Source organism: Periophthalmus magnuspinnatus, chromosome 11 (assembly GCF_009829125.3).
Source record: "Periophthalmus magnuspinnatus isolate fPerMag1 chromosome 11, fPerMag1.2.pri, whole genome shotgun sequence".
In the NCBI taxonomy this organism is placed as follows: domain Eukaryota; kingdom Metazoa; phylum Chordata; class Actinopteri; order Gobiiformes; family Gobiidae; genus Periophthalmus; species Periophthalmus magnuspinnatus.
The window spans coordinates 16127650-16271828 of record NC_047136.2 but is presented as its reverse complement, the minus strand read 5'-3'; the positions used below and the strand labels follow the sequence as shown (position 1 = coordinate 16271828).

General features: G+C 41.0%; 11 protein-coding genes across 18 annotated transcripts; 10 read left to right on the top strand and 1 right to left on the bottom strand.

Moving 5' to 3' along the window:
- Positions 1–194: 194 nt before the first annotated feature.
- Positions 195–4032, bottom strand: evx1 (even-skipped homeobox 1). Its single transcript, XM_033975843.2, has 3 exons — positions 3576–4032; positions 2263–2504; positions 195–1259 (listed from the first exon to the last, which is right to left on the bottom strand). Exons 1-3 carry the CDS (start codon positions 3880–3882, stop codon positions 744–746), a joined length of 1065 nt encoding a protein of 354 aa, XP_033831734.1. The 5' UTR covers positions 3883–4032; the 3' UTR covers positions 195–743.
- A 17072-nt stretch (positions 4033–21104) lies between these two features.
- On the top strand, positions 21105–23742 carry LOC117378578 (homeobox protein Hox-A13a). Its single transcript, XM_033975202.2, has 2 exons — positions 21105–21811; positions 22683–23742. The coding sequence occupies exons 1-2, from the start codon at positions 21169–21171 to the stop codon at positions 22928–22930; spliced, it is 891 nt and encodes a 296-aa protein (XP_033831093.1). The 5' UTR covers positions 21105–21168; the 3' UTR covers positions 22931–23742.
- A 12290-nt stretch (positions 23743–36032) lies between these two features.
- Positions 36033–39580, top strand: LOC117378591 (homeobox protein Hox-A11a-like). Its single transcript, XM_033975216.2, has 2 exons — positions 36033–36892; positions 38579–39580. The coding sequence occupies exons 1-2, from the start codon at positions 36223–36225 to the stop codon at positions 38809–38811; spliced, it is 903 nt and encodes a 300-aa protein (XP_033831107.1). The 5' UTR covers positions 36033–36222; the 3' UTR covers positions 38812–39580.
- A 1292-nt stretch (positions 39581–40872) lies between these two features.
- LOC117378562 (homeobox protein Hox-A10-like) lies at positions 40873–49733 on the top strand. The gene is made up of 3 exons (XM_033975176.2): positions 40873–41039; positions 45326–46258; positions 49017–49733. The coding sequence occupies exons 2-3, from the start codon at positions 45460–45462 to the stop codon at positions 49289–49291; spliced, it is 1074 nt and encodes a 357-aa protein (XP_033831067.1). The 5' UTR covers positions 40873–41039; positions 45326–45459; the 3' UTR covers positions 49292–49733.
- Positions 49734–49965: 232 nt separating this feature from the next.
- On the top strand, positions 49966–63185 carry LOC117379126 (homeobox protein Hox-A7-like). 3 transcript variants are annotated; one of them, XM_055225193.1, is made up of 3 exons: positions 49966–50081; positions 59890–60036; positions 62294–63184. In XM_055225193.1, exons 2-3 carry the CDS (start codon positions 59928–59930, stop codon positions 62656–62658), a joined length of 474 nt encoding a protein of 157 aa, XP_055081168.1. In that variant the 5' UTR covers positions 49966–50081; positions 59890–59927; the 3' UTR covers positions 62659–63184. The 3 variants fall into 3 exon arrangements, with proteins under 3 accessions (XP_055081168.1, XP_055081167.1, XP_033831732.1); XM_055225192.1 differs by lacking the exon at positions 49966–50081 and adding an exon at positions 58389–58727; XM_033975841.2 differs by lacking the exon at positions 49966–50081 and having other exon boundaries at positions 59167–60036; positions 62294–63185.
- Positions 51262–55749, top strand: LOC117378527 (homeobox protein Hox-A9-like). Its single transcript, XM_033975140.2, has 2 exons — positions 51262–53993; positions 54809–55749. The coding sequence occupies exons 1-2, from the start codon at positions 53417–53419 to the stop codon at positions 55048–55050; spliced, it is 819 nt and encodes a 272-aa protein (XP_033831031.1). The 5' UTR covers positions 51262–53416; the 3' UTR covers positions 55051–55749.
- A 1106-nt stretch (positions 63186–64291) lies between the features above and the next one.
- Positions 64292–106586, top strand: hoxa3a (homeobox A3a). Of its 6 annotated transcripts, XM_055225167.1 has the most exons (6): positions 64292–64552; positions 77332–77443; positions 91647–91698; positions 92402–92551; positions 94990–95638; positions 105041–106575. In XM_055225167.1, exons 5-6 carry the CDS (start codon positions 95107–95109, stop codon positions 105808–105810), a joined length of 1302 nt encoding a protein of 433 aa, XP_055081142.1. In that variant the 5' UTR covers positions 64292–64552; positions 77332–77443; positions 91647–91698; positions 92402–92551; positions 94990–95106; the 3' UTR covers positions 105811–106575. The 6 variants fall into 6 exon arrangements, with proteins under 6 accessions (XP_055081142.1, XP_033830958.1, XP_055081140.1 ...); XM_033975067.2 differs by lacking the exon at positions 92402–92551; XM_055225165.1 differs by lacking the exons at positions 64292–64552; positions 92402–92551 and adding an exon at positions 72113–72170.
- LOC117379134 (homeobox protein Hox-A5-like) lies at positions 66996–70664 on the top strand. Its single transcript, XM_033975850.2, has 2 exons — positions 66996–68347; positions 69788–70664. The coding sequence occupies exons 1-2, from the start codon at positions 67741–67743 to the stop codon at positions 70033–70035; spliced, it is 855 nt and encodes a 284-aa protein (XP_033831741.1). The 5' UTR covers positions 66996–67740; the 3' UTR covers positions 70036–70664.
- On the top strand, positions 78748–81176 carry hoxa4a (homeobox A4a). The gene is made up of 2 exons (XM_033975068.2): positions 78748–79515; positions 80230–81176. The coding sequence occupies exons 1-2, from the start codon at positions 79074–79076 to the stop codon at positions 80562–80564; spliced, it is 777 nt and encodes a 258-aa protein (XP_033830959.1). The 5' UTR covers positions 78748–79073; the 3' UTR covers positions 80565–81176.
- Positions 106587–107273: 687 nt separating the features above from the next.
- On the top strand, positions 107274–112255 carry LOC117378912 (homeobox protein Hox-A2a-like). Its single transcript, XM_033975602.2, has 2 exons — positions 107274–110377; positions 111254–112255. The coding sequence occupies exons 1-2, from the start codon at positions 110020–110022 to the stop codon at positions 111982–111984; spliced, it is 1089 nt and encodes a 362-aa protein (XP_033831493.1). The 5' UTR covers positions 107274–110019; the 3' UTR covers positions 111985–112255.
- A 10537-nt stretch (positions 112256–122792) lies between these two features.
- On the top strand, positions 122793–124334 carry hoxa1a (homeobox A1a). Its single transcript, XM_055225269.1, has 3 exons — positions 122793–123241; positions 123320–123378; positions 123952–124334. Exons 1-3 carry the CDS (start codon positions 122793–122795, stop codon positions 124332–124334), a joined length of 891 nt encoding a protein of 296 aa, XP_055081244.1.
- The last annotated feature ends 19845 nt before the right edge of the window (positions 124335–144179 follow it).

Here is a 144179-nt window from a genome sequence, read left to right as displayed (position 1 = left end):
TTTTTACAATATAGAACTGAGGTAATTTACATCTTATAGTCTCATTATTTATAATTTTAGTAAAGACACATTCTGGCAATATTAACTTTATAATAGTCAATAGTCTATTAAGTGAAAAATCAGTTCACCTTTTTGTTCAATTACATGTGACGTGACGACACCTCAGTTTCATTCTTAATCAATTTATTGCAAATTTGAACAACCCATCCAACAAAACAAAACAAAAACAGTTTTTTTTTTCTTGAATAATAGCATTTCGAAGCCATAAAAATAACTGGACATATGCTTCTATACGGTATATATTAATCACATATCTGTATCCGGGTTTGGTGGCGTGAGGAGGGGTGTTCCCGTATGATTGTCCTCTCCCGGTTTCACTGTAATCCGTTCCCCTGACGCCTTGTTACCGTACACCGTCATTTCCATCTCCATCTTTATTCTTCCTGGTATTATCATTAATTCAGAATCCAAGCCCCCTGCCTTACATACGGCTAATTTGAAAGGCCCTTTTTGGAGTGCGCGGGGGCCCCCAGTCACGTCTAATGAGACAGATCCTCTCCTTGTTAAAGAAGAGCATGAATACATCGCGTGGGCTGTGATACGGATGCGTAAAAAGACGAGAAATAATCATAACAGGTTTCCATTTTAGTGTCCGCTATGTTGAAGTCCCCATTGATTCATAACGTCTGAAAATAGCACTATAGTCCGTACATTTGTTCATGCTGTTCCAGGATTCTGAATATTTATCTAGTGAGGGGCACTTCCTCTCGCTGGTCCAACGTCACCGAGGAGGATTTGCTGAGCACGGCGGGCGTAAACGTCACAAACGCGTCAGTTCTGCTCGTGGGCGAACACGCAAAGTCCGAAGCAGGAGTCGGGGCCGGCCTGGAGGCGAGGCTGCTGGACTGACAGGCGAGGCAAGAGCAAGGACTACCCCCGGGACCGAGGCCGTGCGGCGGGCCCGGGTACAGGGAGGGGTGTCTGAAGGCGCACAGCAGCTCCGGGCGCTGGTACGGGTGAGACAGCATCCGAAAGCTGTCTAGGGAGCGCAGGGGGTTGGGGAACGGTGAGGAGGCGGGGGAGGAGGTGAGCGGGGAGTAGTAGGGCAAGGGCAGGTGTGAAGGGAACGGGTAGGGAAGGTTGCCGGTCGCGGCGGCGTGGCTCATCATGTAGCTGTAGAAGGCCGGGTCTGCCGGGTGGGGCCAAGTCATGGCGAGGCGCTGCCGTTTGTCCTTCATCCGCCGGTTCTGGAACCACACCTGGGACAAGGCAGAGACACGGCCCGTTACATATTAACCTTAACACGAGGGTTTTACAGGAGCAGTGGCCAAATATGGACAGGGAGTCTCGCTTTTACGCATGACCAAATACACAGGGAAGTACAAAGATGGCCTCTCAAGATAATTTGTTTGAACGGAAGCATTGTCAATATGTAATAGAAACCTCCTTTGATCTAGTAAAATGCTTGATGTAACTTCTACATAATTCCACAATTTTAATAATAACTCTCTCATTACGGACGGGGTTTTACGCAATCTACCAAGCCTAGTGACAAAATATACACTGGCCCTGTTTTAATATGATTTATGTAGTTTTAAATTTATATAGAACATTTTGGTTGCTATAATAATGCTATTTTTTGCCACAATAATTTGGTCACTAACGGACCACGTGTGTTTTTATTTGCCCACTGCTGATTAGACTTGTTAAACAGCTTCAGTTTTGCTTATCATTATCACTAATACGCATTTTACCAAAGTCAGAGTGTGGCTACCTGTTTACAATTGTTATGTTAGCAGTATCGCAGTCAGAGCATAATCTTAGCAAGATAACGCGATTCTAGAGGTTATACCATGTATTTGATATAACTGGATAAATAAAGTATTTGCTACCTTATTCTTGTCTCAGTTTACTGTAAAATGGTAAGGAAAACATGTTAATCTAGAGACTTTGAAGAATAATCGCAATAACCAATAGGCCTATACATATGTAATATATGGCAATACTGACTGCTGCCCTCCATCTTTACCCATCCTATCCCATTCTGCAATTCGGAGAACAATAGTGCAACGACCCAAAGTGTGTTACTCCAAAACAAAGAATATCGTTAAAAATGATGGCGTAAAATCAAAGGAAAACATAAACAGTTATTCTGTAGGCCTACTTTTATACTACAGGCCAAATGGCTGCATGTTATCTTGTCTTAGCTGATACAGTGTTATATCTCTCTCTCCTGCACTGGACCATGGAGTGACAGCTTACCTTGATGGTAGTCTCGGGCAGGTTCAGTGCCGCCGCCAGCTCGCACCTCCGCGGCCTGGACACGTAGTTCTCCCGGTAGAACTCCTTCTCCAAACGAGCTATCTGCTCCCGGGTGAAGGCGGTGCGGTACCGGCGAATCTGGTCCGCTGCGTAGGACAGAGAGCCCGGGCCTGGCGTGGCCTTTCCCGGATCCGTGCTGCTCTCTGCGTGGTGGTGGTGGTGCGGGGAGTCTCCGTTAGGACCTGCGATTGGATGTAAACAGGGTCAGGCGTGTTTATCATAGATGTTACAATATTTTCATTGTCTGAAATAGGCGTAGCTGCTGTGTTCGTTCAGAGTGACAGCAAGGGACAGTAGCATAATTTAGCCTGAGTGATGTGCCAAAGCTTTAAACTGTAGCCATACAATTTTCAATAAATGAATAAAAGTTATGACATTTCAAATAAACGCAGTCAAAATAACTATTCTTTTAAATGTATCAGCCAACCGTGTAATTTTTACCACACTGGAACACAAAAAAGACTGAATACATTTATGCTACAACGCAAGAAATATTGACTTACTAAAGTATAATATACGCACACAACCAACATAAATAGAATATAGTTCTTATAATAAAGATGACAACATACTGAACCCACAAGAATTTGATGCGATTTAACAGAAATTCCCAGCTTTGGGAGCTATAGGCCTAATAAGCTAAAATGGTCTAAATATATAAATATATTAGCAGCACACTGAACACAAACATGGCGAGAACACGTCGATAAGTCAACGGTTTGTGAAGTGTGCGTAATTACAGAATCAAATTTGTCACATATAAGCTAGTATTTTCTATCCCTACACTACACTATATGGAACGGAATGCTTCAACCAGATTTCTGCACAAAAACACCACAAATTCCCGTAGTACATTAGGCTTCTGGATTCCTGTGGCCACGGTTTTACGCACACATCCATTTCGCACGTGTTTCGCCTGTGTGTACTGTACCCTCGTCTGCACGCGCTCAAGTTTGGGTGCCTGCCTGGTGGATGTGGGTGTCTCCTCTGCGCGCACCGGGACCGCTTGACACAACAGCTGACTGCTGAACTGTCAATATGTGCTCACGTTTTGGAATCTGTATTTTTACAGACATATTGCAGATATAGAGATCTACGGTAACTGTGCAGTCAAAACGTGCTTATGACATTGTAGCTTTGTATTTACTAAGCTGAAATGCATTACTGCTGTTTTAGTCTCAGGCTTGGTCTCTCGCTGTTGTCAAACATCAGACCCAAAATCAAAGGATTCATCTACCGTGCCGTTCTCCTACCTTTAGCCGAGGGATAGTCCATGCTTTCCGGCGTGCAGCTCACGTCTATCTCCTCGTAGAAGTCCGACTCAGGGTCCGAGCTACTGCCGTCTTTATGCGTCTGTTCCCCGGCCGGCTGCCTGCTGATGTCCGCTCCGGCAGAAGACGCCCCCACGCTCCGGATCCTCTCCTCGGACGTGTCTCTGGAGGAGTAGGGGCTCATGCAGCCTCTGTGCCCCGGCTTTCCCTGCGCCTCTCCGGCCAAACCTGACGCCAGACGCCCCCCCTCACCAGAGGCGAGCATCACCACTTCCTCTCTGCGCTCCATGGCATGCGTTCGGAGAAATGTGTGATTTTGGAGAGCGGGGTGATTGGGAATAGGTTGTGTAGTGCTGCAAGGGCAACGGGGATGCGATCCAATCCGGGAGAGGAGCGCGTCAGAGTGCGGTGCTAGTGGCAGCGCTGGGAGGGGTCACCATTTAGCCTCTCTCTCCCCTCTCTGCGCTCTCCTCCCGCCGCTGTCACTGTTATGTCCCCCCTCCGACGACAAGCACTGATTGGTTATGGGTGAACAGAGAGGGGGGTGCTTCAGCGTTTACAAATGTCAACACTCCGGTTTGGTGCTTATTGTTCCACGTTTTATTTATAACGTGAGACATGTGCGAGCCCATTGGAAGACATACAGGTTTTAGACTATTTATTTTTGCTTGCTAATACTTGTATGTCTATATAGACTGTACAATGAATTTGCCATATATGTGTACTTTATAAAGGGGTAGAATTGTTTTGCATGAAGTATTTGTAGATTTGTATTTCTTCCTATGCTAACACATTGCTAACACTTGATCCCTATTTCGCTGTCACGTGATTGGATAATTTTTCCTGCTATATTGACTTAACCTTCTAATATTGAATGGGATTGGATCATGCATTCACAATCAATCATACTGCAATATTATTATTATTATTATTACTTTAACTACTAAGCAAAATAATAACTCATTTTGGTAATAAAAATATGAATATGAAGTTAAAGGTGCACAATGCAACTACCTGAATGCTTTATGGCATTAAACTTGTCTCTCTCGATGGACATAAGCTGTGGACTCCACCAGGCTAAGCTGTGTTTTATTGCGTTGAGCTGATACAAATCTGATAAATTTAATACTTCTCTGTAGAACATTCTAGGTAGAACATGTTTATCTCCATGGAGACCTGCAGGTGATGGGCCCCCCACCAGAAAAGGTACATAGTGCACCTTTAATTCTAAACTTTGTGCCAGTTTTTGTTTCAGTATGTTTGAAATGTGAAAAATAAACCAGGTCAAAACTATAACGATTTTACACAGCAACTGGAAATGAGAGAATTCTACATAAACTGTATTTACCATAAAATATTATATCATATGAACACAGCCTATTCATACTCGCTTTACCCTTACCGTAGCCCTTAAGACGCTGAATTTCATTTATCTTGATTTATGGAGAGAGAGCCCAATGAGACTATCAGACTTTTCCATGAGTCCCCTGTTGCAATACAGTACCAAAAAAAAAAAAGAAAAAAGATCCATTTAAAACATTAAAAACAGGTGTGATTATAAATGTTTTTCACCAGGTTATTAGTGTAAGTGTGTTGGTGGCACCAGTGTATCTAGTTTTGCATGTCCTTGAAATGTATTTCATTTTTGTGAAGCAGAATAACCAGAAGTTTTTTTCAGCCAGTTTTTACAAGTAGACAATCATGGGATCTTTTATTAAAGTTCACGTAACATAGTTCAACAAGCAAGTAAGATGTTGAGGCAGTCTATCAAGTAGTCTCTTATAAATACATTTTATAGAGCATTGTTCTCTTCTGACAGATGGCAATGGCAAACTTACTTTTTCATAGTGTACAGCGATGGGTTTTAAATTCATCACCTGTTATGAAATGAAGGGCTGAGTGAAAGAGTGCATCTAAAGAGGCTGAAGTCTGCATGCATACTGTATCTGCATAATCTAGTACGAAAAAAAAGTTGCTTGAACAATTTATTTTCTGTAATTCAATGGGATAGAAGATTTGTTTCTATAATAAAATGATCATTTTGTTTGAAATCAGTTTGAAAGATAATTTTGGAACCAATTACATGTAGCATTGTCAAATTCAGTATGTTTCAGGCATTTCAAGAGGATTTTATGGTCCACTGAATCAAAAGCTTTAGTTAAATCAATGAACAGAGCTACACAGTGTGTCATCAAGGGCTGTAAAAGTGTCATTTAAAACGTTTGCATTGACAGTATGATGCCCTTTTCCGAAAAACAATTGATAGGAGTTGAAAATTAAAAAAAAAAGAAAAAAAAAGAAAAATGTAACTTGATTTACAAGTAACTTTTCTAAAACTTTTGCAAGATAAGATCATTTAGATATTGGCCAGAATTTTCTTTACATTTTTAGTTTTCCACCTTTATGTAAAGGCAAAACTTATGCCATTTCCCATAGTTCTGACATTTGAATTGGCAAATTAAAAATATGTAATAGAGGTTGAATGAAAGATAATGAATGTAATAGAGGTTTTGGATCAAGTTCATCAGTTCCAGTGGACTTCTTTGGATCTATGGAGCGGAGAGAATTTAAGACATCCATGTAAGTGAATGGTTTTAAAAATGTGCCAGAGATTCAGATTCAGCATAATCAAGATCAGAAGGTCCACCATTATTATCCAAAACACCACATGCAGAGATAAAATGCCTATTAAAAGCATCACATATTTCCTCTTTAGAATTTACAATAGCTGAATCCAATAAAGTATCAGTTGATAATGTATGAATTTTAGGGTCTGAGAGGAACCTCACTGTGTCTAGAACTTTGCCAGATTTCCATGACTCTCTATCAACAGAAAGGCAAAAATGTATCACTTCATGCCTGTGCTGACAAAGATCTCTCTATCATTATTATTATTATTATTATTATTATTATTATTTTCCAAATCTGATCTATTGTGTGTGCAGTTTTCCAGGCGGCATTTCTTTCTCTAATTAAACTTGAATGATTTGGTAAGTGGAGTTCAATATGCCCGAGGGAGTCCATAGACTTTTAATGGGGCTGTGTTTGGTTAGTGTGTGACTCAGGAGCACACAGGAACCTAAAGCTAGCTCTGCATCGCTACTCTAAAAGGATGTGGGAGGACATCTGAGGACAAATGTGAGTATCTATATGACAAATCTGCACCAGGCTATTTCCTCCTGGTCTATCTGTTTGCATGATGAGGTTTTAAAACTGCTTAATAGTGTGACCTTTGAACCCACAAGTATCCAATTTGGGCAAGCTATGTTATGTTAAAATGACACTTGAAGTAGGTCCATCATCCGCTTGTTTCTATGAGGACATTATTCCTTTGCCTGAAATGTTCCAGTGTATTGCATTAAACGTGTCTATCTAGCATTTATTTAATTACAGGTGTGTTATAGCTGTAAAAATACACTGAAAAACATGCATTATATTGTTACTGTCAGTGGAGTCAGCTCTCCTCAGATCTGACTTGTAATTGGCCTGTTAGTGTCACCTGCTTGCCTCTAAATGCCTTACTGTGGAACATTTCAGGCAAAGCAATAACACCTTCATGGAGACGGTCAGGTGGTGTCAGAAAAGTTACGTAGTGTACCTTTAACAAAGTTTGGCACCACAGGTCCATAGAAGAATAGTGTGCCATTTGACATCATGGACTATACATTTAGACACTATCAAGTCTTGATCAAATGAGTATCAATTTATTTTATTTTTTTTTGTTTCAATTGATTTTCAATACTTTTGACAATCCTACATGAAACAGTAATATTTTAGCCTGTATTTACTTATGAATGTCAGATGGAAAAAATATAGGCTACATGGTTAAAAGTGTTAACGATTAAAAAGAACTATGAATTCATAACTAAACCAATATAGAATTTGTTCAGATTTTGGACAAAAGTGCTGTCATAAACATGTGAAAGGGGGAGTGTGGTGACTACAAATTCTTTACAGTAAGATTTATGCAATGCCAAGTTATTTCCACCATTATTGGAAAAGCTGTTTCAGTATAACGCTGTTTTTTTCTCTCTAAGATTTGAGATATGTTGGCCTATTTAATTTCCCTAAAATAATGTAAAAAAAATAATAATAAATTACTAATTTGTAATCTTGTTTTGGTATTGTAACATCTTCCAACAGCACCAAAGATCTGACCATTATCTGATGTTTGGTGACAAGTGAAATTATGCAAAAAGTTTGCTAATGTGTCAAAATAAAAAATTAAAGAGAAATTAAAGAGATTTTGAAGACTGAAATTATTATTTTAAAATTGATTGCACTTTGTCTTCCGAATCCAACAGTTATACTAAAAATACAGAAAAGAACTGATACATTTCACAAGTCCTTTTTGATTATTTAATTACACTTGTGACCACATACCAAAAGTCAGATCTAATGTTTGGATTATCACATTATTATCTGATTTTTACTGACGATCTGAAAGTGCCCAGTGAGGAGACGTCACGTGACCACTGCATTCAACAAGAGCTGGTCACGTGGTCAGACAGGAGGGGAGGTGGGAGCGCAGAGCAGAGGAGAGGAGGGGGGACGGCACAGCGTGGGGGCAGCGGAGAGTGGGATGAGACCGGTCTGCGCTGTCCTTGTGCGCCCTCGCCTGTCCAAACGCGGGAACAGCCCCGGAGGCACGTGCCCCCCTCCCCCCCTCTGCACCTCTCTCTCTCCCTCCCCCCGGAGCGGTGCGCGCAGAAAGAGAGGCAGGCTGGGAAATTCCTCTGGCTCTCACCCGGAGACTTTTATGTGGCCTGCAAAGAGGAGAGAGGGAGGAAAGAAAGAAAGAAAAAAAAGCGTCTTTGAACGCTGGGATTTAGAGTCCTTATCTTACCTTCGCCCTGCCTGATCCTATTGGCGTGTTTACGAACTCGAAGTAAAGCGCAGGAAGTTTGCACACGGAATACACTTGAAAATATAGGTTTAAACGTTCAATTTGTCCCACTTTCTTTGCAGATAAGAATAATGTCCGTTTTAATCGAGAATAAATGAACGATATATGCATGTTTGTGGACTGCACTGTTCCAAAAAAGATCAACTTAAGTAATCGTTTTGTGACTTTTTGTTATAATTCACCCAGTTGGTTGACACACATAGTCATATCATTTGACTCTATTAACACATATTTATTTTTGGAAAATTAAGAAGCAGTGATGATTAAAAGTCAAATGAATGTCCAAATGAATGTCCAAAGGAATCAGAGGGCGTATCTCACTGAATCTTCGTGATTTGATAAAGAAATTTTTAACGTAAATTAAAAAAGTTACTTAGAAATCTAGTAGCCTACATTTGAACAATGTATATCACGTAGGCCTGTTGATTGAACTGAAGAAGCGGCTTGGATGTGCGTAAAATAGTCACTATTCTGCTTATATTACTCAAAATAAACATCAGGACAGGCAGCCGTGATCTCGTGTCCGTGTCAGTTATCCGTGGGTTTCAGAATGATGAAAAATTAGAGCTGTTGGCCAAATAATTAACATTTTAAAACTAAATATATCTTTTGGGTGGTAGGCTAGTTGTTGTGGAAAATGTTATTAATAAAAAAAATAATAATAATCATTATTGTCTAACACTCAAATAATAATAAAAAAAGCATTATCAAACCCTCACATCACTAAAAGGGGACAGAAGGTTGAAGTTTACTCGACATAAACTAGTCCCTCTGTTGTAGCCCTAATTACAAGCCTCTTTTTACGCACTTGTCTTGTTGTATACACGAGTAGGACATGGTGCTGGAAAATTAGCCTTTTTTTTTACATAAAAAAAAAAAAAAAGAAAAAGAAATATTCCGTAATGTCTAGGCTTTATGCGTGCCGCTTTTGTCAGTGTATGTGTGTGATTTGCTGTTATGATGTGATCGTTTTAACTTACACCACTAAAGGTGTAACTGTTGAAACTATCTTAAAAATCATTTGGTCTGAAGTTTACTGGGGAAGAATCCAACATTCGACATGTTTGCACAAGTTGAGTAGCCAAACTTTCAGTTACTTAAAAATAATATTACTCAAGTAGTAGCCGAGTACAAATTGTTACAAAAAAAAAAAAAAAAAAAAAAAAAAAAAAAAAGGCACTGTCTGGTCTTAACATCTAATTTACAAATCGAGTTGAATACAGTTGGAAGGACCAAACATTAAATGCACAAAATCTGTTATTTTTAAAGGCTACACATAAGAATGAGTAAAACTCATATCTTAAAGAGCGGTGCAAGAAACACAAATGTTTCATATTTCATATCTTTTGTTACTTGTAGACTTACTCACGGTGGGAGGTGTAACCAACACTTTTACTCAACTAAGATTACTGTTTCACTGTCAAGCAGGTTTCACTCCTGCATATTACTCAAGCAGGAGTAAAAGTATGGGGTTTGAAAACTACTTAGAGAAATACTATTTTATTAGAAAGTTACTCAAGTAAATGTACTGGAGTACTACCCAGTTTTCATATTTAAAACATCATTCTGTAAAATAGGATTTCTTTATTCACCCTAAACTAGTTACCAACTTCAACCCTGAACACTATTATTATTAAAAAAGTGTCAAATATATAATAATATTAGGAGACAATAACTTTCATCGGGGCAGTACTCCCAACCCATTTACTGTCTTTATATTTACCCTTCAAGAGCAAATTTTTCCATAGAGCGCCCAAATGTACCTTTATTCAGAGTGATAAAAATCTTCTTTTGGGACTGGTTAAGAGTGTATCTTTCACGGTGACATATGTGTACCACTCCACAGACCACAAACAAAACGGTTAAAAACGGGCGTATATTTCACACATTTCTAATTCGAGTGAGGATCAGAACGTCTTTACCTTATTGTTTTGTGCCTCACACTTAGTCATGAGGTAAACATTGTCTGGTGCGCACTCCCAGTAGTCTTTTACGCACTTATTCATTACGCAGATCCTACATATCCACAACTTAAGTTCATCTTGAGCAACAGGTCTCGTCGGGGCGGATGAGTCTTGTGATCCGTGGAGATAACGCACCTCCACAATGGCTTTTTGCGCAACGCTTGGATCACAGCCTTGCAGTAGTGTCACTTATACGGTGTGTGTTTAAGATAGGCATGGGCTGACCGCACGCACATTGATCGTCCCCGCTCTCTCTCTCTCTCTCGCTCGCTCCCCCCTTCATTTTCCCTCACTCTACCCCCCCCTCCCCCTTCCTCCCCACTCACTCTTCTGTCTCTCTCCCTCTCTCAGTTTGCAGGGTGAGATCAAAGGGGGGGTGGGGTGGGTTTGGGCCCCCCTCTCTGTCTGTTTCTCTCTCTCTCCCTCTCTCTCTCTCTCCCGTTCTGCAGGGTGAGATCAAAGAAGGGTGGGGGGCTGGCCTCTCTCCCCCTCTCTCCCTTTCTCTCTTCCCCCCTGTCCAGACACTGCAGAATGCGCCCTCCGGTTTTACTAGCCAGGGCCAACTTGAACTTGACCATGGAGAAGGCTAACTGCGTATACTGATGTTGTAACCCAATCCGGCTGCAGACTAGACACATATCTGCAAGAAAAGCTCGAGTATTTTGGAGAAGGGATTCTGGACGCTTTTATGCACGGGTTTGGTTTAGGTTATGCGATTGTGCATTGACGAATCCCTTTTATCCTTACAAAGATATGACAGAGCCTTGTAAAACTAACCAAGGATGAAACCCAATGCTTAACTAGGACGACAAAACAGAAAAGCATGGGATCAGACAACTATAGACTAAACCAGGCAGGACTTAGTGTCGTCTGTCCAAATTCATCGATTGTGTTTCTAAATTGTTGCATTGGATGGCATGGTAGGATGGGTTGTTTTCAGACTAGATCTTTATAGCCCCACAGGTCCTCACCAGGCGGACCCCTCCCGTCTCTAAACTTGGCCTTGAAACTGGATGACGCAGCAGTGCCCTGTGACCTTGGATTAAAACAGATCCTTATGAGCTCCAAACCTGTGAGCTCCAGGAAGCACGGCATGCACAATTTGTATCAAAATACTTGAATGAATTTTGCTCAGATATGGCAAAATTGTGTGGTGTTCATTTTTACATGTTGCATAATTTTCCATGGTTTAAATTTGCCATACTGATATATGTACTGCCCAAATTCTGTAATTTTCAATAGTACACCACACAAAAACAAAAATCTTCTTCGAAATCATATGTTGTTTTATTCGTTACCATACCGACCATACAGACTTTTTACAAAGCACTTAGAAAAAACTAAACTTTACATAATGCAATTATTGAAAACATAGACGGTCACTCAATTTAAAACCTGGGTAGAAGTAACTATACGATTTAAAAACAGGCTCCCTGCCTAATGTGTAATGGCAACTGCTGCCAATTTTGATTTAACACAACGCGCTTAACAAAGAGGATTTTTTCCATTTAGAATATTTGCATGTGTCACTATACACCAAGCGATCAATACTATCACTTAAAATAACTCTGCACCCGCTGCGGTCTATGCTATGTCTTACCACCAGTATAGCAGTAGCTTTGCAACACACCAGGTGCAAATCCCTTACAAGTCTGCGCGCAATGCTCCGGCCCGCTGCCTGGCACCTCCTCACAACAGCGGCTTTACAAGACTTCCAGCCCGGCTTTATTTTTGGACCGAGTCGCTGTCACCGCCAACACCACCAGATCCACCGCGACAAGTGTGATTGTAACTAACGTAAAAAAAAATTGTAAAAAAACCGTTATAAAAATATAAGAGAAGAGATAGGCGCCTTTTTTCGGGTTTTAGGGTAGCATATGTATTAGTATGAGCCAAGGTGCGTAATTCTCGCCCTCTTTTTTTAATTGTAGCTTCCCGGTTTTATAGGCCAGCCCCGAAAGCTCCTGCAACATTTGGAACGCTCTGGAGAGAAGGAAGAATAGATTTTTCTTTCTTACTTTTTTTTTCTTCTTTTTTTTTCAGAGCAGAATGCGTAAGACACATTTCGAACCGGTTACTCATTGCTGACATATGTAATTAACGTGCTTTTTATGTCAAACAGCTTCACGCTTCGTTGGGTTTTTAGAGTGCAAAATCTACCAACTTTACGCACAAATTATAGCAGATCTGATTCGAGTTACACAGAATCAAATGTCGTTTTAGTCTAATAATATTTAATCATAATTGTTCAGTGTTGGTGTCATATTGCTTTTACAACCAGATGACTTTTAAATGTTAATTTCAAGGCGTTATCTTTTGTGTAATTGGCTATTATTAATTTTGCCATTGTTATTGAAATGCCACACGAACACTATTTTATTTAACATATTATTATTATTATTTTTTTAATAACATAACCTATAGATCAAGTCTTTAATGCAATGTTAATGTATATTCTTATATTCAGTCTCTACACTCGTCTAAAACTATTAATCATGATAATATGGTAATACTCATTTATTTATAGGTTGTTATATGGTTATGATTTAGTTTCATACCCGGTGAGAGCATTTGGATTTCTACTGTCCTTTTTGTTCAGAATCATATAAAGGGTGTTAGTCTGCGACAAACAAAATTTTTCCATTATGTCTAAGTCATCAAAATACACAAAGGCTACACGGAGTCCGACCAGATATGACCATTTTTGCTAAAGTTACAGGGTCTTAAAGTTTTATACTTTATTAAGAGCTTGTCGTGGAAACATAATATAGGTTTTTGTCTATCTCGAGATGCTCAATGAACTGCTTAGTTACATGTGTCCACAATGAAAAATTAGACTCCGCCTCCTCCTGTTTCATTATGTATTTTCAATCAGAGTCGTTTTGTAATGTAGATTTTGGCTAGTTTTTGAGGTTTTTTTTCTCTTAGGAGTGATTTACTTGGTGGAAAGGAATAATAATAATAATAATAATAATAATAATAATAATAATAATAATAATAATAATAATAATAATAATAATAATAATAATAATGAACACACAAGGTGATAAATGCCCTTGCCCCACAAAGATACTACTCATCCTGGCATTGCAAGTACCACTACCCCTACATCACGACCGCTTCTCCATCACCATCATTATGTTGTGGGGAATATGTGTACCACATTTCATCATTTTTTTCAGCTATGACAAACGCTTTTTTCATGTCAGTTAACCAAAACTGGGTATCATCACCATCACCTTTATAACAATGCCTTTATCGTGACTCTCTCTACATCACGACCACCTACACTCCTACATCACAACTATCTACACTCCTACATCACAGCCACCTACACTCCTACATCACGGCCACCTACACTCCTACATCACAGCCACCTACACTCCTACATCACGGCCACCTACACTCCTACATCACAGCCACCTACACTCCTACATCACAACCATCTACACTCCTACATCACAACCATCTACACTCCTACATCACGGCCACCTACACTCCTACATCACAACTATCTACACTCCTACATCATGGCCACCTACACTCCTACATCACAACCATCTACACTCCTACATCACGGCCACCTACACTCCTACATCACAACTATCTACACTCCTACATCATGGCCACCTACACTCCTACATCACAACCATCTACACTCCTACATCACGACCATCTACACTCCTACATCACAGCCACCTACACTCCTACATCACGGCCACCTACAATCCTACATCACAACCACCTACACTCCTACATCACGACCATCTACACCCCTACATCATGACCACCTACAATCCTACATCACGACCACCTACACCTCTACATCACGACCACCTACACTCCTGTATCACGATTGCCTACACCCCTACATCACAAACACCTACACCCCTACAATTCTACATCACAGCCACCTACACCCCTAAATCACGATTGCCTATGCCCCTACATCATAACCACCTACACATACATCATGACCAACTACACTCCTACATCACAATCGTATGCACTTCTACACAACAACTGTCAGCATTGTGACTGCATCCACATCAGCGTTCTCCCTTCCTGTCCACAGAAAGACAACAATCTGCCCTCTCTGCAAATGGCCCTGCACTGAGACCACCCCTATATTGTAACCACCTGCATCTGCCCCTATATCACCACAGGCCCTATATCGCGACCACCACTACGTCGTGACTACCCCTACATCACAACAGCCTGCATTGCGAGTGCCCCTGCATCGTGACTGCCTCTTTCATCCTGCCTTTTTAAAGGCCAATACTGGTCCAATTTTCAAGCGTTTTGAATGAAAATCCAAGGTAGAGATATTCAAAGTATGAGAGGAACGATTTTTCAAAAAGATTTTTTTCACCCAATATTGCGGACTTCCTGTTGGGTTTAGGGTGGAGTCCTTATACATCTTTTTAGTTGTTATAAAGTGAGGTATTTTTATGCTAGGTTTCATCTTAAAGGTATGGACTCTTCTTCCATTGACACCCCCAATGGCTGACTTCCTGTAGGGCTCAGGGTGGGGTCATAATATTTTTCACCTGAATTGAATATTTTTTCCATTATTTTTATTTATTTATTTTTTATTGCAAATTTGTTGAAAATTCATCATGACTACACACAAATGGGTTTGGTGTCTTTTGGCCAAATTTATCATCTCAAGTGTTTCAGATGAAAACTGTGGGAGGAGATGCCCTGAGTATGGCCGTGTGCTTTTTTGTCATTCCCAGGTTTGATCCAATATGCCCGACTTTCCATTGATTTTTTTTTCTGGCTGGGTTTCTATTGGCCTCATGTAAATGAGCCATCTTCTGAGCCATCTTCCTTCACTCAAAATTAGTACTCATTGCGTTTACTACTAGATTTTTGTGATTGTCGAGCAATGTTTTTCCAAAAACTGACAATCTGTTGAAAAATCAGCATGACCACACACAACGTTTATTTAAATTGTAATTGATAACCTTCTGTTATACATGGGTTTTGTGTCTTGTGACCAAGTTTGAAGTGTTTTTGATGACAACTGTTGAAGGAGTTGTCAAATATGATGTGGGACTTTGTTAATCCCGAATTTGATCCAATATGGCCGACTTCCTTCCGGGTTTAGGGTGGGGCCATAATATAATTTTTTCCTGTCCTGACATGACCTTTTTTGATGCTAAGTTTCATTAGTCTGCGTTGAATTTGAAGCTATGTAAATCGGTTTTTGATTGGCTCTACTGAGCCATCTTTCAATATTTTGAAAGAAAAATAGAGCTCACTAAAATTAAACTAGTCGATACTAGTTACTTGTCTGTACGTTACTGTTCAGTTTCATTTTTGCGATTTTCCTCAAAATTTTACAAATACAATAAGGCACTAACTCGCCCCCCGCACATGCTGGAGCCCTAATAACCTATTATTATATACAGTAAACCAATATACTGTAGGCTACTGAATGTTGACGCATACTTGCATATGAAGTCCCTCTCGATCTCCTAATGCGCATACTCTACTCTACACAGCAGCACTCGCACTCATGTAAAACTTGAACTTACCATAAAACAACGACTTTATATTGACTGGGAACTACTTGCGCCAATAAATGATTTCACGTGCCTCTGAGAAAGTGGGCTACGAAAATATCACTGTAGTGTGCTCGCCAAAGTCTCACTTTCCTTGTACAAACTTCTCCGTAGTTCCATCTCTGCACATGAAAATTAAATGGCTTTACGACGTTCATAATCGTGAGTCAAGTGTATGCCTTCTGACCACACACGCGCACTGGCTCTGACTCTCTGGTTCCGCGTGGCGCGTTCTTGTTATCCATATAAATTTACTGCCGAACATAACTTTATACCGCCGCTTTAGTGTTCCGAGCTCCGGGGCCTCTCGGGTAAGCGCTCCCGTTCTCTCTCACAGTCTGCCAGGATAAACACGGGGCTGGACCGCCACACTGACCCCACAGAAGGATGCGAGAAGGAGCAGGGGCAGCGCCATTTTGGATGTGCGTAAAGGCGCAATGTATAGAATTTGGACGTGTGCAATGTTATAAAAGATGTGCTTGAATTCAGAGTGTTTTTTTGTCTTGTTGCATATAGTACAAGGCCACCGAATAAAACAACAGATCTATATATCCTAGCTATATATACCTATATATCAGCGAGTTTAATGTAGTCAACTTTTGGAATAATTTACTTGTACGAATAGTTTTATCATACGTTAACTTTTTAGTTAATACAAATAATTCACAATTAAGTTTAAGTTTAATTTGGGCTTTCCATCCTGTGACTATAGGTTTAAAGTGACATAAGGTCTACATTTATGCCATCTCATCCTCATGTAATAGATAACTCTATGATAACTCTATAGATAACTCTATAACTCTATGTCGCGTCAAATCACAATTTCATCTGTTTCCCCTCTTACATTGCCTAGATACATTTTGTACTTGGTATATTTTTACTTATAAATCTACAAACTGTATAATTATGCCTATTATTATGACTATTTGACTATTTGCTATTTTTGCTACTTATTTTTGATGTATTATTACAATTTATATTTTGTTCTTTGTTATTATATTATATTATAAAGTGTGCAGCTCCTGTGTCCAAAGTTTTGCGTCTAAATCCCGCTTAGACCACCGAGGGATGCAGATTCTGCTGATGATACACACACAAGGCACATGGCTCCAACACAAACTTTAAAGTTGTGCTTTATAGGCCTAATGTTCACTTGGTAATACTTTAGTATGGGGTCGACATATTGGTTGCTAACTGTGGAGATTCGTAGGCTATGCTATAGTGGGGTTTTAAGCTATTGGTTAATATTAATAAAACACCTGCCAATGCTTTTAAGATGATTTTGTATGTTCAAACTCATCTAATGGTTATAATGCTACTGAACAGTTTTAATGGGATGAAAAATAGTTGAAAATAGATGATACTTGAAATATGGCCTTAGACAAAAAAGTGTTTCATAAATACCAACAGAGACATAATTAAACGTTTACAGTTCACTATTAGTTAGCGCTAATGTGGTTCCTAAACTGAAAAGTGAAGGCCTGCTAATTTTCACTTTACCTTTCACTCTTACTTACTAAGCAGTAGATAATTATTTAAACGAAATAGGATACAGTGTTTCAAAACACCATCCTTTATTACTGATGCAGTGTATTCTCTGTGTATTAGCTCTAAGGGTTTCTGTTATTTTAACACAGACAAGTGAAGTTAAACTGGATAATACTTGTCTTTATTTATTTATTTATTTTTTATTTTCTTAAATCAACTGTGTGTATTACTTTGGGAACAGTCATGTTAATAAAATGTGCTCTATAAGTGGATGAATAAATTCTCAATTATCATACATATGAATTACGCGTAACCAACCCAAACACTCACGTATCCATTGAAAAACCCTATCTATATCCCCGCCCATAGAGTAAACCCGGTGTGGTGGCCTCCAGAGTTAATGATTGTCCTACTGTGTGACTGTCACGCTGTTTGTGAAGAGTCAAGTCCATTGTGTGCGCGCCCGCTTTTCTATTACGGGACGAGCGTGTACGTGCGCGTGTCCGAGCCGGCTTCATTGTTGCGAGACGGACAACATCTGGACTGTCCACGAGAACGCGCAGCGAGCATCTAATGGGGCTGTCTGTGCACGCGCTGGGCATAAAGTAAACCAATACAGTGCGTTTTAAACAAAGCATTTTTAACTGACGTGTAACGGGTAGTGTTATTATAGATGTGTCCACGTTGTTTGGGGGATTATGTGGGTTCTACGGACTTGTATTGAATTATAAATTGTAATCTTGACACAACCCGCATTTGATCCTTTGCTATGGGAACAGTAGTCGATTTTCTTTTCGCTATTCAGGCGTGCCATGTGGTAAAGCCCGTAGTTTAGGCCACTGGATCTGATTTGGTTGTGGAATTTGTATAAACACGGTCCACTTATCCTGGTTTAATCCAAGACATCCTCAGACCTTTTTCTCCCTCTCACTCGTTTATCCGGGTTTACTACGTTACTAAGTTAATTCTCGTTTAACTTGTTATTTTTTCCAAATTTGATCTCCTTTTCATTTCTACTTTGCATAGAACTATATACATCTAGCTATTTGATATGCCTTTATTTATTCGTTATGGTAAAAATAAATATAAGATTAATTATTGTCCATTTGTGTTGTTCAATTCGTTAAGACCTGTATCTGACTCTTTAATATGTATGGGTCCAGAATGGAGAACATTTTTTATTGCCATAGCGATTGACAATTTAAAACAAAATGGTACATATTTTGAATGAGAAAACGTCCTCAAAATGTTTCTTATAACGGGACGCTGAAACCCACGAATACCACAGAGAAGTTAAGATAAGCACACTGGACATATGAGCAGTATTTCTGGGGCGTAATTAATTGAAAATAGGGAAAACGTGGTGGACTTACGACACACTTGTACCAGCGTGAGCCTTTGATGCTGTTACAATCTGACACATAGGATACGGTTCTGTTACTGTAAACGGTGAGTAAGGATTATACGTGTGCTGGGTTATATCCAAACCAAAGCGCGGGACACGTTTTACGCAGCGCCTGGAGACATTTCTCTATCACATAATTCACACCCCACATGGCTGCGTCACACACGAGCTATCAGAACAACGTAGCATTAGAAAGACTTATTCCGTTTATTTTATCAGTCAATGCACTGCCAATGATACGAACGATTATGAGTTGCGCATATGTTTTTGATACCACTCCTTTTACGCACACGAAATTCAAAGTATCTCCTATATTTAGTACTTTTTGTATGCCTATCGTACAGCGTATCCCAGTATATGTGAGCAATGCGTTCTAATGGATTTTGATACCACTCATTCACAATCCCCTACTGTCCCCATTTAACAGTTCAATTTAAACGTTTGAATTGGAAGAAATCAATGTCTTTGTATTTGTACAATGTGTCCAAACTGTACAGAGCATATGCATTACAATTCTATTATTCTGTAATTCGTCTGTGGAGTCTCATGGCCCATATTTGAACGTTACATAGGTATAATCCATACATACACAATGGCTGTTTTAATTGACCCTATAATTTGTAGTTTCTTGACTACAATTACGCACGGTTATTTCATGAAAACACATAGGCGAAGCGACCTGTGTTTTGGTGAGGCGTGAGGTGGTGCTTAATACAACAAACACATACTGCTAGCTTTCAGATCACATAATACAAATTCACATTTTAATTACAAAATACTGTAATTTGTAACAACCTTTTTGACATGTTTTAGACTTAAACGCATTTCAATAGAAGAAAAGGCCACATGGCTTATCCAGATTACAACTCAAATCAGTTTAGGGCCAGATTCTACTTTTGTATAGACAAAAGATCAAGTGATTTTTCTTGAAGAATATGGGCTGTATAGTGCGTGAGCTCGTAAACGGCAGTAGCAGCAGCAGACCAGACAGACCCGGGACATGTCTATCCTGTCCTCTTTTTCCAAATCTTCTTCACACGTCTTCGCCAAAAAACACCTCTTGGAGATGTGCAAATAAAACGGACACAACAACAACGTTTCCCCTCTCTCCCCGTTTCTGTTTTAAAACCACCCAGAGTGCTGGGCGCAGACTGGAGCTTCTAGTGAGAATCCACATGGAGCGAAACAAAAAATGAACGTAAAAGTTAATGCCCTGCATGGCTTTCATTGGGACAGGAATTCTCACCCTCCTTCCGCTCCTTTCAGCCGCGCAGACGCTCCTTCAAAGGCTCAATAGCCCCTCGGCCGGCGTGGCGAGACAGCAACTTTCAACTTGACCTTGGCCTCCAGCCTCCAGCCGTGTGTGCGTCCTGTGTCAGAGCCGGAGCAGGCAGGCGCACCGCGGGGAGGGGGACAGGCAGGCGGCCGGTTACGCGCTTTCTTTGCATAAGGCAAATGTGAGGAAGTGAAACTGAGGCCTGATGAATCATTTGCCTTCATAAAGAACACTGAACATGATTTTCATCTTTCTTACATCCGGGCATTTTACATAATTACTTTTATGAAAACTGGAGCACAAGTCCCTCAAATGGTTGTCCCAGTGAAAGCACAACACAGCACAAAATCAGAACATAGAATTCGTGATTAGAAATCTGGTTTGGACAGAATGCACGCTGAGTGGCATCTATGCCCCATTACGTGTAAAGCTAAAGCTCATATCAGATTATTGATTGTCTTAAATATTGATAGACATCTGTATAAGGAATATCTAAGTGTAGTTCCATGGGTACATGTGGTATCAGACGTAACCTCCTGTGCACACCAGTCTCCAGTCTCACAGCCCATTCCAAATGCGCAAAGCTCAGTCAGGACAAAGCACCGGGGTCTAAAGCGACTCACTTGTTCAATTTGGAGATCAAATTATTTTATATTGACGATAATGATCCGGGTGCACGCTTATTCCCGCACAGAATGTGCCATTTGGTGAAATTCGAAGATTATTCGTGTAATCAACACGGTCACCTTTCTGCTTACCGCATTTTTCTTCATTTAATGATATGTGCTGTTTATGTCCTCTTTGCATAGCTCTAGTCACGTGCTCCTGTCTTAGCCAATAGCAGCTCGTCGTGAGCTCCGAGGTGCACGTCAGAGCAGCTCTACTCTCTTGGAAGCCCTATGTGCAGTTTTCAGTCTGAGGGCTTTTTAAAAAAGAGCCAGAAGCGCCGATGCGGGACGCCGTGCTATGACAACGTCACTGCTGCTCGGTCCGCGCTGGCTCGATCCGTCGCTCATGTTCCTCTACGAAAACGCCGCGGATGAAGTCAAGAATATGGAGGGTTTTGCTGGAGGCAACTTTACAGCGAATCAGTGCCGGAATCTGATGGCGCACCCCGCGTCCCTTGCTCCCAGCACGGCGTACACGTCCAGTGACGTGCCCACGTCGGGCATGGGAGAACCGGTGAAGCAGTGTAGCCCCTGCTCCGCGGCTCAGAACTCCTCCAGTGCATCTTTGCCGTACGGGTATTTTGGCAGCAGCTACTACCCGTGCAGAATGTCGCATCACAGCAGCTTAAAGGCGTGCGGCGCGCAGCCCCCTTCCGCGTACACGGACAAATACGTGGATTCTTCTGCGCCTGGAGATGACTTTCCCTCGCGAAAGGAGTTCGCTTTTTACCCTACATACACCTCCGGACCCTATCAGCCCGTGCCCAGTTACTTGGACGTACCGGTAGTACCCGCCATCAGTGCACCGACCGAGGCCAGGCACGAGCCGCTGCTGCCCATGGACAGCTACCAACCCTGGGCCCTAAACGGCTGGAACGGACAGGTCTACTGCGCCAAGGAGCAACCGCAGCCCGGGCACATGTGGAAGTCCTCTATACCCGGTAGGCCCGGCTGACTTGTAGGAATTGTATGCTGTTATTGTCGTTATAGTTATAGTCTGTATATGTGTTACGCACGGGCAGTGTTGCTGCTTCAGTTTTCACACACAGCCTCACAGAACACAGGCATTTGGCATTTAGGCCTTCAGTATTGTACAGCTTCTACATTTTAATACATTATATACACATTATGATCTACTTTATGAAGTTTTGTCGCAATCTTTATGACGAGATAATGCCACTGGAATGCCCTAGAGAGAAGGATGCTTTGTGCTATTGTGTAAAATATAGTATAGTACTGTGTAAAATATAGTAGACTATAATATTAAGCACTATACACACACAAACACAGGACAGGTCCTATTTTAAAATACCCTAGTATCTCAATTTTAAATGAATGTGCGGACAAATTAATGTATTCTTAGTTTTATTTGACACGAGCCTTAAACCTAGAAAGAAAAAGTCACGGCAGTTCACAATTGTTTACTCATTTTAAATATTTACAATTATTGTGTTCTAAAATTATGATGAAAATCCTCACAATTCAACAATTGAAAGTGTGCCATTGTAAATAGAGAATTAAAGTGAAAACAAACAGTGAGCTTCACCAGTGTCTCACGTGCACGGCATTAACGTGCCTTTTTGTTTAAATAGTAAAAGCCCAGGTTTTTACTATGGATCAGACCTGGACGACTGAGGGATTACACAGATATTTGTTTAAATGAATATGATTTCAGAGTGACACTATTTGGTATCCCTATGTATAGACAATGTAACACTATTTGGTATCATTCTGTGGATATTCTTTGTGGGTGATGCCATAGGCACTTGTTAGGGTCTCCACTAACAGCTGCTGCTCCTCTCTTTGCCCCAGATGCTGTGTCCCATGTCGGCGGAGACTCGGGTTCGTACCGGCGAGGGAGAAAGAAGCGAGTGCCCTACACCAAAGTTCAACTGAAGGAGCTGGAGCGCGAATACGCCGCCAATAAGTTTATCACGAAGGACAAACGGAGACGGATATCCGCGCAGACCAACCTGTCCGAGCGCCAGGTCACCATCTGGTTCCAAAACAGGCGCGTAAAGGAGAAGAAAGTGGTCAACAAACTGAAAACCATCAGCTAGTTCCCCGTGCCCGCTGGACTATGTAGCCTGTGGATTTCTGACTGAATATCACATTTGACTGCATCATTTCAGTGTTTGACGTTGGCCTTGGCTGTGCGTGATCATGTAAAGGATTCAGGTGGAAGCTACGTGTGATTTAACGTCTTTGGCTGTCATTCTCGTAGCGTGAGTTCGCCAAAGGTGTGCGCCACCGAACTACACTATTATCTGCCACTTTTAACGATGGGACGATAAAACAGCCACAGGAAATGACCTTTTAAGGAGTTGGACCTTGAGAATGTTAAATATTAATCCTTGTGGCTTCCTTTTATTCGCATATAACTTGTATGAAGTTTACTATATGAACCCCTGCTCTTCGTTCATTCATTCATTGAAAACTGTGGTGCAATTATTATTCTACGCTTTAAAAGACGATCTCCGGGCCTGCCTGGTTGTCTCTTCATAGCTTTCATATTGTGTGCGCTTGCAGATGCTTGTACATAAAACTCCGGCATGAAATCCGGGTTATTGTTGTGTGAGTAGAACATGTTGGTGTTAAAGTCCGTCCCAATAAAATATGGCCTTGGTTGAATTTTACCCAAGTTATGATTGACAAGACATCTTTATCACATGACTCCAGTGCGCAGGGAGTTTATATTTTACCTGTAACCTTGTAGAGCTTTGGATTACACAAAAACGCAGTCTTTTAAAAAAGTTTTAAATTGAGCCGAAGTTTTTACATTTATCCTATTGAATACTACGCCATTGGATGCGTATGAAGACCTGCGCTTTAAACACTTACGCTTCTGGAGCTTTTGTGTAAAATATAAATATATGTATATATATATAAAAAAAACCCAACAACGATTGATTGCGTTCTGGGTGGGGAATCCTGGCTTTGACGTATTGTCCAGAGAACAGTTTTGGCCTCAACAAAACCGGACGTGGAGAAATTCCAAGTTGAAAAGTGAGCATTGGGCGCCATCTTGTGGTCAGTTTGGAGAAAGCAAGTGATTGAGTTAAACAAAAAACTGAAATGTTGAATGCGTACTAACATTTTGTGTTGCAATCTATACATATACGAACATTGTTTATATTTTTGTCACAAGCGTAATATTTCTGATAAATATGAATTAACTATTATACAGCATACCCTTGTGAAATCTCAGTACGTAAACTGCGTCAAATGAATTAAACTGTAAGAGTCTTCCAAATAATTTCCTGAGCGGTCAAGGAAGTGAGGTTTTATATTAATTGTATGTATAAAATTCAGTGTAGCATGGTGCATTTATAGAGACCTGTTTTAATATGATTAAAACTCTAAAACGTCTTAGTCAAAGATAAAGTAACTTGTACATACAGGCCCAGTGTTTCCAGTGCGTAAGTGCTCTGTTGTGCGTTGTCTGTTGTGCTTTGTCGCCTCCGCTATATTTTCCATACAGTTGGGATACTCAAAACACACAATGTAATCATTATAAGTTAACCTGAATGCATGGCAATGAAAACTGAGAATGACCATGTCAGCATTTAGGCCTGACCATTCAAATATCCGCACTTATGCGTCAAGAACATACTCAACATAATGCGTCTCGCTTGTATGTCTTCAACAATTATATTTATCGTATGCAAATATAATATTATAATATAAATATATAAATAATCATAATGTTATAATAAACATAATATTATAATCATAAGGGAAGCAAATTATTCATGTCATGTGTGCTATTAGATTGATCTAATGCGCCAGATACAGCTGTTCCAAAATTAGAAAGGAAAGCTAAATACATAAATAATAATAATAATAATAATAAAAAATAAATAAATATGTATGTATATATATATATATATATATATTTTATTATTATTATTATTATTATTATTATTATTATATTTTATATATAAAAATATGTGCTGTGAGGGCGCATACATTCTTCAGTTCATCCTGCTTTTTAATGTAGGTCATGTTTCTGTTAAACGCCAGGGCTATGGCTGTCCTGCATTTACTTGTAAATAATTTTATGTTGCCACAGTATTTTGTTGCAATACGCAATATACTCCATACGTATCTTTATTATTAGAACTGATCAAAACAGAGCAATAATCAAACCAGCGTCTGTGCGTAAAAAGGAGCAAAACCCAAGTTTTAATGTGTGTTACACAGGGCTATAGGCTTTGTCTTTGTAAAACATTAAATTACACCAAATCCCCTATCCTCAACAGAGAAGTAAGAAACATGACGGTACATTTCTACAAACCCCTTTAGCCCCAATTCACGTCCACTGCATCATCATCATCATCCATGTTTCCCTTTGCTCTCACGACACATGCCAAACAGAAAGCGTTGTATCTGTCGAGTGATAGCGATGTGTCACTTTGTAACATTTCTTCTTGAGCCTGAAGCGTGTTTTTCTGTGGCACGGCCTTCTGTTTACTTTGGCTCCTCCGAAAATGAATCATGCGTAAAACAACTCCGCGCATAAGCCCCATGTACCTGATGATAACCTGCTGTTGTATGAACAATACGCGATCATTAGAGTGGTGGTAATATTTTGGATTTTTCTACTAAAACTTAATTCTTAATTTACAAGACATCAGCTATATTACACATGTGTAAGCATGTTATTTATGGAATGGTGCCAAAGTCATTTTATTTCATTGAGTTTTGAGAAAATGAAAGTAGCCTATCGTTGTTTAGCTTGCGGCTTATATCATGCTTAGACCACATAAAACGTATAAAAGCGCAGAGCATTGCGCTGTCTGTGAGCAGTGGTTAGCTTTGGGCTAACGCTGCAGCAGCCATTTTCCCACGCCCTCTGACGCAAGAGCTGAAGGCACGCACGGCTGACGCAATGCTTAGAGATAGGATCAAAAACAGATGTGCGACTGCTCACTTGTCTAATTCTATTTGCTTTATTTATTAATGTCATTTTTAACAGGATATCCTGGCTGTAAGAATAAACCCAATCTGTAATAACCTGTAGGCCTATATTATAAAATAATCAAATGAATAATAATGTAATAAGAAACACAAAGAGCAATAGGCCATCATTGTTTTATTATTTTCAAATTAGTATATCATCCGTTATTTTTCCATTAAAATAATTATAATAAGATGGAGACGGATTACAGCGCTACCACAATGCTACTGCAGTGTTTAGAATTTTCATAATTTGAAAGTAATTATTTTTCATATTTGAAAATCTACTCTTTAAACAATGCCCAATGTGAGCAATGTTAATAGAAAGTTTAACTAAATCCAAATTCAACAGCCAGAGCCCCCCAAGTCCAACATCACAGTCAGGTTTCCGCTTTGACCTGCTCCCATTGGCTCGTTTAGAACCAAAACAATCCCCAAATCCCGCCTCCAACAGTACGCACATAGCGCACACTCCACTGCGCATGTCTGCCGCAGCCCTCTCTCTCTGAGGGAGTTGATTGGCTGAGCTCCGACCGCACGAGAGATTGTTTTGGGTGTAGAAGAATTGATCTGTGCTGCCACACTACGGACAAATGAGGTATTGCAACTTCTCGTAGCCCACTGCAGTGTCATTTGGTTTTGGAATTCAAGCAGCATAAACAGGACTCATTTACGCCTTTTTGTTCTTTATTTAAACATTATGATGTAGCCTACAAATGTTGACAAACAGTGGCAATTATTAACAAAATCCTCAGAATTTCCAATCTTACTTCAGTTTTTTATTTTTTATTTTTTTATTTGAAATTTGTTAAATAAGAGGAGGATGATTTGAGTGCAGTTATTAGCAAGTACATGGTTGGGTTCCGCGTGTTCCTATAATTTGACTTTGCCTGTGTCTCCTTCATTGTCTGTTACGCATACAACTACAATTAAGAGCCTTACATGAGATAAAAATTCACATTATTCTAACTTGTGGAGAGTGGATATGTCCCCTTATCATCCTTGTTAGTCAGCTAAAGCCCGTGATCACTGGATATTTGTGAATAATACGAGAAAATCGCCCACGGCCGTCACTTGTTAACCTTCATGTGGGCCTGGTTTAAGCCTCGTTTAGTCCTGGTCGTTTCTAATGTGGGTGTAGTCCCCGGTTTGGTCCTAGTTTAGTCCATATCTTAATTTATTCTGTTGTGCATTTGTGAACGTAAGCTATTTTCTAATGCAGACTGGCATAAATACGGCCTTTACGTCCTGATATAGTCCTGGTTTAATCATGGTCGTTTCCTGGTTTAGTCCTGGCCTAATCTGGTTTATTTTCGTCCCACTTAAATCACAGTTTAAATGTATTGTGTTGTGCATGTGTGAACGTAGCCAATTTTGAATGCAGACTAGCACAAATACGTCCTTTAAACTTTTGGCCACCGTGAATAAAACCACATCTATCTCTCCACCTCTCTCACCTGTAGTATTCATTTCAAATGCTGTTTTGTTTTAACTTGCTCTGCGTAGAAAAGAAGAACCCAAGTTAAGCACCCAGGACTAGCGCAGCCTTGAGACAGAAGCACTTGACCGACATTACGCAAAAGGCCGTACACAACACGCTGCGCCATTTTATGTCCCAGGCATGCACCAAGGTAAAGCTCAAATGGTTTATAATGTTTTGTGTATTCTGTTGCTTGATTTTGCTTAAATGCAAGAAAAAAGGTTAAAAATGAAACATATGATCCAAATGGGCTACATAGGCAAAAATACTTTCTTTTAACATATTCAGTAGCTGTTCCAAAGCACATTTAACTTAACACTGAACTTAAACACTTAATGTAACAAGTAAAATCAACTCCACCACATTTTGTATTCAGACCAGAAATCACAGTCTTCAAATTCAGTGTATCTATTCTGAGATTGTTGTATTAGAAACACTAAGTCCAATTTCGAAACGGATAAGTTAAATCATAAATAACCGGGAATTCATTCGTTTAACTGAATCCAGTAGTTTCCAACCATTGTCTTTTGGCCCACTTTTGTCAATACGCCTCTACCTAAGTCCACCATCTCTGAAAGCAGCGCGTCATGACAAATATACACTTACAAAAATACAATGATACAATGATCTTAAAATGTTTTTCATTTTCATCATTTTTGGATTAGTTTTAACCGTTGCGTTTAAATCCCATGTGATATTAAACACCAAACACGCCTCTAGTGCGACGGAAAAAGGGATTAGCGCATGAAACAGCGGCATCCTAACATTTTTAAATGATTAAAATTTTACTTTCCTGAAAAAGCCACATCTAAATGAAGAGAGGAATTATGAAAGAAATTAAGAACATAATCCTGAAATGTTTTCAAATTGACGCAAAATGTCTCTGATGTTATTTTCTCATACACATGTACAAACCTATGTGCGCACTTGGTGTCATTTTCCAATTCTTCATCAACTGGTCCACGAAAATAATGGCACAATTGAAAAAATACCAGTCTGTTTGTGCGTAAAGTGTATTATAATCGTAAAACATGTAATATAAAACTAAATTTGAGTATAAAACGAAATATATATATAACATTTTTGCACAAACAGATGATACTTTAACGCTACCTACTGTATGTTACATTAGGTCATAATAAAAAACGAATAAAATAGACGTTTGAATTCCATCCGCCTTTACGCAGCATCCTCCTCTGAGCAGGATCCAGTGTTTTGTTGCCGTTATTGCCCTGAAGTCCATTGTGTTGGGTAGTATATGCTCTTTGGCGCATTGTTTCCCAGGATTCCCCGCGGTGGGCCGTGTCCAGGCGGATCCCGTTGACCATGGAGTTGCTCAGAGCCATGTTCGTCACCTGTGGGCGCACAGACACACAGCTTCACTAATGAGCCACAACTTGGAGATTCACTTGGACTACTATACAATTCTTTCTCTCAAGGCTGCTGCGACTCTGTTCAATGTATTTAAATGCATTTTGGTATAAAGGTATAATTCAAGTTCAATACTTTTTAACTTATCTTATAAGGTTGATAGAAAAGTAAATATTTCGACCCCTTAGAATTGTAATGTTCTGTCTGAGGGCTTATCGAAATTGAGTTATTATGTTGTAAGGTTTGGTGCAAATAGTTCCTTGTTGCATTGTGTTCTTTGATCTACCTAAAAAGAACAATGACTGTTTTGATGAACACATAAAATATATGTTGTCTTTCAAGTTCAAAATCTTTAACCAAAATATCTTATTAGGAAAGTTAGCGGACAACAGAATACCATTTTTGCACATATTTATTTCAATTCAAGTAACGTATGTCATGATCAATAGGACTTGGACTATGTGAATCTTTAAGATGAAGATACAAAACACAGCCCCTTATGGAACCACGGCATAGTTTGAATTCATTATAAACGATACCACATCTATTATGCGTGAAAGGCTGCTTTAAAAACGACCAAGCCCCAACCATCGATAAAAAGAAACGCTGTACAATTAATTCCGCCAATGATGTTCAAATGAAGACAACATATCCTCTAGCATTTCACGACTGATAAAATAGATAGTAGTGACACGTGCGTCTATTTTGGAAGTTACTCATATTTGGCCACTATTCAACAAAACACAGATTGTGAGTCTGGCACGGCGTACGCGTGTAACTAGAGATTTGCCATAGACGCTTTTACGCACAGCAGAGCCAACATTTCAAAATAACCATCGCGTATAAAATTATTATAATAAAAAACACCGTATAATCGTTTTAATTTATTTCAATCTCTGTTATTTTAGCACAGAAATACAATTTGCTGAAATGTATGTATGTAGGTTAATTTCTCATAGACCACTTTAAGACTGAAAACAGGATTATAATCTATTTGATATGCAGCCGAAATCACAAGAATGTTTGGTCCATTAATAGTGTTTTTCAACTATTTTTGAGTCATGCTACACTTTAGTTGTTTAAAATCTGCTGCGACATTCCACTAAAACTTTATCATATTATATCCAATAGAGAAAAAGTAGAGTAAAATGTCTCTGTCTGGCGCTAGAAAGTTGTAATAGTGGTCCTTTTGTGTCTTTTTGAGTTCAGAAGTTTGCTCAGGACATTCTAAAATCGCTAAATATTACATAAATTAACTATGTGAATTAGTTAATTCAAATTGGATTTTTGTTCAAGACGTACTAGTGTTCCAAGGCATAAAGGTTGAAAATCAATGCATTAAAATATTGTAGAAAATATGTATTTAAGAGATGGTGCTGTTATCTCCTCGCAGCAGAGATGTTTAATTTTAGAAGCTCTCGTGACACTTTACGCACAGATCCTTATATGGAGTGAACTGAAAAAGAAGCTCGAGGGTCTTCCTTCCTCTTTCATAAATAAAACAGGATAGTAACCTTTAGTATAACACTCAAAACTATTATTCAAACCAACGTGAAATGGGTCTGCGTTTTGTCAAGAAAACGTGATAACGACAAGATATTTGGCGAACGTGCCGTCAAAGTAAACACTAGACGTTTCTTATTTCCCCTCACTATAATTTTACGCAATGCAAAATCTTAATTATAATAATATTTATCCATGATTGCATACCATTTAAGTTCTACATCTAAAGAGAATCACTGCAAAACCTCAGCTGCAAGACCAAAAACTAACGTGGTACTAAGAAAACTGAGAACTCGTGTAAGTATTTGCGTAATTCTGGCCCTGAAGTCAGTTCTTAATGCTTAAATATCACTAACCGCAAAGTTAAAATCTGCATATAGTCTAAATTGTGTATTGTGCATTGTAATATTAGTAGGGATCGGACAAGATCTCATGCAACAAGATCTCGCAAGATAAAACGTGAGAAGTATTATCTCGTGATATTTTTTTCCACATGTGTTTACATATTTGGCTTACAGTGGTGAGAGCTGGTGACTTATATATTTTGCGATGTCGTAGTTCCAAAAAGCAGTGCTCTAATGAAATATAAATACAATGAATAAAGATACTGCAAAGCTAAAATTGTGAAAGGGATTATGCAGTAAATAAATGCAGGATCTCGCCTTATCTCATTCACATGAACCTAATCTCTTGTTTCGTCCCAGCCCTGTTAGTATTTTTATTATTTGTATTTCTTTTGTGACATAGTTTGCAATAGAGTGTCAGTTTCACAACAGACACCACTGTAAACTACCCTATTTTACGCTTTCATTAAAATCGGATGAAAAAGAGTTTAGCTTTCGCCTAGCTGTCTACTTTTACTGAACACTTTTTCTGTTGTGAAGCTGGACGATGGTGGCGTTAATTCTTTTTTGGTGGTGGCCGCAGTAAGATACAGGTGTGCCACTGTCCTTTCCTCCATAAACCTCCAAAGTGACAAAATCTGGTCCTCCATGTCCAAAGCGCTGTCTTTAGATTGTCCCCAAAACACTTACACTACAGGAAGCGTCCATTTACAGCCCGGACCCTGCTCTATATACCTGACGTGGCACCCCCCCATCCCCGCCACCAAACCACTGTTTACTTGTTGTCTAGGGCGGTTTATTGCACGTACTCAGACAGTGCTATTGGGCAATAAGTGACCAGACAAAAACAGACTGGCCCCAGGCAGAATTTAACTCGCTTTAGGTGAGAAACGGCCAAAAAAACATACCAACAGAGATGTGAATGGTTTCGGCTTAGCGCGATGGGCGTCTGATGTTCATTGCCAATTCTGTGTAACTTAAACCAAAGTCATGCGCCTGTGTTATGTTTCCAAAATGGCGGCTTTCAAATTAAACAGTGCACCGCAGGTTTTTAGCACATATGAGGCGTGACCAAACATTTCCCCCATTAAAGTTATATTTGTAAAATGTCCCATTGGGTTTAATTGGCCTATCTAGATTACGCATCGTGTACAGGCCATAAGCTTTAATAAAAATACATGTAAACTCTTCCTAGTCAGTGGGTTGTGGTGGAAATGACACCATGAGGTTTTGGATGTTCACCATTCCGGAAGCAAAGTGTTAATAAGCTACATCCTGTGAACATACGAATACATTTCACTTCACAAATGTATTGATGTAACACATAATAGTTATGAAATTAGAATGCGGTTATTTTTTGTTTATTCGTCAGTTATTATGGAGGTATTTAAGTTTCAAATAAATTCACAAACGTATAATACTTTTGTGGTAAATGTGTGTGAAACTAGGCCTAGTCGTTTCAACCGTCTTCTGGAAATTAGACCTAAAGGATGTTTACGTGTTTCATCCTAGAAATGAAAAAAAAAAGAAAGAAAGAAAGAAAAAAGAAATGTAATAAAAATAATAACTATAAAACAGATTACACTATGCGAAAAATAACCTACCTATTGTGTTCAAGTTTCATGAATTATTAAATGTACGCTGTAATGGACTTAAATGTGAATAATGAAATGCCTTAGTGAATCTTCCTAAACGCGGACTATTCACCGTTCACACACTGTAGAGGAATCAAATCTACTTATTCTCAGTCTAAATAGTGTTTGTAATAGCTTTAGCGTTTGCATATTCCTCCGGTGGAAGTGCCGTGTGTGCAAAAGTGTTTCGAACAGCATATAAGGAGCTCAATTGCAAACAGATATCTCCTTTTCAAAAATTTGTCAAAAAGTATTTTTCCTTTTGTTACCATCTCCCACAGAGACTGTCACTGAAAATAAAATCTAATGGATTTTGTTAACGAGGGATGGATTAATATTTTGACTGAATTAAAATACCTGTGTTTTAAAAAAACAGTATTAAAAAGTCAACTGCAAATCTTTCATTACTTTTTGAAATGGCCCTTAATCTGGTTTTGCGAATAAACTATATAACATCTTAAAAGCCAAATCAGGGGCTTAATCTGCAAATGAACTTTAGTTTTACACACAGAATAGTTTGCATTGCACGGTATAGCAACAGTGATGCCCAAACTCCAAACACAAATGAGTAAAACCACATTTTAACATTCACTATCACAACTAAAGACACCTGTGCGTAAGTGTATTTTTCATTTTTGAAGTTGAACTTCATTTGACATTCAAAGTATAGCATGATGATGTCTGGAGCCCATTCCCTGCGCACAGATGGTGTAGCCTGCAGCCTGCGTCAATGCAAAAGTAATTAGCGAGGAAGTCCATCCGGGGCACAGCGCGAGAGGACCACCACCACCACTCGTCTCTCCCTTCCCCCGAACTTGAAGTCGACCGTACAGACGCAAGAATTTGGCTTTGAGGGGCTTACTACCAAACCAAAACGTACAGACTGTTAACATGACGCCAGGAAAATGGACTATCCATTGAACTATCTATATAAGGTTCATTTAGTGTATTGGTTTGAATGTATAGATGGCAACACTAAAGCTAAACAGGACTGTGAAGTATAGAGTTTGAGGAATAAAACATAAACAAATTAAAGTCTTACCTTAATCCACGCACGTATAGTTTGAGCTGCTGACTTGGACTTCACGTAGGTGGCTATTCTCATGTATCACGCATGGTCAGTTTTGTGGTGTCTGTCTGGCCCTGAGGGAAGAAGAGCAAGTAGGCGAAGGGGGGAACCAAAGGGCCCATAGCAGAATAGTATGGCGGCTATAAAACCAGGCAGTCTGCGCTTCAAGGACTGCCTTTGGTGTTTTTTCCTCCGCTGTGTGCTCAATTACAGCCCAAAAGCACAACTCTAGAATTCGTGTGGAAAGAGCCGTAGAGGCGGGGCATGCGCGCACAGAAAGAGACTTGTTGTTAGTGTCCTTCATCCAAATAAAACGAAGAGAAAGTTGGTCAGGGGGTTTTTGATACACAACAGTTGGTGTGATATTTTGAGCTAAGGTTTCAGGCGTGATGTGGCTACGGGGCTGGACTGTGTGGCTGCGGCTGCCGGTGCATGGGAGAGCTGTGTGTGTGAGTGTGGGGGCCCATACTTCCCGAGGAGCTTAATCCCGGCTCAGCTCGCCCTCATTCACAGCACATTAGAGTCAAGTTGCAGTGTCTGGGCACACCAAGCTCCGCGGTGGCCCACTAAACGCAGAGCCAGGGAATTTGCGCGGTGACATGTTTATCAAATCAAATAACTCAAGCCCCATGCATCTCCAAACATGCCATATAACATCTATTAGCTTTGCAGACAGTATATTTGCAAAGCCACGCCTCTGAAACATGACCATATATGTATGTATAATTTAATGTGTAAATAAAAACCCAGGATGTTCATATACTGCGCAACATTATCTGCTTTCTGGCGATATTACGCGCCATTACGCATACACCCATACTTGAAAGGGATTTGAGAATAGCATACTAAATTTTTAACACAAAACCTGTGCCAAATGTTATAATGATAACTGCAAAGTTATTGTCTCTTGCATCAAAGTCTATTTGAAAAAAATATTTGCTTTCAAAGCTGATGAAAATCCGTGCGTAAAAGTGTTACGGTTGCAAACGGTACGGCGCGCCTTTTAAAATCAGTTATTAGGTCTATTAAATGTTAATATGAAGGAAAACAGACCAGAGAAGCAAACAGTGATAAAAATACAATTTTATTATTTCAAAGCAAAATATTTGACTATTTAAAGAGGCTGTGAGTGATGGGGTTGTCTTATAGATTAGTGCTAATAACCTATTACTTCTTTTATTCACGCAAATATATTTACAGACTTCTCGTGTGGACTGTAGCCCACATTGTGTCCTCACAGTTCAGTTTAGGTCAGCTCTGGCTCTATCTTGTCTCACTCTGATGCGGAGCCATTGTGGCTGCAGTTGAAACATAAGCCGCTACTTTGAACATGACCCTGATAACCAACAACCCAGCAGAGCCAAACGCCGCGCTGTAAAGCACCAAATGATGATGACTCAGAGCCTTCTAAAAGCAGACGCAGATAAACGAGCCTCTTCCTCCTTCAGCAAAGCGCGCGACCATGTGACCTGCGCTTTTGTCCAGAAAGGCCATCGCGGTTATTACCCTTATCACCCAAAGAGCAATTCTGAGGAAGACTATTCACCAGTCAGCCATTCAAGGAAAACACCCTACTAGCTATTTAGCTATAAACTTTTTATTTTTCAACAAAACTAAGAAAAAATATATTTAAAAACAACAATAGTGCATGAGCTATAAATTAAAATAATTGTTTAAATTGTTAAAACATGCAAACAACGAGTACATATTCAGAACACAACTAATTAGCATATAATTATAGAAGTGTTTAGCAGTGTTTTTGATTGATACGGTTTTCATGTACGGTTCATAATGAGCAGCACTTTCTGTAGCACAATGGCCATGTTATTGCCTGGAAAATCCAGAATGACATTTCTCTTTATTTTTTATACAGATTGATATCAGTCTGGTCCCCACACTCTGCTGCGTCTCAAGCCCGGCCAAACGTGATCGTGTAATCAGATATAATCTACAAATCAAATCAAATCCGACATGTTTTTCACCCTCTTGTGATATTTTTTCCCCCTTTATTTCTTTTTCGATATGGACGGACCATGCCTGTTCCCGATTGGCTAATCCAACTGTCAATCAAGCCCATTTGAAAACAGTGACCAGACTCACATCTTCGTAAAGTATTGAAGAAGTGTTTACTCTGGATCCCAGGCAAGAAATGTTACACTTTTCACATTATTTTTTTAATGTGAAATTCTGTTTTAAAATGGGCATGTTGAGTGTCAATTGTCATTTATATTACAGTAACGCACAAAGTTAGTTACTGTTATATTTTATTATTGACTATTCGTAATAATAATCATTTAAGTAGCCTGTTGATGAAAGTTGCATCCTCGTTAGTTTCTATGTAATCTTAGGCGTTTTTCCCAGATGAGGGTTAAATATGGACTAAAGGAATGCAAACCTGAAGAGCAAACAGAGTTTGGCAACACTTTATTTACATTTTGGCTCCAACTCTAATTTCTGCGACAGTCTCTCATTCTGCCCCAGTTGTCTGGCACTCCTTTGCTTTGACGTCTTCAGCCGTTCATTTTCATAGTGATAAAGCACCAATGTCAAATCACTAGCACTACACCTAACCACATTTAAGCACGCACACACACACACACACACACCCCCCTACACACACACACACACACACACACACATACACCCCCCCGCCCCACACACACACATACATACCCCCCCCCCCCCCACACACACACTCACACACACTCACTCACTCACTCACTCACTCACAAGCAGTATGAAAATCTGTCAATTTCTGCCGCCGTGGTCACGTGATCCCCGCCTCGCCTCCGTGGAGTGGATGGAGATGGCCCTCCACGTCAGCTTACGTCTACCAAATTTCTGCTCAGCGAGACCTGCTTCAAAGGAGCGAGAGGCACGGCGCGTTCAGAGCCATGTTCAGGGCGGCTCTAGACCAACCAGAGCCGAGTTTAGAGGCACTCTAACCGGAAGGCTACTGCCAACCCGTGTCTAACCCGTGCATGTACGCGTGATGATGGATTTTGACGAAAGAGTCCCCGTCGGTTCGAACATGTATCTGCCCAGTTGCACTTATTATGTTTCGGCAGCAGGGGCTGACTTCTCCGCGCTCCCCTCGTTTTTGTCCCAGAGTCCATCCACACGCCCGGTCACGTACTCCTACTCGTCTAATCTGCCGCAGGTCCAGCCGGTGCGAGAGGTGACGTTCAGGGACTACGCTGCTATTGACGCGTCCAGTAAATGGCCACACAGCCGGGCAAACCTGCCACAGTGTTACCCCAGCGCAGAGGAGGTTGTTCACCGGGACTGCCTCTCCGCTCAGTCTGCTGTTGTGAGCGATGTGTTCGGGAAAAACAGTCCACTTACCGCGGCGTACCACCATCACCACCAGCACCACCAGAGCTCTTCCAATTTCTACGGCAACGTGGGGCGGAATGGCGTCCTGCCTCAAGCCTTCGATCAGTTTTACGAGACGGCATACGACAACACCGCCTCCAACAACAATAGCAACAACAGCAGCAGCACCACCGCGAACTTCTCAGGGGACAAAGGCAAGAGCAGCGCCGCGGCGGATAGCGAGGATAACCCCGCGTCCGAGCACAAGGAGCCGAGAGGGGACACCAGCAGCCCCGAGCTGTCCTCTGGCAACAATGAGGAGAAGTCCAGCGGCAGCAGCGGCAGCAGTACGTATTAAAGTCAGCGCCTTGGTTATAAGAGAAACTTTGCAATCTCGCGCGTCGCTGTTAAAATTTTTATATGCTGTTTTATAAGCATATAAGGTTTATAGAGGGCCCGTGTAACCCCCCACTCCAGCTCCAGCAGCCTTACCCCCAACTAAACTTTGTTATTAAGCGCAGGATCACGTGTTTGCAGTTGAAATTGGCCGTGAAATAGATCAGAGCTCGTCATTCGACTTTTAACTCAATCTGACAGTTTTGTCTTATATCGTCTTGTACAATGTCCATTCGGTGCTTTATTAAGGCGCTTGTTTCACGGCTTCTTAGTGTTAAAGCAGCAGTTACATGTAATGAGGGTGCTGCAGTTTGGTCCCTATTATGGCAAAGCTGGTTCTATACGCGTTTTACTGTGCAGTCTTTGCGCGTAAAAGTCACTTTTAATATAAACGGCGTCTTGGGTTCTCAATTGAAACATACTCCTACGTTTTGTTACATGGAAAAGGCAGGTCATTATTTTTGATAAAGATTGGGAAAGTCGTTTGGGTGTTTTGTTATCTGAAATGTATGACTTTATGCTTTAATCAATGCGTAAATACCTTAATTCTCATGATTCTCCCAAGTATATGATCATAGTCCATGTGCGTTGTTTTACTATAGGTGTAACTACTTTCAGTATCAATATTGAACTGTGGAAATGCTGTTGATGTAGGCCTAGTGTTACACACCATTACGTGTGTTTGGTTTCAAATCTAATCTTAAAGTCAGTTTGGAGTATCAGTGCTACAGTCTAATGGCCTTCTATGGGCTTTTTTGTTTACAGGGACGGGCTCATAACACAAGTTTAGTTCAGTAAAATAAATGCTTTGGATATAGTGAAGTGTTTGGACCTATAAATGTTCTCTATATTCAAAACCCTCTGTAGATGAATTGTATTTAAGATTTTTTTTTTTTCTGTTAAAATACTTACTCCTCGTTTGTATCTTTAGTACAATTAATATACTTACATTGAAATGTCATAAACAAATAATACAATGTTACTCAAAATGAGAGAGTGGCAAATCCCTGTTAATGCAAAGATGGCGTAAAGTAGTGTGTATGCGTAAAACCAGACCAACAAACTAGAATTCTTTAAATTTAACCTTGCTGCTTTGAACAGAAGGTCATAGCTCAGGTGCACGCACACTGTTCACATTTAGTGGTAAATAAACTGCATCAACATTTTTTAGGAGTAATTACCAAATTCAGCGTTTCTATTTGTTATATTTGTATTAGCGCGTGTAACAAAAAATAGAGATTTTAGCATTTCATTTTTTTCGGCACAACATATTAGAACGAATTACACTTTTAATAATTTGGTATAAATAGGCACAAAGTCGAAACAAAATCACGTCACTTTTAAAATTTGAAAGCAGGTACCATCTACATTTATAATTTGCTCACATCAGTGGATCAAATTCAAAATGAACGATCACATGTCGGTTCTGGACACGGCACTAACCTTTCCAGTGTAATATAATATCTCTGTATGTGACACAAAAGGGAAATGTGTTATTAATGCGCTCGGAAATCCGTCCATGCGTAATGCGCCTTTTACACTTCCACACCGTGTCAATCTTTTTATACCGCGGTCACGGCCCATTGACGAAGCTTGTGTAGGTTTGCTCTGACTGTTCCTGTGTTACTGTTCCGCAGGTGGGCAGAGGACTCGCAAGAAGAGGTGCCCTTATTCCAAATACCAGATCCGAGAACTTGAACGCGAATTCTTCTTTAGTGTGTACATAAACAAGGAGAAACGCCTGCAACTCTCGCGGATGCTCAACCTCACTGACCGGCAAGTCAAGATCTGGTTTCAGAACCGGAGGATGAAGGAGAAAAAACTCAACAGAGACAGGCTACAGTATTACACATCCAACCCTTTGCTCTAATACAACCGGGAGCCTTTCTGTACATTGACTCACTTTCAGGCGGCTCACTGTACGGCCGTGCGTCACAGCGGTACGCCGAGACGCTGCAGCATACATATGGTTAATTTCAAGTTCGAGGACAGCTGGAATGGGACACGTCAAGACGAGACTGAGTGAACAGATTGTGGACTTAGAGTTCACTCTTGGATGGGATTTTGGTGAAGACTTGCGGGCTCGGGCCTATATGTGAATACACGACTTTGTAGTGGACTCATTGACAAAGTTTTTTTTGTTTTTTTATCAAGAAGAGGGAGAAATTACAACTTGTATGATGGCTGTAAGAATCAACAAAGTGGTGTGACCAAAAGTCCAATCAAACGAGAATGTACCGTGTAGATCTCGGTGTGTTAGGCTATTTATTTTGTAACCACTCGTTTACTCTCATTATTTCAGAAAAAAGCCAAGGCCAATTGAAAAAATAAGAAGAAATGCATATTGGAAGCGCGCTTTATCCAAGACTATCAGTGGAAAATATTGGTGATATAAAAGGCCAAAACCAGGGAGATAAGCTCCGCAGTGGCACACACCCTACATGCCCACACAGGTAACACGGCGGGAGGGTATCAATATTCCTTCGCGTAAGATCTATTTTCATGACTGCTTTGGTCCTGGGAGGAGAGACATTTCCATCTCCTAGGCTGTTCAGGGTCATGCGGCTTGGTAATGTCCAGATTATGATGTATCATATATTTACAAATAAAATCACACGAATAAATATGTATGAGTGCTTCTTGGTGGCTTCATTTTATTTATTTTATTTTATTTTGCTAGAAATGTACAAAATATGTGGCGTACGCAATGCGCTTTTACGCACGCACGCGTCACTTTTTTTAGGCATTTTCTGATTTGATTTTCACAAAATTATTATTATTTTTTCATTATTGATGTTTTGTTTGTGTATTGAAAAAAAAATCTTACATAGTTTAAACGTTTTTCAGTATTTTGAGTAAAACATCAAAACTGTAACTGATAGAATTCAAACACACACATGTTCTAACCACAAGCTGCAATTTAGCCAAACAAATGCGTAAAATGTTCTTCGGCTGTAATCATGAAGATGAACATTGAGATGAAACACTGACATGTTTATAGGATTTTTGGAAAGAAATTTTTATGGAAGTAGAAGACGTAAATGTAAAAAACTGAGGACACCAGTATTGTGCGCGCAACAAATAATAGCCTTGTAACTGTAACTTTGTCATTGTTCTCAGTCAAAAACGAAGTCCATTTAAAAGTTGATTTAAGTACACTGAAGAATACACAACATAGTCCTGGTTATTTGTTTATTTTGGGCGTTTTTTTTTATTTTTTTATTTAATTCACGAATTCACAAAAACTGTTTTTTTGTGCTTATAATGACACGCAGGGCAGGTCGAGCACATTTCCAGAGATGAAACTTGTATGCTTATATGCTTACTCGTATGTTTTTGTTTTGAGGAGGTATGTGCTTCTCTGTGTTGTATCGTTAATACTTTGATGTTTCTATCGGATCCATTCCGTTCTTTACTGTCCCAGCTGGAGGCTTAGCCTGGCAGACGGAGTAAACAATGCCTCTATCACATTTTACCACCAAACAGAACTTACAGGCAAGTGTTCCATACAAAATCATATCACAATAATTTAGAATTGTCCCAAATCTGACGGCACAGCGTTGCTGGTCCTGTTGTCCACCCTAAGCCTTTGCCATGGGGTCGCCATGTTTGCTGCTGTTCAGCTTGTGTTTATGGGGGCTAGCCACAGCGCATTGGCGTTCATCTATGACAGTCAAAAGGGTCATAAACACGGCAGAGAGGCTGAAGTTTATGGTTGCCTCTCTCTGGCCTTGCGTTGCGCATCCTCTACTGCGCGCAGGAATTCCGTCCCTAATTACGGGACATCCTCCCCGTCACCAAGGCAACTGGGCCATAAAAGCTGTCTGGAGAGTCTGGAGCATTTGTACAATTGGAGTGCAATGCAATAAACCGTCTCAGACCCAAGGTTATTAACTAGGGTTTCCAAGGAGCAGCGACAGTGAGAGGACGCAGTGCCAAAGGCTCCTCTGTGCGTTCATTTCACACGCTTTTAGCTTCCCTGCTCCACACAGTTAGGTGACAAAAGCAGATGCAAGACAAGAATTTGGTTTCACCACAGGGCGGCACTGTTGGGACCAATGTCAATGCCGTGGATTCGTCCGAGCCCATATGGATCAGGTAAATTAAGCAACCTCTTCAACCTTTGCATCGTTTCTTTCTACAGAGCCGTCTCGCGTGCATGCTGTACGTTGCCTTACGCACACATTTGCTCTTGCCTTCCCTGGTCCCATGTCCCGTGTCGGTGAACTAGCCTGGAGTGGGGCCCCCATAAGGCAGCACATGTGCTCCAAGGCTGTGCTCCCTGCATGTGCTCTTCATTTTGCTGAGCCGGGGCTTTTTACTGGCTCAAGTACAGCCTGTTGGAGCTCGTACCTGGACATCTGCACGGAATCCAGGAGCTAAAGGGGAAAGGAAGAAGCCTCTCAAGTCCGTGCGCTGCTCCTTCTCGTGACAGACAGCGGTGCATTAACGATTCCTGCTGGATCACGTGCTAATGCGGCTTTAAGCGTCTGCTCGGCTCTTTGTCTGCGCCCTGGTGTCTCCATTTTGACGCAGTATTATCCTGAGGAGCTACGTGCCAAGTGTATTAAACCCTGTCTCCGCTTTGCTTCAGGGCGAGGGCTGGTGCGCACTGCCAATGCGCAACAAACTACAACTCCCAAACATGCGCCGCCATTATTGGTTACAGATATACTGTTTACAAATAATTCCGCTGTCTCTAAATCTGGCTACACAAGTTAAAATGGTCATAACAAGTGAAAACAATTATCGGTGTAAAAAATAAATCACGGAATAAATCCCAAATGTCAACAGTAAATAAGAGAATGTTCTGTGCAAATATATGTGAACAAATGTTTTACTTAGTGCACCTTTAATTATAACAATTAAACTGCTACTCCCACATTTGAAATAGTCATAAGTCATACACAACACACAAACCAACAGCAGCCATTGCATCTATACAGGCCTGCTCCCTCATTTAAAACGTTATCATTATGCACTTTTGGGGGGAATTTCCATGATTTTGATCAAGCACATTAAGGATGCACAAAACGTCTCGTTTATTTCGTGTCAACAGTTAGCCCTAGATTCCACTAATGCAAATACACTCAAGTTTTCACTTTATTGTTTATTGTCTTTAAGATACAAACACAAAACAAAGCCTTTTACGCTTAAGAAACGCCTGCTGCGCACGCCACCAGGTCTTTAGTAAGGAAGTATCCCCGATTCGTAACAATTAAACTAGATTTAGATACTAGATTTATTCGTCAGAGATTGATTTAGCTTGAGACAACATTACATGTTAGTCTTGCACCAATAACAACATCAGAAAAAGTTAAAACACTCCCATAAGAGCTAGCATTGTAAATATACAAAATGCAACAAGGTCATGTCAAGTTATGTCAAACATTCCTGAATAGAATGAATATATTAACTAATTAAAGTCATGTTTTCATTGTTAAAGACAGTACATCGCCTTCAACATAGCCAGACAATGTTGATCATCTATAATGCATTATAATAAAAGAACAGCAGACTTGTGTTGATCATTTAAAACTTTTGAAGTGAAACATTTGGAAATAACGCTAAGATGGAGTAAACTTGATTTAGTCTAAATAAGTCCTTGCATAGTTTTAGTCCAGTTGTGGCCTCCAGCATCATTAGTCTATACTGTCTGTGCCCCCGCCGTGCTCGGGTGATCGTCCTAAATGCACTCTTTTCCTCTTTTGTCTCTCGTGAAAAATAAAGACTTCCGCTGGCTGTAATAAAACGCCGCATTATTGTTCATAACTGCACTCGGGACGAACATGAGCCGCGTCTAACGGCCTCTCCGGCCACTATTACACGGGCCTGATCAAAGCCAGTGGTCAGACTTACCCGTGCGCGGGATATAACAAGCGGCCAGCGTGAAAATGAAGATTTAATAGCGTCAATTAATAACTGTAACGCGCAGATATCGATACGCCGGTGCCAAATCGCTTTGTGCTGCGCTCACATAATGAATTGACGTATTTAGTTTCCTCTCGGGCTTATATGTCCCCTTGGCCACACTCAGGGCACTTTGAAGCTCTATCTAACTGGATTTGGTCATGTTCTTGAAGCCTGTTTAAATTGTAGGGATTTTGTTAAAAAGCGAGCACACGTTTTTCGTATTAGAATCTCTCTATAGTACATCTCGCAACGTTCTCTTATTGTAAAGCATTCATGTTCGCATAAATAACCTCTAAATGTACTTTTATTCATTAATCCACATGAAATATGTCGTTCTGGAGGCAAAGCGATTGACAAATGTCCACCAACCGCGCGTTTTAGCGTTTAACCCCGCTGTACAAGTACAAGCTGTCAGTGGTGCAGCTAAAGCTAAAAGGACGCAATTTATGCATTTCTGGCCAAATCTCCCCACTGCGGCACACGGAGTAACCCGGGAGCACTTTGGCACGAGGGGGCAAGACAAGAGGGGAGGAGGGAGCGAGGACACCTGGGCCTGGTAATGGCAAAGCTGGCTCACATTAAGGTAGACGGAGCAGAGCGCACATGGCCAAGGACACAGGGCGCGCAGGAGAGGTTTATTGTGGAGCTTATTGCACCAAATTGGAGCGGCGCAGGCTGGGCTGGGGAGGTTTGGGGACGATTGGACTTTGAGCTCTAGACGCCGTTTGTTTGCGCCAGTGTACAATCTCAGTCACAGCAGTGTGCGTAAAAGCGTACACTGTCTAAAAGCAACACTTGGTAGATTGTACTGTCCTTGTGTTCAAAGAGAGTTGGTTTTATGGAGGGTAATTGTACTCCTTGGGCTAAATTATTTAAAGGCTTAGTTCCGGGTTTGATATTTTACCATTTTTGTAACCTTTATTTTTTACCTTTTAAAACTGAAGTGGAAGCGTCAGTTCTGTTTTACTCGGTTTGGCCATGTTTACATTTTTTTGTTTTCAATCTTGTTTATTGGTTTCAACGTATTTTTTCATTTACTTATATTTATTATTATTATATTTAGTTTTAATTCTGGTACAGTCTCTGGACTTGCCCTAGGCCCCGTTTGTAAAGTGCGCCTTTACAGATGCTTCTGGTTTTAATTAAAGTTTATTAGCAAAGTCTTGTTTTACACATTTTAATACATCAATAAACCTTCCGTGATATTTTTAAAACATCTTGTAAAAAAAACAAAAAACAAAACCCAAAACACCTTTATTACAAATTCTACAAATGCGTTTATAATTTGGAGTAATATTGTAAACAAATACACATAAAGAAAATACATGTAATACATTTAAAAAGTAATTAGTCATATTTACTGCTTTCAAAATATAGCCAATTAAATGATGATCATATAAACGTTTGTATTAAAATAGCACAATTAACAAAATACTAAATTATGCATTAGTTTGTGTTATATGTCAATACAATAAACTTCAAATAAATACTAATAATCATTATAATTACTGCACTATTGCCATGGGGTTATTGGACGCACTAACGCACTTTTACGCATTCGGTGACACACTTTAACTACCCAGACCGAGGTATTTTGGACACAGTCACTGAGCCCCTGTCATAAACTGCACTATTGTACCAAGCCCAGGTAAATCCAGTCCATCAGGCCGGCTTTGGTCCCAACACCTCCGCGCTCTGATGGCTCTGGACGTGCCATTTACGCGCTTTGTGGTCCGTCATTTGCCAAAGGCGCACTGGGCTCCGGTTCAAACGCTTTATGACAGCCCTCAGCCCTGCTTTGTGACTTTATGTCTTTGTTGCAGCACAATCAGTTTAAACTTGGATTGTGCGCTCCGGGCCACAACAGGATGGTAATAAGGAAATTGGGCTATTCTCATTTTCGCTTTTACGCACCGTATTTAGATGTTAATCTAATAATAAAACGCGTGTGCTTTTCATATAACGTGCCTTCCATTCTTTCTTGTTCAACTGCATTTTTTGAGTCACGTAAACTTTGCATAAAACAAATCTCTTAATTCTGTGATGTTGGTACCCACACCTCCAAAGTGCACCACTCTAAATATGAATGTGCAACAGTGCCCAGTACCACTGCGCACAGTCTGGGTGATTTCTGTGTTAGTGAGTTTATATTCTATAATAGTTTGGTAAGCTTATGAAGTGCATTTATTGAAGTCCAGACTACAGCAAAAACATTATTTGGCGTCACATTATAAAATCATCTGTTTTATTTGGATATGTTATTGTGTTCATAGTAAAAAAAAAAAAAGAAAAAAGAATGCAATGTTTTCACTCAGGGAAAATTAAAAGTACATTCGTGAGCAAGTGGCTCAAATAAGTCCACCTCTCCTTATGCTTCAGCACCCTCAGACACGTATCCCATGTGGTTCTGACCCGATGGAGGTGAGTGCATTGAAACATTCTGATTTCTGTGTTGTCTTCTTTTTGCTCAGCTCCATGATGGATGTCTCTACGTAGTCTCAAAGTGGGCGGGACTTTGCGCGGTACGGCCCTTCCATTGGCCCCGTGCAGCTCGCGGCCGCAGGGGGGGCGCCTCTGATCACATCCAGCATGTTTTGCACAAGAAATGTCAGCCAGAAAGGGCTACTTTCTGCCTTGGCCCAAACCCGCCACAATAATGTCGTGTTCGGAGAGCGCGGCAGGGAACGCGTTTCTGGTGGATTCTTTGATCAGTGGACGCGCTGAACCCGCCGCGGTGCACTACAACGCGCCCCACAGCGGCGCGGCTGACGTGCCTTATGGACTCCAGCACTATGGATACTTCCCAGGTACAGCCAAGAGGAGCGAATCGGGCCCAGGGGCGTACCTCTCCAGCGTGGACTTGTACATGGAAGCGCAGAGGTCCTGTCGCGTGGACCCAGACGCAGCGGCTCCTCCTTGCTCGTTCCCGCAGAACATTAAAGAAGAGAGCGGTTACTGTCTGTACGAGCAGCCCAAATGTCCCACAGCAGCTACGGCAGAAGACCTGACGTACTCCCGACTAACGTCCTCCGCGTGCACACTCAGCGACACTTCTGGAGGCGGCAGGGGCTCGGTGCCAGTGCCGGGCTACTTCCGCTTGTCTCAGACGCACGCACACGCTCATAAACTTTACAACAGCCCCCAACCGAACCCTTCCCAACCACACTATAGTCTGCATGCCGCCGCTCCTGCCGCGCCTTCCGCTCCTGCCGCTTCTACTGCTCATTTCCATGCGCCTCCGAACTCCACAGCTCCAAATTCGGCTGTGGAGGAGCAGCCCGCGGGCCCCGACAGCGCGGAGCCTCACGGGAGCGAGGAGGCGCGTGGGTCCACGGATGGAGAAGACTCTTCAGCTGAGGACAACGAGGAGCAGGACAAAGACGCATCAGCAAAGACCAATAAAGGTATGACGTACACGTTAGGACGCACGGTGTGAGGCCATGTGTTGAGTCAGTGCAGTCAAAGCCATAAGGCATAGTCTCCATGTTGGTTTTTCACACTCAAGACCAAATAGATGGCACACAATGCCCTACCTGCAGACTATGCCATTGTGTTCAGTGATACAGAGCAATGCATAATAAAGTCCTTAGAACAATGGTACAAAGATGAAAACGACAAATTAGACGAATGGACAAGGCACGTTCCTTCTAATAGTGTGTTGTGATTTATAAATGTGGCATTGGAGTGGGCATGCCCCTTTGTCCCTGTGTAGAGAGGTAGGTGTGGCCCTGCACCATGTTAGAAGCATGAGCAGGCCTAAGTGTCAGCATGGTATAAAAACAACACACAAACACTGTACCATTCATACTTTAAGGATACATACACTCATCACCATATATAGAGGTGACACACTTTTCAACATTTGTACATTTGCATTTTCACACATGTTCTATCTTTTTACAAATTAAAGTGTGGCATTATTTGACTCACGTTACACGATACTTTTACGCATTTAGTTGTTGTTGTTTTGTTTTTTGTTTTTTTGGATACTTGAGCGTACACCAGAGTGGATCCACAGTAGTAGTACAGTGTTGTGGCAGTATGTCAGTTTCTATAGTTATGGTGAGATTCGGCAGGTCCGGCCTCAGCGCTGGAGGTAACGGGAGCGCGGTCGTGGGCATGTGTTTGGGTATTCTTAGGTCATGGTAAAGTTCCCCCGCAGCTGCGTCACCGCTCTGTTGTGTGTGCTCATGTTTCAGACGCATGCTCCAATTCACACAGAGATTTGGTGAGGCTTTCAGATTGGGTAATGCACAGATTCAAAATATACATTTAAGACTTAAATAGAATAGTGGCACACGTACGTCCATGCATATACACATTATTTAGCTTTGGACGAGGTAATTTAATTCATATCTCATGAAATATAGTCATCTCATGTAAAGAATAATACAACTGTAAAACGGATATAATTTAAAATTGTTAATGCACGATTATTGTAACCACTAACACACACGTCCAAAAGTTCATCTGAATGAGCCTTTTAAAAATATATACAATACAATTATCACACAAACGATTCAAAACTGCTACTTTTGTGTTCTGCGTGAAGTCATATGAGAGCAATCAAATACACATTCAACCCATAAGTAAAATTCTATACCTTAAATTCACATCTTTACACACTAGACACACACCTACACCCCCCCCCACACCCACACCCACACACAAAACACCCCCCCCCCCACACACACACACCTACACACACACACACACCCACACACAACCCCCCCCCCCCCCCCCCACACACACACCCACCTACACACACACACACACACACACACCTCGACACATACGCATACGAACACACACCAGAATCCTAAAAAGACGTCAGCTCAAAATACAAGCACAAACAAAATTATTATTATTCAGGGCAAATATTTACAATTTTAAACAAAGTAATAAGTCTGATTTTCCGTGCGTTTCATGTTTGCTACGTTTGAACAAAGACAGTTGCTTTAGAGAGATTCGCGCTGCACAACACGATAACCATCAGCCTCATTCTGTGCCGTTCTGTTGAATTATTCTTTACGCAGAAACTGCCATGTATCTTTCAATGTAAATAAAACGCTGATGCACGATGCTTAAACCTGTGCGCACACGGTAATCCTCCGTACGCTTTTCATAACACGCTCTCGATGACCCTCCATTACTTTTGGCTTAGCCTAGTAGCTAAACTTACTTCTATTAAATACATTTATTGGTTTTAATCGCTGTTTTTCTTGGCTGGCGCGTAAAGCAGAGCAGTCATAGTGCCATTGTTTTCTAAATTATCCCCGTTTCCTTTGCTTTTATGACGCCGCAATAAAGGCGCTGTTGTGCCTCAGACCGCGGATTGTAGATATGATTAGAGCGCTCCTCAAATGTACTTTAGCTTCATATTTCATGAATCAAGTTTGGGCAACACGGAGAGTATTAGAAAGCGCATTACGCAGTACGCATGACAGCACTCACACGTGCACACACCATATGTTGACACTGGCGCTGTCGGTTTTGTTATGATACAGAAAACTGGGATATACAAGTTCTATATAGTAACCTATATTTTGCCAAACATGCATATGCGTATTTTAAAATAGAAATGCATTGTTATTTAAACAGTAACATAATGATTGTAATTGTTGTAGAGCAATTAATAACTTGTATGGCCATGTATCCTCTCATGTATTTTAATTAGCAAAAACATGTAATTATTTATTGGGCAGATAAATGAATGACTATTCGTGGGTTTCTTTTTCCTGTTATATGGGACATTATGAGGACTTTTTCAAAATATGTAATTTGTTCTTTCAAATTGTTAATCGCTATGAAAGGCCCTAATTTGTCATCCTTCTGAAACTCATGGATATTTTAATGTGAATTTACTTGGTTGGTGATAGTGTCTAGCACATACACACGTTGATACAAGCAGCAACTGGATGTGTGTGTGTGTTTATCACATTCTGAGGATTAAAATCTGTAAGTCCCTATGGAGTGCTATATCATACTGGTTTTAGATAAGGGCTTACAGTTAAACTTAGGATCAGTCTCCAGGAAAATACATATAAGCCAATGCAATGTCCCCAGCAAGTATGGCATATAATAACGTGTGTGTGTATGTGTGTGTGGGGGTGTGTGTGGGTGTGGGTGCGTGTGTGTGTGTGTGTGTTGTCTCTCATATAGGCGAATCCAAAGGTGACAGCGCGGGGAACTGGCTCACGGCTAAGAGCGGCCGGAAGAAGCGCTGCCCCTACACTAAGCATCAGACCCTGGAGCTGGAGAAGGAGTTCCTATTCAACATGTACCTGACCCGAGAGCGCCGCCTAGAGATCAGCAAGAGCGTGCACCTGACGGACAGACAGGTCAAGATCTGGTTCCAAAACCGCCGCATGAAACTCAAGAAAATGACCCGGGAAAACCGCATCCGAGAGCTCACGTCCAACTACGGTTTTTCATAGACGGCTGATTTATAGGCGCGCACTGACTCAAGCGTCTAAGCAGCAGCAGCCCCCATCTTTCCCCAAAACACAACATGGCGCTGCGAAGACGTCGTGGATAGCTCTTGTCTGGTTGTTTTCTAAAAGCTCCTATAATGCAATGTATAGGAGGTGGGGGGGGCTAAACAATTTGTACTCTATACTGTCCCTTTTGGAGATAAATTATACTTTAGAATACCTATATACATGGCTCTTAGATCTTATTCCTAATTACGCACAAATTCAAATTGGAATCGCATGATGTAACCCAAATTACCTTTAAATTCAACCAACAAAACACTTATGAGTATTACCTATATTTCTAAACGGAGCAAAAGGAGGAGATGTTTTTATGAATGTATATTTCTCTGTACATACATCATTGTGTTTTGTGTAATGCCTAATAAATTATCAGCTCACATCACGACGCTTGGAAAGAATTTGTACCGAATCTTGTAAGGTGTCTGCGCCATAGGACCCACGCGGCTGCCCTGGTGTGAAGAGAAGGGCAATCGGAAATAATTAAGATATTAGGCTGTTTAAGGTGTAGCCTCTGCGTACCCGGAGCAGCATGGCCAGCCGGCTATTGTAGAGTTTTATGACTAGCTCGTATATGAGGCTTCTCCCTCTCCTGTGAGCTGCTTCAGTCGTGGGAGAGCCGTGCAGACGGAGAGCAGGCCTGCTTTAGCACCGAGCCTCCCTGTATACGCTGGATATAAGACATGCATTCTATAGTTTGGAGAGTATAGGATTAAGAAACAACAAAGAAAAGGTAAGTTACATGTTCCCATTTGTGTGTGTGTACATGCGTGTATTGTGTCTGTACTGTGTGTAACTATGTGTGTACAATGTTGTGATAATGTGCCAAATGTTGTCAGATGGTGTCCAGATAAGGTGCAATCATGTATTTGTTTGGGATTGTGGTGTGACCCGGATTTGACTGCCGTGTGGTTTAGGTAGTTTCATGTTGTTGGGGTCCTTTCTTTATCTCTGCAACATGAAGCTGTCTTAATTGCTCCAGTTACGCACAGCGAATGGAAAAACGTGGATTTTAGAACAATATGATCTGTGGTCACAGTATGGAAGCACAGGTCCTCTATGCAAACAGCCAGAGCACGTGCTTCTCCTCTTAAACACAAATTTACGTACATTTCCCGTCTAAATTTGTAACATGTGCTCACCATGTGCCAAGCGTGGAAGGCGATCAAAGCTACGTGGACATTAAAGGCGATTTGAAATGACATTTTCCGTGAGCCGTACAGTGACGCAGACGCGCCAGACAAGGCCTCGGTTACGACCACTGCAGCAGAGGCGAAGGGGAAGGTGAATGGGCCAACAGCGACCTCCGCGGGCAGTGAGACCGGATGCTTCCGCTGCATGCTATAGTGCCCCAGACAAAAGGAGGGGAAGGGCTTTATGGCGATATTGAGATCCGCCAGACAGGCTGTTATCTGCCGAGGCAAAAGAAGTCAATAGCCCCCGCGGTAAACAGCTAAAACACCGCCTGATTTAGGTTTACAACCCTGAGAAGCTATTGCCACAGTGCGTCCCTTTCCTCCAAGGTGTTTGTCTGTGCGCAGTTTTAGAGCGTGGTGTTTGATGTGTTCTTGCTAAAAGAGCAAATATCAGGAGTGAAGTCCAGTTTCGAAATGTAGAAATCATATCTGCATGTTCCGAGAGCAGAGGAAAAGATTCTTAAAGTCTGAACAGTCTGTAGTGGCCTTGTGGGTGTTAACCACTGGTTTTATTCCCCTGTAATAAATAAAGGACGCGGCGGAATGAGACGTGAGAATTCAAGGTGCTGCTTTGCCCCGAGGTTTAGAGGAAATGAGAGCCCATAAACAGCGCACTAATCGATACTGGCTCTACTTTAGATTTGGTCAAAGCTCACCGTCTGATAGAAACTTTTACTTGTACGTTTAAGAAATCGGTTTGAAATAAGCAGAAAAATTGGGTTTTCAAATGAATAATTTATAACCAGTTATATTTATTTTTATTTTTTATATTATATATATTTTTTATATTTATGTTTAATTGATTTTCTGCAAATGATCAGATAAATATTACGCGCACACATTTATATGCAGTCCACATCACGGGGTATATCAGAAGTGAGCACTTCAGCATTTCAAAATACACACAGAAATTCCAGTTTTTCTTTAATTCATTTATGTCCAAGCTTTTCTTTTGTTTTTCTTATTTTAGAAAAAAATAAAATAAAAACAGAAAAGGCGCTTTGACAAACAAATTTTGCCTAAATATCCAATACACGGCTATATATTTGATATTTAGGCTGTATTTGACAATTATACACTTCATTTAAACATGAGTTGAAAATTTAGACCACAGTGTGGATGAATATACAAATAGCATGTGCCAAAATAATTTACACACGATTTTTTTTTCCTGAAGGGGTTTAAGTCCATTTCCTTATCGGATATGTGTTTCAAACAATGAAGATCATTGACATAATCCAACTATCCGCACTACTCCATAGCTATACCCGTGGAATCATATTCGTCTAAATCTTTTCATTTTTATTTTTTATTATTTTTTTTTACAACTAATCTTAACCGCTGGTATTCAAACCAAGTTGTTGAAGGAGGTGTTCACTGGTCGCAATGTTTCGTTTAAAATGCCCAAACCGCAAACAGCCCCGGGTCACTTGTTTGGCTCTATTTACACGTAAGCTTACACCGTAGTGTGCGTAATAACTGGCGCTTATGGCGGGCTTCACAGCTCTTCTGATAATGGCACTGCAGATTAAGACTTTTAGGTGTAAACAAGTGGGAATGCATTCATACGTGATTAACACATTATGACATGCTACGCAGCAACACGAGGGACATTTCGTCAATAAACGTAATACTTGTGCATTTGTTGACACGGCTTTGCATTACCGACTTGATATACGCGATAATAGATGGATATACGACTGCATTCGCTTTTATTAAACGTACATTTACTCACATTTGTCAACACGCAGTGCCTTCCATTGCACTGAATTGTTTTCGTCTTTGAATAATTATTTTTATTTATTTGTTTCTGTTAGTAAAATAATTTCTTGTCACTGAGTGTTGTTTTTAGGTTTAACTTGACAGCATATTAATTGTTATTGTTTTCCCCAATAATATAATCAAGGCAGATACAACCTATATTCTACAAAATGATTGAGAACTGATAGTACTCTTAGATAGAACAGTTACTGAATATACACAGTTACTGAATATACCTTATCAAACTGGTTTTATTATGTATCTGGGATATTTTCCTGAACGGCTCTTTTACGCACTTTGAAACATAAGTTTTGATCAGCTAAGGGTAGATTGACGTTTAGCGAAATTCAGTTTTTATATATAAAATACCTTCTCGGCTTGCAATCAAATATAGCATATTACTCCCTCTGTTCGCTGCACACGCACCGTGTGCTTTTGAAGCGTTATGTTGTGTGTTGTATGGATAGGGATGAGTTCTGAAGGACAGCTTTTAGTTTGTGAATGTATCCCTCAAAATGAAGAGAATCCTGCTGGTTAGACGTAATTCGTGTTTCTGTTGCATGCGCTACATGCGGTGACTTTGTAACCTTTCCTAGAGCACTGCCTCCCTTGTGCGCGGCAATAGTAGGGTGCTTACGTGTCCTATAAAATAGCTCGTAAAATGGGCTTTCCCCCAAAACATACTGTATCGTTTGTTGTAACCAATCCGAGTTTTTAGCGGCGGACTGTGGCTCAGATTCTCCGGAATATTCTTCCTTCACATTGGCCATCTCAAATACACACGGGATGATTATTGTGCGCTTTAAAGTGGAGCTTGTTATAGGATAAGGCTGAGTATTTAATGACCAAGAGGGATTGATTTATCCTTTATTGTTCAGCCTTTATGATCACGTGTGCGCGCTGCCCAATGGCATGGCAGCATGGCTCCCCATTACTGCCCCGCTGTAGTTGTGTGAGGGGCCAAGTTGCTACTTGATTTCTCCACATTGTTATTTTGTGAGGCTGGCTTTACTGCTGTATGTGTGTGTCGTGTGTGTGCGCGCTCGCTATTTGTTTGCGTGGATCTGTCCCTCCGAGCGCCTGGTCCATGTGAAGGCGCTTTTTCTGCGACATGTCGACATCCGGAACTCTGACCAGTTACTACGTGGATTCTCTCATTCTACCGGAGAGCGAGAATGAACTCTCTACGCCGAGATACAGCTCTGCTCCCGGGCTACACCATTCCAGACAAGCTCCCTCCTCCACAGGGTCCATCCATGAGCACAGTGACTTCAGCTCCAAAGGCGCGTTATTCGGAACTCCATGGAGCCATGTTCCGACGCAGTTCCCCGGCTCAGTTTCGTCCATGTACCCCCACCACCACCCGCACTACGGACATCCTCAGGGGCCGGTGGCCGCGGACACTGACCCCCGCTACCAGTCATGGCTTCTGGAACCCATGTCTGCGTCTTTGCCCATCACAAGCCTACCTCCCACTCACCATTACGGCCACGTAAAGCCAGAGGGAGTGCGCGGTGGCGCTGATAGCGGAGCGGTGATAAGCGGCACTCACACCGCACTGCTCTTGTCTGACTACGCCAACGGCACCGTGGCCACGGCGTCTCCTGCAGACGAGAAGGACGCACTGGGCGGACACGCGGCACACGAACAGAGCGGGGACGCAGAGGACAAACCAGGCCTCGATCCAAGTAAGTGTCCTTATAGGTTAAATATATAATATTAACACTGGACATTGACATGGGCGCGCTCTGACGCCATTCGAAACATGCCTTTGCCTTTTGGGGGTTGCCCGTGGTCCTGTTCTCGGCTCGTCCTGGAGGATGCAGATGACTGGAGTGAAAAGTGATTTTAGCATTATATATACATTCATACACAGATTATGCATTGCAAACATATTATGTCACAACAAAACACTTATGTTCGTGACTGTGGCCTACTGGACTGGACCTTAGTCAACAAAATGTATTTGGGAAAAAAAAAAAAAAAAAACAACAACAAAATGTCAGTCTAATTCTTTCATTACATTTAAATATGAAATACATAATTTTACTTAACTGTATTTCACATTGTTATTTCACATTGCGACGTTCTTTATGTCCACACACACACACATAAATAACGCATTTGTTCACACATGCACGTCTAAATCCCCTCACATACCTTTCCTAATTGTTTCTGTTCTCTATATCGGTGGTATTCAAAATGTGTAATATTCTGAATGTTTAGGTGTAATTGGACGGTTATTTAATTGCTCAAAAGTGTCATTCCACAGTCTTTTACAAATAAAATTCTTCAGTTGTCTGAAAACATAAAAACATGTAAGCATATATTATTTGTACATATCACAAAAGCAATATATGTATATATCTGTATATTTACAACAATTTGATGCCATATTTGTTTTTGTAATTGGGATAGAGTAATGGACTTGTTTGAATCATTTTTATAGTTATGCAGCCATATGGTTATTGCACCTTCACATAATGTCCATGTGTCTCTTCAGATAACCCCGTGTCCAACTGGCTTCACGCGAGCGCCACACGGAAAAAGCGCTGCCCCTACACCAAGCACCAGATCCTGGAGCTGGAGAAGGAGTTCCTATTCAACACATATCTGACCCGGGACCGGCGCTACGAGGTGGCGCGGCTGCTCAACCTCACGGAGAGACAGGTCAAGATCTGGTTCCAAAACCGCCGCATGAAAATGAAGAAGTTTAACAAAGACGGTCCACCCAAGGACGAATAACACACTGCGGAGGCGCATTGGCGGTGTGCGGGCACTGGAAGCCCTGTCTCCGCTGGACTGGTTTTTACTCATTGTCTTATTGTCCTCCATAGAAGCTATTAGGCTTAATTGTCTTGTTAAAAGCATGTTGGCCTTCAATTTAACGCGAGTACATTTATATATTGCACAATTTGAGCGTGCTCCCCCTTCGTTTGCCCTTAGTTGAATGAATCCTTGTTGTAAGTGCATTAGTTGGCCTGGGTCCCGTGCTGTGAATGGACATTTTTAGCTGTGTGCGCGTATGGTTTGTTTTCGTTGTTGTCAGTTTCAGAGTCACTTTAGCTTAGATTGTAAAATGTACCCATTCCCCTTATTCTTAGCCTATTGATGATAGAACTATGACTGCTGACCAGAGCTGGAACTAACATTGGACATTTGCATTAGGTGCATTGTAACCACACTGAAACCTCCCAAAATGCCCCTAAATTAAGAGTTCTCTGATGATTGACTACCTACACATTTCAACTACCTACACACCCGTTTATGGCGTAGTGTTTGCTTGTTTGAGCTGAGTTTCAGGGAGAGATTCTGTTTTAGTGAAGGGAAATGGAACACTGTAGGCTACTTAAGGAATACCTCACGGTCTGCTGACCGGTCCACTTTGGTTCACAATGTAATTTGTACTTATTTATTAAATAAAGCAAATTATATCTGCGAATGCACCCACGTAATGTGATTATTGTAGTCTGAGCCGTGTATCTAAGACGTAAGGTGTGTGTGCATTCTCTCGTTAAGGATCAGTGTCCAGTTTGAAGCGTGCCTCACAACGGTGAAAGTAACAATGTTTTTAACGGCACTATTATGTAAGTTTGGTCATGAACAGCGTCTAGTGACCAGAAAGTGGCCATTCTATTATCACTCAAATTGTTATGTCCAAATGAATGTTACTACCAGCTAGTACAAACAAATACGAATAAGAATGTTCCATAATACTAAACTTTCTAACGTTACTGAGAACGTAAACAAATAGTTCCAGATACAAATTGCACGTGGTGTATTATGACAGGACCGTATAATATGTCTATAACAATACTAAACTGAGGTAGAGGTTTGATTGTACGTATACTTATTAGAAGTCATGTTCGGAGCATTAATACAATTTAAGGAAAGTAGACTTTAAGGTAGATCTGCGATGGACACCGTGTGTTTGTGATTGGCTTCTTGGCAGAGGATGTTGTTAGCTGTATACAGCCATAAAAGACAATTACCGCCATAACCTTTTATGGGGTGCAAAGCACTGCGAGGCGAGAGGACACAAAACAAAAAAAGACGTGCGGCCCTTCGACAGCTGAAGCCTAAAATAATACACGGCTAAGAGTGTGGATCCATGCAGATACGCACACACATACACACACATGCACACCCACACACACACATACACACACACACACACACGCACACACACACCCGCACACCACACACACACGCACACACAATAAGAACTGGCCAGGCTCCTGAACCCAAAGGAAGTGAGATTTTGACAATGATAATGCAGCGTAATTGCTAGATATTAGACCTTTTAAAATGCGCTCTGTGACACATGTAGAATGTGGCCATTTATCAACCTTGATTCATAAGTCTGTTGGACTGGATATGTGTTCAAATTATAACCTTCAAGGCTCAGGTCTGTGCATGTCCGTGCGCTTGCCTCAGAGGACAGAGTGAATCCAACATTTGTGCGTAAAAGTGTAACGCACAAACATCCGTGCGTAAAAGTGTACCAAGCTCAGTGCACCTTTGGAAGCCCTAATGCTCCAGACATAAACGGCCATTAAAACCGCGCGGTGCAGATAAGCCTGGTTAAAGCCAAACCGGAGCTGGTGCTGTTGTGACGCGCGGAGGGACACAGATGGACCAAACTTCAAAGACTCGAGCAAAGACAGTGCCATAAAACGCCTGGTCTGCTCCACTGTCTGGCATTCCTGTTCGAATGGCTTTATGGCCGTCCAGACACAATTAGGCCGTTTCCAGAATGGCACCATTTGTTTTTCTCTCCTCATTCTGTGAGCAGCGCCGGACAAAAGGCCGAGCGGAAATCATCTCTTTTATTGGACTCTTCCCGACGGGGACGCGTACGCGGGCTCACGGTCATTTGGAGGAGGCTTTTGTTTTTACCTGGGAACCGTCCGCCCTCTGCTCCTCTGCTGCAGCCAGCGGCCATAAAGGGGCAGCCAGTAGTCACCATAAGAGACTAAACTAGGGTAGTATAATAATAATAATAATAATAATAATAATAATAATAATAATAATAATAATAATAATAATAATAATAATAATAATAATAATAATAATAATAATAATAATAATAATAATAATAAATTGTATTTATATTACTTATATATTTCTATTATGCACGCAACATAGCCGTTTTTATCTCCACAACAATCTAAATGTCTCAGAAATGAGTATTATAAACATACGGGTAAAAAAGGCTCATCTGCCTAACTGGTTTGTTGGTTGAGCTGTCAGCAGTAATAATAATACCTTTAGGGTGCTTAAATATTTGAGGTGTATTATACAAAACGCGTTTCACACAAAGTATAAACAAACTACAAAGCCCTCAAATGTACAAACATGACCATTTTCAGTTGGAAATGTGAAGGAAATGTGAGTCTATGTTTGTGACAACGCTCATTTATAAAGTCAGTCCGCTGTCCTCCAAGTCTGCAACTACAACTGATGTCCACGCTTTACCCCTAATGTCCACGCTTTACCCCTAATGTCCACGCTTTACCCTTAATGTCCACGCTTTATCCCTAGTGTCCAGCTTTATCCCTAGTGTCCAGCTTTATCCCTAGTGTCCAGCTTTATCCCTAGTGTACACGTTTTACCCCTAGTGTCCTCGCGTTCCAGCTGTGTCCATACCCTGCCCTCACTGTCCAAGCTCTACCCCTAATATCCACGCTCTACCCCAAGTGTCCACACCATATCCCTAACGTCCACGCTCTGTCCCTAGTGTCCACCTTCTATCCCTGTGGACACGCATTGTCTTCAGTGTGTGCAGCTCTGGGATTTCACTGGGGCCAATTAACTCTCCTGTTTATCAGAATCAGAACCTGTATAAGTTTTATTGCCATTGTCAGTGAACAAAAGTCACAAACATAAACTTGTTTCGGCGTTATGGCACAACATAAAACAAAGAATAACAACTGTAAACTAAAACATAGACTTTGATATACAATACAAAATATACAGTATGACAGAACAGCTGTGCAAAACTTTGACCTACAAGACAAAATAAGATATTTCTATTTTAGCATATGTGATTTCTAAGCATTTTTGAAAACATTTACAAAGACCCTTCAAAAACTCCACTTAAACATTGAGTTATTCCGCCCTTCACACAGTTCCGCGCAATGTCCAGAGGATGGCGACACTGGCCCGGTAGCACACGGCCATAAACGCCTTTGAACACAATGGCCTTGCAGCGGGGGCTCCAGCTGACTCCGGGTTTATGAGCTCGGGAAAAATCATTCACACATTTAAACACGTCATAACATTCGCGCCTTGGGGCAGATCTTGAGAAGTCTCAGCGGAGCACGGGCTGCTGTGGACCGGTGCCGAGCGCGTGTGTGTCCCGCTGGAGCGTGGAGAGACACCCGAGGAGAGCAGGGAGGACCAGACCGACGCGTACTAAGGTAAACTGAGTTAAAGCTATTTTATATAAATGCATTTTGATACAGTAGGCAATATTTACATCATCGCCATTTCAGCTTACTTTAATTTGGATAGGCCGAAGAACGTAAAGACGAAAAACAAACAAAAATATATATTAGTATTAAAAATATATATTTGATTATATAAAATGTATTAGCCTATAGTATAAACAAAAATCTTTCAACCGTCTTAAAAGCTATCTTTGCAATGCATTTTTTAGATCTCTATAAAATGAATCATAATGCTGTTAAAAGAGATAATTAGTCTATATAAAATGTAATGTAAAATGTAATATTCTCATAGTCTCATATTAATACACGGCATATATTTTGTAATATTATTTAGCAACAGAAAGAAGAATTAGTAAAAATATTGGTTTTTATTTAAGCATATAAACGTTTCAATGCTGTAAGTGCTTGTTATAGACTTTGGACAGAAAACATTACACACAGACGCAGCACAGCATTTATGACATTTGAACTGATTACAGTCTAAAACAATTAGGAACTATATGTTAAAGTAAAAGTGTGATTTAAATTGTTAGATTTTCATTAGGGTTTCTGTTTTGGCTTTGCCCTGAAAGAAACCTTCAGAATGCTGACGGTTTTATGGCGCACAGTTAAAGTGGATGGAGGGCCTTTTGGGCTTTCTAATTTTAACGTGCTCAAATATTTCACTAATGTACGACATAAATACAATATGTGAACTTTATCGATTTGAATGTAGTTAAAACAATTATTATGAACGGAAGATTTGCCGCGTTATTCTGACTCATAATGCGGGTATGTTTGTGTGTGTGTGTGTGTGCGCGTTTGGGGACGTGAGAATTTTTCCAAGCGCCATAAAGGAAATCACTTCTAGCTCTCCGATTGGTCCGAAGTGTGCAGGCCCGGGTCATGTGACTGCGTTCTTTTGGCCGTGGAGTAAAATGGCTCCCGCGTAAATCTCAGCTGTATTGCCGTCGTATATCACTGCACCTCGTAAAAACGACACTGAGGATTCTGGCCCAACAAATCAGGCACTCGCAGCTAAATATGACTTCTTATATTGTGGACGGGGTTCGGCCGGCTCTGTTCCCACACAGGGCTGAGCGCGCTGTTCACGGCTGCAGCTCCGTCAGTTCCGCCGCTGTTGCATTTGCAGGATTCTATGGAGGGCGGAATGGCGCGTACTTGGGGCCGATGGTCAGTCCGAGCTGCATTGGCCAGAGCCGAGAGAGTGACCACCAGAACCTTTCCGCACAGGCATCGGACCAGCAGCACCTGATGTACCCGTGGATGGCACTGTCAGGTACGTAATCATGACGCACACACAGAAACTATACAAGGAAAATGTAGGTCACCAGAGACTTGTGTGGACATATTTTGTTGTCAACATATTTTAAAATATTGAATGCTTGGCCATTGCACTTTATACATTTTAAAACATCTTTCATAATGTATTATAATCTAAACAAGAATGTATGGTTAGTTGTGGAGAGTGACAAAAAAGGAACAAAAAAAATAGTACCTTTTTACTGTGAGAATACTGACCAAAACCAATTATATTTTTATTTAAAGTAATCAAATGAGGCAAAATTGTTGGACATTGTACATCACAATGGCATGGGCCTAGTACATATTGTAATATATTAACCTAAACAGTCCCAGGATCATAAAGATCTGTTGTTATTGTTTAGTTTCATTTTTCAGTTTAAAAATAAATAAATAAATAAAAATATTTCACTGAATGAAATTATAAATGGGCAGTATTTACGAATATATGAACATTGTTAAGAAATAATTAGGCTGGATAAATACAAAATAAATAAAATGGCTGAATCAACAATAGACCAGCTAACAAATATCCAAAGACTACTGGCTTGATACAGGATAATTGTAGCTATAAGGGTCTGTAGTGCAAAAGGATTCTTGTCACAGTTCAGTCTTGAGGACGTTAATGCACGTTCAACATGCACATTACAACACTTGAGAGATAAAACCTTCTTTCCAAACGCCTAAATATTACCTACTGTAGTTTTAATTTCCATTGGTGCAATGAAATCGTAAAAGTTTTATTGTGCAACTAATGAGAGCTGCGCCATAAATTCATTGGGCTTCTGTGTGGACTTTGCCGCTGGGGGTTTGCGCTCTGCTGTTCCTCTCACAGCCTCTTCTCCCCTCTGCGCGGCCGTAAAACAGACTGCGCTCTGTGTGTAAATCACCCTCCAGCTTCTCTTCTCCTCTTTCTAATTGGGTCCGCAGTGCAGAGGGGGATGAGAGCAGTTTTGGTGCAAAAACCGGTCAGTGCGCATAGCTCAGATCAATATGGAGGGGTAATATTTGTCGGCGACATAAAGCAGTCAGGTGGATTTAGAATGCCAGTGATTTGGAAGCAGAGGTTTTGTGAGGGGAGCGTATTATCTAATTGGAAAAGCCTGTGTGGTGTCACACAAGAATGAGTCTAAGCCCGCAGAAAAAAAGAAAAACACTTCAAATAGAAGCGCATGTCCTGAAGGTCACAGCGGTGCGTAAAAGGCAACCCAAGATCTGCCCGTATGGACAGTTTCAGCTATGAAGGAAGATTTACTGTCAGCTGTAAAGTAAAAATGTATTTTAGAAAATGTTTCCCCTTTTATGATGTGGTGCATATCCATTTGAACAGATCAAAAAGCCTGAAGTGACAAAAACTGTGGTTAACCAGACAGTAAGGTATTCCAAACTACACACGATTTATTTAATGCAGACTTGTATGTCTCTCATCTCTCCTAAAATGGCTCCCACCACAGTCTCTATTGGTTGCCATGGGGACGAAACATCTATAAGTCACTAATGAAATGGCATCTCAACTGAAAAGCTTATTTTTTCACATACGTTTATCACATGTTTAGATCATTGGGCTATTGGCAGGCATCTTCAGCAAATGCATTTTTTAGGAATCTACTTAATTAAACTGACATAACCAACAGAAACAGTAATCTTTATAGGCCTATTTGTTTTATATAATATCATAATATTTCACACGACACAAATTATTTTTTCTTTATTTATTTTCTTTCTTTCTTTTATTCTATTTATTGATTTATTTTACCAAAAACTAGTGTGTAGTGTGTGTGTATTTTCTTTCTTTTTTTTTTTTTTTTTTTTTTTTTTTTTAATCACACTGGCGTTTACACCAAACATAATTTATTTTTATTTTACAAAACTCCATGTAAATATGCCACTATTGTTGACTACTGTCATCCAATTTATGACTTAATTGTGATAAATTAATGACACATCAACATTTTATTATTATTAGTAGTACAAGAAAAATTCTAACCTGTCAACTGGATTGAGTGAGTTGTCCAGTTGACAGATATGGATTTTTTCTTTTACTATGGATCATACCTGGATGACTGAGGGATGACACATTTATTATTATTATTATTATTATTATTATTATTATTATTATTATTATTATTATTATTATTATTATTATTATTATTGTTATTGTTGTTGTTGTTGTTATTTAAATTGTTTTTTTAATGTATTTATTTGTTTTTTTATTTACTTATTTCCTGGTCCAGATCCAAGCAGAAGACGCGGAAGGCAAACCTATTCCAGACACCAAACCCTGGAGCTGGAGAAGGAGTTCCACTTTAGCCGGTACCTGACGCGCAGGAGGCGGGTAGAGGTGTCCTGCACACTGGGCCTCACCGAGACACAGGTCAAAATCTGGTTCCAAAACCGCAGGATGAAGTGGAAGAAAGAACATCATCAAAACTCTTCCTCCAGCCCAGAATGTAGTCCCGCGGACTCGCACGGGGAGACAAGGGCGCACAGTGGTTCTATGGCGGAGGAGTCAGCTGATCGTAGGATACAAGGGACTACGAGACAAGGACAAAGGGAGCAGGCAGACAGGGGAAACACTGTGTTAGTTAAAATGTGTTAGGAATGGCGCATTATTGCACTAGAGCTGCTTGTGCGTAATTGGAATGGTAAAGGTATCGATCCATTTGAATGAATAGCTCCAATTGAAGGACCAATAACCATTAGTACTCCATTCACACCCACGCACCTTAGTAAGTGCCTCCACGACTGAAAACACATTGCATTAGTAAAGTACCTAACGCATTTACATTCTGGCTAACATCAATTTAATTCGTACAAATGAATGTGACGTAGAGATTCAGACTAACAATAACGTGCCTTTCTGTTTACGCACGGGTGTGTATGTTTTAATACCAGACCGTGATGTGCCTTATACTTTTCGAATGTGATATTAGTAATGCAGTAAACATTAACCACGTAACTGTGTTAAACTGGAAGATTAATGAACAGTGTGCACTTGTTTCTGAGGTCTGTGTTGAATAAATGCGTAAAAAAACATTCTCTTTCTATGGGCTGATAAAAAGGCTGTTTTTGGCACTTGACTCCACACTGGATATCGTTGTATGCTACTCAGATAATGCTATGTAAATAAAGTGGATTTGGACACTACTATAAAAGCCATAGTTAGTCACTAACTATGGCCAAAAATAAAATAAAAGCATGTTTGTTTTCCATTATGAATGTTTTTATTGCACCTCCATGGATTCATGCAGTTGACTTTCCATCTCCAAAAAGGTAACATACTATCATTTTACTTACAGTTGTGCAAATATAATATTTGCATTAATAAAACATCGTTTTTTTCCACAAGCAGTATGCACATACTGTGTGTGTCTATTGTCATATCCACAGAACTATAAGGACCAAGGTCCAAAATCCATCTGTATTAAGCACGTATTGCTGACAAATTAACAGTATTTGCTGCAATAGACTTTATATTTTTTAGCACTTACTCACAGCACTTCAACATGGCAGTGAGCGACAAATTTTGCATATATTAATGAATTAGAATAGTTTCAGGTTAGTTTCTTGTGACGTGCAAAATCTTATGCAAGACACAAGCTGCTATATCAAGGGACGTTGTCAGATAAATGCACTGTTTTGGAAGACGTCGATCCAAAAACAAGGTTATCCGAGCGGACACGTGCCATTGCACTGTCTATTCCCAAATCGCCACGGTCATTTAAAAGCATAACCACGCGAAAAGCCACTGAGCTCAAGAATGCCAGCTATACTTATGACTATTACAAGCGATGTCTTGCGTTTAAAGGAGAAATGTGGGCCAGAGCTCTTCATTAACGCGCTCCAAGCCAAAGACAAACGCCATTTTTGGGGAATGTCAGCTATGAGGATGCGAGACGGGGCAGGCACTGGCGTGGGGAAGTAACTGTTGAACTCTGCTTTGCCTCTGGTCCCTGAGTAAGATGGCGCCTGCTTCTCCTGCTGCTGGTGTGGTGACCCCCCCATCCCTCCCCCCAGCCCTGCTCTCTCCTTCTTCTCTCCTCCTCTTTCCTCTCTCCTCTCCCCTTCCAGCTCCCTGCCCCATAAATCCGCTGTTGTTTATGAAAATTTACAACACCGCTCTCCAACTTTACGACTTTACCGCGCCTCCCATTGGCTGCCGTCGGAGCACGTGATCTGGCGCCGTGAACATGAACTTTTTATATATAATTTCCAATAGCGGAATAGAGCAGGCGCATTTTAAAAGGGCTTCGTGTCGGGAAGATGTTTGGGGCAGCGACATTTCAAGGTTCCCTCACTGGATTTTTATCGGGACGCAGCATGTTGGATATGGAGTGGATTTCGCATCATGCTTTGGGGAATGTGTGGATGGACCTGTGTGTCAGTGACCTAAATGCGCCCCGGAGGTGTTCCAAGGAAGGCTTAGGATGCACCTGCACTGGGGTACCTTTCCGTTATCTGCCATGGTTTCTTTCCAGAATACAAACTACCAGGTAAAGTTATTCGTCTTCTATGTATTTTAAAAGCATCCTTTACAATACATGGATCCAGCTGTTCTAGACACGTCACTGGACTATTTGTATAACTGTGATTTGTGTTTGTAATGCTAATTCATGGTGCAATGTATTTTACGCACGGCTTATATTTGATGGTGCATGTTAACACAGCAGAGCCTACTGTTTGTGGACTATTTTGGGAGGAATATAGTTTGTCATTGACGCGGTTTGGCGCCCTCTTGTGGACAGATTATGGTTCTGGTTCTTTCTGGTGATCAGCGTCATGACTGCGGCGCTCACTGACCCGTTTTACTTAATACTATCAACCCAAATTGGAACCAATTGGATAACGTTAAACTAATTTATGCTAACAACTAATACAAGGATGAGAGCGGGAGCAATAACAACATATTCTATATCGTATTTTACTTCAGATGAAACATGATGTCATTATTTCGTATGGCTACATGACTATCCAGACTTGATAATAAAGCACTGGTAAACTACACTCTTTGCTTTCCCATTTTAAGACCAAAATTATCACAGGTAGAAACGTTCAGTTGCTATTTCTTAATATCAAAATGGAATACACAATCTCTGTATTATCCCATGCATGTAAACATACTCATATATGTCCAAAAGAACAGACGTCCATTGGCCTTGTGCATCATATCAGACAAGCAAATCCAATCCTCTATGATGAAAAAATGAATTTTAATACACGACTGATAACACTTGACTTTTTCAGTAGTATTGGCCTAATATTTTAACTTAAACACGATGGATTTGGCACTTAATTCGCTTGATCTCATACTCGTTGTTAGACAATATAACTGACTTTGATAAGTCCCTTTTTATCAAATAAGGCAACTTCCCTACATTAACCAGGATTACACCAACGTAAATAAACACACGGTGGTACTGTACTTGTTGTTGCTATGGGAGCCCATTCTCTATGGTGTTGAATATTTTTATGACAATTTTTAACACATTAAAATATTATTTTGATCTATGGGCCTTTCATCCGAGTTTAAAATTCCTTCTATTGTGAAATGTAAATTCTCACATGCACAGCTTTTACGCGTACACGCCTGTAGAGTGCACTGCCCTCCTTCAGATACGGCCGAGGGCCCCTTTCAATTTGGCCCCTGTTAGTTTGGCCCTTTTCTATTTGGCCCCTGTTTTCTCTTACACTCGCATTTCCTTCCTTTCCGCCGCCGGGTTCAGCTCTGGGTGTGTCCCTCCCTGCTCCGACGGAAAACATTTCGTGGGAACTTTGTCGCCATTGGCCAGCCATAAATCAGCTGAGCCTCGGCCCCGGTCTCAAACACGGGTGTGTTGCGTTTAGAAGCCCCATAGCCGTGCTTAATGCTCATGCAAAGGGAACACATACCTGTATCCAAATAATTATAGTCTAAAATGACTTAACGCGGAGTCAGGGGCGCAGGACTAGGCTTGTGCCGCTCAAAGGGGAGGCATTAGCGGCGGGACTAAAGGACAAGTCAAAGCTTTGAGAAATGCCGGCGCCATAAAAATTCCTGAAGAAGAAAAACAAACGAAGAGCAGAGGACGAGAAGCAGGGCACCGTGGCTCCAAACACAGCCGTCCACAGTCATTTTACGCACGCAGCACAAGGCAGTTTTAACAAAGGCACGGCTGCAGGATTGTTGCGCACAGTTGAAATGATCTGAAACTGTTATTTTTTATTCAATGCATATACATGTGTTATAAACTGATCAAATTATGGCCATTAGCAATTAGCAGCTTTAAACAAAACATTATATCTATGGAAAGGTGAAAAGTCCTCAAAATGTCAACAATAGCAGGAAGCTGAAACCCGTGAACAGGTTCATATTCTGGTAAAAAGTTAAATTTCTGATTGTAATTTTATTTTTGTATTTTATATTATTATTAGCCTATTTCTTGTTAAAGAATAGGCCCATTTTAAATCCATATAAGCATTGTTTAATAATTCTTTGTTATATCACACCATAGTTTGACCTGTAGTCAGGCCTTGGTAAAATATATAGGCTATTTACGCATAGTTTTTCTTGAATCGTCGTCAACTTTTTCGTTATATGGACCAAAGTATAGTATTCTTATAAAGCAAACAATCTACACACTCCGACGCACCCCCTTTTCCACTGACCGTTGACCTCAAGCCAGGATCAAATAGGACAAAACCATTTGACACAATTATTGACCAAGTTGGCTCTATTTCAAACTTTCCTTGAAGATGATAATGTTAACTTGAAACCATATATTGCACAATGTTATTATTACTAGCCTATTTTAAGGTCGCAATATTGGCAAATTTAAGTAAAATCCAATCCAAGGCAATAACTGTGTGAGTTTACATTACATTACATTCGATCTAAATTTATAATACCATTGTATTGCCAAAAAAGCAAAGTCAACAAGGACAAAAGTACGACATACTCCAAGCTTTTATCTTAACTTTACTTTTTATTGTCTAAACTTAAATAAATCGTGCATTTTACTCGTTTTTGGCAAACTCCATTGGCTAAGCTGCACTCAGATGTTATTTATCAGAATCTTTTTGGCAACGTGTGGGTGAAAACTATCTGCAATGTGCTTTTATTCTATCAACCACACTCTATTCGCCCTCATAGCCTCCTCATAACACGCACAAACATATTATTTTGCATTACCGGGGCGCGCTTCTCTCTCTGCATGCTGTATTGTTCCGCACCCGCTTCGCGTTTTTGCCGCATAGCTCGTTAACCTCCCAGTGACCCCGTTTCGGATGAGTGTCAATGCCTTTGTTACACCAGAGGATGGCGCACTGTGATAACCCAAAACTTTCCGATGCTCTGTCTGAGTTGGGCTCGATCGTGAACGCGCGTCCCGACTCCTCCACCCCTCCCACCCCCGTGCGCGAGTTTACCTCTGGAGGTCACCGAGCAGGATTTACGACTGGTCAACAAAAGCACGTGACTCTCCGCTGTAGCCCCATATTTGGGTGCCTACGTAGCAGCGAAGAATCAAGTCCATGTCCCACTCATTTCCATAATTCATCATAAATTGTGCTGCTGAGAGGCTGCTATAGGGCGCGCTAAAGCACAAGAGCCACAAATCACTTCCGAAAGCGCGCGTCTTTATGCGGCTTTACCTGAAATAAACGATTAAAGACGAAAGGAAAGCAAAGGTGGAATTGTCAACAAATGAGCTCCTATTTTGTGAACTCATTTTGCGGACGCTACCCCAACGGCGCGGACTTCCAGTTACATAATTATGGAGAGAGCGGAGAGTACAGGGACACGACGGGGATGCACTCCGCCAGGTACGGCTATGGCTACAACGGGATGGACCTGAGCGTGGCACGGGGGAATGGCGGTGGGCACTTCAGCGAACGTACCCACGACTACTCCCCGGGTCCCTCTTCCTCGACCCCCTCCATAGACCCCGGCAGGTACGCGCAAAACAGCAACTCCTCTGCTCCAACGGCGAACAACACCTCCCCGCTGCCCCTGTCCTCTCCGCCGCCCCCGCAGCAACCCGAGCCACTGCCCTGCGCTGCTTCCGTGTCCCAGGCCAGCGACGCGCGGCCGGGGAAGAGTGCGAGCATGGGCAGCCCTTCGCACGGGGCAGGGACAGCGACAGGAGGGAGCATGATGTTGAACCGGGACTGTAGCGTGGCCAAAGCGGCAGCAGTGGCGAACTTGGAAGAGGAGAAGCCTTCGGGGAGCGCGCCGAGTACCCCTCAAAATGTGAGCGACAACACGCAGCCCCAGATCTACCCATGGATGCGGAAGCTGCACATAAGCCACGGTAAAGTTGATGCTCTTGTCATCTACTCAAGTCCTGCTTTTGTTAACTATGAAATTGTCCTCATTATGTATATGAACAATGCAATGACAGCTAGTACTTGGTGTTTTAACGGCAAAAAGTAGGCCTATATTATTTGTCTGTACATGTACAACATATTTGAGTTAGTGATTGTTAAAACTGATAAACGGCATCTTGTTTTTGAAAAAAAAATATATTCATAAAATTATTTAAGTATGGGAAACGCAGTGCAGTAATTTGCTTATAAAATACTCCATCAAACGAACTTAAAATTGATGTTACTTTTACAACCTGAATAGATTCTGTAAAAAATATTTCCAAAAAACACAAAAAGGCCCCCATTCACCTGTATTAAACTCCCTTCACGTAAAGCAGGTGTGGTGAATTTGGTAACAAGGTCAAGCCAAATGTCGTTCACAAAATCTACTGAAGAGACGCATTTTGGTGAGCTCAAAACACCACAATTTCAGAATGTGTACAATCTTTGACACATGTGACAGGGTGAATTCAAAAGCGTTATTGTGGAGGTTGAATCAACACGTTGGCCTGTGATTCAGACATGACAAAAAGCTTTTCTGTGCCACATAAAGTCTGGTCTGCCCGCGCTTTGTCCAAATGCCTGGGGTGTTTTCCTGCTCCGTGGGCACTTCATTTTGTGCAATAATTAAGTTGCATTCTTCACTGTCCAATCACATTTAATATCGAGCAAAAAACAGATGAGAACGTGCGTAAAATCGTGCCATAATGGAAACGTGGCATGCTACGATTCTGAATCAATACTTATACAAAAGATAATTTTATTCAATAGTAGGAACATGTTGTAAAAGTAATTATGTATATTTTGAGTTTAAAAGAGAAGTTAGATAGCTTTTGGCTGCAATAAACCACAATTTATTCAGTGATAAAGCGTGCGTAACGGCCTTTCGCTTGTGTTGACTTAACTTTAAATTAACTTTACGCCAATAATGATCACTGAGACAATCAGTTCAGCAACTGCAATCAGTAAATTACTTAAAATAATCACAATAGATTAATTTGCCCCAAATTACCCAATTTGATGCCATGTGCATTTTGCGCATGTGAAAGTGAAATAGAGCACACGTTCCTGAAGTGTCACGTATAAAAGTTTGTTGCGCGATATTTTCATTGCATTGCAGTGTGTTTCTTATGTCCGTCATATTTTTGTGTGTATCTGGTCTATCTATGGGTTTCAAAGTGATGAAAACTTGGGGCTGTTGCCCTAGCAATAAACAATTTAAAACAAAATCGTAACTCTTTTGAATGGTGAGTCAAAGTTCGAATTCCAGATATAACAGAAAGCTGAAATCCATGAATAAGTTGTCACTTTTTCCCTTCTTACTTTTACATACTTAAAATGTCTACGAACTTAACCTCCTTCTAACCCAAACGTTTTGCTCTCAGACCTGTCAGGTCCAGACGGTAAACGGGCTAGGACAGCCTACACACGCTACCAGACCCTGGAGCTGGAGAAGGAGTTTCATTTCAACCGGTACCTGACGCGCAGGAGACGGATTGAGATCGCCCACGCGCTGTGCCTCTCCGAGAGACAGATCAAAATCTGGTTCCAGAACCGGAGAATGAAGTGGAAGAAGGACAACAAGCTGAAGAGCATGAGCATGGCGGCGGCGGGAGCGGGCTACAGGCCTTAGAACTCTCCCTAAACTCCCCCAAACTCCCAAACCCTCACGGAGGAGGTCTAAGTGTCATCTGAGAATCTGATTATTGGTCCAAACCAGACTGTGAAACGTTTGCGCCATTTTCATTTCAACAGTGTTTGATTTGTGCTCAAATGTGTTGTCCTTCCGTCTGTTTAAATAGACTTGAAACGTAAAATTAACAACAAAATAAAATGCCATGTGTCATGTTGTCTAAGTCCACGAAACTATAGTGGAAAACGGACTCTTACTGTAATCTGCATATTATTGTTAATGTATTATTTTGTTCATGTCTAAATATTTGTCAATTTCTATTACTTTTTTGTTGACTTAAGACCTGTTGTCTTGTTTTTGTAAATATAGTTGTCATAAGTTGGTCCAAAAGAAAGTCCCGGTGCGGACTACTAAACGAGCAGAAGCTCTTTAGGTTTTTAATGTACAATGTGTATCTATACACTCTTTCTGATGCTCTTGTTGTTTTTTTGTCCCTCAAAAGCCCATAAGATATTTTAATCTTGGCTATTTCTGTTTCTAAAGGCCTATACTTAAATGGTGCTCCGGTCTGCGCCCACTCTCATTTTTTATGCCCATATTCTTACATTTTTTTGTGCTTTTCAGAAAGCATATTAGATTTAATCGAAAATAACAAAAAATAGATCAAAAATACTCAGCAAAAAAAAAAAAAAAAAGTCATTTTGCGTCAAATCTATACGTTATCAGCGCTTTGTGTGATTCGAGTATGCCTTTAATTTTCCATGAATTTCTTAAAAATGAATTACGCACATACCTCGATTCATATTGTTTAAAATTTGCCTAAATGACCTTAACTTCAAATTATTCTTAAAGACTAACTCGCTTTTGCGCACTGGCACTTTGCGCTCCCATGTCGTACTATTTCAGCTAATCATAATATTTAATAAAAACTATATCTTAACTAATAAACATTAAACTATCAGGTAACACGAATTATTACTGAAAGTATTAACACAGACCATCTCTCTCCCAAAACACATTTTCTTCGTAAACCTAAAGGCCTGTCCTATCTACCTGTTATTTTCATTGTTTTGAGACTTGTACAGTGTAGCGTTAGAACAAAAACAAACAAACAAATAAACAAAACAAACATTGCCAGGTAAATTATTTCCTGATCAGGCAAAAGCTTGAAGTGTATCTAAAATGTGAACAGTTGAATTATTATTATTAACCATATGAAAAAAAAAGAAAAAAAGTATACGCTTTTGCTATTGGTTCCTCTGTACGTAGTGTAAATGTGTGTATTTATTGGTTTGTAGTCACGCGCTTAATGAAAAATTATAACCAGCAGGAGTGTGGCCCATATACGTGTCTGGTCACTCTCTATTCGTCAGTTTTGTTTTAGACTTTTCTGAGTGTTGGCCATTTTGTAGATGTTCTTATTGTAAATACCATTGGCTTTCCATGTGTGTATGTCGCGTACTCATTTGTATGTTTTGTTTGTTTGTTTTTTTTAAGACTGGAAGTCGAGAATATACTATGATGAGAAATTAATAATAATGATGATAATAGTGCCCAATATAATAAACTTTCTACTCGGATACGTGTGTAGCGTGCGCTTTGTCAGACTGGCCTTTGACTTTCTGACGCTTCTCTGACCTCTGCGTAACCCCGGGATGACTGCCACTTCACCTGAATAAATTAGCGCGTATTCAGAGCGCATTTGTACTATATCAACAGGTCCTTGTTTTACGAAATTATCGTTGTAGACTCACCTTTCGCTATCTTGTACATTGGTGTCCCTCCGCGCACTTTTCCTGCAGTCACCTAAACTTTATTGGAACCCGCAACCCGGCGAACCCGTGTCTGTGCGCGCGTGTGACATTTGGCTTGACTAAATGAATGGCACTCTTTTTTGTGTCTATGAATTAGATCGTAAAAATCCTCCAGAGCGCGGCCAGATAGGCTGCACTGGCCATAAAGCGGTCACGTGGTGGCCATTAAAGTAAGTTTTATGGTTTTGGGGAGTTGACAGTATATTGCACATAACATATAATCTCAGTGCCGGCCGAGGCTGGCTCTGATTCTCGGCTCGGGACTCGGGAGGGCTCTGGTTGGAGAGGCGAGCGCTGTGGAGCCGTACGCCGCGTGTCCTGGTAAGTTTTTGACGCTCCAGAAACGGGCAGAGACAGCGCGTTATTGTGTTCGCAGCCTGTATCCGTCCCTATTAGTGCATTAGGGTCATTTGTCTGGAGCACAGCGCTGATTTGGAGCTGGTCTGGGCAGATGTTGCGCAGGGTTGGGTCCAGCAGCTCATGGCTATTTAATTGCTTCCTTCCCTCGTTGTTCGCTTCCATCTGCGGTGTAAGCCATAATCCGTTTTTACATGTTGGATAATTAGCTCTTGGTCCACTTCCACCCCCCTAAAACCTCGTTGTCGTTTGGAGCACTCCCAGACCACGATCCACAAGTTTCCAATTGATAGTTACCTGATAATGCAGGCTAATCCCGTACTATCCATTGTGGAAGAGTTCTTGTAAGTTTGTTGTAAAAGTGTGGCGAGTAAACACAAGCTAAAGTGAGCAAACAGCAGCAGCAGGACACTGGAAGAGGAATTCCGTTTTGTGTCCGCCACGTCATTTTGGTGGAAAGGTTGAAAAGTTCAAACCAGTGGTCACTCTCGCTTTGTTCTGACCTCTGTTCAGACCCTGTGAAGATGGGGTCAGGCGCACTCGAGAAAATACTGACCCTCTCAATCGCTTCGGGGATTATTAATATACGAGGAATGAGAAAAACCTTTTAGTTATATGAATAATTCGGTTTTGTCTTGGCAAACGTTGACGATTGCTTGTTGACCTTGTGGATATTGAAACGGTACGTACTCCCTTTTTGGGATTTGAAAGGAGAAACACAGCTGTTTAGATGAGTTTGTATTGTGGTTATACAGTACGTGACGGCAATTAGATCTATATCTGTATGTGGATGTGTCTGGATGTATTTATCTTTATAGCTAAGATGTGATATCATTTGCCATAGAGATAGTACATGCATAACTCCATTGCATCCGTGTGTGCGTAATTGTGAAAGCTAACAAAAACCTGTGTAGTCTCTTGTGTGTGTCTTGGCTGAGGAGAAACAGAAATCTAGAAAATGGGTTTTAGAATAATAATCAGGCATATTTCATAAAAGGTTTCGTCTTCATTTACTAAGGCAGCCACAAACTTTACTTTTAATATATTGAAGTCATTTAGAACATGCCTCACGTGGAACCTTTGTTAAAAGTCACCTTTAAGAAAAATCATTCTCTCTCCTCTTCCCTGTCTGGCTTCATACTCTCTGGAAACACAAAAAGCCTCATTGCGAGCTCCACTATTTGTAAATGAAACGTGCTGCCAATAATTCAACACGGAGAGACGGCTGCGCGCAGAGTGTTGGCGCAGAAACGAGGGGAGAGATAGGAGAGAGGCAGAGCAGCAGCGGCGGGTTCATCTGGAGGTCATCCCCGGCACAAGATAAATCTGCACCCTCCCGAGCCACCAGCAGAGCCCGCTTTAGGCCAAGTTCACTGTCATACCGCGAAAGAGCTGAGCGCAGGAGAGGAGAACGGAGGCGCACACTAGAACGCGCTATGTATGTTCACGTTTCTAAGCGCTTCTTTAATGAATGTATCAAAAGACAGCAAGCCCCATGGTCGGAAATGGCGTGCGTTAAACTGCGTAAAAAGGGGGATAGCCTCTAACAAAGTCTTTTGGCTGTTTTGCTTGATCTAACTCTAATGAAGGATTTGCATAAGGCTTGGTGCCATACACTGGGAGCTAGTTGGAAACGTCACAAAGCAGCTCACGGCTCCAATTATGATTTGGTGCAGAAATGATCGCCCCGATGGCAGCAGATACGCGGAGTCAGAATCATTTTTTATCTTTGGAGAGGTCGGCGCTGCTGATGAGGGAAAGATAGAAAAATTGGGGTCAAAAGTTTAGGCAGTGAACAGTCTCCGTCATCTGTTCTCTCGGAGCGCGATGCCAGCCTTATAATAGCGATCTAGACTGCCCACACAAAAGACAGAATAGCTTTGTATTACATATGTTGCACTGTGCACTCCAGGTGAACCCTGGAAGCCGAGTGACCTCGCGTTAGGCAGCGACCCCCCGTCCGGCCCCCAGCAAGAAGATGGAGTGGCTGGCGTTTTATTAGCGGAGCTTGATTGGTGAATTCCTTTTGAATAAATCGCATTTGATATGTTTAGGGACGAGGGGCGCGCATTTGCATTCCGAGGATTGATACTCTCGACCCGGTCACAGGGTAAAGGCAAAGCCCGCAGCCCCCAGAGCGAGCCCCCGGAGCCCTTAAAAAACATTTAGCCCCTCTCGTCCTTACCGCCTCAATGGGTGCCTTTATCAAGGCACAAATGGCACAGATGTTTGCGCAGAGCTCGGATCAATTTTGGACCAAAATCTGATTTGAGTATGGTTTACTTTTTGCGCGTGGTAAAATATAGCACATAATTGGTCATATACATTTGTAAAAGAGCACTTTAGGCGCACAAGGCCTTGTCCGAAAATTATGGTAATTACGATGATTAATAACATAAACTTTAAAAAGAGCACATTGTATGTTCTATTTTCTATAGATATAGAAGGGTGAGAACGTGGGGCTCAAAGAAATAGTTTGTTCCGTAAATAAAAATACGAACTTGAAATTTTGGCACAGCGTAAATACGGCCTACTCGTAATGGTGCTTAACTTTAATATTCTACCCAAACTCAAACAAATGTATTTCTATTATTTGTCTTAATTATAAATCTATAATTCTACAATTCATGGCATCTAATGGACGTGTATTTAAACAAGTGTTACTCATATTCTACTTTTCGTGCACTTTAAACAGCTTCAAAGCAGCATTTTATGGTGTAATTAATATTGGGGGAAAGAAAAAATAAAACACCCCAAAAAATATCTATACAATAATTATTCGCAAGAAAGACATACTTTAAAGCATAATTTATATGTTTTAACATAGCAATATTTTAACACAATGCTTTCCCACGCTTTAAAAATGTTTTGTATGAAAACAAATATTACAATTTATCCATATTTATATATAATACACTATATATAGATACATATGTATCTATATATGTGTAAAATGTGTCTTCTCTTTTGAATAAAGCCTGTTGCTTTTAAACAAACAAAAAACAACAACAACAAACACACAAACTAGTTTTGAAATCAAAGCTTTGTCTGTTGGTCAGAATGTAGGTCACCTTCTCCATTGTCTGATAAAGATGTATAACTGAAGTGTTCTAATAGACATTTCATTTGCTTTCATCGATTCGACTTTTAACCACTTTTAACCACTTATTGTCGTGCGTAAAGAAATCACCACCTGTCCAAATCTGAATATTTTAGCTTGACACCGACCATTAAATGCACGCCATCATGCCAATATTGAATATCGGTTTGCCCTACCCAGTTCTAACTGAGAAAATGAGAATAATGAACATATTTGCAGTTTAACACAATGTCTGGGTGTGGAACACGGGCAGCTGAGGTGCGCCATGGCCCGAAACCTTGGCACGGCTCGGACGCACAGGACCATTTTTCGCCGTCGTCAGTGGATCCGCTATAGACAGACAGGGACCTTGTGCGCGCCGTGTGCCATCAGTCACCATCGGCACAGCACTTCTCTGATAATCTCAATTTACAGTAACGTGTCACCGTGATGAATCTGTGCTTAAACAGAGCTTTACTTCACACTGTACGCTCCGCTGGCACCATACTCCATTATAGCGTGGAAAAAAGAAAAAAAATGAATATGAAGTTATAACGGTTATACGCACAACACCACCATATCTAGTGCCCTCAGTGTGGCTTCAATGTGCCTTCAGTGTTTAGACTGGCTTTGGCCGCTTCCCATATAACTTACACTGCGTGGATTGTCAAAGCGTAGTCATACTCGCTTTGAAGAGGCAACATTTGACTTAGTAACCTACTTTCAGTTTGTTTTGCTATCAAAGTAAACATACATTCATATTATTAAAGCTATACCAATATTATATCTGTAATACTAATGTTACCTTGGACTTGTTACGGTACGCGACATGGATTTTTATAGGCGCAGTCGTAGTACGTAAAGTGACCTGAATCCTAGATTTGTTGAAAATTTGCTTTAAATCTTTCTCAAAATACGTTGTGATGCTCAAGTGAATAGTGCATCATTTTGTGGTAGGCCTATGTTTCTTACTTTTTTCATATTGCCCACTTTACCCTACGAGGCCTGTGTGTATGTTGTAGTAGTGAGTACGCCTCTCCAAATGTTGCAGGAGAAAGAGATTCGTCAGTATATTACAAAATGTGCTCAACAAGTCGAGTGACCCGTGCAAACAAGACTCAAACCGAGTAAGTGGTTAATAGCGCCATATTTAAACATGGCTTCTCTGTGCGCATGGAGGAGTGCACGGCCGCCGTCACTGTACATTTAGATATCATGTATAGTCTTCTTACCGCTGACAGTATGGTGACATATTGCCCCTCTCCGGTGGTCTCTCAGCCACACGGACACGCTGGTTAGACCCTGCTACTGTTGCTGTTTAAGTAACCTACACCCAGGCTAGGACCGAACCCCAGCCATTACATTGCAAAAATGAACATCCAGCAAAGTTAAAATGATATGAATTAAGAAACTGTTACACCTTTTTACACTTAAAATCGGAAAAACAACTCTTTGCACGTGAAATAAAACCATAATTTTGCTTTGTTTGAATTAAGAAAAACAACGCATTCCATTGGCAGGTCATTTTACTTGTCGAGTCGATTCTATTGACCAAGTAAAATGTTTTATCTGAGTAATTTGAATTTACCTAGATGTTACTTTTTACATTGTAGTCGTGCTATTTCTTAGTATAATCAGTGTCTTGACATTTACTTTATATGTGTTTTTGGCATTCAAGTTAGCATTGTTGTTGAGCGAAAACTATGCACCATTTTGGATTGTTGCCTTTAGTGACTATGCTGCTGCTGACCCGCTCCCCCACGCTCTTAAAATGAAGTCCAAGTCCGGGGTGAGGCCCAGGTCAGTGCGTCTAACAGATATGAAAATGTCGCCTCTTTGGAAAAAAGGGCACGCCTCGTTGTTTAACAAAGACTGTCAATGGGCAAGATTAATCAGAAACAAAATGCACATGGTGTCACTCGGGGGTCAAGCAGGAGTTATCGGTGTGAGGGAGAGAATGGGATCGTGGGGAGCAGAAGGGGGCCAAAGAGAGAAAAGAAAAGCATTCGATATTTCCAAACTTTGGTGTGCTATTTGTGCGCGCAGGGCCCTGGTTACGTGGACAGTGAGGATCACGCTCCGGACTGGACTTTCAGGGACAAGACGCAGAGTGGAAGTGAAGTGGACACAGCGGTGATGGCCACTGACAGAAATCACGGTAAGATTTTTATATTTGATATATACATGTAATAAAGTTTATCTAAGTTCTTTAGAATATGAAAAATGTGTATTACAATTAATAATATATTGCAAAAAAAATGCCACTGGTGGATAAAATGGTCGTGCTTTGGATATTTAGAACTACTGTGGTACATAACTGCAAACGTGTAGGCTTAGAATAAAGGTGAAAGTGGGATCATTAACATATTAGATAATCAAAATTTGCCTTAAGTCCAACAACATATTTCAAACTTTGCCAATTAGGATGCTGAGGCCACAAACTTCAGAATTTGCAGATGTTTTATTTATTAATGAATTTATTTCATTTACAACCTCATGAATGATAAAAATAGACGAATATCTATTTGATAACAGTAAAATATTGCATGCAGTATATACCCTGAATATTTCAAATTGATTTATTATTATTATTATTATTATTATTATTATTATTATTATTATTATTATTATTATTATTATTATTATTATTATTATGCTAAATGTAGTCACTCTGAGCTGTGTATAGAAAATATGGAAAATCTAGTATTGTAATGGTCAGACGCAATGTAAGTCAAACGCAATATATTCGATTTTGCACTGATTAAGAAAGCGCTTACAAAACACCCCTGAACCACATTGGGGTACAAAATATATATTCAGATACACCAGAACAGCATCGCTACGCATGGAGGTGGTTGTGCATTCATTCAAAAAAGCTCAGAACAGAGAAAGCTGTACATTTGTTCAGACTGGTACATTCTGAGTCGTTGCACTGCTTGGAGTCCATTAGTTCCTGGATTGGAGCTGACATCTGCTCGGCTCCTCTTGTGGGATGCGGTGCGTCAGTGCGCCTCGCCTCCACATGTGTCTCCAAAGCGGTCCAGTTTGGTGATACGCGTTTAAAAGCTTCTAATGGCGCACACGGAGGAGTGCAGCCGCCCGTGATACCCGCCTGATACGCGCCATGTGCCCGGACTGGACAAGCGGAGGCCATGGGTGGGTTAGTTGTGTTTTTTTGGTAAATTAGAAGCACGAAAATATTTACAAAGGTGAATTAGAACAAAATAGGATTGTTCGTGTGTATTGCCCAGCTACATTTCTCTTCTCTCTGTTTTACAACAACAACATCACTGGGAGAGTGTGGGGGGAAGTTCTATCATCTTATTTTACATTGCCAGAGAAAAGTGGAGTTCGGTGGTTCATAATTCATATTTGACGCAACACATGACCTAACGTATTTGTCAACATCCACCAGGAGCGCCCTTTTGTCTGTTGTCCGCGCGCATTTTCGGCTGTGTTCTCTCATAAGGAGGGATGTTTTTCACACGGAATGCCTCACCCACCGAAGTTTGGCGGTAAACAAGTTGGGCTGATTGCTTTTGCTTTATATACCGTGATTTAATAAGCAAAACACAACGTAAGCGCGAGAGAGGAGCGTCGGTGCTGCCAGTGCCATGCTCGCTATTGGTTCCTGTTTACATGATGCCCACAGGACACGACGTGATTGGTGGCGCCTCGCACGTGACCAGGCAACTTTGTACATTTGACAGGGGGAGTAGGAGGGTTTTGTGGAGATCAGTAAAAACGACAGCGCGATAAAAATTAGTATTGTTGCACTTCACAAATTAATGACCATGAGTTCCTACTTGATAAACTCCAACTATATCGAGCCTTCGTTTCCGCCATGCGACGAGTATCAGCAGAGCGGCTACATCCCCAATCCTGGCGACTACTACGAGCGACCGAAGGAGACGGGCTTCCCCCATCACGACGAGACATCCTATCCGAGGTCAAACTACAGCGAACCGGGATACGACTACGGCACCGTGCCCGCACCTGGACCTCCGGGACTGGACGATTTTAGCGAGCACCACCACCACCAGCCCCAGCCGCAGGTCCCACAGAGCCAGCATGCACCTCCGCGGCTCTCGGCGGGCCCGGACGTCTCTGGCACGGGGGCAAACGCCTCTAAAGACTGCAGCCTCGCCGGGGAGGTGTACCCTGGCGTGGCGAACAAGGGCAAGGAGCCGGTGGTTTATCCCTGGATGAAGAAGGTGCACGTTAGCACCGGTGAGTGTTATGTCTTTCTGTTTGTACAAGCCATTGAGCTGCCCCTTTACAGCTGCAATTTACGACTATCGAGCAGCGGGGTCGGTAATTAAGGACCCTCGTAAATTTTATCGCCCGTGTGCGTCTGGAGGGGCCGTACGCGATGCTTTCGTTGCTTTTTAGAATCTGCTGTAATGCAACTGGATCGAAGCCAAAGCTTAATCTGCGTAATATCCAACCCTGCTGTTTTTGTTAATCATCTCTGCAGTTATGGCGTAATAAAGCTTTGGTTGCACCCCATTGTATGGCAAAGAGATCAAATAAGCTGCAAATAGAGACAGTATTAGAATGGAATGCCACAAGTACGCACAGATAAGGCATAAAACTTGTACTTGTACGCATTTAGACACGTTTCATTGATACGGGCTGATGAGTGTCTGACATCTGTTAAGCGCCTCTCATGGTAGTCTATACACGGTGCTTCAGAGCGACTCGCCTCCACATGTGCCCCCGAGTTTGACCACTTCTGATAAGCGTTGGTTTGGCACTACGGCAGAGATACGGGAGACAAACAGCCTGTCGTGTCCCTTATGTATACATACTCGACACTCTGACACGAACAGCCCTGTCCAGTTGTAATCTGAGACCTTTCATGGCATTTATGGCGCGTATAGACATCACAGCAGAACCCCATCCATAGAACCACCCCATAACACCTGCTTCCGTTCCTTGTAGTCAACGCCAGTTACAACGGAGGAGTGCCCAAGCGGTCCCGTACTGCCTACACCCGTCAGCAGGCTCTGGAGCTGGAGAAGGAGTTCCACTTCAACCGCTACCTGACCCGGCGCAGACGTGTGGAGATTGCGCACACCATGTGTCTGTCCGAGCGCCAGGTTAAGATTTGGTTCCAGAACCGGAGGATGAAGTGGAAGAAGGAACACAAGCTGCCCAACACCAAGATCCGCAGCTCCTCGTCGTCCTCCGCCGTCTCTTCCGCCGCGGGGCCCCAGCCACAGCCGCAGATGAAGACAGGCCCCCAGCCGCAGCTCGTGCCAACGCCTGGGCTATAGTGCACGAGCCGCGCCCCGGAACAGACTGACATGTGGATCTGATGGACCAGTATTTTACACGGTGTTCAAACCCATGTCCCCTCTCCCTCTGCGCTCTCCATAAAAGCTTGAATATGACCTTTAACTGCCCCACAGGCAAGTGAAGCGTTTCTATATTGTCGAATGTTATGACAGAAGGACAATTACGCACATTACATGAAAGTTGTATCATTAAATGGAGTCAGGTGAAGTACGTTCATTTTGATTTTGTATTTTGTTTTTTTTTCTCTCTCTCTCTCATGGAAAGTTCTAATAAAATACTTGAAAGATATTTAGCGAGATTCGATGCCTGTAGGAACCACACATTTTTGTAGAGGCGTCGCTCGAGAGTAACAGTGTAGTTTGTTTGAATGTAGTCCAGGTGACTTTGACATTTGACTGTAAATAGACAAATCCTAATGAAGGCATAATATGAACAAGCATTCTGTTTAGTCGCTGTTCGTTGTCCGTTGTTTGTGTAGATTTGCTTTAAGTGCTGCTTAGTGCGTCCCATGTCGTGCTGTATTCTCAACTGTGAATATCTGTCTGTATATTGTCCGTAGCGGTGTTGTGAGCTCTATAGTTTGATCTGTCTTTGTGAAATAAATTTGTGCTTCACTTCTAAGAATGACGTGGCTACGCTTGTGTTTTTTCCCGTTTTGAGAGCCGTGCGTAAATCAAACCTGACCATGTCACTTAGACGTCTCGTTTTTATGATTCAAAAAAAAAAACTGCAATGTTGCATTTCTGGCTACTTCATTTGATTTCATTTATGCTGACAAACGTTTTCTTATTGCAACCTTTTCAGAATCTTAAACACTTTAGTTTGGAGAGTCGTGCGTAAAATGGGAATATATTGCTCCTCTGTGATATCAAACGCATCAGCCATAAAACTATTCTATGTATAATTAAATCCTTTGCTTCCTATAGGAAAAAAATATAATATTTTGACTGATGAAAGGAGTTATATCACTTTTATAACCAAAAATATGTAAATTTATTGAAGTTATAACCAATGTACAAAATGAATGCGTAAACATGCTATATTGTCATGCGTAATTCTGTGGATAAAGACAGAAGGCATCTGCGTAAAAGACGGACATCAGCTGTCCCTTAAGAGTTTGGATTCTTTGGAAATCAAACCAAGCACAGATTGTGGGTTTGTGTCCAATGTATCCGGCCACACACGCATTGTTCCCATGCGCTTGGCCACTGGAACATCCCCGTGCACCCGAGTGTGAGCGTTGGTCAGTACCTGCTACATCCAAACAATAGAGTTCACCAAGAGGACACGCAAGGAGCTGGCCAATCACCGCCTCACAGCACTGCAGCCGACCCCTGACCTTTCGACACACACTATGTTAAGGCCATATATCAGCGCGGGGACGTAGGCAAACTTTTCTCTTCTCTCGTGGGTTAAGATGTAGAGACAGAGCAGAAACAAAAAGTGTGTTTTCGGTGTGAATTTGATGAATTCGCCCGAAATGATTCTTAGAGAAGGCCCCACCGCGATCCATCATTGCGGCAGATGTGTCAGGGGTGAGACAGAGGCGAGATATGAGCTGCAACATGCGTCGCTCCGGCGTCTCAATGAAAGCTTCTAATCGTCTGTATGACAATGAATTAATAAAGAAAGGCTTTCCCGGGCGCGCCGTGGTTTGGTCATTAGAGGAGCGGTTCCCAGCGGTTTAATGTGGACTGCATTTTTGGAAATACCAAAGGGATTCTAATGCCATATCACTTACCAATATTATAGTTGACTTTGGTTTTATTTACTCACCAAACTCCTCAATTTGTTAAGATCTGTTTGGAGTTACTGAAAATTATCAATGAAACTAATAACTTTTTATATAAACTGAAATACTACTGCACTGCATGAATACTGTACGAGTGTATTTTGGTTTATTTTCCGAAACAATTAATTTAAAAAAAAAAATGGTTAGACTTATTCGTTGTGCAATGAATGCCCATAACGTAATAATAAGCATTTATCAAACATGTAAACAAATATTATAATGTATTTGAATGGGTGTATGTTTGTATTGTACCAAACTGTTCATTTGGGGAACTGTATTTTTAAGTTTAAATATAGCCTATAGTTAAGAAGGTGCTTTTTAATAATTTACTAATTTTAATTACAAAATCATGCCTGAATTTGGGAAAACATACGCCAACGACTATCTTAAATTATTATTATTATAAAATAGTACTTCCAAATCAAATGCAATGTAAGTCTCAGCATATTCTCATGCGTCTTTGCGTCTCAAGTGTAGGCACGAGGCTGAGCAGAAGATGGCGTCCCTCCATTGACTCCGCGCGCTCCCAACTTCACACTCGTTCAAAATGACACTTGCTCATGTCATTCGACTCAAATAGAGGTCACTTCCAATGTATGAATTTTTAATCCACCCTTCACACGTGACTTATTGAATTATGAATTAGCGGTGGGATCAGAAATAGATGTGAAATTGTGGCTATATTTTCATTTTGGAGCTCTTCGCTGCACGATCCGCTCCTCTCTCTGACCCGCTCTTCCAGAACCCGCGTGAGTACTGCTAGAACTTGTTCAGATATGGAGTGTTTTTCATCTCGTGGACTGTGGGCGCATATGGTTACGTATTTCTCTATGCATCGCGTTAGATAAATTACGTTGGGGAAAAACTCTATGCAAATTTACTGTTAAACACCCAACCTGCTATTTATCTATATTACACTTCTGCCTATATTAGCCTTCCATTAGTGTTCTACAGTAATTACATGTCGTGATTGATGCGTATTGTGTGCGTCAACGTGATACCAGGAGCCCCTATTTCCACAGATTGACACGCTGTTAAATTGGCACAGTTGGCACCAAAGCGCAAGACGCATAGTAGAAACCTATTACAGTTTTCTAGTGCAAGGTCTTTGGGAGACGACACCACTCTGCTGATGGATTAAAATTAGAAGTGGTTGGAGTGGATTGTACCTGAATTACGGAATGTATTTCAATTATAGGGAAAAGTGGTAACATGTTCATTGCTTCACCATTTTAAAATCCAAGACCAAGCGCATATGTGGCCTTTAAACATTTACAACAACAAACTATTTTATTTTTGGATATTTTTAATCAAATTATCTCTTATATCTGAAGTTTTGTCATTTTGGCAAAGAAAATGCTCAGTGAAATGATGCGCATCTTCAAGTTAGTCTATTCTTTTCAACTTTCAACACGTTTATCTATTCTGTATATTGTGGAAGAGACAACAGCCTGCTGATTGTGTTATCAGGCTGAATTTGATTTTAAATATGTATGTTAAAGTTTAAGAATAGTTTGAGAATTCGTGTAGCAAAGAGGAAATTTGTAAAGTGGAGCATGGATTCGGGGCCAACAATTTAATCATGGGCTATTGCAAATTAAAATATAGACGCAAAATTAACATTGAACCATCATTCAAATTTGCTTCTTTATTATTCAAATGGTTGTACGCATTTTTGTAGGTGCATCATCAATGATTTAAGAAATGTAATTATAGTTGTACGTATCATGCTTTTTATCTAGCTGACGTCTCATCGCATCAGATAACCTCAAATCTTCCACGTATTTTTATAAATTCGTTTTGAAAGGTTACTTTAAAATCATCATAATCATAATTTTGAGCTGTTACATGTTCTAGATGCGTAAAATAGGCTCAAATCTTTTCAAACTTCTCGTCAATGCTGCACTTGAATAAACCTTCAAAATGAATAATCGTAGGTTCAACACGGGATCAAATGTTTCTTTATGCGCTCTCATAGATTTGTATTAACAGAAATCACTTCAAGACATTCGACCCTAACCTTATGCAGCCTCTAATGTACATGAAGGGTTACTTATTGTAGGCGTATAGACGCGTTGCATTTCGTCTTGATGTTGACCTGTCTCTGTAAAAAAAAGACGGGGTTGGCTCCAGTGCTAACCAGAGGCGGACTGTTGAGAACTGCCCAGAGCAGTGTCGACAGCGCGGGGCTGGGGAGGGAGATACGGCCGCTGTCTGGCCCTTATCCAGGCAGCTGCGTCTGGCTTCAGGGCGTTGACAGCGAGAATGAGCAGGCACTATATCTTATTAAAAGCACAACTGAATCTTTGCTAGTGAAGATTTCAGTTCTTTTTTGGGTACAATATAGTTTCCGTGCAGTTATGCGTTGCGATAAAGATAAGAACAGTAAGAAAGAAAGTGACTGCAATGCCTTTATATTCAAACTACGAGGTGTAATGGCATGAAAGCGAAAAAAGACCACACTTTCAACTGTTTTCATACACTTTAAATAGTTACAAAATAATTTTCCATGTACACAACGAGAGAAACTGTTTGTCGATCAACTATTCAAATCATCTATATGGAATTTCACTGCATCCTGTAGGAAATCCTGGAAAAAAAGAAAAATTAAAAAAAAAGTCTATAGCTTTTCTAATTTGATACATAAATAGTATAAATATAAATATATTTGGGATATAATAATACTGACAATATACTTTCTTTAATAAAATTAATAACCTAATCTAATAGGCCTATAATATATAGTTAAATTAGAACTCTAAATGTATTTAACATAAATTTAATGATTAATAAATGTAAAATTTATTATAATTATGTACGTTGTTTTAAACTAAAAGTAGCAAGTGCATAAAAGGAAATTAAACAAAACAGTAAATGAGAAGCTTTTTAAAATTACGTTCTTTTTAAAATACTGTCCTTGACAACAGCACATCTGGACAATCTACATTCCCTTTAACTGTCCAAATCTTAAAACTGTTCAAGATTTTCTAGATTGTGAGGCCTGTAGTCTGATATCGGTGAAAAGGGGAGCCATTTCTACCGTTCATCAATCGTCGCTCACCGGGTCAAGGAAAAGTTCATGTGCGGTGTGGAGAGGTTAGCCGGCAGAACGCGCGCAGCCGGCCAAACAGCGCCCCTCTGGACAATCTGGGGACACAAAGAAAACGGAGGGAAAAAAAACACATTAAACCTTGCTAAATCAACCTAAAAACCTAAAAGCCACATCGTAAAGTCAAAATTAATCCGTGCGTAAAAGAGCCGTTCGGGTCGATCCAAATCCGCCCGAGTTTACCGTGCGTAAAACCAAAAGTTCAGCACGCTCAAGTTGTAGTTTGAGGAGACAAAGGCATGGCGCGGCGGAGGGATGCAGCTCTGTCCGCCTCATATGATTAATAGACGGGGTAGGATTTTTCCACGCCCGCTGTGGAGCAGGGAGTTCACAGAAAGCGCCAAACGGAGGAGCCATGACGCACAGTTTAGTGGTGTCATATTCTAACGTAGGATGTCACAAAGGCGCATTAACAATTATAAATCATATCTTTGACAAATATTGATTTCTGGGGAGATCTTATAACAGGTTGTGTCAACTTTAAATGCGGCTTTAACGATCTATTAGCAGTAAAGAAGGCAATTACTGTCTTGTTCACTACATGTAACTTTCTAATGTCAAATGACTCATGAATCTCTGTTGTTTTACCAAGTTTAAAACATGGATTACATCTGAACTGCAAATGATTAAACTACTACAGATCTAAGCCGGAAACCCTATAAAATCCCAAATCTGGTCTGAACCAAAACTAAAGCAGGTCTTAACCATAAGCCAAAACAAAGCTAAACCTATACTGTGCTATGTTCTCAAAGTACATATGGCATGTTTTTGTCATTATTAGTTGGTTTGGTGCGATAGTGCCTGCTGTTATAGATTTAGAACCAGTTTGTGAAAAAAATGAAAGTTAAGAATACGAACGAGCTAGCGTTTTACTAATACATTTATATACCTAAGTATATATAGGTATCATCGTGTATTTTATTAGACAAACTAAAACTATTGTGTAACTTTGGAATTATCTCAACGTTTGTTACATCTGCTGCTCTGACCAGGAAGTAAACTTTGCTAAAATTTTCAAACTTTAAAAAAATATATGTATATCTTAAACATAATTGTGTTAACTAATTTTCTGAAATATGTAATCTAACCTGCCAAATACCCTTTAAAGATGCAGCATGTAACTTTTCTGGTGAAGAGTATGGCATCTTTTCGTGTCCATGGAGATGTCATTACTTTTCTGGGAAAAGTGTGCGATGTACGGAGAGGCTCACAGTATAAACACCTGCTTGTTAAAGACTGAAAAGATAGATGTCATTGCGTGCTATTACAGGAAATGACCTCTACCTTGAGTTAAACCTCCCACCAGAAAGGTTACACAGTGGATCTTTAAGCACTACCAACCCGCCAGCTTATCTTTCATACCTGTATAGAAAATAAAAAATAAATTAAAAAAACATGACCATAATACGCGCTCTCTCCGGATATTATTTCACCTTTGCCTTCCCCCGGTGCGTCGTTTACCTGCGGCAGTCAGGCTCTCCTCTCTCGGCTGTGTAACTCCATCCGTGCGAGGGGCCGGGGGACTGTGTTCTCATAAGTGCAGCCTTTGGTTCAGATCACCTCCACTTTCCTGTTACTGACAAGTCCAGACGCACAGAGGACCACCTGCCTTTAGGCTACGAGCTTAAGGGGAAATCACTGCCAATGGGATCCCAAGTAATGTGTACAGCGCCCGCAGTGAGGAAAGGGGGGCGACATTGAGCAACTTTTTCAGCTTTGTTTGGGATTCATATGCGGTTTGAGACTATGGTGGTGAGTCCTTAGATTAACCAGTTTCAGAACTGGTTTAGTTCTGTATGGAATTGACCCCGCTTATGTTTTAAGACCTGTTTGATTTCCAATTTTGGTTTAGTTACAGTGGCTATGGCTTAGTTAAGTTCTTTTTTGGTGGTGAAGGAAAATATTAGTGCAAAATCTTTTTTTCTTCTTCTTTCTTCTTTCTTTAAATTCCAAACAAAATAGTAAAAATGTAGTTGCATATTTATTTGTCATTATAACAGTATATATATAATGCTGTTTCCTCATTAAAAACATATCTTGAGTTGTGTTTTGTTTCATTCACAAATGTTTAACACACAAATCTTGCATAACACTCTGTTCCACCTTGTAATGTCATGTGGTAATACAGAAAGTGCTCTGCTGTGCTCCATACACCTTCAACCCCGGAATTTCCAGAATTCTTTACTAACCAAGAGGTAAGAGGAGCTGTTAACTTGAAAACTACCACTACACAACATCACAAGGTGGAACAGAGCAGTTTGAGCTTTGGGAATACAAAACACAACTGCAGGTATGTTTTTAAGGAGGTAACAATATTCTAACATGGCACAATGGTCACAAGAGTCTTTAAAGGTGCACTATGTAATTCTATGTAATCTGGTGGAAGGTCAAACACCTGTTTGTCTCTGTGGAAATGCTTTTGCTTTGCTTGGAATGTTCAACAGCATGACTTTAAACGTATCTGTCTTCATGGGGAGAAAAGGTGATATCACCAGGTCAAACTACTTCTCTGAGCCCAGATCTTCTGCCTCATTTCTGAAAGCCCCAATGTGCAAAGTTCAGAGTTTATGAACCAGATTGCAAATGGCTGTGTAAAGTTATCTTTTTGTAGATCACAAATGCAGTGGAGTCACGCACATAACATTTTTATACATACACACGCTTTATAAAGGAGACATGAGGTCTGTGGAGTGCATGCTGTCAATATTTTCCAATGTATGGTCCATGTTTAGCCATAATATTTGAATGAATACTATGTAGATGCTGGTAAAACAATAACATATTTTCAATGGAAACGTTATAGTGCACCTTTAAATATCCTTTAAACAATTACTATTTTTAGGTTGGAATTAGTACTGCAAATTCTACTTTTAAGCAGACTACTAGTCTATTTTGATGTAGGCTGCTTGGCTGTGGTTAACTGTGGTTATTCTTCCCACTACAAACAGTCGAGTAACCAAAGCTTTATGTTGACAATTTGAAAAGTATAAAAGTTACTCTAATGTAATTATTTAGTACTTTACTTGAGTCCTTTTGGAGTGTGTATCCATTCTACCTATCTCTTGTTGGACATTGTGTCTACTATAAAGACATGCTCGTGGACTGGCTCCTAATGACTGTGCCTGCGCTCATATATCAATAGGGACATAAAAACACTGGTAGTTTACAGAGGGAGACTAATTGGAGGCAGTAAAGTGTAAAGTGCATGTGATCACGCTCCTGTGTACAGCCCTGTGTCTCTAATGGGATCGTTAACATGCTCTTTTACATTGGCTCTGGGCTGCACAAGGCTAACACAGGCTAACACAGGCTAACACAGGCTAACACAGGCTAAGACCAGGCTAACTGACAAGTGAACCACATTAAACTTGATACTTCCACTTTACCTTCAGAATGGAGCCTCTGGGTATGCAAACACTTACCGGGTATTCTTAAGGATGTTTTGGAAGACTTTGAATCATTGAACAATCATAGTCATATAGCCTTGTTAACAGATTTATTTGCCTATACTGTACAAGAGTTAAAACGTACTCTGAGTGTACTTGGGAACCAGCCTATGGGCCTATCTACACATACTCACATAGGCCACATCATGCTTAAAAAATATTCACTATGACAGTATAGCCAAACACTATATTGTAGAGGGTTTATAGTACTGTAGGAAAGGTAAGAAATACAAACCTGGCCATGCACCTTCTGACAGCACTTTGTATAGCACATTCTATAACTAAGACAGTGTCCAAAGTGCTGCACATAACAGTAGTTTTAAAAGCTCTAAATGTAAGCGTTAAGTGCAAAATTAATTAGTGGGCCTATTTAGTATTTTTAAAGTGTTGGACATGCAGCCTCAAGTGTTCCCCCTGCGTTCCTCCTATGGGCTTCAAACACCACTGCTTCTGAATTAGGTTTAAATACAGCCCATTGGACAAACTGCATGTTATCGTAGTAGATATTTTCTCTGGTTGCCCCTTTGCTTATGGCCCGTGCTAGCCGCTAACATCTCTCGCATCCATGGCACACTGACATTTCTTCTCCTCTGAATGGTGGAGCACATGGCACCGTGCGTCTTCTGCTGTGTTCAAGCGCGCGCTGCTCCGGGGCCATGCCTGTCTCCATTAATGATTCACGAGCTCAAATAAAGGGGATTTAAGTTGGGTCACGTGAGTAGCGCGGGGGGAAGACGCGGTTACGTGCGTGTTCTGTGTTATGGCTCTTGGAAGGAGCAAACCGGAGAGCCCCCGGTCTGGGCCGCAAGATACTGATTAAATGCAGCCGTATTCCCCACTATCCGGGAGGGGGGTCCGGGGCTGCGGCTGATATGTAACCACGGGAGAGAAGACGCACTCACGCGGCTCCTCGTGCTACTCTTTGTGGATGTACTGCGCGGCACTGCTGCTGCTGCCGCTGCACGAGCTGTCACGGACGGATATGTTTTTCCACGCGGGCAGCGCCTGAGCTTTGGGAGGATGGATTTTATTTTGAGGTATTTCCGTCGATTGTTCATTACTGCCGTGAGTTATGGCCGCGGGAGACAGAGGTCAGGGGGAGACGGGACCCGGAGAGGCTGGGGAATGGACAGGTAGCGAAAAAGAGCGGCCAGATTTACAATGATATGTCACTTTTATTGTTGATATAACGGAAAAGAATCATAAAAGTGACAAGAACTGGCGAAAAGTGCAAATAAAGAAAGTGTCGAACACTGACTCGTGCTCTTGGCTAGTATAGTAGTGTAACCTACTAGTGTAATAATTACTACAAAAATGTGTAACCACGCGTAATTTCAAATAGCCGCTCACCTGCTTCGATAAATACTTTTACGAAAATTTTCTACCAACGAAAAGAATGTTGTGCATAGTGGGTATTAATCTATATCTATATGTAGATTTATAATCCCTTATAATAGGGACATGCTACGAAAACACACTACAGAGCTAAATGTGGCGAAGGAGTATTATTTTTGTCTCACATGTGTTAGAAATGAACGATTGTGTAAAGTGTACGTTTGCATGTGAATGCTTTTAATAGGCAAAACGTAATAGTCTATAATATTGTTAAAATGATTTGGCTGGAATTGCTGTTGTTACGCACAGGCCTGTATTAGTGCGCGTAAATAAAGCGGCCACAGACTATGGGCTGAACATCGGATAGCTCTTTAAGAATAAAAAATAAAAAATAAAATAAGCAAAAAATATGTGAGGTTCTAAAATGTCACACAATAAAACACTGAGAAATTCAAATTTGTGAAACTAATTCCACAAATGAATACAAAAAATAGATGTAGTTTGTCTTTTGTGAGTGAAGAGAAATGGGCGCATGGTCCACAGTGACACCCAAATTACGCCGCGTTTATTCTCCAAACTCCGGGTATGTGAAATGATCCATCAGGCTGAGGCTCGCATCAGAAACAGGCACACGGAGGCTCTGGTCCCGCTCCGCCTCGCCTCTTCCCTCTCAGGGAAACGAGCACATAATGGAAGACGGAGTGCCTCTGCGGCCAGCGCTGAGGTCACGGGCTGTGGGTGATTTATGGGCGCGGGGACTCGGGGAGGACTCGGGGAAGACTCTGGGAGAGCCGAGGAGAGAAGCTGCTGCGAATAATGACGGTCCAGACCCGCGCGCACATGACGCTAGGGAAGCACGGTTTTTATTTGCACAAAACGTTTGTACTAACCTTATCTTTATTTTAGCAAAATATGCAAATATTTATCCAAGCGCTGTAATCTGTCCTCTATGGCTATTAATAATCACAGCTCCGTGTTTACATTGTGTTCAAGCTACTGTGGCCTTTTGCGCAATTTATTCCATGCAAATTCTTAATACATTTAGAAACTTCAAAAGAAAAATCAATCTGTTACAATAAAATATAAATAAAAAATGCAATTTCAACACAAAAACACCAATCATAGATTCAAACACTTTGAAAATAAAAATGCCAGTTATCCAGTTTTTATTTTCTTTTTATTACACATAAATTATAAAGAATTACACACAAGGTTTAACAAGAATCCCAAAGCATAACCATTTACCACTTACTTTTATGAGCTTTCATTTAGGGAAAATCTCCAAATCCATTTCTTTTCGTGAAGATTAAAACTATTAGATAAGGAAATATTACAAATGAAAGGGGTAAAATTGTATGCTCAATGTTCCGTGTTGCAGAGATCCAGTCGTGTGAGCGCAGGCCTCTCCCGCAGCCCTCGATCTGCCCTCGGTAAGTCCATATCTTTATTGATTTGTGTTATGAATCCTTGATGGTGATATCCTTATTCAATTTCTAATAAGTAGCCCCACACACGGGCGCTATGGTCTCCCAGTCCCGCGCGTAATAGCAGCATAGACAGGCGTAATTCCTCCTTCGTCCCTGTCATTTGTCATTATAAACGTGGCTCTTGGAACGCCGCCTCGCCTCTCTCCAACAGCCCCTCTCGGTGTGCGCCATATGCCCGCGTTTACACTTCAACTCTCCGGCTACTCTTTCACCATTTCATCCCTTTATTATTAACTTTCGCCGTGGGCCACTGACAAACGTTCCGCGCGTAAAAGAAAGACAAAATTCAGCGTTTTGAACAAAGGAGTCAATAATTAGACAAAGTGGGTGAATAGAAAAAAGCAGAGTTGGCTAAAAAATAATCCTCACGCGTGGATTTTTGGGTCCCACTCACACACCCACGCGCGCTGTATGTCCCACTTTGGAAAATATGTGCCAAAATCAGCAGTGTTTTGCGCACACTGGGAGAATGTGTTTCCAGGCGGGTTTCTGCTCTCTGGAGCCATTTGGCAGATCCACACGTCCCCCTGTCTTCTGCGGGACTCCTCTGCTTTGTAGAAAGAGCACCGAGGATTCAAACATAGAATAAGATCAAAATATTGACTGCACAGCGCAATGTTTAGCAGATGTTTTCTTGTTCTTTTAGCGTGCCACAATGAAACAAACGACAAAAGAGAGGCCGGTGCAAATAGTTAATGATTAAGCGGTGATGAGGAGCTCCTTTATGTGCCGTGGGCTGGTGCAGTGGTCAGCGCTCCTCTCCCTCCTCTGAAGCAGATAATAGCAGATTTTAAAGGTAAAAGATGTATTTGTGGCGGGGAATTGTGTACTATTTGTGGACAGACAGCGTGTCCCGTTTTGCTTTAGGGGGGAGGAGGTGTAAGTGGGAGAGGGGAGAGGCAGCTCTTGATTTGAACTGGCTTTTCCAAAGCGCTAGTTCATTTGCATAATTTTTCTTGTCTATGGTGACGCTGTGGTTCGGGGCAGTTCACTGGCGTGTGTGCACGGTACTGGTGCGTGAGGGGACCACATAGAGCAGCGTATAGCAGAGTACAGGCGTGTAGACTATAGGCTGCCTCAGAGCTGTGGACGAGCCCCGGCTGTCTGTCTGTGGCACGGGGGGCAGATAAGGCTTATCACGCTGACCCCGCTGCTCACGCCTGCTTTCGTAACCTACCCATCCACGTCGAGTCAGGAAAAGCGCACAGGGCTCCACTCTGCTCGTGTTGTTGTGGCTGCGCAGAGCGCGGTGCATGGCTGGGCTCGGCTGTCTCAGACTGGCCCGCTGCCTTCACTTTTCTCTGGATTACTGCTTTGATCGATTTCCTCGCTGAATGAGAGAATATTGCCGGTCGCTGCTGCGCACTGCTCGTCAGAGGATAAGGTAAGCAGGCCAGAAATAGGCTTCCCTCGCTTTGTAAATGGCCGAGTTTGTGTGTCGCGCTGGTGATTTATCACCGTACGACTTAGATCTCGGTTCAGGAAGAGTTCACTCACATCCACACGGGCGGGAGCAGTGGATCCTTGCAGCGCGGAGCATATCTCCCACACTCTAAGACCGAGGCGGTCGCTGCGGCTCGGCTCTACGCTGGAGACATGGCTCTGAACACATTTGGAGCGAGAGTTTGTCCCGTAGTGTAACAGTGTGGACACCTTCTTTCAGCGTGTGGTTAGTTTACGCGCAGGGAAAGGGCGCACGGGGCTCGCGCTGAGTTATGAGCTACACAAACTACGGTCCCATTTAATTACTAATACAGCTGCTTCATTTATTTATGAGCCTTTGATGAATAGTTATGGCTGCTTACACCTCCAGGGCAACTGGCTCCACGTTTTCATCAACTTTTCATGTTCCCAACGCGCTGTGTCACGTTGTATTTTTCGGCATTTTGTTTTTCGAGCTTTTGTAGGTTACAATGTGGTCTCAATTTTCCTCTTGTTTTAAACCATTTCTATAAAAACGAACAAACAAAACAATATTTTATGATTTTAATAGAAATAATAGAGATAAATAATATATTCACTTTTGAGCTATCTTACACATTGAGTCCTTTGTTCCGATACATTTGTCTTTGTCTTCTAGCTGTGAGATTTTGTTTTTTTCCAGCAAAAGGCCAATGATCATTTCTGCTGTAGCCTAGGGTCTTTTGTTGCTCTGAATACCTATGCTTTTTAAGCTACATTTATTTTATTTATTTTTTGCATTATTATTATTATTATTATTATTATTATTATTATTGATACTACTAATACTATTACTACTACTACTACTACTACTACTACTACTACTACTACTACTACTATAATTATTAATAATAATAATAATAATAATAATAATAATAATAATAATAATAATAATAATAATAATTGTTTTTGTTCTGCGTAAACAAAATTGTGCACATCCAAAGCAGCGCGTATCCAAATGAAAGATGCGCACAGCGCAGTCATATCTCTCTTCTCCATGTGTTTGATATTGTTTATGATATTCATAACGATGCAGAGCGCAGATAGGCCTGCTCCCTGCGGTTACCTGTGGGGCTGACTCCGCTTCTGGCTGCGCCTCTCCCGTCCGCCTCCGTGCGTCCCCGGTTCCTCCATACATCACCTATCCGCACATATATCACCCACCGCGACACGACGGACAGCGCGGCAGCAGCCATTATTATGGGCCTGCATGTGAGAGGAGAGTTCACAGTGTGGTCACGGAGGCGCGCGCCCGGTTTTTCTGGTTTCCTTCATTTATCTTTGCGCGAGAGAATGCGGCTGTTTATGCCTTTCACCAGGTGGCCCATGCGCGCTACTCTATCCGGTTACACAAAATACGCACTTCCCTCTTGTATTTTAAGGAAAAATTTGTGCTAATGTCTCCACCTGCTACAGAAATATGGCCGGCCCGTGACATCTCGGTCAGTAGAATAACACCATAGCGGGAATATGTGGTCAGTCGCTAATAAGCCCCTGCCTACAGCGCGTCTGCAATTGTTAACGAGCAGTGAGCTTGGATATGTCACGGGTTTCGTGTTAAATAAAAATGCTTTTGTGGCGATTGTGTGGCGCAGATGGTGATACAAGGTTGGTGCGTGCCTCGGTGGCCCGTGGAAGCCAGAAGGTAAACGGTAATAGTCTGCCCAAGTGTTGGCCCTATCTCAGCTCCATAGTCGGCCGTGTCAGGCCGCATTCAAAAGTAAGATGGATCGCCACCATTTCTTCTCCTCACAGTGCGTCTTGTAACCCTAGGTTCACCCGAGGAGGCCATTGGCGGAGAGGCGTCACGTGACCACGGGGTGCCAATGTTATTCTACAAGGGTGTCAAGACCCTGTCAGTTTCGGAAATAAATATTGGGAAACGGCGAGATGCAAAAGGCAACCTACTACGACAGCTCCGCGATTTACAGTGGCTACCCATATCAAAGCGCAAATGGCTACGGTTATGACGCCAATCAGGGCCAATATCCCCGGGCCTCTCATGTGGAAAGTGAGTACCATCGACCCGCCTGCTCCCTGCAGTCTCCCGACGGCTCCGTGGCGCTGCACAAGCCGGGAGACATGGCGGAGAGCTGCGACAGGAGCGCGGTCATCCAGGCGGCACAGGCCAAGGTCCATCCCGAAAGCAATCAAGCGCAGGGCCCCGTGTCAGCCGCTCCACCGCTGCCGAGCCACGCACCACCACCGCCTCAGCAGCAACAGCAGCCCCCCACCGCCCCCTCACACTCTCCCGGCGACGTCAGCCAAAGCACAAGCAACGGGCCCAGCTCTGGAGCCGCTCAGGGCAGTGCCAAAGCTGGGTCGCCCTCCTCCTCCTCCTCCTCCCGTAAACACATCTTCCCCTGGATGAAGGAGACACGGCAGAACACCAAGCAGAAGATCACCACGAGTTCCAGCTCAGGTACAATGTAAAACATAACGCAGACTCACCTGATCACAAATGCACAATTATAAATAGCATTTCAATTTCACAATATATTTCAGTTTTAAAACAGATCCAGTTTAATTTGTCTCAATCACGTACATCCCTGTTATTGGGATTCTGCAGCAGTTAATTGATGGACAGGCAAACTTTACTTTTAGACCTATACACATATGTAATGTGTTGTCAAGATACTAAAATGTCTAACTTGATTTCAATACCAAGGAATAATCTTAGAATAAGAAACACACTTACAATTTAATTTCCAGCTTTAAATAGTAGTACTTTCTGTCATATTACCATGTGGTCTTGTATCTGTGTAATCCCTCAGTCATCCTGGTAGTCTCGAAAGTGGTCTGTGGGCATATACTAGTTTATATGGTTTTATACAGCTCAAGATCATTCTAAAGCTATTCACGAAAGGTCTTGGTCTTGAATGTGACTTTTTCATATCAATACTTGCTCAAAGGAGCATTTAGTTTTCTAGCTTTAGGAGTATCTAGACTAGTTTTAGTATCAATTAATATCTGATTTTCTATACTTTTGACAACCCTAATGTGATATGAATGAGTATAGTGGAATTATGAACCCATTTCATATACCCCTCTCAGAATCACCAACTATTATGCCTGAAATAAGCGATAATAATCCTTACCAACTCCTTTTTGTCTCATTCTACTCTCCAGACTACTCTCTATCTCTAGGTGTGATTGGCTATGTCCTCAGCCAATTACAATGATTTTTACAGCCAAAAAACACAAACAGACCCCGTCATCAACAAAGCCAGTTTATTTTTGTATTTTCTGGAAAACCTTGAAAAATTACTTAACAAATCACATCTATTCTGTATTATTGTATAGGTAGGAATCTTCAAAATCTTATAAAAATGAAGTATTTTTTCATTTAAAAGCATCGTCGTTCAGTGTGATGTTGTGTCCACCTCAAAGGATTCATTGGATCCAGTTTAATAGCTGACTATTTCTGTCCATTATGTATCCGCTGTAGTGCTCTTGTCCCCCACCCCATCCATACGATTTCATTTTATTGTATTGTATATTGGGGAATATTCTCAGTGGACAGACCATTAAAACCTTGGCGGTCTTAGATGGTAGAGCGGTCGTCCACTGATCCAAAGGTTAGCGGTTTGAATCCTGCTCTCGACAGAAACATCATTGTTAGAACAGTCAGAGCAACTGAACCACAGTTTGGCAGTACGATTCAAGCTCCCACAGACGGATATTGTCGTTGTGGCCTTGGGCAAGACACTTAACCCACCTGTGTGAATGGGTGAGTGGTTCCTTGATGTAAAGCCTTTTGAGTGTCTTGAAGGTGGAGAAGCATTATTTTAAAAATGTGACCATTTACATTTATGGTTACATTTCTGTCAATTGCTTGCTGCAGAATACCTTATTGGTATTATTTCAATATCAAATGACACATTTAAGAACAAATCTGAAAAAACAGGATTGCTCTTTATTTTTGAAACTTCATATAAAATTTTCCAAAAAGCCTAAACTTAAATTATTCCCAATTTAGCCTTTTCTGGTTGTTATTTTGACAATTTTACACACAGTTTAAGAGATTTCTGTCCAAGAATCAGGAAGTTTGCACTAGTATGTTAGTTGTTGTTAGCTTTACTCTTATGACAAATCTTCGCTCTGGTTTCTGAAAGTTCTGAAGATATTTGAGAATTTTACTCACATCAAATCAAATGTCTTATCACAATAGCTTGATAGGCTGCTATGGTACAGCACTAAAACATGAATAAACTTGGGTATGTTCATACTAGTCCTGGTTTGGTCCTGGTTTGAGCACAGTTTAGTCCTACTGTAGACTTGGTTTGGACCAGAACTTGGTTTGGACCAGGACTATATCAGCTCCACAGAACTAACCAAGACTCCACTCCATCACTTGAGACATGATAATTACTCAATTTATCATTCAAAAATGCTATTTGTGGGTTTAAGTTGACCATTCAAATGTTATAATATTGTGTTTTGAACTGTTCATTGCTATGACAATGGTCTGGGCCCATAGATATATTCATTTTTAGGGGCCCAATATTTGCCACGTGTACGTTTTCTTTGGCCTATATCGAACTATCTGAGCTGTAGTGGATTGAATAATTAACATATCTTTGACTCATTCCAACTCATATTTGATTTATAATATTATATAAATATGTTGCCAAATATAAAATGTCTTTCAGCAACATATTCATATATATGGTCCAATCAGAGTACTTCCTTTTGAATATTTGTTCTGAATCTGAATACTTATATTAAAGTGTAAAATAAGTACCATATAGGATTAAAACATCTGAATATTTTTTGCACTATTTGTTATGTACTATCAACTAGAAGAAAGAGCTGTATTTTCTACTTTTTCCTATTTAATATTTTGCACTTACGTTCAGTCACAGTCTATTTTTATATAACACATTATTGGTTACATGGCTTTAGTTTGTGAATTTTGTTAAATTGCATGGTATTGACTGTATTATATCAACTGTTTTTGACCAACAATTCAAAGAACAAGTGAAACAGAATACTCATGTGTTTCAGAATGTTGAGAAATTAGGACCATTTCTATAGCGATAAACAGGTTAAAACAAAATATTATATCTTTTGAATGGGAAAAAAAATCTTCAAAATATTGTGTAGAACAGGAAGAGAAAACCCATGGATAGTTGATCAAAATAGGGTCATCCTCTAGAATTTATTGATGTCATGAATTGAAATGGAGAGCAGGGGCCTTCAACTTTATGGGAGATTCACTGTTTTTTGGAAAATTTATGCTCTACAAATGTTGAACTTTATTATTAATTGTTAGGGATTGGCTCCACAAACATGTCATGTTAATCCCATGGTTTAAAATCCTTTAATCTGAAGACAATCACAATCACTTTACGGTTGAATAATGGCACCATCTGAACTTTAGTGTCCCAATCTGGCCTCCAGCTCAGTTTAAACTATCCTAGAGTGTTATGATGTCACGTGAACCCAACCTATTAGTCTATTTTCTAGTTAATTCCCACACTGGCCCTAACATTAGCATGTATCCCAGGGAGCCTTCTATTGTATTTACATTGTCCATTTGCTGCTGTAGCGACCTCCCATTGACCTACCTAATGTAAACAGACTGTCCTCTGATCACACACTGTCCCCACGAGACAACAAAAACAAACCCTTTGTTCTGCCCCTGCCCCCCTCCAAACACGCACAAGCACACATAGTTAGGTTTCTTTGCTTGCTGGGGACATTACACTGACATCCATTTATTTCCTGGAGAATGATCCTAACCTTAATGTAGCACTATGTTAACTTCTTCTGGTGAATGGTCCTGCTTGTCTCACTGAGCTTTTATTGCTTTGCCAAGAATGTACCACAGTGTAACATTAAACTTATCTGTCTTGTATTTTTTCAATTGGTGTTTTTATTGTTCAAGCATACCCTGAAATGCATACATTCTGGCAGTGAGCAGCATCACCACTCTTCAGATCTGACTTAGATTGGCAGTTTGACCTACTTATCTCCCTGGAGATAGATGGTTTAATTTTATACGTTTCCCCATTTGAGCAAAATGTGTCTTGCCCCAGTACAGATATATTGTTGAAAGAGCTCTTGTGGTCAAAATAGGAAGTGCACTGTTAGCATGCTAGCATTACCGGGATGACAAAATTTCACTCTGGTCCCTGAGAGTTGTGTAAATCGTGGTGAATAATGAGGACGGTCAGAATTCATTTGGCAAGTGAGGAGTAACTTTGGACCACTGCAAACCATTTAAAATGAAGTAGTGATGTTTTTTTTCATGTTTTAAGACTTTATTCTATTTTGACCCATATCTGAACTTTAGATACTAATACTGAAGGATTTTTGTAAAGGCAGCAGGTCCCCATGATGTGTGTGTACAGATGCCCCCACAGTGTAATAAATACACACACCAGAACACACACACACACAAAGAATAGGTTATTTACTCGACACAAACCCTGAAACCTTTCTCTCTTCTGTCTTCCCATGACCTCCCACACTAAATGAGCTGAAGTCGACCACATACATATCGCCTTAGAGAACGCTGTAATGATGCTACCACTAATGGCTTTATCTTAGCGTTCCTATATGGGCAAATTAGCAAATGTATAGCCGGAGATGGCGTAGCTCGTTTGCTAAATGACATCGCAAGCACATATGACTCCCTGTGGGTGCACAGGATGGCATTTGCATTTTAGGGTCGTCAGACGAGATGCGAGGTGTAATCCGGGGGCCATTTTTTCATTTTAGCCACTAATCTGGTAATAAGTAGTTCATTATCGGAGGTGCTAGCGTAAAGTGCTTCAACCATGCGTTAAGGTGTAGGTCATTCGGGCATGCTACACTTTTGCTATTGTAAAAAAATGTACAAGAGCTGGTTTCTTTCTATAGGTGCTTGGGAACGAGATAGAACATAATGCATTCCAGTGATTGGGTAAAAGACAAAACAAACTATTGTCTTCCTTGTAATTGGTTCTATCTAATTGTTACTGTCTTAAACCATAAAAAAAATGAACTAGTTAATTTAACATGGTTTGTAATGGTCCAAAGTTAATCCTCTCTAACCTTATGCATTCCAAGCATCCTAATTATTCACTGCACTTATAAGTGCTTTTCACAGCTTTCAGAGGCCAGTGGAGTTTTGCTCTCACAGTAATGCTACCAACAACTAGCATGTTAACCGTGGACTTCATGATTGTCGGGGAATAAAACACAGACGATGCAGGGCGGACATGTTTTGACCTCAATATCAAATTTTTCTCAAAAACATGGAAACTAATCAGGTACAGGGCCTTTAATATTGAAGAGGAGGATAGCTTCATAAACTGATCTTATCATTGGACCTGTTCAACAATTAATTAGTTGAAGTAAAATTACAAAATAAAAATTCTAGGCACGGTGTTTCTCATGCAGCTAATGCCTTGGCAAAGGTCTGTGCTTATTTTGGTATTCTTTATATTTTTACCATATCAAATGTTGATAATAAAATGCATAAAAGTAAGACTTACTCAACAATGTTATAACTGCATATTGTATTGACTATTCATAATTACTGCTGTTTCTAATGGTTATGCACATTCTAATTTGACAATAGTTACACAATGAGCTTTTGTGATCCAGAAAAGGCATTATTATGAATTAAGTCTTTGTTCATGCTTTATTAAGGCTTATTACAGTGAATTTATTTTTATTATTATTAATTCTATTTTAAATATGTATTCGTATTCATATATTTTATACCAGAAATAGCCATTTTTATGCCTAGTACAGTTAAGTTTTGAGTTTTGAGTAGAGTGTTCATCCACTGATAGAAGGTTGCAGGTTCAAATCCCGCTCTCAACATTGAAAACATCATTGGTGAAGTGGTCAGATCCAGATTCATTGACCCACAGGTTGACGGTGCGATTCCAGCTCTCACAGTTGCCATTGTATCCTTGGGATGACATTTGACCCTCGTCCCCCCAGAGCGTCTGCGTGCACTGGTGTATGAATGTGTGTGTGAATGGGTGAATGGTTCCTTAATGTAAAGAGCTTTGAGTGCCTTGAAGGTGGAAAATTACTATATAAAAATTTGACAATTTACCAAGATAATTTGCTCCGTAATCCCACTATTTAACTACAGCAGTGCAGAGATGAGGCATTTCCAACAAACCAGAGAGTCACAGGTCCAAACCTTTGCTGTCTCCAGTCAGTGTGTAGTGAATTTAAAGGTGCACTGTATAATTTTTCTGGTGCTCCATTGTTTCCATGACAATTTGATAATTTTTACCCAGCATGGCATTAATCTGATCTATATTACATTTTCTCAATTAACTGCTTTTTTTTTTTTTTTTTGCTAAAATATATCTATACCTTGAAAAAAATACATGTTGTGAGTGGGATTGCCTTTCCGTAGATCTGACCTGTGACTTGGAAGGGTCAACTCATCTATCTCTACAAACCTTGTCTTGATAAGTTTCATGCCGTACTGTGGAACATTCCAGTTAATTAACGAAATAGTTTATTCAGTCTCCATGGAGCAAGCAGGTGATGGATACTCTCTTGGAAAAGTTACACAGTGGGGCTTTAAAACAGAAGTATAACTGGTACCATCCTTCAATAGCAGCTCATAGCTTGTCATCTAATGTGTTCATGACGCCGTCTGTCTTGTAGCGCTTGACACATTTGCGCAAACCATAACTCCACAATAACAGTGTTTTTATGTCTCCCAAATGGATGTTAAAACGTGAACAGACCTGCCCCGCTCCCCATAAATAGTGCAGTAATGACGAGCCTATACGAGCGAGGCCCTGCCCACTATGCTGTTAACGGCTTTTTCATCTGTTAACGCTAATGCTAATGCTAGTCTTATGTCACACAGCATTCCTCTGGTGACAGGTGAGACAGATGAGCTACTGGAAGTTGGAACGCTGCTGCAAGTTGAAGTAGTCTGATGCCTTTTAAGACACGATTTGGGATTTTAAGACTCAGATGAAATGGTTTAGTTTAGGTTTAGTTAAGCAATCACCTGAAACAAAGGACTTGGCTAATCTACATGTTAAAGAAACTGTATGTAATGTATGATCTAACGGTATCCCCAGATATGAGGTAAACATGTTCAAATTAGATGTAGCTTTTACTGATGACAATTGTAAATTATTCTTAATTACAAAAAGATTGGACATCATGGTCAAGTTGTTTATGTTATCCAGTCAGAAAGCAGAATGAGCCTCAATGCAGAAATCTAGTTGGCTTAAACCTAAAAGGACTCTCTAATCTGAACTGTCACTACCAGCACCTGCAGCCAATCATCAACCAGTGCTAGTGCAGCCTCTGCAGCTCAGTGAGTGAATTCTGGACGTTCTGAGTTTTCACATGAGACATTCTTTCAGATCATGGTTCTTCAGATTACTCTCATCAGATGTAATTGTTTATATGTCATTTAAATTATCTTAAAGCTCCACAAATCAGATTTTAGTGTGCGTATAAACATAGGCAGTGTAACACTACTCTTACTTGAGTAAAAGTTTCGGTTGACAAGTTGACAATTTAAAATGATTTGAACATTTGTGTTTCTTGCATCACTCCTTCAGAAATGATTTAGTTTGTCTCGGTTTTATTGATCTGTCCATTGAAAACAGCAGAACGTTTTCCATCCATCCAGTTACAATAACTTTAAAGTATAGATGTTACTCTTAAAATAATTCTTACGTTGGTTGTAGTTTCCCAAATACTTTCTTAACTCTCACTTGAGTAACTTCTTGCTCCACTACTACTTTGTACTTTGTACTTCTACTTGAGAAATATTATTTTGAGGGTTTGTTTTTTGTTTAGTTTTTTTTTTTTTTTTTTTTTTACATATCATGTTTTTATTATCTAGCAAGATTGAATGCATTTTTATCTCCCCTAAAAGAAAGGTGAAATTTTACTTTTGTGGATATGAACCAAAATATCTGGTTTAGCCAAAGACAAAAAATGTACTGTACAAAATTTTGGAACCTGGTCTATCCATTATTGAGTGTCTTCCCCTGGAAAGCCCTGATGCCCTCCCCTCTCTGTGAAGGCAGAATGCTGGGCTCTGCAGTTCTACAAAGAGGTCCTGACCGCACAAAGAGGCCGGTCCAAAACATCGATCAGGAGCGGTCTCAAAGTGCATATGACTTATGGTTTTCTTGTTTTACCTGTGGTAAATATATATCACAGTTTTACCTCAGTTAAAAGTCATATATTACGAAAACTGTACATAGCTTTAAGCCATGTTCTAATGCTGTTACCTCCTCAAAAAATACCTGGAGTTATGTTTTGTTTAATTCATACAAGTTTAAGTGATTCTTTATTATTAGTCTGTCTATAACTCCAAAGCTGAAAATGCTCTGTTCCACCTTGTGATGTCATGTAGTGGTGGTTTTCAATTTAACATTTACCTTTTACTTTCAATTCAGTAGAGATGGGCAATTCCGGGGCTGAAATTATCCAAATGATTCTCGTGAAGGTGTATGGAGTTTAAAAACACAGTGGAGCACTTCCTGTATTACCACATGACATCACAAGGTGGAACAGAGCGTTTTCAGTTTGAGGAAAAAACTAAGTCTCAGTATGCAGGGTTAAGGTTTTAAACATGTGTGAATGAAACAAAATACAACTTCGGTATGTTTATAATATATAATATTATATAGGGCACTGACACTTAAAGGGCTCATAATATGGGCCCTTTAAGTGTCAGTTTGTTGAAAAAAAATCCCTCAACCTCTGTCATCAACACCAAAACTCCATCCAAAACGCATGGACAGTTTATGCACAGTTTAAGGTTTTCTGACAGTTTAAGGTTTCTTCTAACAAGTGAATGATATTCACATGTATTTTTATTAGTCTAACCATAACTATTGTGTAATTTTGACATATTTTGGTTGTCTTAAACATTCTGGTTGCTAAATAACAATTATGGAATTACCTCTGCGTATGCATATTTGCTGTCCATGTCCAACCAGGAAGTAAAATTATAACCTTCACAAAAATGAAAAACTTTTTTAGTCAGATCTTAAATATAATGATGTTTGGTGTTTTGGGGGAGGTGTGGTCATATGCACTTTTAGGCAGCTGGTAACATGTAGACTGATCACTCTAGTTTAGTGGTCATGAAACACAACAACACTTTTTATGATAGAATTTTGAAAATTTGAGTGACAAGTTTGAAATTGGAACACAGGAGTATGAGTTACCTGGTAATGAGAGAGAGACTTGAGTGGAGTTGAGATGTCAAAACAAGGCTTGGTCTGATGACAGAAAGTGCTTCAAGCACTTTCTCATTTTTTGACTGTTTCAAAATAAAACTCCTGAACTGGTGAATGAAAAGCACAGCTTCATTGTATTTGGTGCTGGATTTAACTTGAAATACTAAACTGTATGGAATACTTAGGATTGGTGTGACAGTGGCATTGTCTGTAAGCACCTACCCTCTGACAAAATGGTCTCCAGTTCAAAAATTGCCCAGAGCGCACTGTCAATTGTTTCTCTGTGTAACACACTTGGCATTCTGCTTATGCTTGTTTTAAAGATATAGGATTGATATTATCTAGGCTGCATTGTTTAAGAGCGCTTATATGAAGGAACTTCCTATGTGTGTTGAGGAATTTTAAAAGCACATTTTTCAGGATTTCCTCCCAGTGATTGTGATCAAACCTGCTCCATGCCCATCCTCTCAAGGCTGTGAAATTGCGATGGCCTAATATTGACGGATTTACACATTGATCTATTGGCATTATATTCAATACATGTTTAATGAGAATTAAAAATGGATTGACACACAAAAGGGACAGTGGAGTATAGGCCTTATTTTCAAAATCACACTGACTCCGTTCTCTCTTTACAGTAGAGAGCTGTCCCGGAGACAAGAGCCCGCCCGGGTCGGCTGCCTCCAAAAGGGCCCGGACCGCGTACACGAGCGCGCAGCTGGTGGAGCTGGAGAAGGAGTTCCACTTTAACCGCTACCTGTGCCGGCCGCGGCGCGTGGAGATGGCCAATCTACTCAATCTGACTGAGAGACAGATCAAAATCTGGTTTCAGAACCGCAGGATGAAATACAAGAAGGACCAGAAGGGCGTGGGTATGATGCCCTCTCCAGGGGCGCAGTCCCCTCGGAGCCCTGTGGGCGCTCCGGGTGCGGGGAACGGAGGAGGCGGTGGGTACCTCAGCTCTATGCATTCTTTAGTAAACAGTGTTCCTTATGAGTCCCAATCGTCACCGTCCTACAACAAACCTCACCAGAACGCATACGCCATGTCCACGTCATACCCCCCTCCTCTGAACAACTGTACCCCCTCTCAGCCCCAAAAGCGCTACCCGGGCACCGACTCAGCCACGCCCGAGTACGACGCTCTCCAAGGCAACGGTACCTACGGGACACACATGCAGGGCAGCCCCGTGTACGGAGGATACATGGATTCTATGCCCAACTCTGGGACATCCGTTTTCGGCCTGAGCCACCTGCCTCACCCGCCGAATATGGACTATAACGGAGCAATCAGCATGGGCAGCGGGCAGCACCATGGCGTGTGCGAGCCAGCGCCCACGTACACAGACCTAACGCCGCACTACTCTCAGGGAAGAATCCAGGAAGCGCCCAAACTGACGCATCTGTAGCGAACATGGCGCAGTCTGCTCACCCTACTCCCCCTGCCTCAGATCACTCCGCCCCATTGTCTCTATCCGCCACCTCCAGACGCATCACCACCGCTTTGTTTCCATACGCCTCCTCAGTCCTCCTTGTTCTTCTATGCTTCCACCTTTTGTTTCTGTCGCCATAGTTCCATGTGTGAAGTAGCGCTAGGAAAAATAATCACTACTTGCTTGAATTCGGTCTTTATTTGTTGTTGGCCATTGTCAGAGCTCTGGGCTGTAGAGCGGTAGGTAGTGACTGGGTGGTTAGGTGTAGACTAGATTTAGGGACAGGGAGGGGAGGGGGGCACATATATTTAATCTTTTTATTTTCAATCTTACAACAAACAGGGTATTATGAACATGTGTTATTCATTTTAATGTGAAAATGTCATATTTTTATTTATCCGCAATTGAAGAATTGTGTTTTTGTTGCACTTGAGTTGGTATTATGAGGGTTTCCATTGACAGACACGCTTCCTTCACTCGTGGACGATATAAGTTTATTTATTATTTTTGTCCTTGTCATGATTTGACCGTTGGCATTATCTAGCCTCGTCCGCACCACTGCGTTTCTTCGAGGAGGTGCTTTCTTTGTAATGTAATATCAATCAGCCATGCCAGAGTGGCGAAAAGAAGGACACAGGATAGCATTTTTGTTTTACTTTATTGAAAACGAAGCATCATTCATTTCTGCAGTTTATTTTTCGATGTATTACATTCCATGCTGCTCTAATTTGAAGAAATAAAGTCAACATTTGAAATATAATTGAAACATTTCGCTTTGAATTAATATTTTTTTTAAACAGTTATTAAATGCATTTTTCATTGTAGAATTATTTGGACATAAACATAATTGAATAAAAAAAACAAACAAAAAAAAACCCCAAAAAAACAAAAAACAAAAAACGATTGCAATAAATTACCCCAAACACCGTCACATCACGTTGGTATTACTACTTCGTGGGAAAAAAAAAAAAAATCCTACTCGGGTGGCCTTCTCCTCGCCCCGTGTCGTGTGCGTGGGCACATCCATAATAATAAAAATGTCACCGTGGAGCTGTGCGCGCGGAGCCTGCAAGAGAGCGAGACAACAAGAAGCCAAATGAGAAGCCGTTTGAGGAATAATTCGCTCATGTGTTCCGTCAGTCAGGCGGATGCGGAGGGATACACGGCCTCAAAGCGGGTTCATTTGGCCCGCAATTTTTCATATTTGGAGGAGATGTCAAGAGGGAAGTGCCCTGGATACAAGAGGGGAGTGCATCTGGTGTTGTAGATTTAAAGAAGAAAAATATTCAAGTTTTGTTCAGCTTCTTCTCAAAAACGTTTTTACAAAACCACATATTTATTCTTTTAATTTCAAAACACAACTTCTCTAAAATGCTTTAAAATACTCAAAATATCAAAATTAGTATAATAATGAAAATACTTTGAAAATGTCTAAAATTTTGTTGCGCCGTCTCGCAGTCAGCTGTAGCAGATTATGATTGATATAGCGGGGCGCGAGCATTACGGCCTTGACATATGGCTAGCAGGGGAACCCTCGAACAATTGAACCGTGGTGTGCCAGAGTATTCCTGAATCCAACACACACGCAGTCTGCCTCTCATCCAAACCATATGCTCTACGCACAGGTAGCACATAAATAACGCTTTGCGAGATTTTGATTTTATTGTTTTTTTCTTATCCTTATAGGAAATTGCTCTTAAATCAAAACAGGCACCGATCCTTCACAAAGCAGCCACCCACTCGTTCACCTCACACACAAAAGAGAAAGATAAAAAGACGCAGGCAAAAGACTAAAGCAACCGATCCATCTTTTCGTTCCAAATCGTCACGAAAAACAAAATTACGCAATAGCATCCACACGCATATGAAGACCAGGTATACACGTCCCATCCACGTTGTACTCACCATCGGCCCGCTATAGCACCTCTTAGCAGCCAAAGGAAGTCATATTTGTCTGCTAAAACATCCCTTTAAGCGACAGAAAGGCTACACCAGTGCGCGTAAAAATGGTTCCTAATCTTAGTGGCCAGTGTTTCTCGCCGCTTCCTGGCTGCATTTGATCCGGGGGAGAGTTAGAAGCCTTAAATGTGCTGTGAGGGCACCCGAGCTGTCAGACCTTTTGGCGAGTAAGATTGATCGCGCGCAGGCTTCCAGGACTCTTTGTTTGGTATATAAGCAAAAAATGAGAGGAGGCGAAGGCGTTTTTCCCTCACTGTTTTCTTTCTGTTTTATTCGAGCAGTCATAGATTTCCTACTTTTTTCGTGTGGAAATGTTACATGGTTCTTCCTCTTGTCATGTGAGGATTTGGTGGAGGGAGCATTCTGGAGGCATGAGTAAACATAGCTGGGAGAAGCCATTGAAAGGCATTACCATAAACACATATAGGAATGCTTTGGAAAACGACCAATGTTAACGTAATAGGGCTCTGCTTTGTCGTAATTCCACATCAGCTGATCTTTTTACGCATTTTTACGCATTTTTACGCACGGTATTTTGCCACACGCAGCTATACTCTCCTTTCCACAAAAGGCCTATACTAATTCAAATAGTATTCTGTTGGATAAATCTATGCAATATGACTGTTTATATTCCATTCTATGCAATTAAATATGAATTGTGATATGTGACCTGCAACAAAGGCCTCCTCTGTGCCCCCTTCGTTAACAAAGCCTTCATTCATGCTCATGTTAAAATGGAGATATGCACTGGACAGATAATTTTCTAAAATATGAACATATTCTTACTACGCCACATATTTTCCACGCCACAGAATGATATCACATTAGACAATCGAACGTTGGTAAATTACGTTATTATATATAGTGATTAGTAACGCGCTGTAAACAGATCATGGTGATTTGGCGCAATTCAATAACGCTTTTCCATGTGCTAGTCCGCATTACAACGCAATTTAATTTGGGTCAATTATTTCATGTAGCCATATGTAAACATGGCATAATCTAAGTATAGATTGATGCATAATTAGGGATTAGGGGATGTCTTTTGAATGGAAGGAGTTAACGAAGGAAATGCTATGTAATCCTGTTCTTCAATAATAGTTGTTCATTTTCTATTGGCCTTTATGAAATCATTGGCAGTGGATATAGAAATGAATATGCACCGTTGTAATGCGTTATTGTTTTGCTCCATGCAGCCATTCACTATCTTATTGTGTCATAAAAACAGCCACGTGGTTCAGCTAAGTCAATATAAATGGAAAACGAAATAATACATTGATAAGATACTAAAAACGCTCAATGTTTTCCTATTTTAACACTCATATTCGAGTGAAAAATGCCTCCTGGTTAACGCCAAAGTGGATAGGCCCAACCATATGTCATTTCTAGTACAAACGAAAATGCACTCCACAATATGTCTTTAAATATCAATTTGGAAGACTACAGCGGGACGATATGGACAGTGAACAGTATTTACGCCCCCAGCTCGGATCTTAAAGCGCCTTTATAGCCTCCAATGTGTCGTATCAGTCAATATTAAAGTTATGAATAGTTGTTTTTATTGCCACGCGTATCTCGGGCGCGTGTGTCACTATTCTGCGTTTAAGGGGTGACTTTTATGGGAGTCTACGCTTTGCAAAGGAGCTGTCCGCAGATCTCCACATCACCGCGTGTTTTCTGCCCTGGCGGTGTGAAAATGTGTGCGAGCTGTGCGCGTGTGGGTGTGTGTGTGTGTGTGGGGAGAAGGGGGGGGGGGCGTTCACGACTGACAAACAATACGGGAAAGGAGGACGAACCCGCGCGCATGCACCCTCTCCGACTCAGCCAGCACCACTTCCCCGGAATCATCGACAGGCATTCTTAAATATTTCTGCGTAGTGGAGAGGACGCGAGTGAAGAGGACACGGGGGGACATGTCAATAAATGAGACGTGTCCACTGCGGGCGCGCCAGAGTTTTTCTTCATTCGCTCTCCTCGGATCAATCACGCAAGACAGTCTTTTGATAAAACCCTAAGTTGTCATTGGGCAGAGGTAATCATGTGACAGCGGCTCAATTTCAACCTCCATGAAGTCAATAGTTTAACCGGAGCCTGCATGGTCCCCACTGTGAAAAAAGTCTACTCGTGCACGGGGAGTATGTTTGTATGTGTTTTTCGTCCTCGTCGATTCGGTAGAGTTCGTAAAATCACGCGTGGCAAACTTTCCTCGGCTCTGAACGGGCGGAGATGAATTACGAATTCGAGCGAGAGAGCGGTTTTATCAATAGTCAGCCGTCGCTTGCTGAGTGCCTGACATCTTTCCCCCCTGTCGCTGATTCATTCCAAACTTCATCAATCAAGGGCTCGACGCTTTCACGGCCGACGCTGTTGCCTCCTCCCTTCGAGCAGACCATCCCCAGCTTGAACCCGGGCAGCCATCCGCGCCACGGCCGGCCCAGGCACAGCCCCGATGGGTGCAGTCCGCTGCCCACCGCCTCGTTGCCCCCGGAGTACCCGTGGATGCGCGAGAAGAAGGCGTCTAAGAGGAACCACCTGTCCAGCGCCAGTGCAATCTCCAGCGGGGCCGTGTGCTTCTCTCCAAAAGGTTAGTCTTCCATAAGCAGGCCTAGAGAGCAGAGGAGAGCAAAGTTAGTTTAAGACTTTTTTGGTGTATTATTAAGTCTACAATAATCACAAACTGAATGCATAGTAGGTAACAAGCTACTCAATGGGGACTTATGCGTAATTAGACATAGTTGTCTTTCTTGATAATATGATAGATACCAGCATTGCTATTGCATTGGATTTGTGCCATATTGATTCGTAGCTTTTTGCGTTATAAGATCCAGTAATTAGAATATATGTATAAAAATAAGTGTTTAATTCACTGTTTTGCATCCAAGGCGCACTCCAGATAACCCAAATCTTTCTGTATGGCACAATGAGCATGTAAATACATAAAGTGTGGCTGCTACGTGGTGATTTATTCCCCCCAAAGCGCGCCGTGGACGACTTTTGATGCGTGACAGTAATGAAGACTGATGGTTGCCGAGGAAGCTAGCCCGAGCATTCATTTAGTGTCCCACACAAGGGGCCAGCCTCGCCACTCTATACTCTGTTGAGCAATACTGATTTGTATTTTTATTTATTTTTAGTTCAAGACAGCTATTTTAAGATATATTTTTTCCAAAACACTTCATAGCGTTTGGATCACCTTCAAATTGACTCAGGCCATAATATTTATTTCATTTTATTGTGTTTTATTTGCCATTTATTTCAGTTTATTTGGTTAGCAGTAATACAATGCTAATTCCATTCGTGCGTCTTGGAGCATTTGGGTATATTTAAAGCGTGATAAGAATCAGCTTTATAGGCAAAGGGAAGCCTGTGTTATGCGTCAAAGGCAGCAGCCATTTTGCTCCACCGCTATGAGAGCCTGCGCGCTGCTCACTGTTTATCTAACCGCGATCCATGTGTCCAGGCTCGCCAGAGATCGTGGAAAGCGGCGTGGGAGCGGCACTGGGGAGCGGCGGAGCTGGAGGTCTCGCGGCCGGAGGAGTAGCAGGAGGAGGGGGGTCGCGGAGGCTGAGGACCGCGTACACGAACACACAGTTACTCGAGCTGGAGAAGGAATTCCACTTCAACAAGTACCTGTGCCGGCCGCGACGCGTGGAGATAGCGGCCTTGCTGGACCTGACCGAGCGCCAAGTCAAAGTGTGGTTCCAGAACAGACGCATGAAGCACAAGAGGCAAACCCAGACCAAGGACAGCCACAGCGGGGACGGGAAAGGCCGAGGGGCGGGCGAGGAGTCACTGCAGAGCGAAGACGACGAGGAGGGGTCCCTTTACGAGACTTTTCAAACGCACAATAATAACAACAACAACAGCGAAGTCGCGTTTACAGCCGCGCCACTGAACTGCAATGACAAAAATCTCAAACATTTTCCCACTTCTACTGCGGGATGCCTGTCAACAATAGGGCCCGGCTCGGCATCTGGACATCCGGACAATGGCGAGTGCAGTCCCCCGGCTTTAGACGTCTCCCTACACGACTTCCAGGCTTTCTCCGCGGATTCCTGCCTGCAGCTGTCCGATGCCGCTTCGCCGAGCCTCTCTGAGTCTCTGGACAGCCCCGGGGACCTATCCACGGACACTTTCTACTTTTTCACGGAGTCTCTAACCACAATCGACCTGCAGCATCTAAACTATTAACTCCAACAGCACGCGTTTTTCTCTCTCCCGTGGACACGAATTTTTATAATTGTTTGTAAATTGGGCACATTAATTTTGTTGATATTTGACAAGGTAAGGCTCGATTCTGAATCTCTGAAGTAGTTGTAATTACCACAACAGTTCCTGGAATGAAATGAAGTGTGTGTGTGTGTGAATTTATGATGCAATATTCATAGACTTATGGAAACCTGCTCCTTTTTATTTTTGTATAGCTTCTTGGATATTTTTGTTAGAATACATTTAACTTGATACAACCTTTGTCCTTGTAGTTATTTTCTAAATAATTATTTATGCACATAAACATAATTAATTAAATATGCAAATTAAACGACATATCTAATTATGTGAATAATAATTAGAAAACTACAACTTCTAAATGTTTTTTACTCACAGCTTTTTACGCACATTTTAGTTGTTTTATTCTTAGATAAATTACAAACAAACAAACAAAATAAACCAACAAAACTTTGGCATTTTTTTAAAAATATGGTTTGATGCACACATGCTGATTGCATGTAGTTTAACCTTTCAAAATTCTACCAAAAAAAAATTAAAGCATCCAATAATTTTCCACGTTAACACCGCGCACACATACCGCTGAGTGTGTGGGCTGCAGACATCGGGTTTAAAGCGAGCCGCGTTCGCCTTCGGGAGCCCATAAATCACCGCGTGGCATGAACGAGACGGACATTAAGGAGAGCAATTGTGTCGTAATGCGCACAAATAAAAACCCCACTTACATTTTCATACGGGACTACCCTCTGATTTTGTAGCCCTTTTAAAAAAAAAACCGTGAGAGCGGGTGCGTGTTCGGTCATAACTCATTTTTATGGCTTGTTTAAACACGGCCCTCGGTAGCTCCACTGTGTTAAGCAACTCGTAGCAAGCAGACTACTCTATTAACCCCTTTATTGACAAAGCACTCATAGTTTCCCAGATATTATTCTACACTGTTGCTTCCTCGGGATTAGTTAGACATTTTGGAACGATTTTGGAACGATTTTTACGCATATGACACAGCACACGTCTCCAGTCAATGAGCTAAATTGCACGTTGCACTTGTTGAGTTGACTTATGGGAGTTTCTGTGTATGGACTGTACAGTTAGCACGTCGCAACAGCCACCAGTTGGCACAATCGATTGCGAAAAGTCGTGTACCAATTCATAAACTGCCAACGCAGGGTTTATCGGATCATCTGGAAGCCATAAGTGGAGCATTGATTGTGTGTGAACCTATGGAGTGCGAGGGTTTTGAGAGGGGTAAGCGGGCGGGCAGGCAGCTGGGAGAAGGGGCTCCACTCCTACGCACTATTATTCGACCTGGAGCTAAAGGGGGCCACAGTGCGCACACACCAACCCAATCACTCCAAACAAATACATGGCTTTTTACGCACGGAGGTCAAGCGAAGAGGAAAGATGGAACGATCCCAATGAAATGACCCAGGGATTTATTTAGACCAAATTATTTTGAATATTTTAGTTTCTATTTAATTTTTTTAAAAACTGAATTGTATAAATATATATTTTTTACTGATATATATATAACAATTTGTGCTGTGGTTGCGTTTATTCCGCAAATACATCGAAATCGTAGTACTAAACTGGGACTAAACTTCGAACTGAACCCTGGACAACACTAGAACTAAACTAGGACCAGCACAGGGCCAAACCAAGTCTAGACCAGGACCAAACCAGGAACTCACACATAAATAAAAGGTAAAGCAAACCAAATACGACTGTTAAGCGGAATTATTAACATAAGTGACAAATAGTAATGTAAAATAGTTACTTGGATGTTTTATTTTATTTATTTAATTTTTCTCACGTTTGGGTCGCTATTCCAGGTATTTCAGCACCCTGGGAAACGAAAGAAATACAAAGCATGCAATACTGGATTCCAATCATAGCGCACACGCACTGCTGTTGCTCAAGCAGGAAGGGAGGGGGAGAGGGAAAAAGAGAGGAGGGGGAGAAGGGGCACTATTGACCCCAATGCGCTCTCTCTCTCTCTCTCTCTCTCTCTCTCTCTCTCTCTTTCCCTCTATGTAACTGCTGGGAAGAAGTTTACTCTTCTCTCCAAAAAGTGCGTCTATACTATACTTTACCATAGGGTTTTGGATAGACTCTATATATAAACTCTATAGAGATTTGCACAAATATGTAGCTTAAAGCTGCACTATGTAACTTTTTGCCACCATAAATCTCTCCAAGATGTTGTTACATTGCTTAAAATGCTCCACAATATGGCATTAAAGTTGTCTATATTGCATTTATAGATATTGATATATATAGGATTGCCTTTTTGAGTTATCTGTTTCACAAAGTTATTGATGGGATACAACACTATTAATTGCTAAAATATATTAAGATCCCCATATTATCTTGTATTGTTTTGAAAATGCTTTAGTCACCAAAAAAACAGGTTTCAGTTTCACTTTGAGTCCCCCCCTCCCTTAGCTGAGTCCTTCGCCCCTTCAGAGCACTATCACAACAGAATCATTGTGCATTTCACTAATGAAACTAAGGCACATTACATCAGGTTTGTGAAGCTGTAGTGCATTGTTTTTTGTATCATGTTTTTGTATATTCATGGAATATTGCCACATGGGAGCATGGGTCATCTAAGATTGTTGGCTGAGTATTGGACCGAATCGTTCTGCTAACCATAAGGAGGAAGGAGGGTTGGAATAGGTCCCAAATAGCAAATATTGCTATATTACTCAAACATGCATGGATGACAGGCAGGTTTTTGATGAGGGAATGATGTTGTAACATAGTAGCAAAGCAAAATCCTCCATCTTTGGTGTAACAATTGACCTGAGCAAACTTCTGAACCAAAGGAAAAAAAAAAAAAAAAAAAAAGAAAAAAGAAAAATGACCCTTATGGAAAGTTCCCCACTTCTAGGCACAGTTCCCAACATTACTGACACTTCCACATTTTGGAAAATTTTAATGGTGTGCTGCAGCTTTTTTTAAACAGCAAAAGAGCATGGTGTGTGAAGAAAGGTTGACATGTTGTGGCATGTTAAGAAGTAACAGCGGGTATTTAGTTTCTGTTTCATGCTGAACCAGAGGAAACGTGCCTCATGGATCTTTGGTGGCTCCTGTATTATTCGGCGTGATGCGTAAATAGAGGCAACCTGATGCACCGCAAGTGACCCAGGCTGGAGGTGCTTACAAAGTTACAATGACACTTTGCTCTTGTAGATGTTTACACTCACAAAAAAGTATTTAGAGCAACACAATTAGTTATTCAAGCCACTATGAATGAATAGTATGTGTTCATGGGTTTCAGCTTATAAGCAGGTGGGTAGAGTAGCCAAAAATTGTACTGAAGTAAGTGTCACATTACGTCAAAATAATATTACTCAAGTAGAAGTGCTAAGTGGTCCAAGAAATTACTCAAGAAAGAGTAAAATGTATTTGTGAAAATGACATCTCAACCAGTAACTTAACTAGTAACTTAAAGAGTAACTTATTTATAATTTGAGGTTAATGTAATTGGAAGAACAAAGTATGAAATAATGCACAACATGTGGTATTTTTAAAGGATTGACACAAAAATGAGAATAACGAAATCACATCTGAAGTAGGGGTGCAATAAACAAATAATTAAATCATTTCATACTGTACACAGTAGAAGTAATAGTATGCTGCTAGAAAAATAGTCTGAAAAGTACACATCTCTCTGCTTATATGCAACACTTCCCATTCAAAAGGCATAATATTATGATTTGAATTTTTTATCGCTATGGCAATGGTCCTAATTCATTTTGGGGCATACTTACTAAGCCAGGTGCTTAATTACAAGTGCAAATTGAATGACTGCATGTGCTATTTGTGGGGGCATGATGCACATGATTTAGTGACTGCGCCTCTTATTTCTACCCCAATTCTGATATGAGAGTTTAGCATCTGGGCAAAAGGACAGCACTGTTTCTGCTCTGTACACACACACACACACATATGCACACACACCCACACACACGCACGCACACGCACCCCGCCCCCCCTCCCCCCCCCCCCACACACACACACACAATATGATGACCTTGACTTATATGCTCACTGCTATGACATTGTGTACACAGGTTTTTCCTTCAATCATTGAATACAATTAAAACTAGCTGCAATTTCCCATTTTTTCATTCATTAGCTGTAGACACCATACTTATGGTTGATACGCCTATAGGCACACAAGCCTTGTGCGTGTCACTCAGTCTTCTCCAGAGCCAAATCCAAAAATTTGTAAAGGAGAAACAGCATCAGAGACGTGTTTGAAAACCCAGGCTAAACTTTTACCGTAGCCTTTAGAGCTGCTGAAAAAGCCGAGTCCCAGACACAATATAGCAGAGATGAATTTGTGAGAGAAAAAGTGCATGAATGACGGTTATCATTTTTGTCTTTCCAGCGTTTTAAATATCCACAAAGTTTTGCCCAACTCAAGCAGCTTCCACTAAACAACTTCATCCATAATGCGCTGCATCCATAAAGCGTCCATAAGAGACACTAACCTCGCTGCATCTGCTTTTCAGTGTGTTTAGTGCATTTCGCCTGTATATAAACGCTTAGTACTCCTTAAAAACCAATGGATACACAGGAAAGAGGTACACTCAAAAAAAACAAAAAAAACCCCAAAAACTATAATGACTTGCTTTACATGCGTCACCAAAGAGACCAAATAGGCTAATAATGTGCTAACACTTTTTAAAGGTTCACTCTATGTAACCATTAAGATGTTATTGCTTTGCCCAGAAAACTCCACAGTATAGCATTAATTTATCATTTTTATTGCTCAAAAACACCTAAATCATGCATTATTATTGTCAGTGGGATCACCTTTCCACAGATATGACCTGTTACTGAAAATATACATATTTAATTACAGTGGTAGCACCATTGTCATTCAGGTTGTATCATTTTGCATTTTGGGCTGCCGATGTTGACAGTAAATAAGTTCTATACGGATTACAGAGACGTTTTAAAGCCTTCCAGAGAATCAGTGCAGTGTGCAATAATGCTCCTCAATAATGACACAAGTTTGCCTTTTTGAATTTGAGAAATCTTGAATAATTATCAGATTGATGTTAAATTGGGTTAAATTATTTATATATTTGCTTTGATCAATTGGGACAAATGTTAAAGAATTATTGATTTGATGTGAAGGGGACCCCTGGGGACGATTTGCATGAGTCCCTAAAATGTCCAATGATGGCGCTGAGTATTTAGTGATCAAAACAGTAGTAAATGTTATTCTAATTCTCAATTCAAAAAGTATTACAATATTCATTAGAAAGAACAGGGTAATTGTAGTAGTAGTGCATATTTTGTGGTGGGGTTGGATAAAATGTCTGAATAATGGATTGATTGATTATTTTAATTATGTATAATAGACTTTCCACAGATACTGCAACACCAAATGAGAGGAACATCCACATCTGAAAATACATTCTTGTACAAAATGAGTTAAAGTGCATATGATAAGAGTTCTCATTCAAGTAAAACATAGTTAAAGCATTGTAATGATAAGATATTTTGTGTTCAAAGTTTCATTTTTGTTGTTGTTGTAGGTGTTTATGTGCTGTTGTTAATGCAACTGCTCTTGTATGTGACACTTGGTTGCTATGCCAACAAGGCTTTAGATTTTGAAGAATGGCTCTAGTGAGTTGAGACGGCTGTTGTTTTGCTCTAATTTTGGCACGGGCAACAGACAATGTTATTTCTAAATGGACATAGCTAACAGGTTTAATTTACAGCTTTGCTAAGTGTCCACTCCCTGCTAAACCAGCAGTGTGGACAGGAAAGGGCATTACCTTCAGTAGTCTCGCTGCAGATTGGTTCTTTGGTTGCTATGATACTTGTGGTCAGAATCCCTAATATGTAACTTGACTCAAATTTGCGCCTATAGCCGTTGGCCTCGATGAGCTTCTTTTGACTGGAGCTGAACTCTATGGGTGACGTCACACTCACTTAGTCCACTTCTTTATACAGTCTATGGTTGTGGCTTACAGTAGCCCTTGTGTTCAGAAAATAAACAACTGGAAGAAATTTGCAGAGTTTCTTTACACCAGAACGCTACATTCGGCATAGCAACCAAGTGTCACATACAAGAGCAGTTACATTAACAATAACACATAAACAGTAACAAAAACAACAAAAGGTGTCAACTCTGAACACAAAGTATCAGATCATTACAATATGTAACTTTTTGGAGGAGGAAAGTGAAGTGTATGATTCCTTGGAAAAACAAATTAAAGCATTATTTTGGAACATGCCATACTGTAAAATATTCTAGCCAAAGGAACAATATTTCCATTTAAACAAGCACGATGAGGTCCAACTCCAGGACAAGCAAGAACCTGTTTGTGAAGATGCAAGACCAGTCACGGTAAGGATGAATGTTTTTCTGTTGTTTTTTTTGTTTGGTTTTTTTTTTGGGAAAAAGTTGCATATTATGGCTTTAACATAATTGCATTTGGTAAAATATGCCTAAAAATGCCTAGTTTCTCCCTCCTTTTTAAAATTTTGGTGGTTTATAGTCTAATTTTACTTGCTGGATGAACAGAGGCAGCAAATGTGACATATGTAGATGTACCGTCATAACTGTTACCTAGCAACCATAATATTCACAAGTGCCAAAACTTGTCTAAATTACACAATAGTTATGATTAGATTAATAAAAATAAACAAGATCACCTTTATTGTGTTAAATAAAGTTTAAGCTGCCAGAAAATTGAATGGATGGAGTGTTGATCACATTTTAGAAGCAGTGCTACTTTCTGTATTCTTGTACTTTTCTTTTCTACTTTTTCCCCCCACTTTTTTGCCTCTTAATTGATGTAAAACTATGATACATATTGTCCGCAGGTATTATCCCATCAAACCAAGTCAGACTTAGAAAAACATGAAAACCATATAATCTTTAAAGGATAACCCACATATGTATAATTCCAACATAAACAAAGGAATAAAAATGACTTTAAACTGTGAACCTGAGCCTGAAACGAGCAGATTAAACATTCAAGGGTCAATTGGCCTCTAGAGTCTCTGTGATGAATCAATCAATACATCCATTCTGTCTGACCCCCGTGCCTCCAGAGATGGCGCTGTTTCCTCCCCTGATACCCCCCTCCCTTTCTTTTCCTTCCTCTCTTTTCTCCTCTTCTCCTTCTCTCCTCATCTTCTCTCTTCTCCCTCTCTTCTGCTTCTCTTCTTCCTCTGTTCTCTCTCTCATTTCACTCTCTTCTCTCTCACTTTGTTCTCTTCCCTTTCTTTTCCCCCTCACTGTTTTCCCTCTCTTCTCTCTCTCTTCTTTTCTTCTTCTCTCCGATCTCTTCTTCTCCCTCCTTTTCCCTTTCTTTTCCCTCTTTACTTCTTCGCATTTCTCTCTTTCTCTCTCTTCTATCTCTCTTCTATCACCCTCTTCTTCCTCTCTTCTGTTTCTGCTCCCTCTCTTCCTCTCCTCTCTCTTCACCCTCTCTTTTTCCTCTCTATTTGCCCTCTCTTTTTTCCTCTCTCTCTTCTCTCTTTTCTTCCTCTCTTCTCTGTTTCTGCACCCTCTCTTCCTCTCCTCTCTCTTCACCCTCGCTTCCTCTCCTGTCTCTTTGCCCTCTCTTCCTCTCCTCTCAGTTCTTCCTCTCATTATCTCCTCTCTTTCATTTCTCCCTCTCGTCTCATTCTCTTCTCTCTCGCTGCTCTCTTCTCATCTCCTTCTCTTCCCTCTCTCTTCACCCTCTCTTCCTCCCCGCTCTCTTTTCTTCTTCTCTTCTTTCTCTATTCTCTTTCTTCTCTCTCCTCTCTCTTTACTCCCTCTCTTCTCTCCCTCCTCCTCCCTCTCTTCTCTCTATCTTTCACTCTTCCTCTTCTGTACATTCTTCCTGCGGCCATGAGTTTGTAGGACAGCTTGATTTGATGAAATAACATGAGGTGCCCCGGGCTAGCTCAGTGTTGCATAGGGCTAGCATACATCCATAATGAACATGTAGAGAACCTCGATAATCAGGAAGTGCACAGTTAGCATGCTAGTTGTCGTTAGCTTTACCATCAAGGCAAAACTCTGCTCTGGCCTTTGAAACTTGTGAAAAGTGGTGGATAATCTGGATGCTCAGAATGCTTAAGGTAAGTGAGGTATAACTTTGGACCACTGCAAAATGTAAACTGTTCGTAGAGGTCCAAAGTTATTCCTCAGTTATAGGTCAGATCTCTGGAGAGGTGACTAAACTAAAACCAGGAAATGATCCCACATTTTTAGTCAAGCTGCTAATTTGTCATCTCAAAATGCTTCATTCCCTGCTATGCCCAGTAGGTGGTGTCAAACATGTAATCTGAACAATCAAATGGAATGTGAAGGCCAAGCTCTCTCTACAAAATGTATACTTCATAGCGCCCAATGGACAATGGGCACTAATGGTATTAATAAATCAATCTCATTACAGGACCTCATAAGTCTCCTGCCCCTCACGTTTGCTATTGTTATCTGTTATTTAGCTGTGAGTTGCTTTTTCTATGTGGATTTTGCATTGATGAAAATGAGACAAAACAAACTTTGCATTTTCTTCCTGTGTTGCAATGGGTTCTTTCAAAAAACAGTGCACAATTGTATTCTATAGTCCCCCAAGCTTGCCTCTACCCCGACATCTGGAGAAGGATCCCAGATGGGTTGGATGTCCCAGTGGCATTGATGGATGGGTCAAGCGCAAATAGACCACCACTTTCAAAGTCTAACATTAGCTGGAGTCACTAGTCCTATATCCTATCTACATTTTGTTTCCTTGAAGAGGGAAAAAATGAACTCATTAACCAACTAACTATTAAAATAAAACCCTTAACCAGTGTTTCCCCTCGGGTCACTGGTTTTACAGGGGGGTTTGGCCGTACACATGCACGCGCTGCACGATTGAAATATACACCTATATACTGAGATGTATAATTATTGGTAAAATTATTTTATTGTCATTTATAAATCTCTATGTTATTTAACATTGTTTTAAACAATCAAATGACTCATAAACATATTTTTAATTAGGGCTTAGGGGGCGTAGAATCTGTTTATATTCATTATGACCTAATAGGCTACATTTATTAGTGGTGTGGCTCTGACTTAACACATGAGCAGACAAAATCAGCTCAAAAGTGACAGTGGAGCACACAGTACCTGCACTCACTGCTTACACAGTCTAACCTATGAGCCTAACCATCTGTGAAACAAATAATGCTAAGAGACCTATTTAAACTAGTAGGTTTGATTTGCATTTTGTCCATTTACAAAGTGCCACTAAGGATTAATATGCATTTTACCCTCATCTAAAAACTTAATATGGACAGTTTCTGCATCTGCCTCGGTTACGACATAGCGCAAAACTTGATCACTTAGGGTCACGGATTGGATTGGACAGGCAAAGTATAATGGAAAATCCGGACTGGATGTAGTTGAATACAATAGTTTCTTATGGATTAGCGAATCAGATTCGGTAAAGACGCTGTTTTGATGATAGGTGATTACTGATTAGCGCCGCATAATTTGATTGACAGGGCGGGGGCGATGCTGGTGAGAGGGGCGCCCTGCTAATATAATGGAAGAGGAAACACTGCTTACCAGAAGAGTCATATCTTTAGGTCTACCCACTATGGCTCCAGCTCCTCATCGCTGCTCCCACATTATGTTACCCTTTCCTTCAATAATTAGAAACTGTTAATGGGAAAACCAAAAAAAAAAAAAAAAACAAACAAAACCAAACAATAACTTTACCACCAATATTCAAACAAAATTAAACTATCACAGCCCTTGAAATACAGATGAAAATGTCCAAGCCTCGATGTGGACAAGATTGTTTCACGTGTTATATCCTTGATAAGTCTAACTAGATTTGTCAAGGAACACTACATTAAGGCGAATTAAAAAATATTTATAATACAACCATCCAAAACACATTGTCATTTGTGTCTGTACTTTGCGCAATAGTAGCACAAGCAACAGTATAGTTTTCTCTGTTATTGTGCAGATCAGATAAACAGTAGTCCTGTAATATATCTAACAGAAGAAAATAAAAAGTCCATACATTAACCTTATCATTACTGACAAGGTCCATTCCTTGACACCATCAATCAAACCATACCACAGAGTCTGTATATTGACAGCATCCGAGCACACTTCATTTGATGGTGTATATTTGAACTGGTTTTGGTTTTACGCAGTGCTCAAACTCGAGCGTTCTATTATTAAAACCTCAATTTTAAGCGCCCAAACGTCGCCTGTGGCAGTGACACCCAGAGCTCATCCATCTAACCAGGACATGACCGCTGCTCCTCCAACAACAGCGGAATTATCCGGTTATACCCCTCCGCTCACATCTACCCAACGTGCTCCAAAAATACCGTACCTGGGTCACAGCGCAGCATCGTTGTCCCGGGGCTAAGGCGATAATCTCCCCCCGGGGGTCCTCACGGGTCTAACCGGGGCAGGAGCGTTGTTTGCCGGTGGCTCTTGTCCCGTTGCTCCGCTCCCGTCTGCCGCTCTGCTCATTGTTTGCTCGGCCAATACATAAGCGGCGACGCGCGTCACCTTGATCGACGAGTGGCCTGGAATTTAAATAGCCACTCAAACGCCAATCTGTCAGCGGCTCGTGCGCGAGGGGATAAGGACAGGGCGCTCACTGGCTGACCCGGTCCCACGTGACACTCAGCCCGTTCATTGATATCTCCCCCTCCCGCGCCTTATCATCCAAAGGTAAAGGTTGGCACTGGTCACTCGGGGCACGCACATCCACATTTGACGCCACGATGAGACCATGAGCAGTTTCCTAGACTACTCTGTGATGAGCGGGGACGCCGGTTCGTGCTCGGTCCGGGCCTTCCACTCAGAACACGGGATTACGAGTTTCCAGTCCTGCGCCGTGAGCGTCAACACCTGTGGGGCAGGTGAGCGCTTCATGGGAAGCCGAGCATCACCTCCAGACGGGATCCCTCCGCCTCAAGCGGGATCGTACCAGTCTCTGGGTGTCAGCTACGGGGCGTGCACCTCTGGCTATGAGCCGCAAACTTTTTACAATCACTACGCCCTCAATCAGGAAGTGGAAGGGTTCCCACAGTGTGGCCCGTTGGTTTACTCGGGTAACATTACTTCCTCTGTGGTAGCTCATCATCGCCAGAGTTACACCACAGCAGCGGGAACAGCGCCCTTGGGTCAGCTGCAGTACGCGCACGCGGCCTACGGAGGAGGGCACGAGCAGGGCAACGGGTACCCTGGTTGTGGCAATCCGCTGTCACCACTTCACGCCGCTCATCTGGACACGTGCTGCTCCCCGCTGTCTGAGAGCGCAGTCTCCGCACAGACCTTCGACTGGATGAAAGTGAAGAGGAACCCGCCCAAAACAGGTGCGTGCAGGTGTGAGGGGGTCAGGGCTGTACTACAGGAGGAGACTGGTCAAACGGGGAAATGTTAGATTAAAACTGTTGTGACACTGACGGAAAATATGTGTGTGCCGTCATAATTACATTGGACATATACGCTGTAGAGTGTCAAATGATCTAGCAGAACCAACAAGCTGAGACTCTCCTGTGCCATGCACTCCAACACCAGACACTGTCAGTACACCATCCATCATGGTTGTGCCTTCACAACAGCACAGTGTGTTACACAACAATCTGTGAACGCACATTATAATGTTTAGTATACTCCTCTTCCCACAGCAGACCCTCAGCACTGTGCCATTTTGGTTTCTTCGGTTCTTTTAGACGCTCCTTCCTACCTCACGCTTACCTGACCTGATTCAGAAGACATAGATCACTTCAGCACAAAGTGGCAGTGTGTACAGCGGCAGCTCCAAAAAGCCTAATGAGCGCTTATATTAAGAAAGCAGTGGCAAAGTATAAACCTCCAGTGTGTAAATGTGATGCGTCTTTACGCACAGATGTGTAACTTGACTGACCATGGCTTATTACGCACAGGACGGTCCGGAGAGTATGGTTACGGAGGGCAGCCCAACACCGTGCGCACTAACTTCACCACCAAACAGCTGACGGAGCTGGAGAAGGAGTTCCACTTCAACAAGTACCTGACCCGGGCGCGGCGCGTGGAAATTGCCGCTGCTCTTCAGCTGAACGAGACTCAAGTCAAAATCTGGTTCCAGAACCGGAGGATGAAGCAGAAAAAGCGGGAGAAAGAGGGGCTCCTTCCCGCCAAACCCTCGCCTTCCAGTGACCTGCCGGAGAGCGGTCAGGACAGAACGGACGACGCTGCATCAGACAAGTCTCTGTCCGCACCCTCCCCGCCGTCTCCTTCGTCCTCCACCGGCTCCTCTGCTGGGGCTGACCCCTACTCCTCAAACTAATCTCTGATCTTTGCCAAGGTACAGAGGCAGAGGACACTACAGCAAAGAAATGCGCTAGGAGCCTCACAAGCTTTGGATTCAGTATCAGTGTGTCCCAGACAATCTGCTCCGGGCGAGTGCATTTGTACTTTTGTTATTGTTTACACTGTTGTTCCAATCACATTTGGGGACGTTTTACATTTTAAAACAAATCAACGCAATAGAAGGAATGTGTTTTACAAGCTGCTTCTTTCAGACGATACACTGTTGTATTTGGGGTGATGTGGCGGTAAATGGTTTAAATGCACCAGTTACCACATTGTCAGAAGTTGTTACAATATTCATTTGTACATTTACTCCGGTAAATCCAGTGGTTAGTTTGAGCCAAAGTGTGTCACAGCCGCGCATAATCAGTGCCGCAAATACCTCAGATATGCCAAAGATGTTGCACTGGATGTCATCATGTCACGTGGCCATCACCCAATCAATGAGACGGCCTTGTTTCCTGCTCCTGATCCCTGTGTGTCTGTGCGCGTGGCAGAGAGGACCGTGTGTAATACGTCCGCCGTGAGAGTGTTGTTCGATTGGAGGTGGTCATGAATGTCTTGTGTAAAGCTTTTAACTGTGACCTATTTATTCTAACCAAATGTTTGTCCAAAGAGACGTCTACGGGTCAATCATGTCATTAAAGTGCGTTTAACTCCACCACGGCCGTGCGTAATTCTGTCCAAGCTCTATCTATCCCCTCAATGTATGCGTCCGTGCGCGCTCCCGTCCCATGGGTGCGTGGCGCATGTTTATCCACGAAGAGGATGTCATTTGTGATGACAACCTTATCGAGCTCAGAGCTTATACAGGGACAAAACGCAAACCGTATCGATCCAGTATGGAACATTGAGGTGAAGGTATTAACGAAGATGAGCCCCACTGGCCCCTGAGGCCCCTGTCAGCGCGCGCCCCGGGCCCCAGCTTACACAGAGGTCTTGTGTTTATCTGACCACCACGCAGGAGCAGACAACTTACAAGTCAATCATGCAGCGCGGAAAAATGTATAGAAACTAAATCTATTGAAATATTACAATTCGAATTTTACTGAGTTTGCGGGGAAAAAATCTTATGTAATGTATTTGTTGTTTTTAAATACATGAAATGTACTGCCGAAAAAAAAGAAAAAGGAAGAAAAAAAAAGTGTATGGGCATAATTCTATTTTTGATCATGAGAAACGTAGGCCTATCTTCGAGTCGGCTCCATTAATAAAGCCTAATGCATTAAAACTTCCGAAATATACAAAATCAGGGACTAAACTCTTCTGATTAAATTAATAGTGAGCGTAATAAACGTTCATACGTTTTACCAACGTGAATAAATGATTATGAAGAGACAATAGGCTATAGGCTACTCATGTAAATAAATATATACAATTGTGGTGGATAAAGCTATTATATTTTCAAAGATTACTATGGTGAAACACCTTGCTAAAGTGTTAAAATGCATGGGATGTCCTGCAGTCCAAAGTGTCTTCTTCCTGACGAGGGGCTGTTGTGATTCCTGGAGTGCACGGGGCGAGTCCATCTCTCCATAAAAGGGCACAGGAACCTGAAAGCGCCGTGATTAATGAGCTACGTTCACCTTTATGGGATCCACCTGCACGCGGCACAGATTCCCACATTCTTTCAGGGTAAAACTACAAGGAGGGACTCGCACAGCAATGCCAATGCGTATAAAACTACTCTTTAAAATGTGTTATATTTAGGCCTATAATTAAAAACAAAATTATTTACATTTCAAGGTGTCCATGTTGTTTTAATAGTGCATTTGTTGTTTCAATTTGTAAAATGTGTCTTTTTAATCGAGGTACTAAAATATTTCTGTATACTGGTATAAGGAAATCAAAAAAAGTTAATTACTAGGGGCTTGCTTCGGTGGTGTAGTGCGACACAAAACAATGCAATGGAATATTACAGAACCTAGAGAAACTATACAAATCCATGAGCGTCAGAATGATGAAAACTTAAAGCCGTTGCCATAACAATTAACATTTTAAAACAAAAAGATCATATATTTTAAATGTTGAGTCCTCAAAATGTTGCCCAATATGAAGTTGAAAGCTATTTATGACAAAATCCACCACTGACACCCTCTATTTTATCCAACATCTCAAAAAATACTGTGATCAAATTAGAAATTGAAACTGATATTAAAACATAAAGATTGAAGGATAAACTATAATAGCTATAATCATGAGTAGTGGACGTGACACACGGGGAACACTGCGGCCTGCGCGTGGGGTCGAGGTGAGTGCTCTGTTTCTGTGTAAACAGTCTGAGGCCCCGAGCGCGTGCACGAGTGGGAGCTGAGGGCCAAACATGAACTTTGTCTGCCCCAGCGGGCGCCACGCCGGGAGTGAGGCGCAGGCTATTTTTTATCAACACCCTCTATTCGTCAATATGATAAAACACATTCCTCAGGACCTTTTATTTTGTTTTATTATTCATACAAATATTTTAGTAGACATTTATTTTTGTCTTAAAAAAAACCCAAAACAAATAACAGTTTGAATGTAGTTGTATTGTAATCGAATTTTATTTATATTATAGTCTATATTACGTATTCGAATGTTTCAAAAATATCCAACAGTACACATATTATCATAGGCTTATATTACCACATGACATGGACGTACACGCACATCACGCAGCATAAAGGAACATTACGTTTTGTATGATGTATTGTAAATTCTATACCGATAGGCACATGGCTTATTAAAAACGTCAGCCGTTTCTAAAGCCTCCAGGGTCACACACGGGTCATGCACTTTGTTGTCACAGCAGGAGCGCGCGCACCCCGCTCACGCGCACACACACACGCACGGCACCATTCTCATGGAGCTCTCTTTTTGTGCCGCTGAGGCCTGTACCACAGACGGACCAGAGACAGAACCTGCGTGGAGCTTGGAGAAGCTGATGTGCACGCGCACGAAACATATTTACGCACAGACGTGTAGCTGCGTCCTGAAGATACAGCCCCTTTTAAATCTCTGACTTAACAGGACACGCGTACAACAAACACAGATGTTCTTTGGTGTACCACATTGGTGCCAAATCAGTGCGCACAGACAGAAACGAACGAGCACCGCGCCGATTCTGAGCTGGAGCAAACGTCTAAAAAAACGGATATTTGATTCAAAATTAAATATATGACTTTTACGTTTTTATTCAGAGGTATAAATAACCATCCATCGTCCTGACACCCTTTTACTGCAATAAAAGGTGGAGAATAATGATTCAATAGTATGTTTAACAGATTTGACTAAAAAAAAAATAAAAAAAAAAAATGCACTACAGTATTGTAAAAAAAAAAAAAATATACTAAACTGACTAGAAAAACAATACATTGTATAATAATATAATTTATCAGTTACAAAAACAACCTGATCAAGATGCAGCATAAAACAGCACAAGCAGAATACAAACACTCACACATCAATCAGAATATCAAACAGTGAATTGTAGCATGAGACATTGAAACGTTTGCCAATTAAAGATAAAAGTGTTAAAAACATGTGCACTGATCCTGTAAAATCTTCCTGGATTTTAAGGAAGACAGAGGTAGAAATGAACAAAGTTTTAAGTCTGTTGTAGGTGGTTCTCGTCACTTGTTGTAGAGAACTGAAATAAGGAGCAGACAAAAGCTGTGTGGGCTTTAGCAACAACCAGGTTAGTGCAGCTGTTGAAATGGAGTGTGCGGCTGGAGATCTGGAGATTTTGTAGTGAGCTGAGGTAGGACGGATTTATACCAGCTAAAGACTTGTAAATGAACAATAGCCAGTGGATTTGTCTGCGGGTGTGGAGAAAGGGGCTGCTTCACCAGGGAGTAAAGTGTGCAATGGTGGGTGGTAAATGGTACACCTGTAACAAAGCATTAAGCATCGAGTTAAGAAGAAATGGCTAATCTTTAAAATCTTTTATAATGAGAATAAAGTCAAACTAAGTTGCGTATAACCATTTGAATGTGTCAATCCTGTAACAGAAAAGAGATGTTATCAGTTGGAACACATTAAACCATAAGAACATTTAAAGAAAAGCGATATAGTACCACAGAGTGCATGTCATTTTGCATGTGGCTCATTCTGATGCAAACGAGGATTCAAATCGTTCTCAAAAGTGTCTGAAATATTACCACCCAAGACTCAACAGTGTCAGAACTTGCCCATAAGTAAAGTCAGCCAATATCTAAAATGTACAAACAAAACTTCAATTCTTTATGCTAGATGCTCTACCTTTCACAACCAGATGAGAAACTGGTGACCATCTCATTCACAGGCAAAGGTTTGGCACACATATAAACAGGTCTATTCGATTCCTGTTCAAAACTGCAGAACTGAGAAGCCCCGTCTCTTAATAGTGGCATTTCACCATATAGGCATCAGGTTTTCATTTACGTGTTTGATTTGAATAATTGCAAGTACTGTAGAATAGGTGGGGATAGGGGGTAGCAGAAATTTCAGATACACTCAAGCCTCAAATCAAGGACAGTTAATTTGAATGGGCACAATTCGCAAAGCTGGAAATTTAGTAGCATAACTTCCCTCACAATACACAAAATCTCTTTATTCTGCATAAAAACAGCTAACCTTGTAGTTTAGATCTGTACAAACATGTTCTGAAATGTGGTTCTCGTGTTATGTGTTTAAAACTTTGAACAGAATCCTATAACTAAAACATAAATCGCAAATCTAATCGCAATGCTCATCAGAAAAATCGCAAATAGATATTTTTACCAAATCCTTTAGCCCTGAGAAAATACAGGAATGCTCAAACATGCATTAATCAACCAAAATCCAACTCTGAGTAAGATAATGACGAGGGAACACCATTATAACACGGTTCAAAGCTCATGAGTCACTACATCATCCTTAACTTTCACAAACCAAAAAAAAAAAAAAATGGCACAAAAGTTTCACAACCCCTGAACAGCGACTGCCTTCCATTTTGATTCATTAAAGCGCCGTATGACTGCACAGATGATCATAATTCAAATACGCAGTTCACAAGGCCTACATACCCCAGCTGAAATATGACTTGACTTTATTAAAGCTATTTTTATTTTTGTTCTTAATATTTATGAATGCAAAAAAATCCATGCAATAAAACTATAACTAAAATCCATTTGTCTCTGGGGAGGCTATCTGTTAATATATTAGTACATATGGAATTGCAAATGTATCCGCATAAGTTTGCATCTGGAGCAGAGTGATAAAGGTGCATTCTTTGTACGCTGGGAGGCCTAGTGCAGTGAGAGTATAAACATACAAGTGATTTTTTTAAGGGAGTTTGGAGTACCAAGAATTAGATATATTTTTGATTCATTTGTGACACACAGAATAAAGATGTCAAACTTGCCAATGGTTTGTAAGTAATTGTTATAAGCGGGTGGGTGTGCATATGACAGATTTTTATGGTTTTTTATTATTTTTTTAATTACTGGTGGGATAGTATCTGTGGTCAATATTAATTATAGTTTTACATCTGTTAAATGGAACCTCCGGAGTCCTGATTTGATTTAATCCATGCTCCTCCTGATTTTGTTGTGTTGTTTTTACTTCAATTCAATGTGTTTTTTGTTGAGCCAAAAATCACAACAGAAGTTGCCTCACAGAGCTGAGCAAAAATATTTATTTAACCAGACAATTCAAGTGTGTTCAGTCTTTTGTTAGCGCATGTTTAATCTTGATTTAGTCTTCCAATTGGTCTTATCCATCTTAATTTTAAAATAATCTTTCTTGCATTTATTCTATTAGAGGTATTTTTTATTGCTTAAACATACTTTGGGAAAAAAAGCAAAAAACGTCAGGCTTCTTCACAGATCTGACCTTGTACTTGGTTTAGTCTGGTCACCTGCTTGTCTCCATAAGCTTTGTTTCCATAGGGGTGGGTTAGGGTTAGGGTTGGCCAAAACCCTGAGTGCCCACTTGTCTAAAGCGATCCAGCTCCTTTCTGTTTATCGATGCACAGCACTCTCATCAAGACCAAAAACATTACATTTGCAGTGTATAATGCAACTAACACTATCTAACCCCAATGCATTACATAAAGAGATGCCAAAACGCTGTGTAGAGGTGCTGATGAATGAAATAATGCAGAAAACGCCAATGATAAACCGGAAGAAGTTTTGTGTTTACGCTAGCTTTACCTTTGTCTCACAACGCCACAAACTTGGAATTAAATATGTTTTTTTGATTCGGCGAGAACAAACCTTATGATTATTACGATTAAAAGTAAAATTCAGGTACGATTTAGAATTTTTATTTTATTTTTTTAAGTTTTAGGTGGAAAAGTTACTAAGTGCATCTTTCATTTTGCGGATGAAACAGATCATTGCGACATTAATTGATATGTGTACGGCTCCTCCGCAGTGCAAAAACAGTGTGTGAAACAGTGAGAAACAGTAGCTTTTGTACTTGACAGCTCTAAACCACAGCACAATTTTAGCTGTCAGCCAGTCTGTCACTCACATCATATTCAACCATTATTTACTTTCATTTGTTTAATAGACGCTTGGGTCAAACAGGCCTGGGATATTCCTTCCAAAAGCATTCATGTGAGAGTGAGTTGTGGTCCATATTCGGGTCAGGTGTTGTCTTAGGCCTAGCCACTTGTGCAGGCTTATAGCTCCATTTGTCATGTGTCTGTGGAGGTGTGAAGTCTGCATGCAAAGTAAGGCAGTAGCCTTTGGGCATGAGCAGGAGTTTACATAGACACGTTCCTGAACTCATAAATGGTCCAACATGCAAACTAATACAAGCTAGCGTGGTGCTAGGCAAATGTAGTTTTTAAAGGAAACCAGCCAAATGTTGTTTAGACATAACAGAATGATAAGCAGGTCAAGTTATTTAAGGATTTATGTATGGTGATATGAGAGATGTAGGCAATATTTTCACAGTTTTTTTGTGTAAACTAGTTAAAGTACCTTTGACTAATCTACAAATGGTTGTTGTGTTTGTTTCTGGAACCTCTCCTAGCAACTAATGAAAAATAATAAAAATGCATTCAATTTACTTTTTTTGGCATCACATAGCAATGACTACAGGTCTGCCAATAATTATTTTTATATAATTCATTATTTGCAGGTGCACCATGTAATTTTTCTGGTTCTGAGGGAATGTACAGCTGCACTATATATGCAACACCACCTGCTTATCTATGGTGTTTGTCTCTATGTTTTTTAATTAATTAATTAATTTATTTATTTATTCATTCATTCATTCATTCATTTATTTATTTATTCATTCATTCATTCATTCATTATACTTTATGTTATGCTTTGCCTGGAATGTTCTAACCATGTGGTATGGCACTTATCTACCTTCATCAAAACTGGTGTCAGCACCAGGCCAAGTTGCATGTCATAGTGTCATGTTTGTGGAGAGGAGAGCATGTTTTTCAAGATATTTTAGACAAACTAAACTTAGACAAACTTACAACAAGGTGGTTACCATTCTTATCTCCAACCATCACATACAATATGATACTGGATCTATAGAATGGTTATTCAATCCAAGGCTTTACTTGTTTGAGCAGCCAGTCCCTTTTATATTCTCTTAGAATCCAGAAGGGTCTGGAATGAGACCACGGAGTGTGACAAACCTCCGTTCTAATATGGAAAGGTCCAATCACAGTCACTGATTTATATCACGTGTTTCTCAAATGCAGAAGACATCCCCTCACAAAATTCTTGTAACATTCAGGACAAAATATATAACTTATTTTACTTGCAAATAAGAGTTTAGTGCTTCGATTGTTGATCCTGCAGAAATCAACAATCGAAAGTTTCTTATCCCTCTGCATTATTTCCCCCTTTTTATGTTTAAGCCGCCATGTTTGTTTTGACACAAATGGACCATTCGTCTCTCTGACTGGTTAATCCACCTGTCAAACACGCCCTCTGAAATCGGGAAGACATATGATAGGGTACGGTTTTAGACCTACTCGTCTTTGTAAAGTTTTGTCAAAGTGGCTAAGTAAAAGCTTTACAAGCGTAGACCAGTTACGACGGGCAGAAACAGTTACCACTAGCACCAAGAGCTCAAAATCACCTAAAACTTAATGTAGCACTATGACACACACAGAAGGTTGCAAATGTGTGTTTTAAATGCAGCGGTCCTTTGTACAATGTCATTTCTTATTGAATAAATGTTCATATCAAACCTGACAGAAAAAGCTTGGATATTTATGTAGAGTTTACATAGATTCCATATGGCCACAGACGGTGTATAGGTCACATGTCTGCTATGAACGTTTGGACTTTTAGCAATAGTAAAGGCTAATGTAAAGTACAGATACCTACATTTTTTTACGTAAGTATAATACTTCACTACTTTCACTTTGTTACGTTCCACCACTGGTAGTACTCAACAGTAGCACCAAATATCTGCACAGGATGTAAGAGAAGTCACAGTAACATGAGAGTGATGGAGCTGAGGGTCTGTCATGGCGCAGAAGATAAAAAGATATGGTGGAGAACAGAGCGGCGCACACACGCCTCCGTCAGTCATCCGGGCGAGGGGCTATTGGCACGGGATCATTGGGCCACTCCCTGTCTGTGATTGGCACACAAAATGAATTCTTCCATCGACAGGCGCGGGGCCGGTGTGCCGATAGAGCGTGGTGCAATTGACAGAATGATGGAGGGAGAGGAGCTCGCAGGGAGGCTACAGAGGTGACACAGTGGGCTCAATGATGTCTGCTGTGCCCGGGTCTGGCGAGCAGGATGAGGCTGAGATGACAAGTCTGAACAGGCATGCTTTATGAAGGATCACTATCACAAAGGATTTGTGGTTTTCTATAGCAGCTCAAATGTAGAAGAACACAGTGCTTTTAAATAGAATGTTCAAAATATACTGTGTCACATGTCACAAATGCACCTATTACAAGCTTTTGTACTGTGTTATAATGTTGTTCCTCATCAAGAAGACAACTGTTTTGTATAGGCGTTGCCTGCCCAGTCAAAACTATACACTTTTTTTTTTCCTTTTCTTGACAGATGTACAAATGAGTTTGGCCTGAGACACAAAGGAGGAGGTGGTGACCAAACTGAAAGAACTGAATAGAAAAAGAAAATCTGGCTCCCAAGCTACAGGTCTATTCTTTATGTCCATGTCATTAACACGATTACATTGATCTGCTAGCACTGGAAATAATTATCAGGTTGTTTTAGCCTGTTTCTAATTTACATTAGTCCTCACAGTTGCCAACACAGAGTATCCCACATTTAATCCAAACATTTGAATAGGAAGAAAAAAACAGCAGTTTTCTAAACACATTTTGGATTGTTTCATAATCCACAAATATTATTAAATCTCCAGATTCAAGATTAATGCAAAAGTACACCTCTAGTTTAGTTCTTCAGACTGTCATCTAGTCTCTGTTCTACATCATAGGAACTGCTCACTCTCTTTCAGCCTCCTCTTGTGGTCAGACCAGTCTGTCCTGCTCTTTGGCCTCCTGACCCTCCCCAGATCTGGCGCATGTCCCCTAACAAACTGCTCACTTTTCTCTTGTGAGGTCATTCTATGAAAGTGAGATAGAGGGAATATGGCTGGCTCTTAACAAGTACCTTTGTGCAAAAAGAACAGCTGAAGTATTAATGAAAAAAGGAAAAAAAGAAAAGAAAATTCTTGAACCTTTCTGGTAACCAGACCAAGGTGAGACCACTCACAGTGAAAATGCACGTATTTCAAGGTATTTTTTAGCAATAAAAACACCCATAATGAAAAAGTTGCACATATTGCACAGTAGGTTAAGGTTTTGACCACTAACCAGAGGGTTTCCAGTTCAGACCTCACCTAAGAGCTTTGTGTTGTATCCACTTATCCGGTCACAGTAATGTGCAGTAAATAAGAGCTAGTGTGACTTCACTTTCTGACTTTGCTCTCTCCCACATAAGCCATGAGAAGTTTCCATTCCGAACTGTACAACATTGTGAATTAGATCAGCATGTTTGACCCTAACTTCAAAACTCACCCCCAGAAGTCCCACGATGCTGTCTCCTCTCCGTTTCATCTATCCACCGCCGCCCCAACCACAGACCCTTCCAAGCCCCCCGAGAGAGAGGTTCCCCCGGCCACGAGAGCGCGATGTGAGGCCCACCACGGACCAGAGCCAGGCTGTAGACACAGGCCCATCCATCACCCGCGCCCTGACCCCTGCCTGACCCCACCCAGCAGCCAATCAGATGCCTCCATGCACAGCGGGTCGGAGCAGGCTTCCCACAATCCTTTGTTTCTAACATTACTAATGTGAGGAGCAACACCTGACAGCGCACACACGGAACAGCTAAGAACAGATAGCAGTGGAGGCAATAAACACAAGGAGGAATGCTGAGAAAAACTATACTGTAAAAAACAAAATAGTCAAAATAAAATGAAAAATTAATGCATGAATATATTTGAATATTTATAGGAGTTCAAGTTGTTGGTGTGTGCCGTGATTGCAAGGAAAGCTGTACTGTGCAAGAACAAAAATGGCAGCAATGGGCCAGCTTTAACTCCTAAGCCAGGACAAAGTTTAACCATCTTCACATTTCATAACTCTTACAGTAAAATGTGGAACAATTCTTTCAAATTCATATAAGATTAGCAATTTGTCAGGACTACCTTAGCTTGAGGATTGTGTCTGTGGTGCGTGTTTTGGGTTGAAGGAGGGAAACCAGAATGCCCGGGCAAAACCCACCCAGACCCAGGGAAAAACAAACTCTACACAGGTCAGTCTGATGGATCTGGCAGATGACTCAGACTGACCACACCTCCTGGAGTAGTTTGTCCCTGGTGATAGGAGGAAAGTTTGTCCCTGGTGGTAGGAGGAAGGCTCTGTTGTCACTGTTGATGTCATCTGTGCTTTGAATTCTCATTTAAATCGCCTCCTTAAAGCTACCATCCTTCATTAGACATGCCGACCTGACCCTGTATTCTCACATGTCACCACTAGATGCTATCTATATTACTGCTTTCTGATAGTGTGCCTGGTTTGGTCTGACAGAAGAAGACCAGAAAGCACAGGTGAGACTGAAGAAAGGCCAGTTGATGGGAGGGAGGGGGAACAGGTTTCACATCTGCCATCTACTGACAACAAATCAAATAAATTTATGGATGGCAGCGTTAATCCAGTGTTTGAACTTGTTGTATTCTGTCATGTAGTTCATAATGTGGTTGTTTCTCTTGCAGTGATTTGCTATGGCTGATTTTACAAGGCAAGCTACCATGTAAAGCTGAAACATCTGAAGTAGGTATTTAATGAAGAAAGTTTCTGGTTTTACCACCTGGGCAAAAAAGAATAAAAAAGACGACATTTAACGTTTTTGGACCAATACCAAAACTTTCTTACTGTGAGGTGAAACTGATACCTCTTCAGCCAACCTGCCACATACACAACTGCCCCTGGTTTCTATAAGAACAGCACAGTTCCATGTAATATCTGTGAGCATAACTGCTTATGACAAAGTGCAACTAACTATACTATTTGTTGGACATGTGTTCCGTGTCAGGTAGAGATGGAAATAGCTAAAGCTCAGTCAAGTTCAGCCTGAAATGTGTGTTGTAGTGAGCCAGGACAGATGGAGCTCCAGTCCACCACTCTTTATAACAACTCAGTGGTTAAGTCAAGGAATTATGGAAGGTTTCAGATTACTTTTGATGTGGTCGGGAATATTCAAAAAAATCTTTCCTGGCACATGAATGACAGGAGAAATTCCATTGTGGCATTTTTTTCCAAGCACCGCAATCTCATCTAATGCAACTGTACACGATCTCAGAATCCACTGCCAACTTTTGAGACTAACCCCGCCAACTCTTTTATATAAACCAATTAGACAGTTTACCTGAAAGTGTTGGAGGCGATGCAGCTGTTATTAGAGTGGAGAGCGGTGCCAAGTCTTTGAAATGAGCTCTTGAGCGTTGAGTTTCCAGAAAGCTCAGACAGGTGAACTGCACGCGCTCACATGCTGAGGTTTGAGTGACAGGAGCCTGAGGGGGATAAACTACCTAAGCTCACGTAATACAAATGAGTTGGGGATTAGACCAACTTTAGCTAGTAGAAATGAGATGAAATATCCATATAGGAAGTGCATTTTGTGAAAGACTTTACAAAGTGAAATTACAAACTAAACAACTCATCTTTTTTAAAGTAGCCTTAGAAATAGAGGCAGTATTTTTGCCCAGTATGTCTGAGAATTCTTCCAATAGCAATTTTTCAATAACAAGTCCCAAAGTCAATTTTAGCATCAATAGGTTCAAAACAATCATATCACTGTGTTTTGAGGTTTTCTGGAGAGTAGAACATTTTCTTCTTTAAAAATAATGTAATTAATTAACTTAAGAAACAAATAATCCAAGTTTAAGAACAGACATTTCTTTATGTTGAGAGTAAGGTACACTTCATTGTCCCTATAAAGAATTAAAGAACCAATAGGACACTCACCACAACACAGAAAGAACACGCAAACTCCACAGAAAAACCCCACATAGTGCCATAATCAAAACCATAACCCTCTTACCATGAGGCAGGAGTTCTTACCACAGCACCATGCTATATTGGATTTATCACATTACTACAATTACACCCCTAGAAAATAATAATCTCCTGTTCAGGTGGATGTTGTATGTTAGGAGAAGGAGATTTTGAGGAGGGAGATGGTTTTACTGCTGCGTTGTGTCAAGTCAGTTACACCAGTCCTCCTCTCTCTTTCTGAGTGACAGGTGCCTGCGGGGGGCAAACTACCTTAGAGCTCACCTGACACCTCTGAGCAGCACCTGTAGCACCTGCCCACACGAGGGGAACATGCTTTGGGACCACGGTAACACTATCTGAGGGAGGAAGGACTGAGAGGAGGTGCGGTCAGAGGGGAGCATGAAGGGTGCAGATCACAGAGAGGGTGACATAAACTAACAGCACCTGCCACTACACAGAGGTCAGGTCTGATCAGAGAGGAAGGTGACATGTGTGTGGACAGTATACACTCATTACATCATTATATCTCACTAATGAAGGGTTAGCTGGAAAGTATGACATCCTCTTTTCAATGGAAAATGACAAATACGTATTTACTTATTCTCAGTTGTAGTATTTCCTATTAATATTTTTGTAATCTTTGTGCTAGTAGTGAAATGCCCTATGGAATCCAGAACGCACATTTCTTCAATACTTTACAAAGATGTGAGTCTCCCTGAGTTCACATGGGTGTGATTGACAGGTGGATTAGACCACACACATGGTCTGCATCAAAACAAATATGGCTGCTTACAAGGATAAAATAAAGGAAAAAATATGTGAGAGGCATGTCATTTTGTTTGTAAATGAGGTGACCCATGAGCTTTACATGCATCAACAAAATAAACAAATCAGAGAAATATCATTATGGACTTGTTAGAAAGTGAAATGCAGAAAATCGTATGCACATATTTTATTACACTGGGTACGGAAAGTATTCAGACCCCCTTAAATTTTTCACTCTTTTTTATATTGCAGCCATTTGCAAAAATCATTTAAGTTCATTTTTTCCCTCATTAATGTACACACAGCACCCTACATTGACAGAGAAGCACAAAACTGTTGAAATTGTTTGCAGATTTATTAAAAAAGAAAAACTGAAATATCACACGACCATAAGTATTCAGACCCTTTGCTGTGACCCTCATATATTTAACGTGGGTATTGTCCATTTCTTCTGATCATCCTTGAGATGGTTCTACACCTTTATTGGAGGAGTTTGCTAAAAAATACCTGAAGGACTCCAAGATGGTGAGCAATAAGATTCTCTGGTCTGATGAGACCAAGATAGAACATTTTGGCCTTAATTCTAAGCGGTATGAGCATCTCTGGAGAGACCTGAAATGGCTGTCCACCAACGTCACCATCCAACCTGACAGAACTGGAGAGGATCTGCAAGGAGGAATGGCAGAGGATCCCCAAATCCAAGTGTGAAAACCTTGTTGCATCATTCCCAAAAAGACTCATGGCTGTATTACTTCAAAAGGGTGCTTCTACTAAATACTGAGCAAAAGGTATCAATACTTATGGCTGTGTGATATTTCAGTTTTTGTTTTTTTAATAATTCTGCAAACATTTCAATATGGGGTGCTGTGTGTACATTAATGAAGAAAAAATGAACTTGATGATTTTAGCAAATAGCTGCAAACAAAGAGTGAAAAATTTAAGTGGGTCTGAATACTTTCCGTATCCACTGTAGATAAAGCTTTGCAGACTGTAGGTTTCAGGAATGATTTGACCGACATGTGAGTAGTGGATATCCAACCCAGGCACAGGGGGAACAGACACTGAAAGGCCCGACTCTGCAGAAGCTGTAAATTATTAAAGTATAACTTAACTTAATGTAACATGCACCAGCACTCCAAGTATGCTAGTCTAATTTCTTATTATATACAACAAACTCAAATATGATCTTTTAAACATGTTATAACAATTTCCCCTCATCATTTATTTTTAAGTTGCAGCTCAGAAAAATCACCTACCCTCTATCCCCACCTACTTTTCTGTGCTTGTGATTGTAAAAAAAAACAAAAAACAAAAAAAACAAACTCCAACTCATATGGTGGGTTCAAATGGTCAAAAACACCTACATGAAAATCTGCTTGCAGTGAAATGCAATGACCTTTGGAGGTCATAGTTTAATATCAAGTTGGTTTATGGATCTACAAGGAAAATTACGTGAACCATCCAAAACACCACTATTACTATGACTGAACATATACAAGGCTGCCTAGTGTGGTAAAAATGATTAATATCACTCAAGTAGAAATAAAGGAGTTTCCTGGTATAGTATTTGGGGAAACTACTGCTAAATTAAGAGTAATTGTAACTGTAAAGTGAGTAACTGTCATAACGTAACATCAAGTTTATACTTTGAAGTCGATTTAATTTTAAGGACAATATCATGAACAGAATCTGGTATTTTCAAAGGACACACAAATGAGAAGAAAAAACTAAATTGTATCTGAAGGAGCGGTGCAAGAAACACAAATGTTCAAATAATTTCACATTGTCAATAAAAAGTTTTTGTCACTTGTAGACTTACTCACAATGGGAAAAGTAAACAAAACCTTTATTCAAGACTACTGTAATACTGTTACACTGTACAATACTACTCAGGTAGGAGTAAATGTAGGGTGTCCGAAAACTACTCAGAGAAGTATAATTTCTTTAAAAAGCTACTCAGGTAAACGTAACTGCAATTGTGTACCCATCATTGTTTTGAGGCAAACCAGAGACCTTCTTGCTTTGAGGTGAGCATTCTAACCATTGTGCCACTACTGGTCAGTATGTATGTGACCTCTGCATTACCCTCCTACCCCCTCCCCTCTTTATCATGTCAGCTCCTCAGAGACTGCGCCAATGACAGCACTTGTCTATACCTTGGCGTCCCTGCTCTCCTGTCCACTCAATGCCCAAGCTTATGTGTGTGCGGGTAATTATCACAATGTGGGAACTAAGTTCATGGTTAAAGTTGCAGTTTCATGTTTTTTTTTCAAATGATTATTTGGTTTGGTAGGATAGTACCTGTGGTAAATATTGATCAACTATATACAAGATTTGTATAAAAAATGTTATATTATAATTTGGTGTTTTGGTTCTCAAGATGATTATCCAGTCCGAAAGCAGAATGAGCCCCGCATGAGTCTCTTATTTAGGTTGCCAGTTTCAATGCTGAAATCCAGTTGGTTTAAGCCTAAAAAGACTCTCTCTGATCTGAATTTTCACTACCTAAACCTCAACACCTACAGTCAATCACTAATCAGTGCTAATGCAGCCTCTGCATCTCAGTGAGTGAATGCTCACAGGAGGCATAGCCTGTCCATATACTGAGATATATATATATATATATATATATATATATATATGAGTGAAATTAGTATTCTAACTTGTCATATGCAATTTAGGTTCAATCACCAAGAAAAGAATGTAAGTCAATGTAATGTCCCCAAGACGCATGAAACCCAGCATGTGTCTGTGTGTGTATGGATACTATGGTCCCTGTGTTGGGCCCGCAATGACAGCGCCTGTCTATAGCGGCAGGTGCGGCAGGGATCATTGCCCCCCTTCCCCCTCTTTCTGCTGGGCTGTCCGTGTCACCCTGTCCTCCTGGGTGATGATGTGATCTTTAGTCCCCGGGCTGATCTATAGACTGGCATTTGGCTCGCCGTGCGTCCCAGGCCATGACATGCATGCTAAAAGCTGCCCGAGCTGCCAATACGTCCAGCTGCCGGCACACCCCACACAGGAACTATCACAGCCTCACCAATAATCACAGGTCTGCATTCTGGAAAGTACATCAAGTCTGTACTATTTATTTTTGGTGTATATAGCTAAATTAAGGGGACTGTATTTAATATTTTGATTTAAATGTGACCTGTGTCACTAGATATGAGGTGCAAACATGTGCAAAAACTAATTGGTTTAATACTCACTATCTAAGCCCCAGCACCTACAGCCAATCATGAATCAGTGCTAGTGTAGCCTCTGTAGTGCACAGAGTGACTTGTGGAGGTTCTGAGCTTTCACATGAAATCACATTATGCACTATGGTCACAGTAATATGTGTTCTTCTGATTTCTGCAGAATCTGCTGCTTTGCTGACTCCTGCTCACACACCCCTGTTAGCCTAATAAACTATCAACTCATTCAGTAACTTGTTAAAAAGTTCTTCTTTTACAACACGCTTTCTGGACGGAAAAAATAAATTAAATTTTATATTTCTTGATGAAAAAGGTACAAGAAATAGCTCAGTCCCCCAGCAAAGAAACATTACTACCCATAAATCTGTGATTAAGAACCAAAAGTCTTGTTCCCTGACTCTAGCTCCCTAGTGCTTGCTGTTTATGTGCTGTCCCTGTCTCCTCTAGTCAAAGCTTATGTGGAGCTGTGCTGGCCTCCTGGGACTGTCTCCTCATCAGTGCCTCTACCTTTTCTGCAAACACACACTAAGTCAAAACATTTTAAAATAAATGGAAGTAGTGCAAGAGTTGAAAGAAGAGGCATGAGGCTGCAGTTATTTACCATCAGTACGAGACATGAACCCTCAAGAGATTGTGACAGGGTTGTCCATTCCAGCCTAGTGCAGTCCAGTCTGGCTATGCTTCTGTTGTAGGGAGTATTATGCCTCTGGTGATGTAGACCAAGATAACGAGGGTTGAGCTAGCAGTCTGGGGCTAGCACAGCACACAAATGCATTTTCTTTATCAATTATCATACATTTTGTACTTTTTAACAAAACATTTGTGTTAAAAAAAAAAATAAAATCTGAAAATGTACATAGAAAACAATACAGGAAACCAATTATCAAATGTTATAGTGTATAGTGTGTATAATGGTTGTTACTGATGGAGGTCAGACAGGTCATTGGAGCAGAATGGCAGCTACATCTCTGTCAGTCTGTCCCAGGGCAGCTGTGGCTAAGAATTATAAATTATAGACTTTGGGAAAGCCACAATGTAAATTCTCAATATTACATCTTGTTTATTCATTTACGATCTGGCTTTATTTTTCTGATTCTTCCATTTCCCTCAGGTGTGCCTCTTTCTCCTGCCTTGTCCTGGGTCGATACGTGAGTGTTAGGGATTCAGAGGCGCTGCTTTAGATAAACACCCTGTTAGCAGGATTAGCCTTGTTGTCCCAGTAATGTAAACCTGGGATTAGCCTGGCTCTCCGCTCTCTCCTAGGGGACCAGTGTGCACGTCTGTGGATGTTGTCCTAAGCTCGTCCCTCACCATCTGTGGAGCAGTGGACTCGGGAGAGGTGAGGAGAACTGGGCTGCAATGTCAAAAGGCTGCTAATGCTATCAAAGTATATTCTACTAAATTTAAAAATATACTACAACTTTCTTTGTTATTGCTTTAACTGGAATGTCCCACGCATATAGGAATGTACTTACCTTGCATTTATTTAATTACAGCACCTTTATTGCTAAAAAAAAATTATGCTTGTCTCCATGTAGATAGATATATGTTTATGCCCAGATAAGCAGGTGGCAAACACAGCAATCAAAAGGTTACATTGTGTAACCAACCACTGACATTCTAACTATGAATGTTAACTTTAAATTAATGCATTTATTTTCAATAGCCACATTTATTAAACACTCGTCGTTAGCATTACTGTTAAAAGATGTACAGTGGGAGTGTAATAATGGACTGATGAATATGTACACATCTAAAATCATATCCCAACATCTACCATGAAACTGGTATGATCTGATGTCTACTTGGTTAGCAAAGTGTGGAGACAATTCAAGATGACCAAAGAGAGGCCTGACGGGCCAAAACTCCCCCTTGCCCTGAATGATGCCCCCATCGCCACCATGGACTCTTTCCTCTTTCTCAGCACCACCATCAACCAGGACCTGAAGTGGGAGCCCACCATCAGCTCAGTCATCAAGAAAACCCAACAGAGGATGTTTTTCCTGTGCAGGGCAGCAGAGGAACGCGAAGCTGCCAACCCAGATGATGGTGCAGTTCTACACAGCCATCATTGCATCCATCCTCACCTCCTCCATCATGGTGTGGTGCACTGGGGCCATTGGCAAGGACAGACACAGACTGCAGCAGAACATTGTGCATCCTGCTGAGAAGGTGATCGACAGCAGCCTCCCATCTCTCCAACACCTGTACATCTCTAGGACTTGGGGGTGAGCTGGTCAGATCACACCTGACCCAAGAACAGTTTCTTTCCCTCTGCCGTTGGACTCATGGACACTTGTCATTTTAATCATCTTACTTCAACAATAGTCATGACTGATAGTTTTGTATTGTTGTTTTGTATTTATATTCAGTCAAAGTTTTTGAAGGCGATGTAACTGAACACAAAGTGCATGACTAAAACAGAAATGACCAGGCCCTCTGTCTGACATAGCGCTGCTGGACCAGTGGATCTGTGCCATCTACGTTTCGTGAATATCATTTCAGTTTGATTGTAATGATCTGATCTGGAACAAGTCTTCCAGAGGCTAACCTGTCAAAGATCTCTGAAATGAGTGAATCTATTCAGCTGGTATGTGCTGTCACATTAGAGAAGAAACAAAGACCCAGCCAACGACAGTCAACTCACAGATGGCCCAAGACTGCTTTGAATGGACCAGTGCAGAGGAAGTGCCAGGCACCACATACATGGGATAAGTGCACTCTGTTTTGGCCAGAAACAGAACCTGCTGTGGTGGTGGGCCACACAAGAGATGGGGATTGCTGGTACATACCCATAACAGTTGGAAATGTTAGCTGTTCTGCCCGTGTGGATACTGGCCAGATGTGCTGGGAGGTAAAGTTTCTCTTACTCGGGCCGACATGGTAGGTAAGACTACAGTGTTTTTATGGGTGGCAAATGATTCAGTTTGCTTTCCAGTGTAGGTTGCAGATTTAGAGGACTATATACTGAGCTTTGATACCCTGAAGGCCCTGGACTAAAGAATCGACATCAGATGAGGCAGCCTAATGTTTCCGAACAATCACCCCATTCAAAAGCACAAATGACTTCCCACTCTCGCAGACCCTGCTTTACGGGTTACTATGCAAAGAAGGAGTCCCTGGATCTGCAGTGAGCAGTTAAGTGTGCAACTGTTAGATTGGATGAATCGACCTATCAGGGACTAGTTGACAGGAATATAGCTGAGTGGGCCAGTCAAAAAGAACTGGACAGTGACATCGGCCAGGTACTCTCATGGGTTGCAAATGGCCCAATTGGAAAGGGCGGGGATATATATTCCCCTGACAGAGAAGGGTTACTGCTATGTCCTCACTGCAATCAACGACTTTACTAAGTGGCCTGAAACACAACCTCCCAAAGCTTGGAAGTAGAGACTTTAAT

Excerpts from the sequence above, each read along its gene's own strand:
- evx1 (XM_033975843.2), bottom strand. The coding sequence starts at position 3,882 with ATGGAGCGCAGAGAGGAAGTGGTGATGCTCGCCTCTGGTGAGGGGGGG. Across the intron at positions 2,505-3,575 it reads GGACTATCCCTCGGCTAAAG|GTCCTAACGGAGACTCCCCG; the intron begins GTAGGAGAACGG and ends ATCCAATCGCAG. Across the intron at positions 1,260-2,262 it reads TGCCCGAGACTACCATCAAG|GTGTGGTTCCAGAACCGGCG; the intron begins GTAAGCTGTCAC and ends GCCTTGTCCCAG.
- LOC117378578 (XM_033975202.2), top strand. The coding sequence starts at position 21,169 with ATGACAACGTCACTGCTGCTCGGTCCGCGCTGGCTCGATCCGTCGCTC. Across the intron at positions 21,812-22,682 it reads GTGGAAGTCCTCTATACCCG|ATGCTGTGTCCCATGTCGGC; the intron begins GTAGGCCCGGCT and ends TCTTTGCCCCAG.
- LOC117378591 (XM_033975216.2), top strand. The coding sequence starts at position 36,223 with ATGATGGATTTTGACGAAAGAGTCCCCGTCGGTTCGAACATGTATCTG. Across the intron at positions 36,893-38,578 it reads CAGCGGCAGCAGCGGCAGCA|GTGGGCAGAGGACTCGCAAG; the intron begins GTACGTATTAAA and ends ACTGTTCCGCAG.
- LOC117378562 (XM_033975176.2), top strand. The coding sequence starts at position 45,460 with ATGTCAGCCAGAAAGGGCTACTTTCTGCCTTGGCCCAAACCCGCCACA. Across the intron at positions 46,259-49,016 it reads ATCAGCAAAGACCAATAAAG|GCGAATCCAAAGGTGACAGC; the intron begins GTATGACGTACA and ends TCTCTCATATAG.
- LOC117378527 (XM_033975140.2), top strand. The coding sequence starts at position 53,417 with ATGTCGACATCCGGAACTCTGACCAGTTACTACGTGGATTCTCTCATT. Across the intron at positions 53,994-54,808 it reads CAAACCAGGCCTCGATCCAA|ATAACCCCGTGTCCAACTGG; the intron begins GTAAGTGTCCTT and ends GTGTCTCTTCAG.
- LOC117379126 (XM_033975841.2), top strand. The coding sequence starts at position 59,781 with ATGACTTCTTATATTGTGGACGGGGTTCGGCCGGCTCTGTTCCCACAC. Across the intron at positions 60,037-62,293 it reads CCCGTGGATGGCACTGTCAG|ATCCAAGCAGAAGACGCGGA; the intron begins GTACGTAATCAT and ends TTCCTGGTCCAG.
- LOC117379134 (XM_033975850.2), top strand. The coding sequence starts at position 67,741 with ATGAGCTCCTATTTTGTGAACTCATTTTGCGGACGCTACCCCAACGGC. Across the intron at positions 68,348-69,787 it reads GAAGCTGCACATAAGCCACG|ACCTGTCAGGTCCAGACGGT; the intron begins GTAAAGTTGATG and ends TTTTGCTCTCAG.
- hoxa4a (XM_033975068.2), top strand. The coding sequence starts at position 79,074 with ATGACCATGAGTTCCTACTTGATAAACTCCAACTATATCGAGCCTTCG. Across the intron at positions 79,516-80,229 it reads GAAGGTGCACGTTAGCACCG|TCAACGCCAGTTACAACGGA; the intron begins GTGAGTGTTATG and ends CGTTCCTTGTAG.
- hoxa3a (XM_033975066.2), top strand. The coding sequence starts at position 95,107 with ATGCAAAAGGCAACCTACTACGACAGCTCCGCGATTTACAGTGGCTAC. Across the intron at positions 95,639-105,040 it reads CACCACGAGTTCCAGCTCAG|TAGAGAGCTGTCCCGGAGAC; the intron begins GTACAATGTAAA and ends CTCTCTTTACAG.
- LOC117378912 (XM_033975602.2), top strand. The coding sequence starts at position 110,020 with ATGAATTACGAATTCGAGCGAGAGAGCGGTTTTATCAATAGTCAGCCG. Across the intron at positions 110,378-111,253 it reads CGTGTGCTTCTCTCCAAAAG|GCTCGCCAGAGATCGTGGAA; the intron begins GTTAGTCTTCCA and ends CCATGTGTCCAG.
- hoxa1a (XM_055225269.1), top strand. The coding sequence starts at position 122,793 with ATGAGCAGTTTCCTAGACTACTCTGTGATGAGCGGGGACGCCGGTTCG. Across the intron at positions 123,242-123,319 it reads GGGCACGAGCAGGGCAACGG|CGCAGTCTCCGCACAGACCT; the intron begins GTACCCTGGTTG and ends GCTGTCTGAGAG. Across the intron at positions 123,379-123,951 it reads GAGGAACCCGCCCAAAACAG|GACGGTCCGGAGAGTATGGT; the intron begins GTGCGTGCAGGT and ends TATTACGCACAG.